The 142342-nt window shown below is 42.1% G+C and overlaps 15 protein-coding genes and 2 pseudogenes across 18 annotated transcripts; 7 read left to right on the top strand and 10 right to left on the bottom strand.

Moving 5' to 3' along the window:
- The first annotated feature begins 2968 nt into the window (after positions 1-2968).
- On the top strand, positions 2969-3945 carry LOC105098013 (olfactory receptor 51M1). The gene has a single exon (XM_010990638.2). It carries the CDS (start codon positions 2986-2988, stop codon positions 3943-3945), a length of 960 nt encoding a protein of 319 aa, XP_010988940.2. The 5' UTR covers positions 2969-2985.
- A 5819-nt stretch (positions 3946-9764) lies between these two features.
- Positions 9765-10456, top strand: LOC105098012 (olfactory receptor 51L1-like; annotated as a pseudogene).
- A 7081-nt stretch (positions 10457-17537) lies between these two features.
- On the top strand, positions 17538-18491 carry LOC105097947 (olfactory receptor 51J1). Its single transcript, XM_010990581.3, has one exon. The coding sequence runs from the start codon at positions 17538-17540 to the stop codon at positions 18489-18491; it is 954 nt and encodes a 317-aa protein (XP_010988883.3).
- Positions 18492-22746: 4255 nt separating this feature from the next.
- On the top strand, positions 22747-33587 carry LOC105098011 (olfactory receptor 51Q1). Its single transcript, XM_010990636.3, has 3 exons — positions 22747-23769; positions 32507-32565; positions 33573-33587. The coding sequence occupies exons 1-3, from the start codon at positions 22800-22802 to the stop codon at positions 33585-33587; spliced, it is 1044 nt and encodes a 347-aa protein (XP_010988938.3). The 5' UTR covers positions 22747-22799.
- On the bottom strand, positions 28034-29094 carry LOC105097945 (olfactory receptor 51I2). The gene has a single exon (XM_010990580.2). It carries the CDS (start codon positions 29092-29094, stop codon positions 28144-28146), a length of 951 nt encoding a protein of 316 aa, XP_010988882.1. The 3' UTR covers positions 28034-28143.
- A 1398-nt stretch (positions 33588-34985) lies between the features above and the next one.
- On the bottom strand, positions 34986-35963 carry LOC105098010 (olfactory receptor 51I1). Its single transcript, XM_010990635.1, has one exon. The coding sequence runs from the start codon at positions 35961-35963 to the stop codon at positions 34986-34988; it is 978 nt and encodes a 325-aa protein (XP_010988937.1).
- A 7361-nt stretch (positions 35964-43324) lies between these two features.
- On the top strand, positions 43325-49107 carry LOC105097944 (olfactory receptor 51I2). Of its 2 annotated transcripts, XR_010383244.1 has the most exons (4): positions 43325-43656; positions 43989-44090; positions 45208-45387; positions 48944-49107. XR_010383244.1 is itself a non-coding variant. In XM_010990579.3 (3 exons), exon 3 carries the CDS (start codon positions 45459-45461, stop codon positions 46395-46397), a length of 939 nt encoding a protein of 312 aa, XP_010988881.2. In that variant the 5' UTR covers positions 43325-43656; positions 43989-44090; positions 45208-45458; the 3' UTR covers positions 46398-46748. The 2 variants fall into 2 exon arrangements, 1 of the variants encoding a protein (XP_010988881.2); XM_010990579.3 differs by lacking the exon at positions 48944-49107 and having other exon boundaries at positions 45208-46748.
- Positions 49108-53788: 4681 nt separating this feature from the next.
- On the bottom strand, positions 53789-54733 carry LOC105097943 (olfactory receptor 51I2). Its single transcript, XM_010990578.1, has one exon. The coding sequence runs from the start codon at positions 54731-54733 to the stop codon at positions 53789-53791; it is 945 nt and encodes a 314-aa protein (XP_010988880.1).
- Positions 54734-63330: 8597 nt separating this feature from the next.
- Positions 63331-64275, top strand: LOC105097942 (olfactory receptor 51I2). The gene has a single exon (XM_010990577.3). It carries the CDS (start codon positions 63331-63333, stop codon positions 64273-64275), a length of 945 nt encoding a protein of 314 aa, XP_010988879.3.
- A 7317-nt stretch (positions 64276-71592) lies between these two features.
- LOC105097941 (olfactory receptor 51I2) lies at positions 71593-81740 on the bottom strand. Of its 3 annotated transcripts, XR_010383243.1 has the most exons (5): positions 81409-81740; positions 80975-81076; positions 77468-77647; positions 73105-73249; positions 71593-71822 (listed from the first exon to the last, which is right to left on the bottom strand). XR_010383243.1 is itself a non-coding variant. In XM_064491865.1 (4 exons), the coding sequence occupies exon 4, from the start codon at positions 77394-77396 to the stop codon at positions 76458-76460; it is 939 nt and encodes a 312-aa protein (XP_064347935.1). In that variant the 5' UTR covers positions 77397-77647; positions 80975-81076; positions 81286-81321; positions 81409-81740; the 3' UTR covers positions 76225-76457. The 3 variants fall into 3 exon arrangements, 2 of the variants coding, with proteins under 2 accessions (XP_064347935.1, XP_010988878.1); XM_064491865.1 differs by lacking the exons at positions 71593-71822; positions 73105-73249 and adding an exon at positions 81286-81321 and having other exon boundaries at positions 76225-77647; XM_010990576.3 differs by lacking the exons at positions 71593-71822; positions 73105-73249 and having other exon boundaries at positions 76225-77647.
- Positions 81741-86749: 5009 nt separating this feature from the next.
- LOC105098009 (olfactory receptor 51I2-like) lies at positions 86750-88938 on the bottom strand. The gene is given in 3 exon segments (XM_031459291.2): positions 86750-87191; positions 87193-87476; positions 88795-88938. Coding segments are annotated over 3 exon segments (870 nt in total).
- Positions 88939-98911: 9973 nt separating this feature from the next.
- Positions 98912-99880, top strand: LOC105097940 (olfactory receptor 52D1). The gene has a single exon (XM_010990575.2). It carries the CDS (start codon positions 98924-98926, stop codon positions 99878-99880), a length of 957 nt encoding a protein of 318 aa, XP_010988877.1. The 5' UTR covers positions 98912-98923.
- A 6549-nt stretch (positions 99881-106429) lies between these two features.
- LOC105097939 (ubiquilin-1) lies at positions 106430-108141 on the bottom strand. Its single transcript, XM_010990574.3, has one exon. The coding sequence runs from the start codon at positions 107990-107992 to the stop codon at positions 106430-106432; it is 1563 nt and encodes a 520-aa protein (XP_010988876.1). The 5' UTR covers positions 107993-108141.
- A 4773-nt stretch (positions 108142-112914) lies between these two features.
- UBQLN3 (ubiquilin 3) lies at positions 112915-115561 on the bottom strand. The gene is made up of 2 exons (XM_010990572.2): positions 115502-115561; positions 112915-115218 (listed from the first exon to the last, which is right to left on the bottom strand). The coding sequence occupies exon 2, from the start codon at positions 115179-115181 to the stop codon at positions 113208-113210; it is 1974 nt and encodes a 657-aa protein (XP_010988874.2). The 5' UTR covers positions 115182-115218; positions 115502-115561; the 3' UTR covers positions 112915-113207.
- Positions 115562-119851: 4290 nt separating this feature from the next.
- Positions 119852-121696, bottom strand: UBQLNL (ubiquilin like). Its single transcript, XM_010990634.3, has one exon. It carries the CDS (start codon positions 121694-121696, stop codon positions 119852-119854), a length of 1845 nt encoding a protein of 614 aa, XP_010988936.3.
- A 7512-nt stretch (positions 121697-129208) lies between these two features.
- LOC116155173 (olfactory receptor 52D1-like) lies at positions 129209-129777 on the bottom strand (annotated as a pseudogene).
- Positions 129778-139903: 10126 nt separating this feature from the next.
- LOC105098007 (olfactory receptor 52H1-like) lies at positions 139904-140848 on the bottom strand. Its single transcript, XM_010990633.3, is given in 1 exon segment — positions 139904-140848. A coding segment is annotated over 1 exon segment (942 nt). The 5' UTR covers positions 140846-140848.
- Between the last annotated feature and the right edge of the window lie 1494 nt (positions 140849-142342).

The raw sequence follows: 142342 nt of genomic DNA, 5'->3' as shown, positions 1-142342 counted from the left end.
TTGGAAGTAGGTGGACATGGGTTCAAATCCCATCCTTGACATCAGCTCACTGATAAACTCATGTTGTGAATTAATGTAAGACGTGGGATTAGCTCACAGACTGAGGATTTGCTCTCTGAAGTCAGACTTTGGGAGAGCTATTTACCTTTTCTGTGGTTTCCTCCTCTGTGAACTAGGATAAAATGCCTCGTGGTCATGAGAAGTAGTCACATTATGTAACGTGTTACACAGTGTCTGCGTCGTGCCGGAATGCAATAAATTGGAGGTCTCAGCAGAGCTCTTCTGACCAGTTTAAACTGTATCCTGGTGAAAGGGGAGCTATTGAAAGACTGCAAACAGAGCAGTTACCATTTTAGGGATAAACCCCATGACTCAAGTGGAAAATAGATCTAGGACATGGGGTGTCAGGCTGTGCAAGTTAAGTGTCGGAGAGGTCAGTTATGCAGGAAAAACTTAGGAATGATGACAGCACAAAAGTGGAAACAAAGGAATAGGGATATTTAGGAAGTAGAACATACTTATTAAGTCAGTTAAAAAATGAGGTGTGGGAAGAGGGAGAGGGTCAATTAAAGCATGAGATCCAAAATGTTGTCTTGGAAAGTGATTAAATACATTGTAAAGAATCAGGTGTGGAGAGAGTAGGTGATGGATCAATGTTAGATGTGTTGGGTTTAGTTGGCGTCAATTGGGAGACATCTAATAAGAAGGCAGATATTCAGGTCTGCTACACAGCTGAGTTGTCGGGACTAGGGATAAACTTCTATGGGTTATCAGTCTACTAGTACTACTACTATTAATAATAACAGTAAAAAATAATAAAAAGAGAAAACAATAAATGAGAAGGTGTCTAAGGTCAGGAGTAAGTAATATGAACATCTGAGTAACGGATGGAAGGAACTGAATATGTACTGCCCTGAAAAATAAAGGGAATCAGCAGGGGCCGGCGTCAAGAATTCCAAAAGAGAGCTTTAAAAAGGAAGACGTGGCCAGAAGACACAAGTTTGCAAAGGAATCAGGTATGATTGAGTCTCCATTGAATTTCAGCCTTAGAGGTCATTGGTGAATTTGAAGAGCATTGCTCTAGCCAAGAGGGTTAAAAAAAACCAACAAAACAAAACAAAAACAGTCATTTGGTGGTAGGTGAGTAGTGAACTGAGGAATAAGGACGCGGAGAGGAAAAGTGTGATGGGTTCTTTCACCTCCTTGTCAGAGTGATGAGGGGCTGGCCCTGGTCTTCATTCCTAAACATTTTCCTTCTTGCCACCTCCCCCCACAGTTCTTCTCAGGGCATGACAGCATGCTTATCACTGCTATGCCTCCTTGTCCAGCCATATAGCCTGACTCATATTAAAAAAAATTATTGAAGTGTAGCTGATTTACAATGTTAATTTCAGGTATACAGGAAAATGATTCAGTTATACATATATATGTATTTTTTTCTTTTCAGATTCTTTTCCATTATATGTTATCACCAGGAATTGAATATAGTTTCTTTTGCTCTATACAGTCTGTCATTGTTTGTCTATTTTATATATAGTGACGTTTGTCTGTTAGTATCCAACCCCTAATTTATCCTTCCCCCTCCACCCCTTTCCCTTTCGATAACCATAGTTTCCTATGTCCGTGAGTCTGTTGTTGGATTGTAAATAGAATTTACATCATTTTTTAAGATTACCTTTATTCATTCTAGCCTATCCTAACTTTAACCTGGTTCAGTTCAAATCTCTGTATAGTCATTTTCTGATTTCAAACAGGTAAACACAGTGATTAAAAACACACTTAAGCACTGACTAGTTCCACTTTGAATTTCTGAACCTCAGTTGGGCCACCATCACTCCCTGGAAACCTACTACATTGTTCTTGTCCACTTGTTCTCTGGCTCACGAACACACTTTTTTCCCTCCTAAGAACTGCTTTATTGATAATGCTTGGCTGCCCACTCAGGTGGTCCTGTGGAAAACGGCTGGGACCTGTCACTGTTCTGACCCAAAAGCAGCCACGGCCACAGCAGAGGGAAACAGAAATACTGACATGGTCATGGTCTTTCTGGGGGTGGGGGCAGGGATGGTTTTATTCCCCATTACCTTGCTGAAACTGCTCTTCTCAAGATCAGCTGTAACTTCCATGTTGCTAAATCCTTTGGTCACTTCCAGGTCTTATTACTTTGTCCCTTTAGCAACATTACATATCATTGATTTATCCCTCTTGAAACTGATACAAGACCACAGTCTCCTGGTTTTCCTCTAACTGGCATTTTTCCCCCTCTGTCTCTTTTAGTGGAGCCTTCTCTTTTCCAACTCTATAATTCAGATGTTCCCAAAGCTCAATTCTAGAAACTTCCCTCTACCCTCACTTTTTAAGTTTCCTCATCCAGCCTATATACTATTATTACTCAAACATATATCTCATCTTCAACTTATTTCTGAAGTCCACATTTCTACTCCTGAGTTAGTGAAAACAACTGAATGAAAGCCCTGTTAGGGGAAGTTAGTATAAATTAAAATTTTGAAAAAACTGGGTAACACTAGATCCAGATGCTCAACCTGGTGTTAGATATGTGAGTCTGCAAATCAAAAAGAAGAGAATTATACAGTTATGTATTTTATATTTATCAACATAAAGTTAGTAAATACATTCATGAGAGTGATGATGTTCTCTAAGGAGGAAAAATAAAGTATGGACAGAAAACTGCCAAGAAAAAGAATGGTTGTATTTAAGGGTTGAGTAAGAAAGAGAAGTCTCAAAGGAGACAGAGAAGGAATAGAAATCGAGAGAAAACCTAGTGAGCCTGGTACTTTAAAGAAAGTTTCCATCAGGTAGGAGGACGGTGGAGTTGACAGTAGTAAAGTAGATACCAAAGATGACAATGAGCATGATTCTGATAATGACGGTGTGAATATTCTTGAAGCCAAAGAATTAATAACCAGAACAATCATTTATTTTCAGCTCAGCCCCAGAAGAACGTCAGCCCAGCATCCCCCCAGGATGCACTTGTCCAACATCACTCAGTTTAGCCCTGTGCTCTACCTCACTGGCTTTCCAGGGTTGGAAACCATTGAGCAATGGATTTTCATCTTCTTCTTCCTCATGTACCTCGTGGCCATCTCTGGCAACTGCTTCATCCTGATAATTATTAAGACCAGCCCTCGTCTGCACACACCCATGTACTGTCTGCTCTCCTTTCTGGCCTTCACTGACCTGGGCCTGTCAGTGTCCACCTTGCCCACCACTATGGGAATCTTTTGGTTCAACTCACGTGATATCTACTTTGGAGCCTGCCAAATCCAGATGTTGTGCATCCACTCATTTTCCTTCATGGAGTCCTCAGTACTCCTTGTCATGTCCTTTGACCGCTTTGTGGCCATCTGCCACCCCCTGAGGTACTCGGTCATTATCACCGGCCAGCGAGTGGTCAGGGCAGGCCTGGTTGTCATCCTTCGGGGACCTGTAGCCACTGTTCCCATTGTTCTCCTCCTGAGGACTTTTCCTTACTGTGGGTCTCGAGTCCTCTCCCATTCTTTCTGCCTGCACCAGGAGGTCATACACTTGGCCTGCACAGACACCACCTTCAACAACCTGTATGGGCTGAGCCTGGTGGTGTTCACTGTGATGCTGGACCTGGCGCTCATTGCACTGTCCTATGGGGTCATCCTGCACACAGTGGCAAGACTGGCCTCCAGGGAGGAGCGGCTCCGAGCCTTCCAAACATGTACCTCACACCTCTGTGCTGTGCTGGTGTTCTTTGTGCCCATGGTGGGGCTGTCCCTGGTTCATCGCTTTGGGAAGCATGCTCCACCTGCTGTCCACCTTCTTATGGCCAATGTCTACCTCTTTGTGCCTCCCATGCTTAATCCAATCATATACAGTATTAAGACCAAGGAGATCCGTCATGCCATCAGCAATCTCCTGGGTCTTAGAAAGGCTGGTGCTGAATCCTGGAGCTAAAAATTTCACTGGTGCCCAGAAGAAGGTCCCAAATCAGGCCAAAGATTTACTACATTTTGTACCTATTATCACACCCTATTTTTCCCAAGTTTTTTTTTTTTTTTTTCACCGCCCTAAATAAAATATGGATGAATTTCTTTCTTGAGTTTGGGTTATGAATGCTAACCTTTTCTTGCTTAAATTACAATGCTTTCTCCTATATATGAGACCTAGATATTTTGGTAGCATCAAAAACTGCCCAGAGGAAGAGTCTCATCAATGTGCATAAACTAAAACTAAAATGAAACTATGCAAAAATTTTAAAGGAGAAATAAGTAAAAAGCACCTAGAGCAGAACCTAGCAGAGAATAGATCAATGTTTGTTGTTCAAAATTCACCTCAGGAAATGTACCTCTTCCCTCCATGGCTCCTTGGGACTGCCTCCCTCTTCCCTGCCTGGTAAAGTCCTTCTCTTAGGTTTCTATCCTAAGTAAACTATATCCTTTAGACTCTTGTGTCACATTTGAAGAACCAGAACTTCTTCACTCTTCTCTCATGACTGATTCAGGTAGAACTCCTCCACATCCTTCTCATCTTGTGCTCTCTTCAGGCTCTGTTCATCTAGTAGACACTCTTGACCCCACTCCTGACACTTCTCACCTCTCATTTTCCTTTCCTGTGGATTTGCTGAAGATAAATGAAGTCAGTGTTTGCTTCTAGGCACCCTAGTTGTGAGATCTTGCACAATGACCTGCAATGTGACAAAGCTTCAATGAAAGGACCTACCACAAACATGTCTAAGTCACGATCCCATTGTGCAGGAGGCTGTGAACCTGAAATTGGCAGAGAAGCTTGCCCCTGCCGTTAACTATGTGAAATTCGTCTTGGAGTCTCAGAGACATTTTCATGACAGACTCTCTCTCCCAAACCAGAGCAGATGCTCCATCTGTCTGCTCCCTCAGAATCCTGCATTTCCTGTTGTAACATTTATCACATAGTAATGGAGTCTTCTGTGTTTTAGATCTTTTTTCTTTGTTGTTTACTTTTTTGTCTCTCAGAATACATGACTAAGTTTATCTCCTTGTAGGAGTTATGAATGTGTAGCTCACCAGTAAATCTCCAAAATACAATTACTGCCCTGTAACAGATATTCAATGAATAAATTCTGTGTTTCCTTTTCTTTCTGGAATGTTGAATCTAATGAGACAGCAGCTTTTAGTAAAGAATACCTGTTAAATCCTTGTATCTCCTGTGAATCCCTTTTTACTCTCTCAGGCAGTTTGGCCTTCTCGTATCTATATCCTGCAAAAGACGGATGAATTTCTCAGGAGCAGATATTCTGTCTTACAAATCTTTGCATCCATGTATATGGCCGAAAGCTTACAGTCCCTATATACTCAATGAATGAGTGTGAATAACTACCTGGTAGGAAGAACAATCTCAAAGGGAGGCTAGACTAGAGAAAAGAGGATGACAGAAAACAGGACTGAGGGTCACCCAATACATTTTTGGTAACTCTAGCAGCTAGTGGGAGAAGAGAATGAAGGAACATCATGTCTGCTGGAATATTTCATGTTGCTACTTAAGATCACTGAGTTTCCATGGTAGATAACTCAGGTGCCCGCAGACTGTTCCAGGAGAATGCTGATCCCTTTTTGGTGTTTGTCAGGTCTGCATCCATTTAAGGAGTTTCCTATGGGGGCCCAAGACCCAAGGGAGAAAAACAGATAGTCTTATAGTTACAAGAGCAGCAGATGCAGAGAGTAGTCCTGAGTCAATTAGAAGAGGATAGGAAAGGTGTGAGTGAGGAGGGAGAAGGACCTCAGAGGCTGGGAAAGAAGCTACAGACAGCAAGGGACCAGTAAGTTGCTGAAAGCCCCTTGATTTGTGGATACAGGCAGCCAGTCCAGTGACCTCCCTGACACCCTTTATCTAGCAGGTCTCTAAGTAGGGTTATGGGATGATAACCCATCATCCCAGGATGATGGCGGGTCTGTGGTTAGAGCTGCTGCTCCATGCTATCTCTCCATGATCATTTTGGTTGGAAAGAGAGACCAGAATGTGTGTCTAGGCTGGATTTGGGAGTGGAGTGATACAGTATTGTGGCAGGCAAGGGATCATAATCTCAACAACTCTCCCTCCTCCCCCAGTTGATGTGACTTCTAACACTTCAGAGCACTTTTTTCCACACTCCTGTTAAGCCCAGTAGTTTCCCTGGAGAGGAGGCAAGCAATAGGGGAAAACCTTCCATCACAGAAAGAAGCTAATGCGCAGAGGGATTTGTTCCCTTCACCAAAGTGATGTAGCTGGCGCATCCAAAAACCACTTACAAGCTGCATGTCCCAACCTTCAGCCTCTCACTCCTCGCAGTTGTCCGATCACTGACTTACGCCCACTGAAGGTGTGGAGGGAGGACCTGTAGCCGTCAGATGGTGGATCATGGTTGTGGAGAATTTTCAATAAGAAGGCAGCACTGACAACTGCAAAGAATCATCATCTACATGTGGTTCTAACGGCGCCACATTTAGAACCACAGATAAACAGCTCTATAACCTAACGACAGTGTTGTCGTCCCAGTTTTCCAGATGAGGAAACTGAGACTAAGCAAGCGGCTTGCACAGTCACTGAGCTCGTCAATGCTGAAGCTGTGCTTGGAGTGCAGATCTGATTCTCGGGTCGAGAGCTATGTCCTCAACCACTGCACTGCCTAATGAAACCCTGTCTAGAGTTGAGAAGCCTGAACAAAGGGCTGTGAGAGACCCAGCTCCCCATCCTCTCCCTGTTCCTAATGCTTCCCTGCATCAGTCCCCTGGTGTCTGACCGCCTCCTCCTCCACTTCCCATCCTCCCTGCTGCCTAGACCTGCCCTTTCTTTCCTTGTTGTCTCACAAGAGATTCCTCTCCTCAGGCTCCCCTCTTTTACCTGACTCCCCACTCCGCCTCTCCACCTCTTTCTCTGTTTCTCCCTCTGCCTCTCAACATCCACTCTGAGTCCCTGAGCTTCCTGCCAATGTATCGCTTGGCTTTCCCCTTCACAGTTCCTCAGCCCGTGTTTTTTGCCCCCTAGTTTTCTCTCTGTCTTTCTGTCATCCTCCTCCCTCCTCTCAGTCTTTCAGCAAAGTCCTTCCCTCCGACCTTAGCTTCCCCATTCTCCAGGCCCTTCACACCATCCCTTTCTGCCTCGCATCCCCCCTTATTTTCTGCTCTCCCATTGCTTCAGCTAAGTTACACAACCCCCTTTCTCTGTGACACTCACCATCTTTCACAGACGCGTTCGTCACCCCTTTCTTCTTTCACTGTATGGTCTTCCTGCCTCCCCGCTTCTTGTGCTGCGTCCAGCACAACTCAGGACCGCGTCTGAGGACAGGTGACGCAAGACTTAAGAAACAAAGAGAAAGAGTAAAGAGCAAAGATGGGACTAGGGGTCTCAAGATCTCGTGGGTCCAGAGTCCCGAAAGCCTGGTCGACAGCATATTTATTAGGAGTATATAGCTCAGAGAAAAATGCGATCAAAGAGGTGGGGCTTTAGATATCCCATGCGAGAAGCACCAAGTTCTGCTTGCTGTTTAACTGATTAATTTCAGGCCTATCCCTTCCAGGAACAATCACCCTCCTCAGGGTATGCAAAATTTCTAAATCTATCCTGTTGTTGCCTCCAGGACATCTTGAGATAGCAAATATTTCCCCTGGGCTTAACCGCATGCTTTCATGCCAGAACAAAGGTCTGTTAATGGGTGATCTGGCTTTCCAGGACCATCGTTGTTTCACCCTAAGGAAGTATCTGCCCTCCTTCATGCCCTTATAGTCAATCTCAGGATTGCTCACCCCAAGTTTTCTTTAGCATAATATGTGCTATAGGTCATCTACTGCATAACACATTAAAACAAAGCATGTGCATGTTAAGCAAGCAAGTGTGAGTATAATATTTTTAGCTCATGGAAATTTAGGTGTGGCTTGTTTTCCAGCTGTTCGTTTACCAGCGGCTTGTTTTTGAGCAGCTTGTTTTCCAGCATTCTTGAACCATGATTATCTCCATCTTTGCCTCTCAGCATGTTTTTATTAAGTCCACCATTTTACTGCCTTTCATTCTCCCCCATCTGACCCTCACTATACCTTCTTCTGTTGCTCAGCCTCATCCTTCAGTCTGTCCCTTAGCCTTGCTTTCTGTCCCTCAGTGTAAGCTGTGATCTCTTCCTCAGGATCCCCTTTTATCACTGTCCCTCAATTCCTCCCTCAATAGATCCTCAGTTTTTCAAAGTCATATGGCACCTTATGCTGAGATCCAATATGCTCTCATTTTAAAGAGGAGATCGGAGTTTATTTCTGTATAATAAGAGACACTACAGACAATGGGAAAAAATTACAAGAAAATCAGTGTTTGGTTTGGGAGCAGTAACATTTATTGTTTTTTACATTCCAGACCTAGTGCTAAATTCTGTGCACACGGTGTGCCAATTAAAACACATTCATTCTTTGATTAGAAGGCATCATTACCATTATTTTACAGGTGAGAATACAGAAGCAAATATTATATCAGACACTGAGATCCGGCATAGCAGGGCTTGTCTTGTGAGCCTCTAGCCAGGTACCCCTGCATTTCAGTATTTAATAAACTGATTTGAGCAAGGAACAGGCTTTGTCTTTGTTGCTTTTTTTTTTTAACATTTTGTTTTTAAATTCTTTTTTTTTTTTTTTTTTTTTTTTTTTTTTTGCAGGGAGAGGTAATTAATTTTACTTATTTAGTTAGTTTTTTGATGGAGGTACTGGGGATTGAACCCAAGACCTCATGCATGCTAAGCATGTGCTCTACCACTTGAGCTATACCCTCCCCTTGTCTTTGTTGCTTCTGTTTCAAGGTACACATTCTGATAGTTGCTTTTTGCAATACCTATTTAGGAAACATTGCTCTAATAAGTTTACCTGATTTATTAAAATTTTGTGAGTTGTGTCAGACATCCAGCTTGGTTTTTAAGGAGAGATAACTTTGAAAACACAGAGACCAAAACAAAAACAGAAACAGAAACAAAAAACTAAGGGAGCAGACACGTCAGTCCCCTCTTAAATTAGATTTGTTAAAAAAAAGAAATTTCAGGACTTAGAGTAAAGGTAACAGCTTTTAACAATGAAGACACTACAGGATGAATTAGTGTGACTCAGTGAGAGGAAGAACGAGGTTCTCAGAGGACCTGAGAAGATGCTTGAGGCATGAGATACTCACTAGTGAGTTCTGGGTTCTTTGAAAGGGGTTGAGCTAAGAGAGAAGCAAGATACAACTTCTCCCAATCATACAGACATGTGGAAAGGGTCACAGAATGACAATAAGGAGATAAAGTGAAGAGCAGATTGCATGAGGAAGCTCTCTACAGGCATCCTCATTTTGCTTAGAAAAATTAGAGATAAATTCTTCTACAGAAAAAGCTTGAAGAGGTAAGGCCAAATAGAGAAGGCAATTTGGGAGTAACAACATTTCTGAGCATCTGAGCATTCTGTGAAGGTTGAGCTATATAGATTTTTCTAAGAGAAGTTAAAAAAAAAAAAACTGCCTTTCACTAGCTGGTCCAAAAGAAGAGCAGAGAAAACCCTTGTTGATGTTTAATGTCACAGGGGTAAGTAAAAGACTCGATGGGAATAAGAGAAAGAGGGAGAAAGCAGGAAGAGGACAGACTGCTTATGAAGGCAGGGGTTAACTGATAGGTCACTGAGTCCCCGAGCGTGCAGAGAGGCCAGGCCGGCCAGCAGGGGACTGCCGCCCTAAGACAGCAGGGCATCTCGTGCTTACTGGCCTAGTAACCCTCAACACACCCGCCACCGCCTTTCACAGAGCAAAGCAGCTTCTGGAGAATGGAGATGTTCACCCTAGCAAGTGCCAACTGGAGTTTCTCTGTGTTCCTGCTGACAGGCTTCCCAGGTCTGCAGTGGGCTCACCACTGGATCTCACTGCCTGCCTTTGTAGGACACTTGGTGGCCCTGCTGGGGAGTGCCACCATCTGGCACCTGGTACGAACTGACCCTTCCCTCCACCAGCCCATGTACTACTTCCTGGCCAACCTGGCTGTGACGGACTTGGCCTGTGCCGGTGCACGCCGCCCCCAGTGCTGGGTGCGCTGGGGCTCGGCGCCCTGCATTCTGCAGCAGCACTCCCTGCACTCCTTCTCCTTCGTGGAGTCAGCCGTGCTCTTTGCTATGGCTCTGGACCACCTGGTGGCCATCCGATTCCCACTGCGCTATGCGTCTGTGCTCATGGGTCCTCGTGTGGCATTGGCCTGGGTCATGCTGGGCACTCAGAGTGCCGCCATCACGGCGGCACCATCACTGCACCTCCTGAGATTTGACTACTGTCACCCTGGGGCACTGCCCCATGCTCACTGCCTTCACCAGGACATGATCCGCCTGGCCCGCTCTGACTCTGCTGGCTGGGCCTCATCATGCTGGCCATGGGCGCGGACGTTCTCTTCATCCTGCTCTCCTACAGGATCCCCCTCTGCCCCAGGGAAGAAGGGAGCACTCATCACCCTCAAAGTTGGAAAGCTTGATAAAGCTGCATGTTGCTGAATGTGTAGAGGACGTGCATTTTCATACACTACACGTTGTAATCTAAATTAGTGCTGTTCAGTATTTTATCACCTATTTTGGTGTATGTGTCAACTCACATAGCACATGCTCTTTAACCCAGAAATTCCAGTTCTTAGTGCTGCCCTAGATTCATACTCTCATGCTTCTTCATGGACGCATGGTCTTGAATAAGAATTTTCACTTCAGCAATGCTTGAAATAAGATTTAAAAAAGAAAACTAACTGGCAGTCAACAGGTAAACAGTTAAATGAGTTAGAATCTGTCCATACTATGGAATATTTTGCAGAAAAAAAGAAGACCCAGATTGATAGGCTTAAGCAAGATATAGCAAATTATATATATTTATATATATACACGTAATTGTTGTATAACAATTTAATCACATAAAAGCATCAATTTGTTTGTATCTGTAAAAGCACCCCCTAAACTGATAACAATAATAACTCTTTTGAGGGAGTCTGTGACAGTGAAGAGAGGAACAAAAGGAATTCTTACCTTATCTGCATTGCTTATAAAATGTTAAGAATAATACAGTTAACACTTTCTTCTGTTATAAATATATACATAATTATTGTATATATACAATTATGTATCTACACATATATTTATCTTTACACCAAAAGCCTGTTTAAACCTTGGGACAATTGGAAGAAACTAGGTACTAAGAGCAAAGCTCTATAACTGAGAATACATGTTGAGAATAAGCCTGGAGGGAAGACATTTGTAAATCAGGAAACTGTAAGGTTCTTGAGGGATGCTGACTTTGGGCAATCACACTAATTCCTCTGCTGAGACCTTACTGGAGAAATGTACTGTGCATAGCTATTAAGATGAAGCGGAAAGCAAAAAGGAAAGTCTGCTAATGCTCGATATCCTTAGTTGGCTGAAGAATTTGAAATGTGAGGCTTCAGAAGCCGACCTGATGTAGATGTTGCAGACCGAGTGTTAGCGGGATAACACAGGAGGTGGAAGTGTCCCGAGCACCTGTTTTCTTTGGATTTGTAAGGGCCTGGATCTGTGTCCCTATCTCCCTCACAGTAGCCTGAAGCGACTGTGAAGACTAGTTGCGTTTTTTGTTTCTTGTTGTTTGTCTCATGCCACACGTCACAATTGTAATGAAGTAATTATCTTTGCACTGTCTTTTTTTTTTTAAGTTTCTCTTGTCTAGTACATTCTAAGCTCAGTAAGGCATAGACTGTGTCTCTTTTCTTCACTAGGTACCCCCATAGTCTCTGGAATATACCAGTCACTCAATAAATATTTGGCGAATAAATTCTTTATTGAATGAATTAATACAAGTCTACATGTATTTCCTTGACCCTTATGTTTATATCATCCAAAAAGAGATAATTTTTTACTTCATCAGGCTGTATCTGGATTTTGTTTCTAATCAGTTATTTTTCTTTTAATACATTTTATCTGCTAATTAAATAGAAAGGTGACTGTGATTTTAATCTGAATCTGATAAATTAATACAATACAATACAATAAATATGATACAATATGTATGTATTATATATATATATATATATATATATATATATATATATATATATATATATATATATATATAATGTAATATACAGGCATGTCTCGGAGATATTGTAGGTTAGGTTCCAGACCACTGCAATAAAGCAATTGTCACAATAAAGCTAGTCACACTATTTTTTGTTTTTTGGTTTATCAATGTCTATAAAAGTTATGTTTACACTATACTGTAGTCTATTAAGTGTGCAATAGAAATATGTCTCAAAAACTATGTATATGCCTTAATTAAAAATATTTTCTTGTTAAAGAAGGCTAACCACTAGTTAAACCTTCAATGAGTCTTAGTCTTTTTGCTGGTGAAGCATCTGCCTCCCTTTGATAGCTACCATATGATCAGGGTGGTGGTTGCTCAAGGTTGGGGTGGCTGTGGCAATTACTTAAAGACAGGCACAATGAAGTTTACTGCATCAATTGACCCTTCCTTTCATGAAGCATTTCTCCTTAGGCGGCAGTGCTGTTTGATAGCATTTTACCCACAGGAGAACTTATTTCAAAGTGGGAATCAGTCCTCTCAAACCTGACCACTGTTTTATCAACCAAGTTTTTTGTTTTTCTGTTTTTTTATAAAATTCAAAATCCTTCAATGTCCCTTACAGCATCTTCACCAGGAGTAGATTCTATCTCTAGAAACCTGCTTTGCTCATCTGTAAGAAGCAGTTCCTTATCCACTGAAGTTTTATCGTGAGGTTGCAGCAACTCAGTCACATCTTCAGGCTCCACTTCTGGTCCTAGTTCTCTTGCTCGTTCCACCACATCTGCAGTTAGACTTCTTCACTGAAGACTTGAACCCCTCAGTCATGCATGAGGGTTGAAATTTCTTTCAAACTCCTGTTAATGTTGACATCTTGACCTCTTCCAGTGAATCAGGAATGTTCTTTATGGTATCTAGAATGATGAATATTTTCCAGAAGTTTTTTTTTTCTTTTCAATTTTCTTTACCCAGATCCTCAGAGGAATCACTATCTATGGCAGCTATAACCTTACAATCTGTATTTCAGAAATAATGAGACTTGAAAATCAAAATTACTCGTCTGCTTTTGTCACCTAAATACAATCTGCTTCTGTCATCTAAATGAGAGCAATCAAAATATACATCATCAAAAAGTCTACAAACAATAAATGCTGGAGAGAGTGTGCAGAAAAAGGAACCCTCCTACACTGTTGGTGGGAATGTAAATTGGTGCAGCCACTATGGAGGTCCCTTAAAAAACTGAAAATAGACTCATCATATGATCCAGCAATCCCACTCCTGGGCATATATCCAGAGATAACTCTAATTCAAAAAGATACGTGTACCTCAATGTTCACAGCAGCACTATGTACAATAGCAAGACATGGAAACAACCTTAATGCCCACTGACAGATGACTGGATAAAGAAGTTGTGGTGTATATATATAAATAATGGAATACTACTCAGCCATAAAAAGAATAAAATCATGCCATTTGCAACAACATGGATGAACCTGGAGATTGTCATACTAAGTGAAGTAAGCCACAAATTTCTGAGAAAGAAAAATAGCATATGATGTTACTTGTATGTGGAATCTAAAATAGTTTGACACCAATGAACTTATTTACAAAACAGAAAGAGACTCACAGACATAGAAAACAAATGTATGGTTACCAAAAGGGAAAGGGAAGGGAGGGATAAATTAGGAATTTTAATAATAATAGTAATATATTATTTCTCCATGATATAATTGTCCTATAAGAGTTATAACAGTAGCTAGCCCTTATGGTGCATTTTTTACAAGCCAGATACTTTTCTAAGCGACTTACATGTCAGCGATGTATATTATTATTATTATATTCATTTCATAGAGGTACTGACTCTGTACACTTGCTCATTTCTTTCAAGGATCCCTGGACATTGACAAGGAGTGAAAGGGCACAAATGAACTTATATACAAAACAGAGACAAGACTCAAAGACATGGAAAACAAACTTATGGTTAGTGGGGGGAAAGAGGGTGGGAAGGGATAAATTGGGAGTTTGGATTAGCAGATAAAAACTACTATATATAAAACAGATAAATAGCAAGGTCCTATTGTATAGTAGGGAACTATATTCAGTACCTTGTAATGGACTATAATGAAAAGGAATATATATATATATCTGAATCACAATGTTGTACACTAGAAATTAACACATTGTAAATTGACTGTATTTCAATAGAAAAAAAAAAGTGATTTAATTACCTGGGTAGTTGCTCCTCTGGGAACCCAAATCCCTTTCTCTTCCTCCACTCCCCAGAGCTGATCAGCTTACAAAGAAGGAGGCAGCGTTTTGGCCCCAGGCCTGGGGAGATGTTGATGCCAGTGTGGCTGGGACTTGCAGGAGTGGGCTCCCCAGTGTCACTTGATGCTCAGAGGTCAGTTCTGCGTGTGGTGAGTCTTGAGCCTGTGATCTCCAGCCCTGCCTCCTGAAGCAGCTTTCAGCAGTGGCTTTCAGAAAGACTCTCAACTCTACCCTACAATTAGCCCTCCTCAGTAGTCATCTTTCCAGCTTCCTGAGCTTGTGTGATAGAACAAGAGAAAACTTCCCTAAACTTGATGGTAGGTGAAGAATACAACAAAGACGTCAGAGACTGCAGTGGATTTTAGAAATAGTTTAGTCATCATAACAGCTTGAATTAGTCATGCCATGTGTATATCTTATTTATATGTTCATTTGTTAAGTGGAAAATCTTTGTGTCTTTGTTTCCCTCACAGATGTGCCCTGAGTATCAGTGAAGCAATGACCAAAAAAAATCATTATCAATAGAAATGCCAGGACAACCTGACTTTGAATGATTCCTTCCTTTCTGCCTCCTGAGAATGAGAGAGGAGGCAGAAAGAGTGGAGAATAGTTATATTCATTGGTTGCTGAAAGCTCACCTGAAACTCTTAAAGCCACTCTCTGAGGTGGGTTTTAACACCTCTATCTTTAAAGATAAAGAAACCAAGCTCCACAAAGCTTAAGTATGTGAAGGTATTCTGCACACAGCGTTCATCTCCAATTCTGTCCACTTCCAGGGATGCAGTATGAATCACATAATACGCTCTTCTTTCTTCAGATCTGTTGTGACTTACTAAGTGGACTACAGGCTGAATATTTCCTTTCAACCTCTCGCAGTGTGAAACGTTCTTGTCCTACAAATCCTAAACTCAGACAAATAATTACATTTTAAGATCTTTTTGAAGAAAACTTGAACCCTGTAAAAAAAAAAAAAAGCAAAAAGGATAGAAGGAAGAAAGAAAGAAAACAAAAGAGCGTGCAGAGGCAAAGAAGATAGCTGATAACAGGGAGGGGAGACGCTAGGTCCAAGTATCCTTCAAGAGATGTCTCTTCCAATATCAGGTCACTTGGCATGGGACAGGCAAGAAATAGGGGTGCAATAGGATCAAGGTTGCAATGAGGCTACCCACAGGAGAATAGCTGCTCAACCCAGAGGCAGGCCTATATTTGGTTCATTGAAAGGGTTAAGAAAGGGTTGGGCATTGGAGGTGAGGAGAAAACTAGAAGAGGCCGTAACAAGTAGGGAACAGAAATTTCCCTCAAGTCCCTCAAACAAAGGAAGTTCTGCCATGTGTGATCATTTCTTGAGGTCAATAATTTGTTCTGGAATTTCCCTGTCCTAAACTTTAGCACAGCCCACAGCCCAGAGTCTCTCCTAAGCTGGTATTTGCTGAGGTTAATTGCATCAGCCCATGATTCTGCATTTAGGCAGGCAGCGGTCTTTTATTTCATATTTTCCTCTCATATTTTCATGGGAGTAAAAATTATGAAAAAAATCACCAGTTCAATATCCTAGTGCATCAAGAGTCTTCCTTTCCTGTCTATTTTCTTTCAGTTCTTGTCAAAGTAGGGCTTTATATGCCCACTGGCGTGGTAATTTTTTTCTGCCTTTTATTATACCCAACCTCTCCATTTAACCTAGAAAAAGTCTACTAATTCCTCAGATCTCAGCTGAAATATTAGTTTTTGAGGAAACGATTCCCTGATTCTTAGAATAAAGTAAGTTTTCCCCTCTAGTTCCTTCCTATTGGCTTCTGAACTTTTCTTTTGTAGCACTTAACATAATGATAACTCGCTTAGAGAGAAGACATCAGGGCACTTGGTGATTGTATTTGAATCCTTGTGGGAAAAGAAAGTTGCAGAGATTTTCTAGTAAGTCCAGGACTCTGTGTTGCCATGGTCCTGTAAGATACAGGTCCTATAAGATACAGGTCCTATGTGGCAGAAAGGAGTGTGGATTGGTCATAGCTGTTCGGGAAAAAGAAGAACTTAATAATGATCACCATGTAACAGTGAGATCCCTGTAAGATCAGCAGTGGCTGAATAAATAGTTCACAACAGGGAAGTTCAGACAGGATTTCAGCAAGTGTTGGTAGTATGTGCATGGGCAAATATGTTAGCAGGTGTGTGTGTATGTGTGTGTGTGTGTGTGTGTGTGTGTGTGTGTGTGTTTGGATGAATGAGTTGAAAAATACCTTCAGAGGACCTTCCTACTTGTCAATTCAGAATTCTGTTGTGCTGAAATTCTAGTCCTGTGCTGACATGGAAAATGCTCAGCTTATAATATGCCCATTTTAAAGAGGTGATTTCCTCCTTCCTTCTCTTGCCTTTCTCTTCTTCCCAGGAGAACCTTCCTTAAAGCCTGTTTGGGTTTCCAGTGTTGCTGCAGTGTGTTCAGAGGTGTGTCTGAGCCAGAAAGAAGTCCCAGTGGGGCAGGTAGGTTGTCTCTGAGAACTGTGAATTGAGAGATTGTGGATGGCATTCACACAACGACAGAATATTTTTATGAGCCTGAAAGTCTACATACAAATCTACCGACCTTGGTCCCTACCTCATTCTGTCCTTTACACATAATCTGTACAGGTGCTTCCTTGTCCTTTCAAAGCCCAGAATAGCCAAAGCCAGTGAGGATCTGAGCTCTATTCTTTTCTAGTTTAATTTTTCAGCCACTTGCTCCAGATTCTGGGTCACTGCTATTTCTCAGTCTTGTTTTGGACTTCAATTATTTGTATATCCATATTTGCTTATCAGGTATTTTTAGTGGTTTATATACTGGCTCTTTGCCTTATATCTATATATTTACCAATAATACCTCTGTTCATCTATTCTTGACATTATTCCATATCTGACACTGAGATTGTCCACACATGCCTGTCTCCCAGTAGCTTTCTAGGGTCAGGCATTTTCACACCAAGATAGGGCAGTCATTTCTCTCTTGCCAGATTCAAAATACACTATAATTTACAGCAATAATTTTCTACTAGCCTTGAACTTCCTTCTGATGGAGACTGTAACCCCCCCTTAAAACTGGGGATTTCCTGATGGAGGTCATCTGTCAATTTTCAGGCATGAGATTTTTGGCCCCTTGAGTCTGTGACCTTTGTTTTCTCCTTCTCTTTCCTCATGCCCAGTGATCTTTCTCCATTATAATGTCATCTCACTGGTTTGTTTTTAATTTTCAAGGTAGCACTGATCTTACGGAGAGAGATTCCAACATGAAAAACTCAAATAGTTCTTTGGAGTTCTTACCTACAAAGTTCATTCTGGTTGGAATCCCAGGGCTGGAGGCAGAACACATCTGGTTATCCATCCCCTTCTGCCTGATGTACATTATCATCTTCCTGGGGAATGGCACCATTCTTCATGTCGTCAGAACAGACGCCGCTCTACACCAGCCCGTGTACCTGTTTCTTGCCATGTTGGCCCTGGCTGAGCTTGGTGTCTCTGCACCCACCCTGCCTACAGTGCTAGGCGTCTTCCTCTCTGGCACGACTGAGATGAGTTCTGACGCATGCCTTTTCCAGATGTTCCCCATCCATTCTTTCTCCATTATGGAGTCAGCTGTGTTGCTGGCCATGTCTGTCGACCGATTTGTAGCTGTCTACAGCCCACTGCGCTATACAGCCATCCTAACTCTGCCCCGCATCTTTGGCACTGGAGCTATTATTGGGCTGAAAAGCATTATGCTCATGGCCCCATTGCCCATGCTTTTACAGCACCTGCCCTTCTGTGGCCATAATGCCCTCTCCCATTCCTATTGTCTCCACCCCGACCTTATCCATCTACCTTGTGGGGACACGTCTATCAACAATATCTATGGACTCTTCATTGTCACCTCCACTTTTGGGCTAGATTCGCTGCTCATTGTGGTCTCTTATGGGCTTATACTCCACACTGTACTGAGTATCACCACTGGGGAAAGACGGAAGAAGGCACTCAACACGTGTGGCTCGCATGTCTGTGCTGTACTTGCTTACTATGTGCCTATGATTAGCTTGTCTATGGTGCACCGCTTTGGATGTCATGTGTCCCCTTTGCTGCATTCAGTGATGGCCAATGCTTACCTCTTCCTCCCACCTGTTGTCAACCCAATTGTGTACAGCATTAAGACCAAGGAAATCCATCGTGGCATTGCCCGAATGCTGTCAGAGAAGAGAGCCAGAGTTTAGACAAAGGACAAAGTCGGAAGAGATTTTTTTCTAAAATCATAGGTATTACACACTCTTTTCAAGTGCATATAGAACACCTACCCAGATTGACCATTGGGACATAGTAATGCTTTTTTCTTGATCTGGATTAAGGATGTAAGATTAATTTATTTAGTGGTAATTATTGAACTTTTCACTTTATAATGTGGGTACTTTTATCTATGAACATTATATCCCAATTAAAATGTGTATAAAATTCAATCTGACAATTTTAGAGTGAAATAATCATTTGCTTGTGTGGTAGGAAGGAGTGAATTTTGCATCTAATTTATCTTCCCATTGATTTTCATGAAATCTCCAGTTTTGATTCCTACACACTCTGCCTTCCTAAGTTCCAAATGCTTCAAATTAATGGCACTTTCTGAGTGAGCCTCTCTTAGCTTCTTGTTTATTTGTTCCTCTGTAGTCAATTAGGGTCTATATCTCCTTGCTTTGCAAAATCAGTTATCACTCATCTGTATGTTTTCTATAATTCACATTTTAAAACTTCCCTCCTGTTACTGTTTTCCCATCCACTATATCCTGTGAGCCGTACAGAATGATACACATTTAATATTCTCTGTCTTTAGACAATACCTACTAATCTTTTACTATAAACATGAATGAAATAATTGGACTTCCCAATACTACCTACTACCTTATTTTTAAAACATTTTAGGAGGGAAATGTTTATATATACATATATATATATATATATATATATCTATAAATTGAACATGATACAGAACTCTTCTGTACTCTTTATATAACCTCAGCTTCAGGTATTATCAATTTTGACAATTTTATCTGTATAATTATAAGTATAATGTTAGTTTTAATACTTTATTTTTCAATTTTAAATTATGTCATTTAAGCCTTAACTACTGAAGAGGAAGTAATCATACATTTAAGACTACTTCTCAAATGTGTGTAATACTACATCCCCAACTAAATTGTGTTATTTAAATTCTGTATTTTCAAGGTTTATAAATTTATATTCTGTTCTATATACATAATGTCCCTTTTGAAGTCATGGGAATGGTGTAGAGGTAGATCTTCCCTGGAGCCAAAAAAGCTCCAAAAAGCCAAGTAAGCCAGATATAGAAGGAATCACAAAGATAAGCTGTATTTGCAGGAAACACTGTACCTTTGGTGGTAGAAAACAAGAGATGTTCACAGTGAACACCTGAACAGCTGCTGATTTCCACTATCTGGAGAGAAGTGCAATCTAAATAAAGTCACATATAAAACCCTAGATCAATTATCTCTACATACTTCTTCCTGAGGAAGGAGTAAAATAGCAGCACTGTTTACAACAGCCAAGACATGGAAGCAACCTAAATGTCCATCAACAGATGACTGGATAAAGAAGATGTGGTATATATACACAATGGAATACTGCTCAGCCATAATAAAGAATAAAATAATGCCATTTGCAGCAACATGGATGGACCTGGAGATTGTCATTCTAAGTGAAACAAGCCAGAAAGAGAAAGAAAAATACCATATGATATCACTCATATGTGGAATCTAAAAAATGAGACAAATGAACTTACTTACAAAATAGAAACAGACTCACAGACATAGAAAACAAACTTGTGGTTACCAAGAGGGAAAGGGTGTAGAGGTGGAGGGATATATTGGGAGTTCAGGATTTGCAGATACACAATACTATATACAAAATAGATAAACAGCAAGTTCCTTCTGTATAGCACAGGGAATTATATTCAGTATCTTGTAATAGCCTATAGTGAAAAATAATATGAAAAGGAATATATATATATATATAACTGAAATATTATGCTGTATACCAGAAATTATCACAACATTGTAAATCAACTATACTTCAATAGGAAAAAAAGAAAAAAGCAGAAAATGCAATGTATGTTGAGGCTAATATCTGTAAGACATGGAGAGAAATATCCCATTTTGCCTCTCTGACTTTTGACTCTGTCAAGAGATCTGGGATATTTGCTTCAAGAATCTTTAAGCCATATCAAAACTGAGTTTGGTCACATCCAAGATGACAACATCAATGCGTAACATAATAGTCCCTCTCTTGTGGTCGTAAGCAGAAATGAACCAATGATCACTGAGAAACAATTGCCAGAAAATGGGCTATGTCTTTTCTACATCGCCCAACAAAATCTTCACATTTCCACGAGTCAGCTAGCTCAGTTGTTGGTACTTGCTGAGCGCTCAGTAAACGTTAGCTGCTATTATATTTATTATTACTGTTATTTTTCCCGGTTCTGTCCCCTGGGGCCTCAGATCTCAGAACACAACCATCATATTCCTGTAAGATTTTTCCGAGGTTTCTTCATCCACCTCCTGCATTCCAGCCTGGGAGCTTCAGGAGCATAAAACCACATTCAGCCACAGAGCAGAGAATAGAAACCGCAGAGAGCACTGAAGGAACAAGAAAGCACACAGGTGGGTCTGGACATCTCCAGGAGTGCTTGAATAGGTAACACCGCCATTTGTGTCTGAAATGTTCTTTCCTTTATGCTTCTACAAATGGCCAAACACCTCTCTGACTAGCATGCTCTTTATTTGGAATATTTTAGAAGTTTCTAATACCTCAGCTATATTGAGCAAGTCCATTAACATTCAGTGCTAAGTTTAAAAAAAAAAAACTGCTCTGGCCGCGTCTTTTGGTTTATTGCTTAAGTCCTGGAGGACACTCTGATTCCTATTATTTATTATTTCATTTGAGTCCTCCCATTGGCCTCTGCAATTTCTCTACAGTTTTGCTTCTTTCATTCTATTTAATTTCTAAATGTTTGCCTATATTTCTCTTTCTTGATCAGATTTGCTAGAGGGTTTCAGATTACATTGATCCATTCAAAGACATCATTTTTGAATATTTATCTTTAAAAACTTTTTCTAACTGAAAAAAATTTTATTTTCTTCATCATCATTTTCCCATTTCTCCTAATTTTATTTTATATTATTTTCTAAATTCTTGAGTTTAATAATTTTTCAGGGATTCTTAGTTTGGCATTTTTGGCCACTTTGGGGGAGTATGAGTGGACTCCATTAATCCTAGGAACCCATTAAATACTTTGTGTATTTTTTCACAAGGAGATTCACAGCTTTCCTTCTCAGTATACCCCCAAAATTGGTTACCATTCATTTACTCAAGTTATATTCATTCATTTAAAGAATAAAAGTCTCCACTTGTCCCCTAGGGGGCAGGATAGCTTCCCCTTTGTCTGCAGAAGCTGTCTCCAGTCCTTCATATTAACCCGCTTCTCAGACCACTTCAATTTGGCTTCTTGTCCCATCACTCTATTGAAATGTCTTTCCAAAAAGTTACTACTGGCATTTACATCCCTAAATTGAGTGGGTGCTTTTTAGGATTGTGTGTTTTACTGAGTATCTAAGAAGCACTAGTGTCATAACCACACCCTTTACCTTCTTATCCTCTGACTCCCATTTTCCTTGTTTTCTACCTACTTCTATGAGCAGACCTTCACAGTTTATTTTGCTGTTTCTTTTACATCTGCACTGCTGATAAATTTTTCACTTTTAATAGACCTTTCCTCAACCCCCTTCCTTTCTCACCCTACACTCTAGCCAAATTATCACATCAACTTCTAGGTTCTCAGCTCCTACCAATGTGCCAAAGGCTCCCCAAACTCCTTGTAGACATCTCTGTTTCTTGAGCCTTTTGGTCATCTGCCTAATTGTCACTTCTCTTGGATAGCTCCTATGAACATCAAACTCAGCAACCACAAACCAAACCGGTGATCTTTCTCTTAGTCTCCGCCTACTCTAATGCTCCAAATAAAAGCAGCTGCCACTGCAATCACAGAGTGCTCAAACAAGACACCTGGACATAGCCACCCTTCACTTTCTCAGTAATCGTTCCATTCAGTGGGTTACAAGGAAGCAGTGAGTAGAATCTTATTTGTCTGTATGTTGAGCAAAAGATTAACTGAATTGTATCTGGATTTGGTTACTAGAAAGTTGTTTGGAGTTTCAGTTAGAAATTGCACCTGTGAAGGTTTATATGTACATATACATATATACACGAGCTGCTGGGAAGTGTGTTACAAGGAATGCATGATGCGTAAAGCTAAATTTTAGTGCATAGTGTCAGATATGAAAGTTGAAAAAATAAGGTCATTTTAAATGAAAATGTGTGGCAGAAAGAGCCACAGCTCTGTTGTTAGTGGTCTGACTGCTGTATTCTTCTGTGATGTTAGAAAAGCAATCCTAGACACATATTTAAGACCTTAAGTTAGAGGCAAATTGAGTAGATGTCTCTGTGGCAGCAGCACACTGATGGAAATCTTATCATGGAACACACAGATTCTGGTTTTTTCTTCATCTGTCATGTCCGATGTGACTACCACCACCCAAGACCCCTTCTACTTCATCCTCACGGGCATCCCTGGATTTGAGGCCTCCCACGTCTGGATCTCCGTCCCCTTCTGCTGCCTCTACATCATCTCCATCATGGGCAACACCACCATTCTCGCTGTCATTGGCACAGAGCCCTCCCTCCACCAGCCTATGTACCTGTTTCTCTCCATGCTGGCCCTGACTGACCTGGGTCTCACCCTCACCACCCTGCCCACAGTCATGCAGCTCCTCTGGTTTGACATCCGTCAGATCAATTTTGAGGGCTGTTTTGCCCAGTTCTTCTTCCTCCATGGATTCTCTTTCATGGAGTCTTCCGTGCTGCTGGCCATGTCCTTTGACCGCTATGTGGCCATCTGCCACCCCCTCCACTATGCCACCATCCTCACCAGTGAAGTCATTGGCAGGATTGGGGTTGCCATCCTCTGTCGCTGTGTTCTGGCTGTTCTCCCCTCCCTTCTCCTGCTCAAGCGCCTGCCCTTCTGCCGCTCCCACCTCCTGTCTCACTCCTACTGCCTCCACCAGGATATGATTCGTCTGGTCTGTGCTGACATCCGAGTCAACAGCTGGTATGGGTTTGCTCTGGTTTTGCTCATTATTGTGATGGACCCTCTGCTCATTGTGCTCTCCTACACACTCATCCTGAAAAGTATCTTGGGCTCAGCCACCTGGACTGCCAGACTCAGGGCCCTCAACAACTGTCTGTCCCATATTCTGGCTGTTCTGTTGCTCTACGTGCCCATGGTTGGGGTGTCAATGACCCACCGCTTTGCCAAGCAGGCTTCTCCACTGGTTCATGTTATCGTGGCCAATATCTACGTGTTGGCGCCTCCTGTGATGAACCCCATCATTTACAGTGTAAAGACCAAGCAGATCCGCCAGGGAATGATCCGCCTCTTTTCCCAAAGAAACAAGCATTTAAGATAAAGGAATGAATTTATTAAATTACTCAGAAATCATTAGCATAGTTTTATAGGGGTAGTGTAGTCAGATTTGGGAAACGCAGACTGAAAAATAAAATCCCATTACACTTTTAGCACAGTTTGACATGAACTAGGCTTTTTTATATTTTTGTTGGGGAGGTGCCTGCAGCAAATATTCTATCCAAAAGAGTTGTGGGTCCAAGTTGATTAAATTCATGCACATTTACCAACCAGTGAGATAAGCATCATTGACTGAGTAAAAGTTTGTTTAAATTTTTTCTTCCTTTCTAGATACTTTTCTCTCTCATGGGTTTGGTTAAATAATGAAATGAAATGAAATGAAATGAAATGAAATGAAATGAAATGAAATGAAATGAGATGAATGAAACCCTTAGTTGTTGCCCCCACCAGCCATTCTCCTAGGCAGCTCCACTGAGACCTTCAGGTAAACTCCATTTCTCGGGCTCATACAGTGGGTATGTGTGTTCTCTGTCTCTTGAAAAAGAGTAGAATTATCTGAGGGAAGATGGATACAGATCAAGTTTCTGAACTATCCAGCTGAGATCAACAGCTTTTCAGCTCAGATTGCCTAATCAATGCCCAGCGTGAGTTCAACAGACCAGATGAACACATGCAAAGAGGCTAAAGACTGGGGTGAGACAGTAAGAGCCCCCATAGCTAGATTAAGCCTCCTGCCTTGCCAGAGACCCCTAGTATTTAGAACTAAAACTTCAAGGATCTACTGATAACATTTGTGGGAACAGGAACTCATTTTTCTGACCACAACAGGCTGTGTTTTTGTTTTTGTTTTTTTTTTCTTTTTAACCTTAATGCTATTAATGTGGTTCAGATTCTTAGCCAGTTCCCTTTGGAATCATGGATTTTGTACTAGAAAAGGTTCTGATAGATGGGATATGGCCTTAATGATCATAAAGATTATTTTGTGGAAACCAGGTAGGTTCTCTAAGAAATACCAGTTTGAAAGGAAGCCATCATTTTGGTTACAATTTCTGATTATTGAACTCATAGTACAGGTGGCCAATATCAGAATCAATGTAGATTTTTTTTTAATTGAAGTATAGTTGATTTACAATGTGTTAATTTCTGGTGTACAACATAGTGATTCAATTTTATATATATATATATATATATATATATATATTCCTTTTTGTATTTTTTTAATCATAGGCTATTACAAGGCTTCAAATATAGTTCCCTGTACTATACAGTAGAACTTTGTTGTTCATCTATTATATACTAGTTTGTATCAGCCAATCCCTAACTCCCAGTTTATCCCTCTACCTCCACCTTTTTCTACCATAGTAACCATAAATTTGTTTTCTATTTGAGTCTGTCTCTGTTCTCCAAATAAGTTCATTTGTGGGTTTGGTTTTTTTTTTAAATATTCTATGTATGAGTGATATCATATGGTATTATTCTTTCTCTTTCTGGCTTACTTCACTTAGTATGATGATCTCCAGGTCCATCCTTGAGGAAACTCTAAAAGATACATGAAAAGTTACATGCACCCCAAAGTTCAAAATATTACTTGAATAAATGAAGAAAATGATTGGTCACTTTTCAGTGACAGAAGTGCATATTTATGTGTAAGTCCAAGTCCCTGGGGCACCAGTCCAGAAGAAATCATCTTCTCTGATATTTGACTGTGAAATTCGACCAGATTTTGTCTAGGAAAGTCACTTTGGCTTTATAGAAGTTGTCATTGGTGAACATCTAATTTAGTGGTCTATAAATTAATTACATGCAGTCCTAGAGAAATGAGAGAATATTTTTGGAAGTGCTTGAGCACAAATACTTTTAAAGGAATAAATTTTTAGATATTCAATGCCCATATAGTTTCTTTGCTTAAATTGCTGTATAAGAATGAATCTGGTCTGACTGTGTCTCTTGTTACACCGTTTTTCTTCCTTTTTACAGTCCCATTCTCTCACTAAACCAAAAAATAAATAAAATTTAATTTTAAAAAAGGAAAAAAAGCAAATGAATATTCATAGTTCCTAAAGCCATTGCCTCTTTCCATGATATACCCCCAAAGGATAAACATTTCTGAGATACCAAAGGGACCATGGGAAATATTGGCGTAGATTTTGATGAAGTAAATGATGCCAATGACTAGGTAACATGTTCTAGTGTAAGACAAATGGTATCAATTTCATTGCTTTCAACAAAAGTAAAGAGGAATCCAATGGATTTATTGGTCATTCAAATAATTGTTCCAAACAGATCATCATCATATTATTATTTTTTAATTGAAGTATATAGTCATATTATTTTTTATTTTTTAATTCCAAAGGCATTAAAAATGGCAGTGGGCAATGATAAAACAGTACCCATATCATCATCTTATTTATGTTATTAAACATATCAGCATTAGCAATTATGGAATAGGGAGAAAGTCAATAGGAACAGAATTGCTGCTGAACTATGTCTCATTCTATTAATAAATAATATTCATTTTCAGCTCCAAGAAAAAAAAGCTCATGCAGCTCATTAAGAGATGAATTGCCAATCAAATTTTACTTTGAATATATCAATATTTGTGTCATGCTTATGTTGTTTTGATTAATTATGTACTAATAAGCATTAGAGAAATAACTCAATGCAAAAAAAAAAGGAAAATAACTCAATGCAGAATACATTTTAAAAATAATGCTCTATGTGTCATCAATTATTAAACATCAAATTTAAACACATTTATATACATTTTTTGAAAAGTATTATGACAGAGTGATCATTAAAATTGTTTCAAACAGAAAAATATATTACATGATCAAAAAACTCTTTGGTGGGGATAAAATAAAAATTTGGATTCAAGGAGAAAAGGGATTGATATAAAAATATGTGAATGTTTAAGAATGTGTTCATGCATTTTTAAATCCATGATGTCAAGTATCAAAATATCATATTTAGTTTCCATTAGTTATTTTTAAATGTGATATAACAATTTATTTTAAACTCACTATATTTATACTATATACCAAAATGCATGCTCAACGACTATGTAAATTTATGATAAAATTTTGATGTCAATCTGAAAATGCATAAAAAGATACATAGTTTATTTTTTCTTTCATTAACTGTTTTATAGCATACACAAAAATTTAGCAATCACTATCCTAAACAGATTGAGTACTTAAAAAATTTCCCTGTGTAAAGGTGACCCTGATGTGCTAGATGAGGTCTGGAAGAATAGCACATGGTGAGGAAAACACTCCCATTGTAACTGGAGGCCCTGAAGTGAGAGAGGCTAAAATCTGAGACCAGTTACTGATCGACCAGCACGGCCTTATCAATCCACCCTACACAGACCTGTGTTGTTTAGGAGGTGTGGGGACACTCTCCCATTTGACCAAAGGTTTCCGGGATACCACAGACAGCCACGGGCAGAAGCAAGCGGTGCCCACTAGAGCTAGGCTGACAGAGCTAGAGAAGGGGTGGGGTGAAGGGACAGGTAAAAATATACCTGCTGCATGGCGTGGTGAGCTGGCTGAAGGCTGAAGGATGGGAGGAGAGGGGAACAAGTATTTCCAGCCACAATGACTTAAGAAAAATAGGACCCAAGTTTCTGCTAAAGCAGAATTCAGAGCTTTTCCTGGGATTCTTAGGATCTGAAACCTGGCTTTGCCATATTTTACTAGACACCTAAGCTGACACCATCTATTCAGCTATTCCTCATCCTCAGAATCTCCCAGTACATAAACTCTGAGGGTAGAGATTTTTAGATGGTGAGTTGTTGAAAGAGTCTGGTTCCTTACATAAGAGGAAGGAGGTTGCTTCATGAATAGGTTTAGCATTAATTTACTGTTTAAACAGGGACGTTTTTGAGAGGAGAAAGGAGTGCTATTAATAGTGATGCTGAGAAGAATAAGTGTAAATCATGATTATCTGGGACAAACCAGAAAATGTACTTACCTTACTCAAAACCATATTCCTAGGATGACTTTTTCTTGGAGGAGACACAATTCCTGCCTGACCCCTCTAAACAAGAATTTGTTTTATTTCAACTCAAATATCATCAAGTCTTAAGCCTTTACTGTTAACTTATTATTTGCCAGGCTTTTTGCTGGGAGCTTTGAGAGGAAAAGGAAAAGGGAATTCATGATCTCTGCCCTCAAGATCATCATATCTGCCAGAGATGGCATGCACATGGGCACAAACAGAGACACACATACATTGATGAGGTGTGAGATGGGGAGGGGTTAAGATAAGTCTTGTGATCCAGATTCAAGCCTGTAGGCAACACTTTGAATCCACTTTGCCCACAGAAGAAATACCATCAGAGTTTATGGACTAACTCAAAGTCCCTGCTCCCTGGGAATGATTCAGAGTAATTCTCTCTCACAGGAAAACAAGGTGGCAATTCCCTGTCGGATTGGCTTGGTCTTGACGCTGTAGATGATGGGGTTGAGTACAGGGGGCACAAAGAGGTAGATGCTAGACATGAGTGTGTGGACCAGAGGTGAGGCATGCTTGGCAGCACAATGCATCACAGACACACCAATCATAGGCACATAGTACACAAGCACCGCACCGATGTGTGACACACACGTATTGAGGGCCTTCCATCGTCCCTCCCCAGAAGCAATGCCCAGCACTGTGTAAAGAATCAGCATATAAGAAATCACAATGAGCAGTGAGTCCAGCCCAAAAGTGGCCAAGACAATGGCCAAACCCAGGATGCTATTGAGCTTAGTATCAGCACAAGGCAGCTGGATCAGGTCTGAGTGGAGGCAGTAAGAGTGGGAGAGGACGTTAGTGTGGCAATAGGGCAGTTGCCTCAAAAGGATTGAAAGGGGAGCCATGAGAGTCACACTCTTCACAGTGATGCCCAGACCCATGGAGATGATACGGGGCAGGGTCAGGATGGCTGTATATCGCAGTGGGTTGTAGATGGCTACAAAGCGATCGTAGCTCATGGCCAGTAGGACCCCTGACTCCATGCAAGAGAAGGTGTGAATGAAGAACATCTGGGCCAGGCAGCCATCAAAGTCAATCTGGCGGGTATCAAACCAAAGAATGCCCATGACAGTGGGCAGTGTAGACACAGAGACACCCACCTCAGTGACAGCCAACATGGAGAGAAACAAGTACATGGGCTCATGTAAGGCAGGGTCTGCCTGCACTGCTGCCATGATTAGGCTGTTGCCCACAATGGCCACAGTGTACGTGGTGAAGAAGGGGATGGAGAGCCAGCCGTGTTGGGCTTCCAATCCTGGAATGCCAGTCAGGAAGACAGATAAGAGGTCAAGACTTTCATTGCTCTCAGCTTTCATGTCACCAACAGCAGAGATCAGTCTTCACCTGACATTTGGAAAACAAAAACAAAAACAAAAGTTAGCTCTCACCTACCTTAAATTTATTTAGCTACTCAAAGAAACTGACTTAATTCACTTACTTCAAGTCCTCCTGTCAGGATGTCCCATGGATAGTCAGGGCTTTAGGCATCGTGAGCAAGAATATTTTCTTCAGAAGATAATATGTTCTAAAATGTGCATCTACAGTGCAATGTTTTCTTTTTTTCTTACTTTTATTTTCTTTCTCTTTCTTGTTTTTGAATTCTTACTATCATTCATATTCAAAACCTTTATTTTTATCTGCAGCTTTTCCTATCACTGTTTAAGCAGAAATAATAAAATTTCATCCATGACTTGTAATATTTTATACATACTTTTTATTTTTGGGGAAGTACTTTTACCCCTGTTCCCCCAGTCATAGTTCGGGCTCTTTTAGGGTTAAACGCGTGCCTCATTCATTCTTGCCTCCCCACCACTTCTTGATTCTAGCACAAAGACATGCTCAAGAATTCATGAATTAATGAAACCATGAACACACTGCTCAGGGCTATAACTGAAGTACATTCAGAAAGTGCCTGCCTGAGGCCCATTCTGAGCGGAGTATGGGTTCCATATTCTAGATCAGAGTTAAACCAATTGGGAAGCACTCAAAGGCAAGGAGAACCAAGTCCTAGAAAGAGCATTGAAGGAACCAGTGATGTTTTGTTTTGAGAAGAGGAGACTGCAGCAGAGATGGGTGGGGATGGGTGTAAGAGGAAGTGGGTGACGGGTGGAGATTGACAGCTGGCCCTCTCTGGTGTCATAAAACCCCCACCCCTGGGCTCTCTGTGTGCCTGTGTGCTTGTAGCCTTTGACACCTTAACCCCAACTCTCCACTGCAGGACCCTTCGCATACCTGCATTTCTGCAAGATATAAAACATCTTCTCTTGATGTGTGTTTTCCCTAACAAAACTCATCATCCCTGGAGATAGCCCCACAATAGCCTAGGGCACTGGCCTCACATTCTGCCCTTATCAAAGTCAGAAAACCTATTGTTCAGAGAAATCCCTGACAGATCTTACAACCAATCAGGTGCCTGTGCACAAACTGATCAGGTAGCCCCTACTCCTTGTGTGCACAGCCCCCTCCCCCCAATAAAAGACCCTGCACGCCCATCCTGGGCCCTCATGCAGGCAGCTGTCACCTGTGTGGCCCACTGTTGCCTGTAGCAACGTGTCTATTAAACTTTCCTAAACTTTTCTCAGTCTCTGGTAGTTCTTTACCAATGTGAACGAAAAGCACTGCAAACCATATCAGTACACAAAGAATGCTGAAGCCGTCAGGTGTCAGGTCATCAGCGGCTGCCGCCACCCCCCAGTGAAGACAAGCCTGCAGCCTGGCCTCTGCAGCCGCTCCAATGGTGCCCTCTGAGGGGACTCAGAATAAGAAAGGACAGGATACTGGCCCTAGATAGCTAGGTGCTTGTCAAAGGAATGAATTCAGTGAGCCCAAATGTTTGCTTTCTCACATAGAAAAGCACCAAATTCTTTAACTTGAGATGCCTGGTTTTCTCTAGATAACAAGTGATCTTTTATTGTTCCAACTACCTGGTCTTTGTCCTACATGTCCTAGCCCCTCCCCTACCTCTTCGGAGCAGTCCCTCAGAGCCATCTGAGAGGCTGTCATCCCGGCTCGAGTCCTCCCGCCAAATAAAACATAACTCTCAACTTTCAGGGTACACATTTATTTTAGTCGACACCAACCTCCGTGTCACTGTCACCATGTTGCGTGCCCACAACAGAGATGACAGGGGATGGTCTAGGGCACAGGTAAGGAAGATTCTTTCTCTGAGAGTCAAAGCTACATGATGAAGTAATAAATTTCTGTTCAGTGAAGATATTCAAGCCACAACTGCAACAGCTGAATGACCTTTGATGGGAATGCTGGAGGGAGAATTCCAGCATCTGCTGAACTGGGATTAAGGTCCCTTTCAACTCTCCTGCCCTTGGGCAGGATGTTCCAGAAGGTAAAAAATCTCTCTTAGTCTGTGACCCTGAGAATATCATGACTTTGGACCTGTGTGAAATAGAACAGAGGCAAGACGTCAATCCCGTCATGTGACTAGCACGTGTCTTTCCCTGCAGAGCAGTGTCGGCAGCTCTATCTGAAAGTGTCTGGGAGGACACAGGGCATCAGGATGTATATTATTTCTTTTTAAGAAAATAGACACAAAAAATCAGATTTTGAGAATTTTTTCCTTTTTTAAAGACATCTCCACCTCCATCATAGGCCAAACAAATCATAGCAAATATACAAACTCACACACACGCGTGGACAGAGACTCACTCAAAGATCCAGAGACCTGAGAGAGACTGAGGGAACCACACAGCGGAGCAGAGAGAACTGACACAGAAACACATTTCTTGCGCACATACCTGGAGACGCAAATAGATTCACACCCGCCTGAAAGAGTTCTGTGAAGTGAGAGTTGAGTTGACAGACAGAAGCCAGAGCTCACAGTGGCTCCAGAATGGGCCTCAGGCAGGCACTAGCCAAGAGACGGGCGGGCTGTATGTCTCTGAATGAGAGTTCCCAGGGGCCAGGGCCTCTGGGGTCCTGGTTTTCCTGCGTGTGATGCTGTGCTGACCACGGGGAAAGGAGGGGGATTAGATCTCACCCTGGGAACAAAAGAAAACAAAAAATACTCCCCCTGGAAGTACTTTCCTCTCTTCTCAGAGAAAATAAAATTCCAGCTCCTTCCTTGTGATGAAGAGGAGGATGGAGACAGATTCCCCCAAGCTCCATAGCAACAGCCCTCCCACATCAATTATCCAGGCTCAGAGTCAGAGCTCCGAGCCCAGACCCCGCTTAGATCCCTGAATTCTGGGCTGAAAACTCATATTCCAGGCAGAACCTCAAGTTTAGGCCCAATGGGCAAAATTCAGAACTCAGAGCCAGGAGAACAGAACTTGAAATGTAAAGCCATCCCAGGATTTAACCAATAGAATATATGACCACGGCTGCCTTACTGACTTACCACTGCTGTTCCCTGCTCAGCTCCCAGTCCCACCATCTCCCACCCAACTCTCTACCAAGTTCCGTAGGACTGAGGTCTCTTCCAGGAGAGACATCGCAGGGTATTGAAAGGGCATGGGGTCCAAACTCACACAGACGTGGGTTTGAGTCCTAGCTTTGCCATCTGTTGGCTTCATGATTTCATGACATTAGTATTGTTTCAACTTGGAACCTGATCTGTAAAGAGAATAGATCCTATCTACGGGGGAGATTCAAATAAAAAGAAGAAAGTGACTTTCTTTTAATGTGATTGTACCACACGTGATAATTACGCCTGTCAGAAGATCTGCTGCAGGTTTCAGTCTTAGGCATTCCAAATTGTTTATTTTCCCAGATACCTAGTCTTCCCATTAAATAGCACATCTTACCTCCTCTTTTCTTCGGTTTCATATGGAGTAAGTGTGTATCAAGGAAAAGAATACTGGGAGAGCTCTCTTCTTTTCCTGTGGGTAGGGGATGAAAACAGAAGCCGGACATAGAGAAAATTTTCCTTTCACCGTATAAAATTTTGAACTGTCTTAGAGAAGCAGTTTGAAAAATGCTCTGCTTTCCCTGATTGTAGAACTGGTTGGGTTAAAATTGATGAGTTAGGAAAAAGAGAATGAAATTCAGGAGAATGCAGAAAACAACCTTGTGAATAAGGTCATAGAATTATGGGAAAAGAAAGGGACCGATATGGTGTCTCAGACTGAGCAGCAGTTCCTGGTGAGGGGAGGGGGGCTCTGAGAAGCCACAGAGCAACGTGACTCTCGCTGTGCCATTGGAGGCAGAATAAAGGGAAATAAATCAGCTTGGATCCAATTCCTTCATTTATTTAATTAGCATTTGGTTGTTTATTTAATTCACATGTACTAGGCACACCGAACACTGTGCTATTTGTAGGATTTTAGATTTGACCTTTTTTTTTTTCACTTTTGAAAAGTTCTTTCAAGGCTTAGTTCTGCCTCCACTAAATGAGAAAAGAAGTCAGAGAAAACAGAGTATTTGCTCACTCTGAGAGTGATACGCCAAACATAATGTCTGTGCAAATCCCAACAAAAGGGATATATTATAAATGTTAAATATCATTTATGGTAAAATTATAAAGCAGTTCCCCCATAGAGCTTAAATAGGGAAATAAATTTGTACTGTGGTTTGGAAATCAAAATTTCCACCATGGAGCACAGCAAAGGTAGACACAATGCAGGTATATGTTTGGTGTGGAAACATACAACCAGAGTAAACATTTTCCATTTAAGGGAGGAGGATACTCTCCAGAAGGAAGTTAATAGACTTTGTAGAAAAGAAAAAAGAAGTCTCAGAGAGGCTTTGATCAGAAGCTTGTATACATTCAAGTTCCACTCCAAGAAATCTTGCTGATCCTGTATCTCATAGTAACAACCAATTGATTTTCCCCCTCTAGGTTCTCTTTGCTTAGAGGGCAGAATTATCATTGGATTTTACCTAAATTTTGGATATCAGGTAGGTTGGGATTTCAGGGGGTGGAAATTGGGAGAAGAAGAGAATCGCATGATGGGGCAGGAGCCTCTGTGTGATGGCGAAGTGGCTGGAGATTGTTTGTCTGTGAAGCTTCCTCTGTGAAGTTATTTCTGTGTCCCGTCTGTGCCACCTCATGGAGATAGTAGGCTCTAAGTCTGCGTTTCCCTTTGCCACCAACACCATATGCCTAGTTGTCATGCACTCGGGTTCCTCCAGCATTGACATCCACCCACAATCTGACTTAGACAATCTCCCAGGTTCTTGTTTCCAGAGCTTCTCAAAATGAAACCTCCCCCTTTAAATAAAGCTGTTCGCAAATCTCCCAAATATTCTAGACCAATATTCTAGATTAAAGATTCTCAAACTTTAACAGATATTAGAACTGCTTGGAGGACTAATGAAAACCCAAATTTCCGTACTTCACCACCTAGGAGTTTCTGATCAGGGTGTCTGAGGAAATGCCTGAGAATTTGCATGCCTAAAAATTTCCCAAACAATGGTGATGGTGCTGGTCTGGGAATCACACTTTGAGAACCGCTTTCCAGATCACTTGTTAGTCAGGAATCTTGTTATCTTTGTTACACATCAGATAGGCAAGATAACCTGAGGTGTTACAAAATTGAAGCACTTCGCTTCTCAGCTTTCATTACTCCAGGGCCTTATTAAATGCAATTTGAGTTCAGTAGGTCTTATGTGTGGACTACGTTTCTGTTTCTCTAAAAAAACACCAAATAGAGCAATGCTGTAGATCATCAGACTATGCTTGGGATAGTAAGGTTCTAAACTTTCTTGCCTAAATATCTTTTCTCAGGCAGCTACCTATGCGAAAATCATTATCTTCCCTTCTTCCTGTCACCCTGACCAACTACTCTAACTCTTCTCATCCTTCACAAGGTACTTACAAACACACAGAAAAAACTTATTTTGATCTCCACAAAACAATAGGTCCTCTCTCTCCCATGAAGCGCCAAGCTGCCACAGAAATTTATTTGTGTTTTCCTTGCACTGGGTAGTAGCAGAATTATCTCTGTTCAAAGCTATCTGCACTGTAAATCCATGATTGTCATATATGTTAAACATGTTCAGGGTATCTTTATCCTTTTTTTGTGTATTTCCCAGCATGTATCTCTCACTTAACAATATGTTTCACTCACTGTTATAGCATTCTTAGCAACTAGTACAAAATTTTTCATATAGTAAATGTTCAATACATATTTATGTCATTTTATAGAGTCAGATTTTTTTATTAGTTCCATATTCACAACTCCCAAGATCTTGGTTCTTCTCCTCCTTGTTTTAGCATTCCTAAAGATGACAAACAAGCCCAGTCCTTTCTTTAAGATAGTTCTCTCAAGGTCCGCAGCCTTCCTAAGCTCTGAGATTTATAGAAGGCTTTGAGTATCCCTCTGCGTATCTCCCTTGTTTTCACACTGTAAATGATGGGGTTGAGCATGGGGGGTACAAACAGGTAGACATTGGACATCATGACATGAACAACAGGTGGGGCACTTTTCCAGAAGCGGTGAATCATGGAGACAGCAATTATGGGCACATAAAAAGCCAACACAGCACAGATGTGTGACATGCAGGTGTTGAGTGCTTTGAGCTGCTGCTCCTGGGATGCAATGGCCAGCACAGCTCTCAGGATCAATACATAGGAAAGCAGGATGAAAGTTGAGTCTATGCCATAGGTGAAAACGACCACGAAGAGTCCATAGATGTTATTAACATGAATGTCTCCACATGCCACTTTCATGAGATCTGGATGGAGGCAGAACGAGTGATGCAAAACATTGCCCTTGCAGAAGGGCAGTCGTTTTACCAAAAAGGGGAAAGGGAAGAGAGTGGTGAAACTTTTGGCAAGGATGCACAGGCCCATAGCCATGATGCGGTTGTTGGGGAGCATGGTTGCATAGCGTAGTGGGTCACAAATAGCCACAAAACGATCAAAGCTCATGGCCAGTAGTATGCCTGATTCCATAAAAGAGAAAGTATGGATGAAGAACATCTGAACCAAGCAGGCATCAAAGCCAACACGACGATAGTTGAAGCAGAAGGTAGCGAGCACAGTGGGAAGAGTAGAGAAGGACACTCCCAGGTCATTGAGAGAGAGCACAGAGAGGAAGTAGTACATGGGCTGGCGCAGAGCAGACTCCTTAATCACCAGAGCAAGGATGGTGAGGTTGCCTATGATGGAGATCAGGTAGAGGATGCAGAAAACCAGGGCCACCCAGGCTTGGCCCGCCTGCATCCCTGGAATGCCTGTCAGCTGGAGTGTGGCTGGCTGGAAGGGGGTGCCATTGAGGATCAACATGGCAGGCAGGTGGGGGAACACAGATGGGGATGTGCCCAAGAGAGTGTGTTGGGAAAGCTCTTCACTTTGTTTCAGACATCCTGTCTCCAACACAAAAGGTCAGAGATTGAAAGTGTTTGTTTATGGTCCTGCTTCCCCTATTAGACTATGAGCTCTAGGTTGCATTTATTTCTGTATCACCAGAACCCAGTATCCTGTCTCAACCATAGTATAAACTCTGTGAATGTATGATGAACGAGGGAGTACCCATAAAATGACAAGCGAAAGACAATGTGAGAAAAGCCTCTAAGATCACCTTAAACTGCGTTACCCCTTTACTTCCCCATCTTACCCCAGAAGCCATATTCTGGGAATTTTGAGGGAAAAATAAAAAATAAAAAAGAAAGTAAGCTGTACAGGGAAAGGAAACACTGCCCATGCCTTTGAGGACACTTTTGAGGTGGCTAAGATGAAACCTCTAAAGATAAAAAATCAATACCGTTACTCAGACTTCACCTCAACCTCCCAATCCCATGTTCCAACTTTAAAATCTTAAATTCTGTTTGTTTGTTTTTTAAGCTTCTGATCATAGCCTTCAAACTATAAGCTCCCTTACGTTCTCATGCCCATGAACTGACTCTCAGAGTTTTGTTCATTCTTTCATTTTCTTCTCATCTATTCATCTATTAGCTTTTCCTTCCTCACTTTTTTCTGACCTAATCTCCCACTAGGACTGGTACCTTCATCTCTTCTTTTCCTCTCTTTTACATTCACGCAGTAAACCCCAACCTTTGATCAGTTCTATAATCAAACCAGGTGTATGGCTAGATAAAAACAAAGAAGCAAGTATTTTATTGGAAAAGAGACAAGGAGACATATTATTTACCACTACTGAAACTTTAAACTTACACCTGCCTCTTGGTTTCTGATATCTCTTCTTCTCCTAGTCCAGACCCTCCACCTCTAGGATTCTATTTCTTGCCATTTCTTTCAGAGACCTTTTCCATTAGTCCATTATACACATCTTCAACCTCTCAATTTCTGTCTCTTTCCCTTTACACAATAAGCATGGGCAAGACTACCCCATCATAAAAACAGAACCTTCCTTCTTTAGCTGCCATTCATTTACTCTTCTCCAATTCATAACCAGACTTCTTGAAACACTGTCTCTCTGGATGCCAAGGAAGGGGAACTTGGGTCTGTTTTTCTAGTCCATTCTGAGATCCCCCAATTCAGGAGTTCTATCTATTGTCCTTACTTTCTAGCACTGCTCAATGTATTGTATTGTGGCTTCCACACTGCACCCTCCCAACGGAAACTAATTTCTGGGTGATCATTTGTGACCTCTTTGTCACTAAATCTAATGAAAATATTCTCTCTCCTAATCCATTTGGCCTTCCTGCCAGAGTCAACACCGGTGGTAACTCCCCTTTTAGAATGGCCTTCTTACTTAAAAGGCATCATTTCGCCCTAATTTTCCTCCAGCCTTGACATCTTCTTCTCTGCCTTCTTTACTGATTCCTCTTTCTCTGGCTTTGTCCCTAAGCAGCACCAGCCGGACTCCAGGAAAAGTAAGCAAGAATCAGAACAGTACAAATTGAGAAACCACATCATAAAGGAATTCTCAGCTTTTGTCCAAAATATCTCTGTAACCACATTTTTATGGTATTAGATATCTTAAAATTAAAGCTCCACTCTGTAGAGTGTAGAATGGTGGTTGCCAGGTGCCTGGGGTAGGCTTGGGGGAAGAACGAGAAGATGTCAGTCAAAGGACACAAACTTCCAGTTGTAAGATGCATAAGCTCTGGGGGTCTAACTATAGCATGGTGACTAAAATTAGCAATACAGTAATATATGTCCTGGAAAGTCATTAAGAAAGGGGGTCTTAAATGTTATCACCACATTCAAAAAATGGTAATTATGTAAGGAAATGGAGGTGCTAACTGGCCTTACTGTGGTGATCATTTTGTAATATATATGTCCATGAAATCATTACACTGTATATCTTAAATTTATAAATGTTGTATGTCAATAATAGCTCAATAAAGTTGGAAAAATCTGTATTTAAAATTAAGAAAATAAAATAAAGCTCTATTCTGAAATACAGGCATAGTAACTTTCATATTCCTCTTCCCAAACCTCTTGGTAAATTCAGTGAAAGGAGATGGTGACTAGAGGCTAGAGAATGACCTGATATCCGTAATAATCCTGAAAATATATGGGCTGTGAGTAGGAATTCTATTCTTTTGATTTCTCTCCCTTCCAACTGAGAATTCAAAAGAAGCATTTAATAAGTAGGATTTCTTTTCCTTACTTCCCCTGTAAACGTCTCTCTTCCTCCCCACCCAGATTTAAAGTTGATGTCTCCGAGAAGTCTTGCATACAGCCTGTCTTGTATCTACTTTTTTTGATATCATTTTCACTCCAAGACTATTTCTAGGTCCTAAAGAAATGGAAAGACTTTTCTGAGCACCAACAGACACTAAGGATTCTACAAGACAGTTTTACCCTCTATCCTGAACCACTGGTGCGCAAATGTAGGTAATCCAGAAGGGCAGAGATCATCAATGTTTCAAATTTTCCTCAGTACAGAAAGCGACTTTGAAAATATCTGCCCCAAGGAGAACATGCTCTGTCACCACCCAAATACCCTTTTTTTTTCATTTGTTTTGACCAAAAGGATGTCAGTTAAGTTTTCCTAAATGTGTCTAATCTAGGGATAAACATCAAGAAAATGGGAACAAACGCAAGCAATGCATGTCTTTTGCACAGAATGTACACGGGCATGCACACACACACATGGTCACACAAGGGTACCAACACATACATTGTTTTACACGCCTGTACACACTTACACTCTCGGGTATTCAAATGCATTATCTCACATCATACAGAACAGAAATTATTGCATGCTCCTCTGGTCACACGTAACACTAGCACAACCACGGAATTTTAGAAGACAGATAGTACTCATTGGCTTTACATGATATATTTCAGATATCTTCCCATTTTTATACCCACCTGAACATGTACTGATAAGTGTACACACACACACACACACACACACACACACACACACACAGTGCCATAAACACATCAGCATTAACAGACTCACAGTAATATCCCCATCAGTTACGTCCCCATGGCATACTCAGTATTGAAAATCCAGCTAAGATTGAAGCTCACATCACATTGGTTGAATGACTTCAATACTTTTGGGTCTGTGGTTTTTTTTTTTGGTTTGTTTGTTTACAGATGCACACCCAAGAGTTAGGTATAGGAGACAATAATTCAAATTGCAACAGAAAAATGTATAGGATACCCTCAAGATAAAATGTAGACAGGATGACTCAGCCCCTTAATCTAAACGTGTGTGGTTTGGTAGTAGGATTTTGATTCTAAGAAGGGAAACTGGCATCAGGTTCTGTGATAGGCTTTGGAAAGGAAAAAGTCTGGCTCCTATTTAGAGGAGAATTGTGAGAGAGTCTGCCTGGAGTAGCAGTAAGAGTGCTAAAGTTTGAGGTAAGTTCTGTCTAGCAGCCCCATGAGTGATGTGAAGGCGGTGGCACTCACTGGGTGGCAGACGTTTCTTTTCCCTGTGGCTAGATGTACTGGTCCGTGGGTCCCTCGGGCAGAGCGGCATCAGCTCAGCTTCCTATGACTCATAATAAATTTATCAGATCCCTAGGCTTGTTTGTTGTGATCAGAGGAGGGAGAGGGAAGATAATAGGGAGGGTGGTATCAATGAGGAAGGAGCTGGCCACCAGAGAATTACTCCAGGGGACTCTCCCTCTCAGCCCCATTGTTGCTGATGTCACCATCTGTCTCCATTACTGTGTTAATCCTTCCTTAGTCAAGGAATGCAATCCCGTGAATGCATACAAAGATTCATACCACGGACATTCTGAGACCCCCGCAGACACACCCATAAGCACATTCAGCTATTTATTTATCAACATTCACATTGCCTCTTTTAGATCCCTACACGTATAGATAAACCTGAATATTTTCATACACCTGCCCAATGCTTTAGTCACATATCTGGAAACATACACGCTGCATCTTACATTAATGATAAGAAACTAATGCAGATTAGAGACACAATTTCAGAAATAAGTAGAGACCCATACACATAATCAAAGAAATAATCAAATGTGTTTCAAATTTACTCCCCTTCTCACGTATCTAAAACTATATAGTGTTTCAAACAAACACCCACATTCTCATGAACAGATCAACAAAATGCCCAACAAGTTCATATTGCCACGTCTCTTTACAGATCCATATATGAATTGAAGTGCTTTGCATTTACTTCAACTGCATATCAACATCCATTCAACATGCATCTTATGCAAGCATTCCTTTTACTCCATCACTGGATGAGGCCTTAAAATTACAAACTTAGTTCAGTTCAACTAAGACCAGACCAAAAAAAAAAAAATGAAAAATGCATTTTGAGCACTGTTTTGCTCCAGCTATTATTGTCAGCACTGAAATTATGCAGAGCAATATAGACACAGCACTGATTCTTGCAAAGAAGATAAATATTGAAAAGCTAATCCACTCAACAGTCCAGATGCCTCTCAGAGGCAAACAGGCCTCCAGACAGTACCTAGAAATATGTCATAAACCAAAACCATGTTTCATAACCAAACCAAAAAATTTGTCAGAACTTACCTGATGTGCATGTAAGATCTGTGCACTATATGCTTGAAAGAACCCAAAGAACTATACAAAATATTAAACTTCAATTAATTATATGAAGGTTGAAACATTTAGGAGGAAGTGTATTGATGTGGCAACTTATTCTGAAATGCACAATAAAATCAGTTGACTGATGAGTGGTTGAAGGAATGGCTCTGTGGGCAGATACATGACAAAACAAGCAAAATATTATTGATATAATATAGGTGGTGGGTATACTGATGTTCACTGTAAAATTATTTTAGATTTTCCATGTTGTAATTCTTCCTGATAAAATGTTGGGAAATTTTTTGAAATAAAAGGAAAAAAAACTACCGAAGGAGCAAGCCATAGACCATTCTTCTGAAAGCATACACCAAGTTCAACTGCAATGAAAATTCAACCTAACATGAATGATCTCAAGTCCCAGTTTAAACCAACCCTGAACATCTTCTGTATAAACTCAGTATTTGTATAAGTTATGGGCTAAATTTTATGTACTTGGCATCGTTGATATATTTTCACATGATTAAAGACAAAATCCAATTTCTCAGCTGCAACTTGTTTTGTCCCAAGGTCAACCACTAATGTCTAACAAACTGACACTCCATACCATGTCCGAGCTCCATCCTAGGGGCACCTGGTTCGTCCCCCAGACTGCTCTCTCTCCAGTGGAGGCTCCAGAACCCCCCAGAGCCAATAATAACAGAGTGAGATAACTGCTCGCATGGCAGAAGTGAACAATGTCATGAAGAAAGTATCCTCCCTCCTACTTGAGTGGGTACAGTTTTAGGGATATAAGTAGGTTCTAAATTGTGTGCCAATTTTGAAGTCGTCCCCAGAAAAATCTGGCTTGTCTAGCTTTTGAGAGAGAAGATCATTTTATACAACACAAACTCTACTTCTCAGAACATGAGAAGTTCAATACCATGATTTTTCACAGACTACAGTGAGTTGACACATTCCATGGCGCTGGCTATGAATATGAAAGTCCATGAAAGATCTTGTCTCTTACAGTTCTAGTGGTATAGTAAGATTGAGGTGAATGGATATATTACGCTCTATACCAAGAAATGGCCTGTTTACCTTGAGATCCACTTCTCACTTTTCTGTGGCTCTTGTCCACATCACAGGAGTCCAATTATTACTTGAAGAATATCCCAAACTCTAATATCAGCTAGCTTCCAGATGGGTTCAGCAGTTAAGAAACACTGGTAGACAGAGCTTATGTTACTCACTGAACTCTCCTGCTTAAAGAAGTCTCTGGCACAGGTTTCATCTTTCTTCAAGCTTCTAAGAATTAGTCATTCCAAACGTCTCACTTTGTTCTTCTTGTCCTGTGGTTAGAAGCTGCTTCCTGAAGTTCCTACCTCTAATGATGACATCATACCCTCTTTTTGTCTTGTGCATTCTCTAATGCTTGGTTAAAATTATTTTACATTAACTTTTCTCAATTAAAGGAATCGGTGTGGTTCTTATATTCTGACTGGACCATAACTAGATCATAGTTTTTAGTTCCTGGGTTGGATTACAACTAACCCATATAAATTCAACAGACAGTCACCAAGTATCACATCCCAAGCACTATTCTAGGGCCTGGTCAAGACCAGTGCGATCCTTCTACAGGAGAACTCACGGTACAGTTGGAAATACAAGTGAATCTACCACAATCAATGTGAAAGTTTGTTGGAAAGTAAAAATTACTGTGGGAATGCCAAAGCATTTATGATGCAAATGATCAGAAATATTTGAATTGCAAAGACACTAAAACTTCAAAGATGTTAAACAAGAGGTACATTCACAATGTTTTCATCAGAAAGAACAGGGGTCATAAGTTCATTTATTCAGCAGATGCTTATTGAGCGTCTAGCGCATGTCCTACAATATTTAAAATAATGCAGATACACCCGTGAACAAAATAGTCCAGGCCCTTTATCTGGTGTCTATCGTATAGTGGAGATGACAGGCAACAGACAAGTAATGAGGCAATTTTAGAGTGAAAAGAGGGATGAAGAAAATAAGATTAAAACTAAGAACATATTGTCACATTCTTAGGCTTGCCAATGCTTTGCATGGTGCCTTGGCACTTAGAAAAACTTCTCTCTATATTGATTGAATAATCAGAGGAGTCCAGTGGCTTGGGCAATGTAGAATCAGAGTTTTGTTTTCTTTTATTTTTTTCATTTTTGCTTTGCTTTGCTTTGTTTTCTGCAGTGAAGGAGATAAGGAGATAAGGAACAGCATTAGCTAAAGCACACAGTTTGATGATGTCAAGCGAAAAGAATCACTTCTACCATAGCTGTTGCTGTGAAAGAAGATAAAAAGGGACAAGTGGAAGAGAACACAGAGAAAAGAAGGGCAAAAGAAGAGAGCCATGGGAGGAGGAGATAAGAAAATGAGATGAAATGTCCCCTGAGATTTGAGGAAAGCGAGGCATAGCAGACTGGCTCCTTACTTATATCTGAAAATCTGAATAGAGCGATAAAAGCTCCCTTGCTGTTCTGATAGCAGATTGAATGGGAGCCTATTCCTGTTTTCCGGTAGGACATTTGTTGCAACCATTTCCTGGGTGGGCTACATGTTACAGCGTGCTGTTGTCTGAGATCTTGGCCAGAAGAATGTATGGTTTTACAAAGGGGGCCTGGCTTGTGGATGGAATCAAAGGCAACCATATATTAGTTTAAATCAAGTGGAGAAGGAAAAGATGGGGAGAAGGCTCTTCATTCATCAAGGAAAGCACCCAATGAAAGAAAGAGTCAGCTCTAAACACTTAGCATGCCTGGGACACATGACAGCAGCTAACTGAACCATAATCAACTGTGAATCTTCCCCTTGCCCTTGTGGCTTCTCAGGGGAGGAGGAGCCAGAGAACATGCTTAGCAAGTGAAGGATGGGAGAAGACGAAAGGCTGTGCCTCTGAACCCTGGAAAGCGTGACTGTTCCAAGAGGCTGAGCAGTCTAATAGTCACCAGAGGATGTTTTATTTTCTGAATGTGACCAGAACCATAGGGAACTGAGTTCTCATCCAAGGGTAAGGAAAGAACTAATCCTTTCAGTACATTTAAAGGAGTAAGAAAAGTAAACTTATTTTCTCATTAGCCCTTATTTGTCGTACTAGGTCAACAGATCACAAAATGCTGAGATTTCTTAGAAGGTAACGAGCTCCTCACTTATATGCCTGCCCAGCGGCCACCAGATGGTGTCTTGCATTGGGTAGAGAATTGCTCTGGCAGGTTGCTGAGTTCTTTTTCAGCTAAGAGTATGTGCTTTATTCTCAGTAGTCGTGGAAAACCTCAGGAGACTAGAGCCTTCCTGATGTGTTTTCAGACATGAAGTCAGCATCACTCTTTGCTCTCTCTCCAGGGGTTTAGAGTGAAACATAATAGTGGGAAGTGTGAACACACTGTTGCAAGCAGAGAGAAGGATGTGTTATTCTGCGGGTGTCTCTCATCTGTCTGTCTTCTGGTGAGTTCTGAAACCCAGTCGGGGTGAGCTAGCGGACTGTCCTGAAGCCTGCCCCAAGAAAGGGTTAAACTGGGAAAGGGGTAGGGTGAGGTGCTGAGGGAGAGACTGAGTGGTGGTTATCAGATAGAAGCATCTGAGCTGAGTGGGCAGAGCAGGTGGAAAGTTCCGTGGACTTGGGGTTCTTGCCATGGCACTATCTGATTGTGTGACTCTGGGTAATTCACTGTATTCTCTAGATTGCCCCCTTTCCAGAATCAGTTTCCTTGAGATCCATGTTTCTCTGACTCATTAACATTGTTGCAAGTTCAGAGAGGAAAGCAGGACTCTGAGTACAAGAAAAATTTTTAACAATCCAGAAGCAAAGTCATCTCTACCAATGCCATGACTCAAACTAACAGCAATGCCAGCTCACGTGGTCTAACTTTGTTCTCATCTTACGATTTCTGAGAAATAGTATGTAAAAGTCCCTCAGGAGATTAAAAGAGTAGAAGAAATCAGCTTGTCATAAACTTCAGATGAATCATACATAGATAAGCATTTTTAAATGTTTATAACTGTGACAAAGATAAAAACTATGGTCCTTATATTAACAATATACTTTAATAAAAAATGTGAATTAAAAAACTGAAGTGTTTAGACAGGCAGAATGTCAGTGTACCTAGAGCGGATTTAGAGGAGTATTCATATATTTTTCCAAAAACAGAAACAGCTTTCTGCCTTTGCACAAATAAGTGGTTTCTTTGTTGCTTTCATGCAACAACTCTGCCAATGAAAGGCTGGTGTCCAGAGGCTGTCAGTTTCCTCAGCGTCCCACTGCCCCATCCTCTTCCTGAGCAAACACACATCATCATTGAAACTCACTCTGGTGAGTGTTTATTAATCAGTGACATGTCAGAATAAAACAATTTCAGGGAAAAATTTAAATACTTCCAACAGTTACTGATGACTCAAATCCTCAGTGTTCTTTTATAAAAACGATCTCTGATTTGTAGTTAACATATTTGCATTCAATGATGCTTGTAAAGCAGTTAAAATTGTGGACAATATCGTTAAAGTTTTTTCTTGGTGACTGATATGTTTAAGCATTTATCAATATCTTCCTTTTTCCATAAAACAGAGCCCAGGCCATAAAATATTCCAGAAAACAATAGCCCAGCCCATGCCTTGATGATCATAAAACATGAAGAAAAGAAGTTTGCCTGCAGTGTCCCCGAACCAGTGATTTCACGAGTGCATCAGCTCATACTGTGTAGACACCTCCTGCTGTGTCTTTTACTCCCTGATTCCCTCTCCTCCAGTAAGTGCAATTCTCACAAATCTCTCAATCAGAAGGTCTGACCCTGAAAAGCTCTCTGGCTTCCTCTTGTCATGGGATTGTTCAACGTCACTCACCCTGCTTTCTTCCTTCTGACTGGCATTCCCGGTCTGGAGAGTTCTCAGATCTGGCTAGCCGGTCCCCTCTGTGTGATGTATGCCGTGGCTCTTGGGGGCAACGCAGTGATCCTGCAGGCGGTGCGAGTGGAGCCCAGCCTGCACGAGCCCATGTACTACTTCCTGTCCCTGCTGTCCTTCAGTGATGTGGCCATGTCCATGGCCACACTGCCTACCGTGCTCAGGACCTTCTGCCTCAATGCCCGCAACATTGATTTCCATGCCTGTCTCATCCAGATGTTTCTCATCCATTCCTTCTCCATGATGGAGTCAGGCATTCTGCTGGCCATGAGCTTTGACCGCTACGTGGCCATTTGTGACCCCTTGCGCTATGCGACTGTGCTCACCAACGAAGTCATTGCTGGAATGGGTTTAGTGGTGATTGCTCGGAGCTTCGTCACCCTCTTTCCCCTTCCCTTCCTCATCAAGAGGCTGCCTATCTGCAGATCCAATGTCCTTTCCCACTCTTACTGCCTTCACCCAGACATGATGAAGCTGGCCTGTGCTGATATCACTATCAACAGCATCTATGGACTCTTTGTTCTCATATCCACCTTTGGCATGGACCTCTTATGTATCTTCCTCTCCTATGTGCTCATTCTGCGCTCGGTCATGGCCATTGCTTCCCATGAAGAACGCCTCAAAGCTCTCAACACGTGTGTGGCACATATCTTGGCTGTACTTGCGTTTTATGTGCCAATGATCGGGGTCTCCACAGTGCACCGCTTTGGGAAAAATGCCCCACGCTACATACATGTCGTCTTGTCCAATGTCTACCTCTTTGTACCTCCTGTGCTCAACCCTCTCACTTATAGCGCCAAGACCAAGGAGATCCGCCGAGCCATTGTCCGCGTGTTTCACCGCATCGAAATGTGACTTCACATTTGGCTTATAATCTGTTGGTTACTGTAGCCATAGGCTGTCATCCGTGGGGTCATTTTCATCATCATTATCATCATCATATCATCATAATGAATAAGATAGACTTTTTATACTGAGAGAAAAGTAAAAGATCAGGAATGGAGCTGCAAAACATAGCACAAAACAAGTGATCAGTCCATTCAGGAAACAGTGGCATTTATAGAAAGATAAATGTTAGAGGAAATTGAGTGACCAGACAAAACCTTACAAAGGGGATTAATCTAAGCTAGGAATCATTTTCTATTATAATAAAAGTTACTAATACAACAGAAATTATTATAGTATTGGGTTTCTAAAAGTACTGAGTTCTGTCCTGAATGTTTTGCATTATTTCACTTAATATTCATAACAATCTTATGAAGTATACATAGTTCAATAAACTGTTCACAGGAACACAGATAATCTGTGATCCAGGGAAGATTCAATACTAGTCTGTCTCTACTATTTGTACCCAACCACTACAAATCCTGCCTCTCCATCTAATCAACATCACTATTAACATTACAACTGCTCTCCTTGCTTCCACTACCATCGTCATTCTCAAACATTCATGAGTGTTTTAACTTCACAAAGTGAAATTTGATGTCAGAACTTACAATAAGATGTATGAACGAATATGACCCTGGAAAACTGAAAGAGATTGATGTGTAGAAAAATCTCCAGATTCCTCTCTCCTTTTATCTGCCCATCATTCCTTCCCCAAGGAAAATAATGTTTGATATTTGAACCATAGACTTTTTTCATTGTGCTAAGTATACGATTTACCTTTTTCTTCCCTTCTTGGGGTTTTAATTTTCTATACTTGATGAAATAGAGATGACAAAAATTATGTCCTTCCAGAACTTCTAGCTCAGAAAGGCTGGGGATTGTCAGAGTAGAGCATTTATGATTTATACACTAGAAAATAATTTTTTGGATATTCTCTTAAGTTAATTATTTTTGCATACTCTTTCCTTGATAGCTGGGAGATAAGCTATGACACGAAATCCCTTGTCCTCATTTTACTGCTCGTAGACTAAGTTGGGCATACATCTAGAATGCATTAAAGGAGATGCCCTGTGGAGACTTACCTACTCACCAGGGACTCGGGGCCAGAGGCTTCATAGTTGCAGATCATACACTTACCTTGAGTTTTTCACTCCATTCAAAGCTCTAGGGTTGAAGGGTTAGGTGGTAGAGAAAGAGAATTATTTCTGAATGGAGATATTGTAAGTATTTAAAATTCAAGTTTCCAAAAATGCCCATAAACACAGTAAGAGGCTCATAATATATTCCATTAAATGAATTATTTTAGGGGCAAGATTGAATAACATAACTTAGCATGATTTAAAATGGAAAATAATTGGGATATTTAGTGATCCAGAGTCAGACTATGGTCTTCAATCAATGTAAATAATGACTTCTGATTCATACAAAAGGTTCTTTATTTCAACATTAAATAATAATAATAATAATAATAATAGTAATCCATAATGCCTTGAGAGTTATTTTAGATGATTATACAGATGCAGAGACAAGGCTTGGAGAAGCTGCTATACATGAAAAGGAGGTGAACACTCACTGATTCCCACCCCAGGGAGCAAGAGGAAGATGTCCTTTTCATCACAGGCCTAACTTTGATACCAGAAAGGACAAGGAGCAGGGAGTGGGAGCCTCCTTGAAGAGGCTCGTCACTCACCCCCCCCCCCCATTTCCTCCTTGTTCTCCATCATCAATTAGAAATGCTGCCTGTGTGCAGAGGATAAGGGAAAAAGCATTTTTAGGTTTCATCTCCTCCTATGAGGCTGGTGCCTTAAAAATAACTTATGATTCACAACCTCAGCCTCCGTCCTAAGAAGGCCAATGATATGTAGAAATTCTCTTTCACCTCTTTTTATTTAACAAGGTTTCCTTTGAACTCAGCATTTTTTCTTCTTAAAGTGGTAAAATACCTGGATTTTGACATAGTGAAAAAAAAAAAAAAAACAACCTCTTATACTCCTTTTTGGGAGGAGGGGGGCACTAGGTCTGCTCCTAATTAAGAAAATGAAATACTGAACATGATTCAGCTAAGCTGATGAGAGGCTGTTTTCAGATTTTCCAGAAAAAAAATCTCTGAGTAATAAAGGTCATTCCTTACAAGTTAAATGACAAAGGCAATAGTCTATTAAATAGTGGATTCTGTGATACTGTGTTGTACCAGAAAAGGGTGATTCTTTTGTCTGATCTTGTCGTGAGTGCATATGTCTTCCTCCCGGGCTGGTGCTGGGTAGTCAATGGAGAGAGAAGACAGAGAAGGAACTAGAACAAGAGTTATGGGAGGATAGGATCCCTGAACTCAGGGCCTCACAGAGTCTCACAGAAAAGTTTATACGGCTAAATGTCATATAGAACTAAACAAAACCCACATTGCATGGACGTGTGTGGTCCCAGGAAGTGGGAGAACCTTACAAAGGAGAGGGTGGTAAAGAGGGTGATGGATGGGCCCCTGGACACGGCTCACCATCTGCGCACTTCCTCAGTTCCACAGAGAGGTCCAGCCTGAGCTCATCGAAGCCGTCTCCAGGCCTGATCTGCTCTGCTCTGCTAGGACAAGGCGACTTTGCTGCGCGGTAACAATTCAGTGAGATGAGAGTGCTCTTCCCGCAGACACTGTTTTACAGGGTGATAAGTAGGAACAAAGGTCGGGGAGTCTGTCTCCCTAGCTAGGATTATCTCCAAGGTCATTTCCTCGTCAGGAGACTATCCAATACTCCAGTATCAACTGGATACATTTTCTAAATGGGCTGATATAGTGTGGACTCAGGATCCTATATAATTTTGTATGATTTTCTAATAAGTGTCTATTTGGTGATGGTTATACATTTGAGCACAAGCAACCAGATGCCTTCCAGACAACTGAGTAGACTACAAGCACCTAAATGTTTTCAGGTTTCATAGAATCAGCAAACAGCTTATGCAATCAGCAATTACTTTGTGAATTATCATCTTCCTGACCTCAAATAGTCAGGAGTCACTGCTGAGGAATTACCCTCTGCAGGGGAGGAGGAGGACTGCTCAGCAAGCAGTAACTCTACAGGAATGTCAGAAACCAAGAGTTGGTTCCATGGATTTCTATACTAGAATCATGTATACATGGTTTGTGTTCCTATTTATAGTATAAGTGTGTTTTTTTCCTTTTCTTCTGTTATCCAGGGAAAACTTGTAGATCAAATATTTATAAGAAAGTAAAGTAGATACATTGTCCATTAAGTGATTATTTAATTAATTTGTTTTGGACATGAATAACTAGGAGTCAGCTGACATCACGGAAACATTTGCTATTTCACTGAAATTTGCATAAGCCTCCGACATCTTCAAATGGAAAGTAAATCCTCACATGTATAGAAAGTTTATACTTTATACTTACAGAAAGTATAAACTTTCTATACATTTTCGGAGTCATGTATCAATCATCGAAAGCACTGGTGTGTGGCAGAGTCTATTAAAAGTTTAGATGACAAACACATCTCAATAGAATTCCAAAATATAGATCTGATTATTGGACAACCACGATCTCTCATCATTTCCTGTTACTCATGTTGATTAGGAAAATTCTTCCCTAAAGTGGTTTTTGACTTCCAATCCTCTTAGCACAAATATTTAGTCACTGTTCTTTACTCAACCCTGGGTTTAAAAAATATAGTGATTTTGGGGTGAAATGAATATAATTCTATTGACGGTGTATTTTTCTTACAAACTTTGCTTTTTGTTTGCTTATAAGACACATAGCTGATTATTCACTCAGCAATATTTATTGAAACCCACAATGTGGCAAGCATGGTGTTAGGTTTGAGGGCTCAGTGGTTACAGAATTTTGTCATTAGGTTTATGAGACAAACTTACCTGGAGAGAGATAGAAGAGGAATGTCAAGTCTCCTGGGATGTTTACTAACTGCACATTCCTTTTAAATACCTCCTTACAGAGCTGTACCACGTTTGAATGGCTGCAGTGTGATGGGGGGTGTTACTGGTGGGAATGTGGCCAATATTTATGTGAACTGTGCCAAAGTGATGTATCTAAGGCAAATATCTTATATTATTAACTGGGAAACAGAAGTTTCCTGGGTGACAATCTGCATTTACAATGAAAGACAGATTATAGGTAACAATGGTTTAGAGTCAGATTTAATTATTAGTCTCTATATTCAAGTCCAATGTCTCTGAGACAAGTTCTTTTGAAATGTTAAACAGCTTAGAGTGCTAAATGACATTTTCTATATTTGACGTGTTCGTGAAAACAAAATCTATTGTGGATTTTAACTCAAAAAAGCTGAGAATCAGGAATTTAATAAACAACTCTTGACTAAATGTTGAAGAGGCAAGTAAAGTAAATCTGAAACTCAAATGAAGAAATTTCTGCTAAACAAATATATTCAAAACTTTATTTATACTGGCTTATAGACAGTAGATTGGAAATAATTCTCATGCCAATTATTCAGCTAGGTATGGATTATAATTCACAGGAAATACTCCTCAACATTTGGAAAGCCGATAACTACAAGAACATTTTTACGAACAATGTAGAAAAATAGACTTTAATTATTAGCGGAAAAGAGAGTTATAAGACACAACTCAGGTATAAACCGGACAATTGCTCATTATTTTTAAACCCATATTGATATGTTTTCATCGTAGTTCCTTAAAGAAGCCTTTTAACATTTAGTTCACACAACAATAGTATAAAAAGTTTCATTATTTATAATTTACTTAGCTATCAGTCCCTACTTAAATATTCATTTTAACAGTTTTAACAAACACAATTTATCTCAGATAAAAAAAAGCATTTTTTCCCTACAAGTGTGTTAATTAGGGAATTGGTCAGTATTTATTATGCAGCAATAAAACACATACACATATGTTGCATCCAGCGCAGCTCAGGACCATGTCTGAGGACGGCGATGCAAGACTTAAGAAACAAAGAGACAAAGTAAAGAGCAAGGTGGGACCAGGGGACTCACGATCTTGTGGCTCGAGAGTCCCCAAATGCCTGGTCGACATCATATTTATTAGGAGTATACAGCTCAGAAAAAATGCGATCAAAGAGGTGGGGCTTTAGATATCCCATGCGAGAAGCACCAAGTTCTGTTTGCTGTTTAACTGATTAACTTCAGGCCTATCCCTTCCAGGAACAATCACCCTCCTCGGGGTATGCAAAATTTCTAAATGTATCCTGTTGTTGCCTCCGGGACATCTTGAGATAGCAAATATTTCCCCTGGGCTTAACCACATGCTTTCATGCCAGAACAAAGTTCTGTTAATGGATGATCTGGCCTTTCAGGACCGTCCATTGTTTTACCCTAAGGAAACATCTGCTTTCTTTCATGCCCTTATAGTCAATCTCAGGATAGCTCACCTGAAATTTTCTTTAGCATAATATGTGCTATAGGTCATCTGCTGCTTAAAACATTAAAACAAAGCAAGCATGTGCATTTTAAGCAAGCAAGTGTGAGTATAATATTTTAAGCTCATGGAAATTTAGGTGTGGCTTGTTTTCCAGCAGCTTGTTTCCCAACACATATTATATATACCTACATGAATACATACATACATACATATAATGGATTTTTTTTTCTCTATTAAGAAAATAAAAGCTTTAGGGAAAGGTTGCAGCCCTACTGGTAGAGGGCATGCTTAACTTTCAAGAGGTCCTGGGTTCAATCCCTAGTACCTCCATTAAAAAATAAACAAATAAATAAGTAAACTTAACTACCCCCCCCCGCCAAAAATAAAAAAAAATAAAATCACATGATGTTAAAAAAAAAAGAAAACAAGAAAAGGAAAGCTTTAAAATTTCTGCCTCCTCAACAAATTTCTCTGTAATCTCTAGTCACTAAAAATAGGTTGTGTGTCTGTGCACGTATCCCAGTGGTCCTCTTCCAACCAAGAGCTGGAAGGTAAGTCCTTCTGTGGCACAGAAAGAAATGTGTTGAGATCCCTTATTTGTTAAGAACTTAACTCTGCACGTGAGTATTCAACCGCTGAGACTCAGGCAATAAAGCACCTTCCAGTGTCACAAGTTCTTTGTTGTCAAGAATCAGGCCCAACCCACTTCCACATCCCCTCGCTTAACCCAGAGCTAGACCTGGAGTAGTCACTCTACGCACGTGTGTTAAATCAATGAAGAAGGGGTCACTGCACAGAAGGCTGAGAGAAATACATTCCCTGTTACGTGGTACTCACTCTTCCCATCCTCATGCCTTCTGTGATTCCTCAGTTCTTCAGTTGAGATTAGGAAGTGTTTCTTAAAAGGAAACCTAAAAAATTCTGAACACACACTCAACAATGTGGTTTTTAATATTCAGGTCTGGATACTGAAGCATTAGGATATAATTTAAAAAAAAATTTTTTTTTAAAGGAAACTCTCCATTGTAAACATGGGAATCCCAGGGCTGTGGGTTAATCTTAGTTCTTGATTTCTTTTTTCTTTCATTTGTTTGCTCAAAACAGTGTACAGAGTTAGCTATATCCATATATAAAGAAGGATGGTTTTCCAGAATAACTGGAAGGAGGATTCTCTGGACTGAGAAGGGATAACAGAGTAGCTTTCCAGCTTCACTGGCTCTAAGGCCCCCTCTTTTACTATGGGAACAGCTCAAAGTAGCACTTTTTCTTTGAGGTCACTTCTGTGAGTCAGAGCTAAGTCTCTTTCTAGAAGATGTCTGGCTCCCTGTTATGATCCTAGAGTTGATTTGCACAATATTTTCTGTCAGTCCATAGGTTGTCTTTTTGTTTTGTTTATGGTTTCCTTCCCATTAGGGTGGTTACTAGCTCCCTAGAAGAAAGGTGAGCCTTCCCCTCATCATGCGTGAGACACGGCAACAAATGATTGTTTTCCACAAAACTTTTCTCCTGCTTTTAAAGTTCTGAATCCAGGCTGATGCTGCAATGTCAGTATGGCAAGCATATATGTGCCATTTTATAGGTCTCAGAATAATAAAAGTATTGGGTGGTACCTATGATCTCAAGTAACATAACCCCCAGTTATAACATGGTTTATATGTATGCATCAGGTTTTGTCTGTTTTTGAGCTTTACTTAAAAGTATAGATGATACCAGTAGATTAGAACAAATAAAAGAGTCTGGTTGAAGACTCATCCTTATTGCATCTGAGAGAAATCATTGATGGAAACCTATGGTTCAGTTAAGTACAAAGTAGGGCAGCCTGATGTTTTAAGTTATGGATTATAGCCAGGCTACACCATATAGCTAACTCTAGGTCCACGTATAGGAGATTGACACCATCCAACAGACTAGCCTGTAAACCCAAACATTGGCAATAACAACAAACTCTTAGAAACCTGGATTTCTAGAAGTTCTCTTTCTGATCAGTACCTAGTCCCCAGTAATATCTTGTGTAGCCTCTTACGAATCTCCTTAGTCTTGATGGAATAGATAATTGGGTTGAGCATTGGAGGCACAAAGAGATATACCAGGGACATGAACTTGTGCACATACTCAGGGGCATACTTCCCAAATCGATGGACCATGGACACACTAACCATGGGCACATAGAAAATGAGTACAGCACAGATGTGTGACACACATGTGTTGAATGTCTTCAGCCTCTCCTCCTGGGATGCAATGGCCAGCACAGAGTGCAGTATGAGTGCATAGGAGAGGAGGATGAGCACTGAGTCTACACCAAAAGCAGAGATGACAATGAACAGGCCATACGTGCTGTTGATGGTGGTATCTCCACAGGGCAGGCGGATCAGGTCTGGGTGCAAGAAGTAGGAATGGGTCAGCATGTTGTCTTTACAGAAGGGCAGCCTCTTCAGAAGGAAAGGCAACGGGAAGACCATGCAGAAGCTGCGGATGATGATGGATATGCCCGTGTGAGCCACACGGGTGTCAGTGAGCACTGTAGAATAATGCAGGGGGTTACAGATGGCCACATAGCAGTCAAAACTCATGGCCAGCAAGATCCCAGACTCTGTCCAGGAGAAAAAGTGGATGAAGAACATCTGGGTCAGGCAGGCATCAAAGGCAGTCTCTGGTACATGAAAGCACAAAGTAGCCAGTATCGTAGGCAACGTAGAAAAGGACACACCCAGGTCATTGACAGACAGCAGAGACAGGAAGTAGTACATTGGCTGGTGCAAACTCTGCTCCTCCTTTATGATGAAGAGAATGAGGATGTTGCCCAGGATGGAGATAGCATAAAGCAGCAAGAGGAAGGCAGCGAACCAGTGCTCCAGTCCCTCTACCTCTGGGAAGCCTGTTAGTGTGAAGCTGGTAGTGCTCGAGATGTTGGTTCCAAAATTTCCCATGAGGGTCCCTGAGCAGCTTTTGGGGAAATACAACCAGGGTAAAATGAGGTCAGACAGTGGAAGGATTGGTCACTGTCCAGGATGGAAAGGACATATTACTTACATTTCATACCAAAGATCATGAAAGATTAGGAAGGAGGAGGCTGGGGGATCATCAGTTAGATCTCAGGCCTTGTGCAGTCTCATCATATCTGCAGATGGGGCGTAGGTTCCAATCCCTTCCCCACAAAATCCTTTGACTCTTGTTTTGGACATGATATCTTATTTTCCCTGTCTCAGTATTCTTGGCAAAATTACTCAAATTTTTCTCCAATAGCAGAAAATGACTTTCCCTTTCTATCTACCAATTCTAGCCATCACCTTCTTCAAGAAGTGAGGTACGGTATGACCTCCACAAGGCCTTTCCTTCGTTCTCTTCACTTACTAATGCGTTCCCGTGAGTGCAGGTGATGACACTTCTGTCTGTACTCTGGGCTGTGTCCCCTCTCTTGCCTGCACCTGAGCATCACTCCAGCTCTTTATCCTCTCTTTGTTGCTTAAGTTCCTCACTTATTCACCAAGTGTCCAGACTCTCATGCTCCTCCACTCTTGATTGCTCTTGGTTTTTCTCTCTTGAATGTTCTTATTTTTCCCTCTGTTTAGAATAAGGATTCTGAAACTGTGCTGTATGTTCGATTCACTTGAAGATCTTTAAAAAAAAATCTCCTTTTCCTGGACCACACTCATACCATAAATCAGAATCTCTAGCAGTGGGAGTCAAAAATCAGTATTTTTTTAAAAGAAACTTCCTAGGCAATTTCAACAGGCAGCCAAGTTTGAGAGTAAGGGATTTAGATCACTCTTATCAGTTTCGTATGTCCTACCTACACCAATTTTTTCCTTATTGAGGATCAATTTCAGGATATAATCCCAAAGAAGACAAATAACAACAACAAAACCCCTCTTATTGTCCCACATATTCTTCTAGTAATCACTCATTCCTCTGCTCTCTTTCATAACCAGTATTTCAAAATTATTTCCCACTCATAATGTTCTTACCTCTCCTCTGTACATCAGTTATCCCAAATTTATGTCACTAGCTCAGATTTCTCTTCTGGCTATAGAGTCAACCACCTGACTCCTTATTGGGCTGTCAATTAGAATAGCTCATCAGCATCTCAAACACAACATGCAAAGTTGAACTTCTGTTAATCATCATACTAGATCCTCTGCAATATTACTTATCTCATGAAAATCCATCAGCATTTATCCATGCACTTAAGCCAGAAAAACTTTGGAGGAATCTCTCACACTCTTCCACTCTCAGGTCTAATTACCAGCTTTCCAAAATATGCTTAACACCGGTTCTCCTCTCTGTCTCACTTCCAGCTAATCCATCAGTCCCATCTGTCTCACTACTCTGTCCCTCAGCATCTTTCCCCAGGATGTCTGCAGAACCTTTCTTGCTGCTCACCCAGCTCAGTGTCATGCCTCTCTCTAATCCATTCTTCACGAAGCAGCCAAATCATTTCTTAATAATATAAATAAAATGATATTACACTCCTATGGAAAACCTTTCAGTGGTTTCCTTTCACTTTTAAAATAAGAATTCAAGCAAAAATTCGAACAGTTTTACTATGGCCTGCAGCAGCATATGCACCGCCTGGGAACACATAATCTTCCAGTGATACCAATCATCGGTTACTTCTCTGCTCGTGGGTTGTATGTCTCTGTTATGTATCCTCACACATACTTCATGAATCTTATCATACTTTGGAATCATAATTAATTATTTTATATCTGTTTGATCATTTGATTAGTATCTTTCTCCCCCAGTGAATTACAGGATCCCATAATCATCTCTTTTTCTTCTTATTTTATCCTCAATGCTTAGCCAAGTCTCTGGGCGTAGATTAGGATTAGGATTCAGAGATTCCTGCTACTCATTCTTATTGATTAAATGGATAAATAAACTATCCAAGGGAGAATGTATTATGACCCACATTTTGAAGTGTAAAATAAATCCAGATAACGTAAATAATTCTCCTAAAATCTAATTACTGAGTTTTTACCTAAGCTTTAGCACCTGCCAGCTATGAATTTAATTTACTTCTTTATACTTTATTTTTGCAGCTGTTGTATAGCAAAGTACAGAGTAAAACATTTAAAATTCATATTCACGACTCTTGTGCAAGATATGTACTAAATAAATGACAACTGATGAAGAGGAACATTTAGGGGCTGAGGTTCCCTGGTCCTCTGCGTTACCACTCTCAGTTTCCCGAACAAAAGCTCTCCTTTTATCTTGGCTGTGTATCCACTCTGCAGTGAGAATACTAGAGTACGAGTTAATCACACAGAAGCAACCGCACCAAACAACAACTGGGGGATCTCAGGCACCGAGGGCTACAGATGAGGAGTATTGGTCTGAGGGCAGAAGTGGAATGAAGAGAAAATCTCTAAACTTAGATCACAGACAGATAAGTGTACCTTAAATCACTTTAGGATTTTGAAGCTATAAATGTGATTCCTATAGACCTCTGTGAAGGGAGAGCTGAAGCCCCAACTTACCTCCCCAGGGCAGCTCTAGTGATGAGAGGAAAGGTGAAGGGTCTCTTAGGGAGAAACATGGAGGGCTCTGCACACAACCTCCCAGCCAGCCTCTTCCTTTGAGCTATAAAGCTTCATCTTAAGGGCCCCCTGGGCCCAGTAAGTTTCAGGACTTAGAGAGGTGGCTGGGGCAGCAGGGAATGTGAAAACTCTTGAGTGGATGGCTCCTCTGTGTCCTTTCACTTCTCCCCCTTACACGCTTCAGGGATTTGAGTTATAACTGTGTTGTCCATCATTATATAGAAGAGGAACTAAGAGAATCCATTCAATTAGTCAGAAAACAACTAGACTGAATCCCAGACCTGATTGCCAAGTTAGAGATCTTTCTATGAATTATGTCACAACCCAAAGAGATTTCAAGAAACAAAACAACATAACCACTAAGAGCTTAAATAGTTATGGTCAGCAAGTAGGTGACTATCTTGGTCTGCCTGGAACTGTGCTAGTTTAGCACTGAAGGGCCTGCACAGGGGACAAACCCTCTGTAGCTGCAAACTGGGACAGTTTGTCACCCTTTGCCCAGATCTGGGTTCAAAACCACCACCTTCCCTGTCTCGGTGTCCTTAAGAAAATTACTTAGTTCGCTCAAATTCCAAATCCCTCATTTGTAAAATTGGAGCACAAATGCCCATAATGATCCAGTTGACCATGAAACTCAATATTACATGGTAAGTCATCATGAACCAGAACTACAATGACTTGCCAGTTTTCCATTTGTCAGGAAATAATTTGAGAAGATGGGATAGCCAATTGGCTCTGGGAATCCTGAGGGCTGTGTGGGCAGGCTGAGTCCCAAGATACTAATTCAAATGTCTTAAAATTAAGAGAGTCTTTGGACCGTATTTTGTCACACCCAAATTGTGTAATGAAGAAATTAAGACTTTAAGGAGTAAGAGGCTTGCTGACATCCACCATGAAATTGCTAACAAAGTCAAGACTTGTGCATAATTATTCCTGATTCAGGTCCCAAGGTCTATCTCCACTGTCAGGGCCATCTTTTATTACCAGGGATTTGGATGGGAGAGAAGTGACGCTGATTTTTGTTGAGCACCTGCAAAGTGTCTGTGACCATGCTAGGTTTTTTGATAAAGATGAACTTACTTAATCATCAGAGAAAACCTGATGAATACATTTTATAATGCCTCAAGTCAGCACTGGAGTTTTCAGTAGGCAGACCAAACATACAGAATTAAAGCCACAGAGAAACACACAAAAAACCTATGTTTAGTATATTTAGATAACATTTTTTAAAAACATCAAAACATCAACGTCTTCTTCATGAGAAGACTAGAAATGTGTTGGACTTTACAACACTCATTTTAGGGTTTCATTTTTTAATTGTTTTGAAATTTCTATAGAGGAACACCAAAGTCTTATGTAATATTCACAGAATCCTTATCAGCTATATTTACCGTCTTCTTTTTACAAATGAGATATCTGAGATTCAGGGAGTTTAAGACACTTGCCAAGATCATTGCAAAAGTTATTAGAGAAACCAAGATTCCAATCTGGATGAAAAATCATAATTATAAACATATACTTCACACGCATGCATGCACACAAGCACAGCCACCCTTTGGAAGAGGAGATTAAAGCAAAGAAAAAAGAGACTTGAAGGACAGCATCCATCAAGCAGTTATAAGGAGAAGACATGACTGGCCCACTAAGCACCAGGGACTACAGGGTTAATGTTTTAGGGTTTTGGGGAAAGATAGTTGTCCATCAGAATTTAAGACATAAAACTTTTGAATTTTATGGTTATGCCCTTTACCTCTTTCTCTTTGTTCACCTCCAATGTAACTATGGTTGTCTCTTACCAGGTAGGTAGGATGTGCTAGTCAAGTTGAGAAGAAAATTTTTGCCCACGTAATAATTCTATTTCTCATTGTTAATTGATAACATTGTGCACGTATGCCACTGTCTTGGTTCGTGGGAGTTCATCCCTGAGAGAGAACCACACGGAAGGGAGTCTGAGGTAGAAGAACGAAGAGGATAGGCCTCCTCTCTGCTCTCACAGTGATCAGGACAAGAGACTAAACAAGTCATTTCCTGTGTCAGTCTGCTTCAGAAAAGACATTTGGACAGCTATAAATAGGAAACATCAGAAAGAGTAGTTTAGATTGGGTCTTGAAGGATAAATTAGAGATGTTCAGGGGAAGAAGTGTCGGAGTGAACTCTACTTGCAGAAATAATTATGTCCTTTCAGTTTTACCTCCTAAACATCTGTTTAATCGACTTCTTCCCATTCCCAGTGACTCTCTAATCAGAATATCAATATGTCAACCTTAGATCATTACGCTAGCGTCCTTGCTGATCTCCCTACATTATTCAGCCCTTTTCCTATTTACTTTCCAAATTACAGAAATATTTTAAGTAAAATTTCATCGTATTATTTCCATTTCCAATATAATCAAATCCAACTTTCACATGGCCCAGAGGACCCTGAGTAATATGACAACTTCCTTTTTTTCTAACTTTATCTTGAGCCATTTGTTCTTTCTGTTGCAACCACAAAGATTTTTCAGTTCCGTGAATATGCAAAGTTGACCCCTCCCACGTGGCCTTCACAAGTGCTGCTCCCCAAGTCTTGGAAGCTTCTCCTTACTCCCCTTCCCTTCATCTGGCTGGATCCCTATCCGGTATCTGCTAGCTTAGATTGCCCCACGGAGGATTCCCCTAACCTCCTAACCTAAATAAATGCTTCTATTACATTCTCCATTGATCTTTAACAAGCTATAAAATTGAGATGTCTCTTCTCCTTCCTAGGCTCTAAGACCTTTCCTACAAAACGAGGGGCTATATACAATGTTCTTGCAGACCCCTTCCCGTTCTGATTATTTCTACTCCTGCATACCCCTATGAGCAATGAAACACCAAGTCAGAGAGGGGCGGGACACAGTAGACGCCCTTATTCCCAGCGGCCCATGAGCTCCTGAGCTGACGTAAGCTCAAGGGACTCCCTGGATGCAGCCTTATGTTGCTCAGGCCAGAGAGTTGGCAGAGGTAATGGGGGGCTATGGGCAGGGCATGCAGGGCCCCGACTGCTGCCCTTCCTTCCGTGCATAGAGCTCTCTCCGGTAGGTAAGTTGGAGGGTCAGACACTCCAGACTCAGGCTCTAAAGCACTCTGACCCAGCTGAGAAATCCTGAGTGTTATAATGTGACAATCTGAAGAAGGAAAGACTGTCCCTAATTGGGGTCAGTTTTTTGGTTTTTTCTCTGCTTGTTTTCACCTTTAAAACTTACCCGATTCTTCATTTTCTATTTGTTGCTCTTGTTCTCTGAAATCCTGCACTGCCTTTGCTTCAGGCATTACTTCTCAGCATGGAAACCCCTTCAGGCTACACTTTAGATGTAGATACCTTTGTGTGCATTTTTCAGAGTTAATCTGGTAGGAGAGGGGACATTTAAAAAGACAATGGCTGCTTTAGAAGCCATTTGTCAAGATCCTACTCAGTGCTAAAAGACTCCAGTATGTCTGCTTATCGCATACAGAGGCAAACAAAAATGTTTAGGAGGAGCCTGCAGGTGGGGAAAACACAGAGATTCTATGAATATGTAATGGAGAAAAAAAAAAAATGAATCCTGAAAAGAAAGGACAGAAGAGGCCTGATGCAGATGGAGTTGAAAAGGCAGCTGAGAGGCTGGAGGTGGGGGTCTGAAGCAGCCTTTGGAACTCCAAGTGGCATAGTATTTGGTGTTAAGAGTTTTCACAACTGTCCACTTTTGGACCTTCGCAACCTCATCAGCAAAGTTCCTTCGCATCTCCAATTTACAATGAAGAGAACCCCAAACCGGAAGGGATCAGTGACTTACTGAGTGCACCTCCCGTGCTCAGCCTGCGCAGCAGGGGCTGAAACAATTAATAAAAGTCAGAGCTGAGTCAGGAGGGAAGATGGGATTCGTGATTCTATGGGAATTATTAGAGCTGCATGATAGAAAGCTATAATGCAGAACAGGCAGAGAAAGGGGCGCAAAAGAAGATGTAAACCTGTAGCTGTAGGAGTGGTGGGGCATGGAGAGAAGTTACCTCCTCTAGCAATCACCAGTCAAATTTGTATGGAGGATGGCATCACCGATCCTGGGCCCTGAAAGATGGATTGAACATATTGCCCACACATTCTGGGCAAGTCTGAGATCTGGGAGCTGTAATTCATGCTTGGATAATAGCAAATACACCCATCTGGATATCTGGAGGTACAAGTCCGGAAATTTTTAGAATGAGACCAGAAATATCCATTTAGTACTGGCCACAGTGGGCTTTTAATTCTAGGCCAGTGGGTTTCGATTTGACCCTCTGGTAATAAGGGAGCATTCAAGGTTTCTAATCAGAACAGCACCATTTTCAGATTTGCCCTTTAAAAATATTAGTCCTACTCCAGATTACAGAATGAAATAGAGACGTGAGATTTATTAGGAGGGCAATATTATGGTACAAGAATGTGATTTCTTGGATCTGAAGCATGAAACTGCAGTGGAAGGAAGTGGACAAAGGCTGGCAGAGGCACTTAGGGGTCAGCATTTTCATTGATTATTACCCCTTTTAATGTAGTAGTAAAGGAAAGAGTCAAAATGACGTTTGGATTTTGAGTCTCAATCTTAGGCATAATGATAGTATTGTTCAGAGAGATGGAGAACACTGAGAGGCAATTCCATGGTATAGAGAAATGATATTTTGGGGGGGCTGGGTTTTTTTTCAGTGAAGTATAGTTGATTTACAATGTTGTGTTAATTTCTGATTACAACTTAGTGATTCAGTTATACACACACACACACACACACACACACACACACATACATATATATTCCTTTTGAGAACTGCTTATTAATCCAGTGGCTTTAGGGAGCTAGGTGCTATTCAGATCTGAAAGAAATTAATTAAGAGAAGACTTTCCGTAAAGTTGTTCACAAAGAAAAGTAATGCCATAAGATAAATGGATAGAAGAACGAAAAGATGAGCGGAAATACAGCAGTCAAGCGCATCTTGATGAATCTCTAGAAGGCTTTCACTAGGGATGGGTATCTTTCTGTGCATCTATCTTCAGTCTGGATGAGTAGATCGAAGAGCTGAAAGATTGTACAGGAATAAGAAAGCTGGGGGTGTCATCATAAGGCAGTAAATATTCAGTAGAAAGAGAGTGGGAAGGGGGAAAGTTTATGGCTTGATGAAAAAGTGGAATGCTCAGGAAGGCAGAGTAGTCAAGGCAGCAGTCATCAGAATTTTGTCTTAGGTCTTGAAGAAAGAAATGCCCACAGATTGATAAGATCATAGCTTTGAATGTGAGATAGAGCACAGAGGAAACAGGCAAGGGTGTCAAGGAAGGCAGTGAGCCCTGTTTAACCAGCTGGATAAACTGAAAAATCTCAGACTGTGAAGGAAAAACCGGGCTGGTCTGACAAGATAACTCATAAGTCTAGGAATGCGAAGGAGAGGCTGGGCTGGGCTAACAAGTCTAAGTATTGGAATACTGATCTGAGTTCTGCTAGACTAACTTGTAAATCTAGGTTAATTAGTGTTGGTTTGCTGTTTATGTGTTTTTGCTAGCCAGCTGGATTTTCAAAGAGACATATCTGGCTTTGGAATGTTGCTGCCTCCCCGCCTCCACTTTTGTGATGATAATGCTGCTAAAGCTGTTCCATGCCTATTGGCCGAATACCCCAAGCTTGTACTTTACCCTATAAAACCTCATGTGCATGTCTTGAAGGTGCTCAGAGCTTCGGAGCAGAAGGCCCTCTGAGCCCGCTGGCATAATACATCTGAGTACTCCAACCCTCCGAGTGGTGCTTGTTTCTTGACTGGCCTGTCGTTTCCGTAACAAGACAAGTCTAGAAATCATGGTGACAAAAAGAGACAAAAATGAGTGATTTGGTGAACAGAATTGATTAACGGTGTAAAGTGAGGGGCTGGATGGTAGGTGAGAGTCTTCAAATATCAGGTCTAGGTCATGAATAAACTGGATGTTTGTCTTTACAGGATAGTGGTCCTGCAGTCTGCACATTTGTCCCAGCATGGGAGCTAACCGTCACAACAGCTCAGAGTTGCCAACTTTCACCCTGACAGGACTCCCAGGGCTGGAGACCTCCCAACACTGGGTGTTCCTGCTCCTTGCTGCCCTCTACACTGTCTCCATTGTGGGCAATGCTCTCATCCTCTTCATTATCAAGGAGGAGCAGAGCTTGCATCAGCCTATGTACTACTTCCTGTCCCTGCTGTCAGTTAATGATCTAGGCATGTCTTTTTCCACATTGCCCACTGTGCTAGCCGCATTTTGCTTCCATTTAAGGAAGATCACTTTTGATTCCTGCATGGCGCAAATGTTCTTTATCCACCTCTTCTCCTTTATGGAGTCTGGGATCCTGCTGGTTATGAGCTTTGACCGCTATGTGGCCATCTGCAACCCACTGCGCTATGCCACAGTGCTCACTGATGCCCGTGTTGTACACATGGGCTTGTCTGTCATCATCCGCAGTTTCTGCATGGTTTTCCCACTGCCTTTCCTTCTGAAGAGGTTGCCCTTCTGCAGGACCAATGTACTATCCCATGCCTACTGCCTGCATCCAGATCTGATCCGCCTTCCCTGTGGTGACATCACCATCAATAATATTTTTGGTCTCTTCATTGTCATCTCTACCTTTGGCATGGACTCTGTACTCATTCTCCTCTCCTACATGTTCATACTGCGTTCTGTACTTGCTATTGCATCCTGGGAGGGACGGGTAAAGCCACTCAACACGTGTGTGTTACACATGTGTGCTGTGCTCATCTTCTATGTGCCCATGGTTGGTGTGTCCATGGCTGCTCGCTATGGGAAGCATGCCCCAGCCCACGTGCACACACTCATGTCCCTTATTTATCCCTTTGTGCCTCCGATGCTCAACCCTGTTATCTATTCCATCAAAACCAAAGAGATCCATCAAAAGCTTAGCAGAATGCTAGTCGGATCCAAGTTTTAATCAGGAGGCATACTGAAAGGCCAAAATTCAGAGGATATTTACTGTTACTTCACAAATTTGAGGTGTTAAGACCTGTTTTGACAAGACTTTTAAAATTTCCTTTTGGGCACAAACCTATTAGGATTTCTGTCACCAGATATTTGATGACAGTCTGGCACTAGTTAAGGCCCAAACCAGAGTTTTGGCAAGGTACACCAGGTCATAATTTACCAAAAAAAAAAAAGAGAGAGACAAAACTTCCTCTTCTTAAAGCCAAAGAAGTACATCCTCAAAATTTGTCCCTTCCCTCATTCTGTTATAATATGTTTCTATCATCTCTTTTTAAGGTGAATCATCACAGAGGAAGTTACTTATTACCATGGGAAGGCTGTCATAATGGCTAAATGATTCTTTTCCCCAAGATTATGCCAAAGGTAGTTCTCTTTTAATTCTTTGTGGAATCTTCATACTGTTTCCCATAGAAAATGCATGATTTTCCTTTTCCACTAACAGTGTGCAAGGCTCTGAATTTCTCAATATCCTCCCCAGCCTTTGTGTAATTTTGGAAATAGCCATTTTGACAGATGTGAGATAATACCTCATTGTGGTTTCAATATGTACTTCCCTAATGATTTAGTGACATTGAGCATTTTTTCATATACCTGTTGGCCATTTGAATGTCTTCTTTGGAGAAACTTCAATTCCTTAGCCCACAGTAAAATGAAGTTATCAGTTGTTTTTTGTTTTTGTTTTTGTTTTTTGCTGCTGTAGGAGTTTCTTCATATTTTGGATATTAACCCCTTATCACATACTTAGATGTACACTTGAATGAATGGACACAAATCATGTGCCTTGGTGGAAAGATTGAACAAATATTGAAGGTATTGTTTTTTCCCAGTTCATTTTGCTTTATTCTGAATATTTAGGGGAATACAGAACAATGATTTAAAAATAAATTTAGAATTCTAGTACAGTTTAGATTATCTGCTCTGAAAATTTCTTTAAAAAAAAAAAAAGAAATGGTACAGGAATAGAGTAGATCTCTCAAATGTTAAAACATAAAGGAAAAAAACAAAAAAAATCTATACTAATTAAAAAAGGAGATGTGGCTGCAACAGCAGATTTCTGGCATAGGATAGCTTAGAAGAATGTGTAAACCACTGTAGAGCAGTATTTCAAATAAAACGTTATATAAAAAGTGTTTGTAGCATAGTCTCAATTTTTTTCTTGGTAGAAACACTAAGATGTAATATTATTGTTAAACATGCATATATTTGCATGGAAAACATATTTGGAAGAATTAATGGAAATTTTATTAGTAGTTGTTTCTGGTTAGGAAAGATTGGGAAGATTATTATCTATTTACCTTCATTTTCTGCTTTTCCATAAAACATATACATTATGCTTTTAATCAAATGAAAGAGAGAGAGGGGGGGCAGTCGAATGAAAATAATCAGACAGTTCAAGGAGGTGAGCCTCACAAGGGAGAAGTCTGAGCGTTGACACCCCTGCTGGCTACCTACCAGGTGCTTTCTGAATGCTCCTCTCTGCTTCTCTCAGGGGATAAGTGGTTCTTGTCCCAGGAGAGCCGCTCCCTTCCAGATGTGACCACAGGCTGTGGAGGGCCCACGTCACTACCCACAGGGGCTTGATTCCAGGCCCCAAGGGACTCACCTCCTCTGTGGTGCATATTGGAAACACATCAAACTTTCATCCCCTATATCCCGATTCAGCAGAAGCCTGTGCTAGTCAGAATGTTCACTCTGTAGCATGAAAGGATAATATGAGATCATTAGTTTAAAACAAAATGGCAGACTATGTATCCCTGGCAGGCCTGATGTCAGGACTAATCCCACTGATCTCTTCATTCAACTGGAGTAACTACACCATCATTTAAAGTCTCTGATGCTCACTCTCCCAGTAGCGGAGTACTACTAAGGGTAACATTTCCTCACAGCTTATTAGGAGACAGTCAAAGTGCAAAGCTTATTTTATTTTATTTTATTACTTATTTTATTCTTAAAAATTCATTAGGTTTTATCGGCAAGCCTACGATGTAGGTAAAATTATTATTCTTGTTTTATAGGTAAAGACACTGAGACACACAGAATAGATTAATCGTCTAGGATCACATAGCTAGTGAGAGGAGGAGCGGGAGGTGGACCCAGGAAGCCCCACTCCTGAGTCCAATTAGTATGACTTTGAGTCGATGACACTGCTTTGGAGCATCTTGCAATTCTTATCTTTCATGTGCATTGCCATCTACAGCCACACATACTTAACACCAACGATACTTAGTCTGGGCTGGAGATCTGCAAGATACCAAATGAAAAGGAGGCTCATCTGGCCATTCAGTGGCTCTTTATTGAGCGTCCACGATGTGCCAGACCTCACGTCAGGCACAGAAGGGGTCCATGGAGAATAAAGCAGAGGGGCACTTACCCTCTGAATTCAGTGTGACCGTAGAGTATAATGGTTAAGAGAACCTAGATTCATGACACAAATGAACTTCTTTACAAACTGGAAATAGACTCACAGACATAGAAAACAGAGTATGACTGCCAAAGGGAAAAGGGGTAGAGGTGGAGGGATCAGTTAGGAGTTTGGGATTAGCATGCACAGACTACTATTTATATAGTAGATAAACAACAAGGACCTATTGTATAGCACAGGGAACTTTATTCAATATCTTATAATAACTTAGAAAAGAATTTGAAAAAGGATAAATATATGTATGTGTATGTATAACTGAATCACTTTGCTGTACACCTGAAACTGATGCAACATTGTAAATCAAATATACTCGGTAAAAATAGGAAAAAGAGTACCTAGATTCGAACACTAGCTCTGCTACTGATACTTTTTGTGACTTTGGAAAAGTTATTTAACTCGTTATGCCTCAGTTTCCTTATGTGAAAAAAGATAGCTAATAAGAATATCTGCTTCATAAGGCTGTTCTAAGGTTTAAATGAATTAATGAAGTTGACCAACACATAAAACACTCAGTAAGTAAACATAAATGTTATTACTGGTGCAGGGAACAGCCGCAATCTGGGGAGATATGGTGCCATGGTTACTGTTGGTGATAGCCCAGAAAAGGGGCATCTAACACGGCCTTTAGAGCCACGGTTATCTCTAGCGCACGTTGGTTTGAATTAATTAATGTAGAAAAGTGAATCAGATACTTTACAAAGATTCTATCCAGGAATGAAAACAGTGTACAGACTGGGAACAGCTTTGTTTAAAAAAAAAATGACGAAATGATCCAAGCGTGGGCAATTCTGCAGGACAGTACTGTGGGGCTCATATGTATCCAGATATATTGACAAAAAAGCATAGTTTGAATAGGTGTGTGCATATTATATCTTCTTTAATATGGGATGCACCAAATACCATGATTATCCATTTTGCAGAAACTTATGGAAAGAAGGCTGGTGGTGTTATGCTAATGATATAGTTACAGTAAAAATAGTTGTATGTTTACCATTTGCTAAATGTTGTGCAGGGTGCTTTAAATATATATATATTTTTAAATGGCCTAGAGATTATCATATTAAGTGAAGTAAGTCAAACAGAGAAACACAAATATCATGTGATATCACTTATATGTGGAATCTAAAAAAAGATACAAATTTTAATTGCAAACCAGTAATAAACTCACAGACATAGAAAACAAACTATGTTACCAAAGGGGAAAGGGGAAGGAGGGATAAAAATTAGGATTTGGAATTAATAGACACACATTACTGTATATAAAATAGATAAACAACAAGGACCTACTTATAACCCAGGGAAGTATATTCAATTTCTTGTAATACACTATAATGGAAAAGAATCTGAAAAAATATATGTATGTATATGTATAACTGAGTCACTTTGCTTTAATCTCCTCTTCCAAATGGTGACTGTGCTTGTGTGCATGCATGCATGTGTAGTATATATGTTTATAATTATGATTTTTCACCCAGATTGGAATCTTGGTTTCTCTAATAACTTTTCCATCTCAGCGAGTGTCATAAACTCCCTGAATCTCAGATATTTCACTTGTAAAAAGAAGACAAAAATATAGGTGATAAGGATTCTATGGATATTAAATAACACTTTGATGTTCCTCTGTATTAATTTAAAGACAATTAAAAGAATGAAACCCTGAAATAAGTGTTGTAAAGTTCAACACATTTCTAATTTTCTCATGAGGAAGACATTGACACTTTGACATTTAAAAAAATTATCTAAATGTACTATACAGTTTTGCATTTTATTTCTTTGTGACTTTAGTATATATGTTTAGTATGTATGTTTAGTCTGCCTACTGAAAAATTCAGTACTGATTTGAGACATCATAAAATGTATTCATCAGGTTTTGTCGGATAATTAATAAATTAATCTATATCCAAAAAACCTAGCATGTTTAAGTCTTTAAGCCATTTTGAGTTAATTTTTGTGTATGATGTGAGGGAGTGTTCTAACTTAATTGATTTACATGCAGCTGTACAGTATTCCCAACACCACAAGGCAGACTCTTATAAACCTCCCAGAAGAAAACACAGGCAAAACATTTTCTGACATAAATCTTAACAATGTTCTTTTAGAGCAGTCTAGCAGGCAATAGAAATAAAAGCAAAAATTAAAAAATGGGACCTTATTAAACTTATAAGCTTTTGCACAGCAAAGCAAACCATGAACAAAACAAAAGGACAACCTATGGACAGAGAGAAAATATTGCACAAGTGAACTTTATTGCTATAACAGAGGGAGTCAGACATCTTCTAGAAAGAGACTTAGCTCTGACTCACAGAAGTGACCTCAAAGAAAAAGTGCTACTTTGAGCTGTTCCCATAGCAAAAGAGGGGGGTCTTAGAGCCAGTGAAGCTGGAAAGCTACTCTGTTATCCCTTCTCAGTCCAGAGAATCCTCCTTCCAGTTATTCTGGAAAACCATCCTTGTTTATATATGGATATAGCTAACTCTGTATACAATTTAGAGCAAAAAAAGTGAAAGAAAAAAGAAATCAAGAACTAAGATTAACCCATCGCCCTGGGATTCCCATGTTTACAATGGAGAGCTTCCTTTTAAAAGAAAAAAAAATTTTTTTGATTATATCCTAATCAGATGCTTCAGTATCCAGACCTGAATATTAAAAACCACATTGTTGAGTGTGTGTTCAGTAGTCTTTAGGTTTCCGTCTAAGAAACACTTCCTCATCTCAACTAAAGAACTGAGGAATCACAGAAGAAGTCATGAGGATGGGAAGAGTGAGTACCACGTAACAGTGAATGTATTTCTCTCAGCCTTTTGTGCAGTGACCCCTTCTTTATTGATTTAACACACGTGCATGGAGTGACTACTCCAGGTCTAGCTCTGGGTTAAGCAGAGGGGATCTGGAGATGGGTTGGGCCTGATTCTTGATAGCAAAGAACTTGTGACACTAGACGGTGCTTTATTTCCTGCGTCTCAGCGGTTGAATACTCATATGCAGAGCTAAGTTCTCAACAAAGAAGGGATCTCAGCACATTTCTTTCTGTGTTACAGAAGGACTCACTTTCCAGCTCTTGGTTGGAAGAGGACCACTGGGACACATGCACAGACACATAACCTATTTTTAGTGACTAGAGATTAGAAAGAAATTTGTTGAGGAGGCAGAAAATTTAAACCTTATTTTTTTTTAACATCACGTTATTTTTTTTTCATTTTTATTTTTGGTGGTGGGCGTAATTAGGTTTACTTAATTACTTGTTTATTCATTTTTTAGTGGAGGTACTGGGGATTGAATCCAGGACCTTGTAAATGCTAGGCATACCTTCTACTGCTGAGTTATATCCTCCCCCTAAAGCTTTTATTTTCTTAACAGAAAAAAATAATCCATTATAAATTCTTATAGATGTATGTATGTATATGTATGAGTTTTACTGCTACCTAATAAATATTGATCAATTCCCTAATTAAGAGACTTGTGAGAAAAAAGGCTCCCTTTTTTTTTTAAACATTGTTTTATTGAGTTACAGTCATTTTACAATGTTGTGTCAAATTCCAGTGCAGAGCACAATTTTTCAGTTATACATGAGCATACATATATTCATTGCCACATTTTTTTTGCTGTGAGCTACCACAAGATCCTGTATATATTTCCCTGTGCTATACAGTATAATCTTGTTTATCTATTCTACATATGCCTGTCAGTATCTACAAACTTTGAACTCCCAGTCTATCCCTTCCCATCCACCTCCCCCTTGGCAACCACAAGTTTGTATTCTATGTCTATGAGTCTGTTTCTGTTTCATATTTATTTTCTCAATTTTTTTAGATTCCACATATGAGCAATCTCATATGGTATTTTTCTTCCTGTTTCTGGCTTACTTCACTTAGAATGACATTCTCCAGGAACATCCAAGTTGCTGTAAATGATGTTATGTTGTTGTTTTTTATGGCTGAATAGTATTCCATTATATAAATATACCACATCTTCTTTATCCAGTCATCTGTTGATGGACATTTAGGCTGTCTCCATGTCGTGGCTATTGTAAATAGCGCTGCTATGAACATTGGGGTGCAGGTGTCATTTTGAAGTAGGGTTCCTTCTGGATATATGCCCAGGAGTGGGATTCCTAGGTCATATGGTAAGTCTATTTCTAGTCTTTTGAGGAATCTCCATACTTTTTTCCACAGTGGCTGCACCAAACTGCATCCCCACCGGCAGTGTAGGAGGGTTCCGAAAAAGGGCTCCTTTTGTCTGAGATAAGTTGTATTTGCTCAAACTGTTAAAATAAGTATTTAAACAGGGTACTGACATGTAAGTAAATTATAAATAATAAAGGTATTTATAATATTTTTGTATGAACTAAATGTTAAAAGGCTTCTTTAAGGAATTATGATGAAAACGTAACAGGATAGTTTTAAAAATAATGACCAATTGTCTGGTTTATACCTGAGTTGTGTCTTACAATGCTCTTTTCCCATAATAACCAAAATCTATTTTTCTATATTATTTGCAAAAATGTTCTTGTAGTTATTGGGTTTCCAAATGTTGAGTAGTATTTCCTGTTGAATTATATACTCCATACCTAGCTGAATAATTGACATACCAATCTGCTGTCTATAAGCCAGTTAAATCATTTTTAATATATCTGTTTAGCAGACATTTCTTTGAGTTTCAGATTTATTTTACTTGCATCTTCTACATTTAGTCAAGATTTGTATATTAAATTCTTTATTCTTAGATTTTTGAGTTAACTTCCACAGAAGACCTTGTTTTCATAATGTCATGTCAAATATAAAAAAAAGCCATTTGGCCTCTATCAGTTCTAAACTGTTTAACATTTACAAAAGTATTTGTCTCAATCAAGACTATAGACTTGAGTGTCGAGACTAATAATTAATTAAACCTGACTCTAAACCATTGTTACCTATATCTGTCTTTCGTTGTAAACATACAGATTGTCACCCAGGAAGCTTATAATATGGGATATTTGCCTTAGATACGTCGCCTTGGCACAGTTCGCAAAAACACTGGCCACATTTCCACCACTAACACCCGCCATCACACTGCAGCCAGTCAAATGCGGTACAGCTCTGTAAGGAGGTATTTAAAAGGAATGTGCAGTTAGTAAACATCCCAGGAGACTTGACATCCGTCTTCTATCTCTCTCCAGGTAGGTTTCTCTCAGAAACCCTAATGACAAAATTCTGTAATCACTGAGCCCTCCAACCTAACACCATGCTTGCCACATTGTGGGTTTCAATAAATAATGCTGAGTGAATAAATAAGTGAATAAACTACTGTGTGCCTTATAAGCAAACAAACAAAAACCAAAGCTTCTAAGAAAAACAGATTGTCACCAGAATTATATTCATTTCACCCCAAAATCACTGCACTTTTTTAGGCCAAGGACTGAGTAAAGGACAGTGACTAAATATCGCTGCTAGGAGAAATGGAAGTTGAGAAACATTTTAGGGCAAAATTTTCCTGATCAACATGACAGACAGAAAATGATGGAAGATCAGGATTGCCCAATAAACAGCTCTGTTTTCTGCAGTTCTGTTAGTTGAGATCTGTTTGTCGTCTAAACTTAATAGACTCTGCCACACACCAATGCTTTTGGTGATTGATACACGACTCCGGAAATGTATAGAAAGTTTTGGCTGGGGTTACCCTTTCCATTTGAAGATGTTGGAAGCTTATGCAGATTTCAATGAAACAGCAAATGTTTAGGGGGTGTCATTTGACTTCTGAGCTATTCATGTTCAAAACAAACAAATTAATTAATCACTTAATGGATGATATATCTATGTTACTTATTTTCTTATAAATATTTGATCTACAAGTTTTCCATGGGTGAGAGAAGAAAAGAAAAATCAGCACTTGACAGTACACGTATGAAGACAAACCACATATGCTTAATTCTAGTACAGGAAACCCACGAAGCCAAGTCTCACTTTCTGACATTCCTGTAGAGTTTCCGCTTGCTGAGCAGTCCTCCTCCTCCCCTGCAGAGGGTAATTCCTCGGCAGTGACTCCTGACTATTTGAGGTCAGGAAGATGATAATTCACAAAGCAATTCTGACTCCATAAGCTGTTTGCTGATTCTATGAGACTTAAAAGCATTTAGAAGCACATGGCCTACTGAGCTGTCTGGATTCCTTGTGCTTAAATGTACAACCACCACCAGAAAGATCCCTCCCTATCAGAAAGTGAGACAGAACAATAGAGAGTCCTGAGCCCACACTGCATCAGCCCATTTAGAAAATGTATCCAGTTGATACTGGAGTATTGGATAGTCTCCTGATGAGGAAATGCCCTTCGAGATGATCCTGCCTAGGGAAACGGACTCTCCTCACCTTGGCTCCTACTTACCACCTTGTAAAACAGTGTCTGCGGGAAGGGCACTCTCATCTCACTGAATTGTTACCGCGCAGCAAAGTCGCCTTGTCCTAGCAGAGCAGAGCAGATCAGGCCTGGAGACGGCTTCGATGAGCTCAGGCTGGACCTCTCTGTGGAACTGAGGAAGTGCGCAGATGGTGAGCCGTGTCCAGGGGCCCATCCATCACCCTCTTTACCACCCTCTCCTTTGTAAGGTTCTCCCACTTCCTGGGACCACACACGTCCATGCAATGTGGGTTTTGTTTAGTTCTATATGACATTTAGCCGTATAAACTTTTCTGTGAGACTCTGTGAGGCCCTGAGTTCAGGGATCCTATCCTCCCATAACTCTTGTTCTACTTCCTTCTCTGTCTTCTCTCTCCATTGACCACCCGGCACCAGCCCGGGAGGAAGACATATGCACCCACGACAAGATCAGACAAAAGAATGACCTTTTTGTTTTTGTTTCTGTTTTTGTTTTTGCACATGACTGTATCACTCAATCCACTGTTGAATACACTATTGCTTTCATTGTTTAACTTGTAAGGAATGACCTTTATTACTCAGAGATTTTTTTTCCACAAATCTGAAAACAGCCTCTCACCAGCCTAGCTGAATCATGTTCAGTATTTCATTTTCTTAATTAGGAGCAGACCTAATGCCCCCCCCACCACCAAAAAGGAGTATAAGAGTTTATTTTTTATTTTCACTATGCCAAAATCCAGGTATTTTACCACTTTAAGAGGAAAAGATGCTGAGTTCAAAGGAAACCTTGTTAAATAAAAAGAGGTGAAAGAGAATTTCTACATATCATTGGCTTTCTTAGGACGGAGGCTGAGGTTGTGAATCTATTTTTAAGGCACCAGCCTCATAGGAGGAGATGAAACCTAAAAATGCTTTTTCCCTTATCCTCTGCACACAGGCAGCATTTCTAATTGATGATGGAGAACAAGGAGGAAAGAGTGGGGAGGGGGCGAGGCTCTTCAAGGAGGCTCCCACTCCCTGCTCCTTGTCCTTTCTGGTATCAAAGTTAGGCCTGTGATGAAAAGGACATCTTCCTCCTGCTCCCTGGGGTGGGAATCAATGAGTGTTCACCTCCTTTTCATGTATAGCAGCTTTTCCAAGCCTTGTCTCTGCATCTGCAGAATCTTTTAAAATAACTCTCAAGGCATTATGGATTGCTATTATTATTATTATTATTATTATTATTATTTGATGTTGAACTAAATAACTTCTTGTATGAATCAGAAAAGTCATTATTTACATTGACTGAAGACCAGAGTCTGCCTCTGGACCACTGAATATCCCAACTATTTTGTGTTTGATATCTTACTGAGTTACGTTATTCAATCCTGCCCCTAAAGTAATTAATTTAGTGAACAAGGGCACTTCTGAGTCTCTTAATGTACTTCTGGATATTTTTGAAACCTGGATTTTAAATATTATATTATCTCCATTAAGAAATAGTTCCCTTTTTCTGTTTCCTAACACTTCACCAATAAAGACTTGTACAAGAAAAAAAAAATCTAATAACTGTATGCAATGCTGCTATGAGGTCTCTAGCCCAGGTTCTGTGTGAGTAGATTAATCTCCATAGGGCGTCCTCTTTAGTGTAATACAGACATATGCTCGACTTACTCGTAAGCACTAAAATGAGGTCAAGGGATTTTCTAATATATCCTACCTCCCTTGTATCAAGGAAAGAGTATGCAAGAAAAATCTATATAAGAGAAGCTTTAAAAAATATTTTCTAGTGCATAAATCATGAAAAACTCTATTCTGCTTACTCCAGACTTTTTGGAGCTAGAAATTCTAGAACACATGCTTCTGACATCTTTCATTACGTCATTGTGTGGCAGAGAATTAAAATCCCCAAAAGGTGGCCAAGAGGCAAATGAAAAGATGCTCAACATGACTAATCATCAGGGAAATGCAAATCAAAACCACAGTGAGATAACACCTACACCTGCCAGAACGGCTACCATCAAAAAGACCAGAAATAACAAATGTTAACAAGGATGCGGAGGAAAGTGAGCCCTAGTACACTGTTGGTGGGAATGTAAATTCGTTTTGCTGCTGTTGAAAACAATATGCAGGTTTCAAAAAACTAAAAATAGCACTACCATAAGATCCAGCAATTCCACTCCTGAGTATATATCCAAAGAAAATAAAGCATTAACTTGAAAAGATCATGCATTCAATGTTTGTAGCAGCATTATTTGCAATAGCCAAGATATAGAAGCAGTCTCAGTGTCTATCAACAGATGAATGGATAAGAAGTTGTGATATATATATATGTATATATTAATTAATATACTATATTTATATATAATATATATAATGGAATAGTTTTTAGCCATAAAAAGACTGATGTTCTGCCAATTTCAATGACATGTATGTACCTAGAATTCATTATGCTTAGAGAAAGAAGTCAAACAATGACAAATACAGTACGATATCACTTAAATGTGGGATCAGAAAAATAAAATAAAGTAGCAAATACAACATAAAGACTCACAGATATAGAGAACAAACTAATGGTTACCAGTGGGAAGAGGGAAGAATGGTTTTGGCTATTAAATATGTTTTCCTTGGGACATGTATGAGTGGTGGGCAGATAAGGGAGGCAGAGAGGAACCTGGAATTTTTTCTAGACGTCAGCCTCTATCAGTTTTCCTGGGTCATACTTGTTTATACATCTTATGGCAAATTCTGACAGCACATCAAATTTCACTTTGTGAAGTTAAAACAACTCATGAAATTTTGAGAACGATGATGGTAGTGGAAGCAAGGACAGCAGTTGTAATGTTAATAGTGATGTCAGTTAGAGAGGCAGGATTTGTAGCGGTTGGGTACAGATACTGGAGACAGACTAGTGTTGAATCTCCTCTGGGTCACAGATTATCTGTATTACTCTGAACAGTTTACTTAACTCTCTATACCTTGTAAGATTGTTACAAAGATTAAGTGTATTCATGCAAAAATAATTTCAAACAAAATCTGGAACTTTTAAGGACTCCATGTATTAATTAGCATTATATTAGCAATATTTATCATTATAGGAAATGATTCCTAGCTTAGATTAATCCCCTTTGTAAGGTTTTGTCTGGTCACTCAATTTCCTCTAACATTTATCTTTCTATAAATGCCACTGTTTCCTGAATGGACTGATCACTTGTTTTGTGCTATGTTTTGCAGCTCCATTCCTGATCTTTTACTTTTCTCTCAGTATAAAAAGTCTATCTTATTCATTATGATGATATGATGATGATAATGATGATGAAAATGACCCCACGGATGACAGCCTATGGCTACAGTAACCAACAGATTATAAGCCAAATGTGAAGTCACATTTCGATGCGGTGAAACACGCGGACAATGGCTCGGCGGATCTCCTTGGTCTTGGCGCTATAAGTGAGAGGGTTGAGCACAGGAGGTACAAAGAGGTAGACATTGGACAAGACGACATGTATGTAGCGTGGGGCATTTTTCCCAAAGCGGTGCACTGTGGAGACCCCGATCATTGGCACATAAAACGCAAGTACAGCCAAGATATGTGCCACACACGTGTTGAGAGCTTTGAGGCGTTCTTCATGGGAAGCAATGGCCATGACCGAGCGCAGAATGAGCACATAGGAGAGGAAGATACATAAGAGGTCCATGCCAAAGGTGGATATGAGAACAAAGAGTCCATAGATGCTGTTGATAGTGATATCAGCACAGGCCAGCTTCATCATGTCTGGGTGAAGGCAGTAAGAGTGGGAAAGGACATTGGATCTGCAGATAGGCAGCCTCTTGATGAGGAAGGGAAGGGGAAAGAGGGTGACGAAGCTCCGAGCAATCACCACTAAACCCATTCCAGCAATGACTTCGTTGGTGAGCACAGTCGCATAGCGCAAGGGGTCACAAATGGCCACGTAGCGGTCAAAGCTCATGGCCAGCAGAATGCCTGACTCCATCATGGAGAAGGAATGGATGAGAAACATCTGGATGAGACAGGCATGGAAATCAATGTTGCGGGCATTGAGGCAGAAGGTCCTGAGCACGGTAGGCAGTGTGGCCATGGACATGGCCACATCACTGAAGGACAGCAGGGACAGGAAGTAGTACATGGGCTCGTGCAGGCTGGGCTCCACTCGCACCGCCTGCAGGATCACTGCGTTGCCCCCAAGAGCCACGGCATACATCACACAGAGGGGACCGGCTAGCCAGATCTGAGAACTCTCCAGACCGGGAATGCCAGTCAGAAGGAAGAAAGCAGGGTGAGTGACGTTGAACAATCCCATGACAAGAGGAAGCCAGAGAGCTTTTCAGGGTCAGACCTTCTGATTGAGAGATTTGTGAGAATTGCACTTACTGGAGGAGAGGGAATCAGGGAGTAAAAGACACAGCAGGAGGTGTCTACACAGTATGAGCTGATGCACTCGTGAAATCACTGGTTCGGGGACACTGCAGGCAAACTTCTTTTCTTCATGTTTTATGATCATCAAGGCATGGGCTGGGCTATTGTTTTCTGGAATATTTTATGGCCTGGGCTCTGTTTTATGGAAAAAGGAAGATATTGATAAATGCTTAAACATATCAGTCACCAAGAAAAAACTTTAACGATATTGTCCACAATTTTAACTGCTTTACAAGCATCATTGAATGCAAATATGTTAACTACAAATAATAGATAGTTTTTATAGGACACTGAGAGTTTGAATGGAAGTAAGTTAATTACAATTCATAGATAGTTATTATAAAAGGGCACTATGAGTTTGAGCCATCAATAACTATTGGAAATTTAAAAATTTCCCCTGAAAATGTCATTTAATTCAGTGGTGTCACTGATAAATGAAAGTATTCCCCAGAGCTGGTTTGAATGATCATGTGTGTACACTCAGGATGGGGAAGGCGCAGTGGGACTTGGAGGGAACTGACCCCCTCTGGACATCAGCCTTTCATTGGAAGAGTTGCTACAAAAAAACAAAAAGAATTTATTTCATTGTGCAAAGGCATAAGGCACCCCTGTTTTGGGGGAAAAAATATGAATTCTCCCTTAAATCTGCTCTAGGTACACTAACATTCAGCCTGTGGGACAGCATTGTTCCAAATAGAGATTTTCACACCCTTACACACAGTCATATGGACTCTCAAAATACACAATTCACACAGACACATTCATGTACCTTCACGACAGCCTCATGCTGGATCCCATTCATACTCTGTAAAAGCACTCACTCACATCTCTCTCTGTCTCACAAACTTACTTTTATTATACAAATATGTGTTTGGCACTCCCTCTTGACTTTTGTACACTTTAACATGCACATGTCCTGCTCGTACTCTCTGTCCACCCTGACATATATGACGCATTCACACCTGCATAACACTCAAGAGCACACATCGGTTCGTGTCCTCACACAGCAAACACTTCCACCTGCATGTTCATAGACTCCTACCTGCTCACAGCTACTAACCCGCTCACCCACAGACACTCCTTCCAACCTCACGTGTTGCATTTACTCAGTTTTTCTTACAGTGGCACGTCTGTGTTACTTACCCAATTCCTAGAGGCCAACCCACAGCTACTTCCCTCTGACAGTGATATTTTTCGTTCCCCTATCATTCTCCTGTTTTTGAAACCCTTCCATGTTGACTCCTTGATGATGGATAGAGGTTGAGAAGGCAAAAAGCTTTTCACCTGGCAGATGTGTTTCAGGCTTATAAAGCACCCTTCTCTGTGGCGGGGAGGGAACCCCAGAAATATGTACCACTATTATCCTTTTCCTTTCCTCTTTAACCTCTGACAAAGCAAGGCCAGAGCATGATCTCAGAGTCCTTCCTGATGGGAATGGCAGAGGAAGGGGGCCTGGGAACCTTAGGTACCTGAAGGCCACAGAGATGCTGCAATGCTTTGTCATGCAACATCAACACTCTGGGAAAGACTCCTGGACTTTCTCCATCAATATAGAACTCAGACCTTCTCCAGATTTGTAAAAAGGTAGTGGCCACTTGTCTGAGTTGGATTGATTACACCCCTTCTGGTCCTAGAGTTCGGTCCGTGCAGGCACGTCTCCCCTTCAGAACTGTGATTCCTTGGGATCCAGGACTCCAAAGTTCTCCATCTCTTGTTTTACCCACCTGACTACAATTCCTCCTTACACAGCTTCATGGAAGGTAAGGAGCAAAAACAGGTGAGGACTGAGCTAATGTAAAGGAAACAGGAAGAAAAGGGAAAAGGAAACAGGCTTCAGTGAAACCAGGATTCTGTGAAAGGCAGAGCCAAAGGCATTCTGGGTTTGACTATCTACACCTTAGTATCCATGGCAAAAAGGCTGCCTGACAGTCTCAGGATCATATCCTTTATCATATCTGGCAGCCACTAAACTTGGCGGTTGTCTAGATGCAAGTGAAGAAAAGAACGCAGTGAGAGAAAACCAATGCTTATGGAGCATGTGCTATGTGCCAAACACTCTGCATGGACCTTTACAACCATCTACTTTTTTAATCCTCGACAGAAGTGGAAACTAAGGCTCACTGCGGTGAGCTTGCCTCACAGAGTAGATCAAGGAGCTGATAAACCTCAATGTAAATAAAGATACATAAGACTCTCTAAAAAAGGATATGAAGACCCCACTGAGGTCTGAGAGGCATCACAAAAATGCTGGAAAGGACATGGATAAAGAAAATAGAGGTGCATGTGTCTGGATGGAGATTTCTCAGGTATCCTTGAAGAGAGAGGGTGGCTAAAGGCAGATTCATGTGGTGAAAATGATGTAAAAAGTACCTGCATTCAATGCTGGACTCAATTTCTTCTGACCCCACAACCCAGAGCCTTTCCTTAACTGAAGCCTTATAGGAACCAGGATGGTGTAGGGGAACAGGTACTGGCCTGGGAATCTAACGTCCTGTGATTTAACTGTGCTCTGGCATGTCCTGGCTGTGTAAGCTTCAGCAAATCTGTTTCTCTTTCTACACCTCAATCTCTTCTTTTTTATAACTATCTCTATGGAAATTTTAAAATATCCTTTATGGCTTTGATGTTCTTTTATTTTCCTTCTTAATTTTTGGTCAAGCAAAGAATAGCTGTGACGATTTGCTAGCGATGCTAAGGACAACAAAAATAAGGTAGAGATGGGACTGGAAGTGTGTATAGAAAGGGTCTTCTAAGAGCCATAGTATTGGGGGCTTTTTTTTTGAAGGGGTAATTAGGTTTGTTTGTTTGTTTATTAAATAGAGGTACTAGGGATTGAACCCAGGACTGCATGCTTGCCAAACACGCACTCTACTACTGAGCTATACCTCCCCCCAAAAGCCATAGCTGTTAATCTACATCATGGATTATAAAAAAATCTAGAAATGCTTATCTATCCATGCTCATCTAAAGTTTATAACTAGCTGATTTCTCCTGCTTTTATAATCTCCTGGGTGACTTTTACATATTGTTTCTCAGAATTCATAAGGTAAGACCATGTGAGCTGGCTCTGCTGTTAGAGTCGTGGAACTGGTAGTAACCACTTTGCTCCTGGATTTCTGAACCTTTCTTGTACTCAGAGTCCTGCTTTCCTCTCTGAACTTGCAACAATGCTAATGAGTCAGAGAAACATGGATCTCAAGGAAACTGATTCTGGAAAGAGAACAATCTAGAGAATACAGTGAATTACCCAGAGTCACACAATCAGATAGTGCCATGGCAAGAACCACAAGTCCACGGAACTTTCCACCTGCTCTGCCCACTCAGCTCAGATGCTTCTATCTGATAACCACCACTCAGTCTCTCCCTCAGCACCTCACCCTACCCCTTTCCCAGTTTAACCCTTTCTTGGGGCAGGCTTCAGGACAGTCCGCTAGCTCACCCCGACTGGGTTTCAGAACTCACCAGAAGACAGACAGATGAGAGACACCCACAGAACTACACTTCCTTCTCTCCAGCTGCGACAGTGCGTTCACGCTGGCCTCTTTTATGTTTCATTCTAAGCCCCTGGAGAGAGAGCAAAGAGTGATGCTGACTTCATGTCTGAAAACACATCAGGAAGGCTCTAGTCTCCTGAGGTTTTCCACGACTACTGAGAATAAAGCACATACTCTTAGCTGAAAAAGAACTCAGCAACCTGCCAGAGCAATTCTCTACCCAATGCAAGACACCGTCTGGTGGCCGCTGGGCAGGCATATAAGAGAGGAGCTCGTTACCTTCTAAGAAATCCCAGCATTTTGTGATCTGTTGACCTAGTACGACAAATAAGGGCTAATGAGAAAATAAGTTTACTTTTCTTACTCCTTTAAATGTACTGAAAGGATTAGTTCTTTCCTTACCCTTGGATGAGAACTCAGTTCCCTATGGTCCTGGTCACATTCAGAAAATAAAACATCCTCTGGTGACTATTAGACTGCTCAGCCTCTTGGAACAGTCACGCTTTCCAGGGTTCAGAGGCACAGCCTTTCGTCTTCTCCCATCCTTCACTTGCTAAGCATGTTCTCTGGCTCCTCCTCCCCTGAGAAGCCACAAGGGCAAGGGGAAGATTCACAGTTGATTATGGTTCAGTTAGCTGCTGTCATGTGTCCCAGGCATGCTAAGTGTTTAGAGCTGACTCTTTCTTTCATTGGGTGCTTTCCTTGATGAATGAAGAGCCTTCTCCCCATCTTTTCCTTCTCCACTTGATTTAAACTAATATATGGTTGCCTTTGATTCCATCCACAAGCCAGGCCCCCTTTGTAAAACCATACATTCTTCTGGCCAAGATCTCAGACAACAGCACGCTGTAACATGTAGCCCACCCAGGAAATGGTTGCAACAAATGCCCTACCGCAGAACAGGAATAGGCTCCCATTCAATCTGCTATCAGAACAGCAAGGGAGCTTTTATCGCTCTATTCAGATTTTCAGACATAAGTAAGGAGCCAGTCTGCTATGCCTCGCTTTCCCCAAACCTCAGGGGACGTTTGTTTCCTGAGCAGAATTCTCGAGGATCCTCTCTTTTGCTTCAAGGCAAGTGCCGTGTAACTCCCTGCCCCGTTCTTGGGTGTGAGGTGAGGCCTCGCTCTTTCCAGTGGTTCTCTTCAGGAACCTCTACTTACATCCTGGAATTCATAACTCCTTCGAGTCTGTAATTAGGGCAGGATTTCTCAGCCTCAGTGCTGTTAACATTTTGGGAGGGATAGTTCTTTGTTGTAATGTGACGTCTTGTGCATTGTGAGATATTTAGCAGCATCTCTGGTCTTAACCTAATAGATGCTCTACCCCATTTTTGACAACCAAAAATGTTTCTAGACGTTACCAAATGTCCCCTGAGGGACAAAATAGCCCCTGGTTGAGAACTACTGAATTCAGAGGAGTTTACAAGTCAGGTAACCAGTTCTATGAAAATGAATTCACAATTTCCCCATGGTTGTCCATTAAGAATATAATATCCATTGTCTTCATGTATTAGCTATGTTAAGATATGCAGAAGCCATTTAAAAATTCTGTTCCACATGCAAAACATCTCAAACAGTTAGATTAGAATTCTTCCTCTCAAAAGGCCATTTTCTGAGCTCAGTTAAGCAATTTTGTATTTGTCTATTCTCTGTTATCAAATCATTCCCTCTGCAAGGATTGAGCTGTTGCGTGTACACAAGACCCTTCACTGCTCCTCTTCTGAGTGATCTCTCTTCACTCCAAGACTTATAACATTTGTTTCTGTCTTTCTGAACCTCTTGCAGATTCTGAAACAAATATGCCATTTCACTTAATCACAACTCTGCAAGGTCCTAGAAGAGATCAATAGAGAATGTAATATAAGCATTTATTAGGCTAGGAATCTTCCACAGGGCAATTTAAGCTGGGAGATAGTAGATAAGGAGCCAGCCAGATGAAGGGAAGAGCCTCCAAGACTTGGGGAACAGCACTTGTGAAGGCCACGTGTAAGGAATCAACCTTGAATATTCAAGGAACTGAAAGATCATTAAAGTTGCAACAAAAAGAACAAAGGGGCAATGGCTCAAGATAAAGTTTGAAAGAAGGGAGTTGTCATATCACATAGGGTCCTCTGGGCCATACAGAAGGTTGGACTTGATGGTAATGGAAATGGAAATAATATAATGAAATTTTCCTTAATGCATTTCTGTAATTTGCAGAGTGGATTGGGTTAGGGCTGAATAACATAGGGAAATCAGTAAAGGCTGCTATAATGATCTAAGGTTGACATGTTGATATTCTGATGAGAGAGTAACTGGGAATGGGAAGAAGTCACACCAGTTTAATGCAAATGTGTTGAGTTAAGCTGTGCATAAATAAAAGATCACTGCACAAAACAGTGATAGAAATTTCTTTCAGTGTTCAGAAGTACTCACTTTCCAGCTCTTGGTTATGGACCTCTGGGGCATGGGCACACACATGCACAACCTGTTTAAAGTGACTCTGAATTAATAGATAAAATTATTCAGGAGGCAAAAAAAAATTATAAGCTCTTATTTTCCTAATAGACATAAAAATTCATTATATATACGTATGTGTGTATTTATGGATGGATGGATAGATGTGTATGTTTTTGAGTATGTCTGGTATAGTTTTTGAGTATGTCCTAACTACTTTTTTGAGGATGTCTGGCTATGTTAATGAGACTGAAGAGTACAGAGATAAGTAAGACAGGCTTGCTGCCCATGAATTGCTTGCAGTCTAGTTGAGGATTCAAGCTGCCCAAAGTAACTTATATGATTAAGGTACATTCCAAGTACAATGAGGACACAAAGCAGATGTGGAACAGTTCTACTTGTGTGAAGGAAAAGCTGGGCTGGTCTAACAAGATAACTCACAGATCTAGGAATGTGAAGGAGAGGCTGGGCTGGGCTAACAAGATAACTCACAGATCTAGGAATGTGAAGGAGAGGCTGGGCTGGGCTAACAAGATAACTCACAAGTCTAAGTATTGGAATACTGATCTGAGTTCTGCTGGACTAACTTGTAAATCTAAGTTAATTAGTGTTGGTTTGCTGTTCATGTTTTTTTGCTAGCCAGCTAGGTTTTCAAAGAGACATATCTGGCTTTGGAATGTTGGTTTGCTGCCTCCCCGCCTCCACTTTTGTGATGATAATGCTGCTAAAGCTGTTGCATGCCTATTGGCCTAATACCCCAAGCTTGTACTTTACCCTATAAAACCTCATGCGCACATCTTGGAGGTGCTCAGAGCTTCGGAGCAGAAGGCCCTCTGAGCCCGCCGGCGTAATACATCTGAGTACTCCAACCCTCCGAGTGGTGCTTGTTTCTTGACTGGCCTGTCGTTTCCGTAACATTTCGGGTTCAAGAGAATCTTAGACAAAACATTTCTTTAGACCATGGCTGATGCACATGATATTTTGAAGCTAAACATTGGATTTTACATTGATTCTGCTGAATACAAACACTGAGTAAATAAGCAATGCGTATTATCATATAATTTTCAGAACAATTCATTTTATATACTCTTTGAAATAAACAAGTGAGGTAGCTGAATCAGAGATCCCATTTTACAGTTGAGGAAATTAAGACTGAATTCAGTCTACTCACTCAAGGGTCACCTCTTTGGATGGGGTAAGTAACCTTGTAGGAGTAATCATTTCACAGTGTCTGTGTATAACAAGTCATCATGGTGTTCACCTTAAACTTACACAAAGTTATATGTCAGTTACAACTCAATGAAGCTGGGAAAATGAAAGAACAAAGGGAAAAAAATGCCACCTCTAATTTGCATTTCTCTCTATAGAGGAGTTATGGGCACCGAGGGAGAAGAAATATTTCCTAATACGAGATTCTGATTTAAGGAAATTAGTTATTAGTTCAAATACTCATTTATTAATTTGTTCACTCCTGATTTCCTTCTGTTATCACTTATTATGGATTACTCATCCAGGTTCTCACTAATTCTTTCATATTGCTCTCATCATCAGCCACGCTCTGAATGGAGGAGACACAGTATGTCCGATGTGGATGGGCAAAGTGTTTGACAAGGTTGCGGCTTTAGGGAGCTCAGATTCCATGAGGGGAGAGCAGATAGACATGAAAGAGTGAAGGGAGGTCACAGGAGAGATATAAACAAAGGGCCACTGAGTTCAACGGTGGTTGGCAGGTCCAAGTGCCTACAAATTTCAGGGCCTCCTGTGTAAAAAGAACATGCCAAGAATCCTGAAGTCTAGTTCTGACTGCTTTAGTATCGTAGCTGTTGTATGAGTCAGTGTTCTTCAGATAAACAGAACCAATAGAATACGTGTACAAAAAGATTTCTTAAATTTATTATAAAGAACTGACTGTCACAATACGGAGACTCAGGAGTCCAGACGCAGGAGAGCCAATGGTACAGTTACCGTCCGAGTCTGAAGCCCCGAAAACCAGGAGAGCCAGTGGTGAAAGCTGCAGTCCCCATCTGGAGGGTCTCCAAAGGCAGGAGAGGACTCATATCCAGCTCTAAGATGATCAGACAGAGAATTCTTTCTTAGGCACTCAGCTTTTTATTCTATTCAGCAATTCAGTGGATTGGATGAGGCCCAGTCACACCGGGGAGGACAGTGTGCCTTACTCAGTTTATCCATTCAAATGTTAATCTCATCCAGAACTACCCTCACAGACACACCCAGAAATAACGTTTAACCAAACATCCAGATGCCTTGAGGCTCAGTCAAGTTGACCCATGAAATTAAGCATTACAGTTATCAGACTCTAAAACTCAGCTTTTCAAGCAGCAAGGTAAGAAGGGCTTTGGATCCTGATTGCATCGAAACTGCTCACCCCAGCTAAACTTGCATGCTGATAATGCTGTGATTCCCAGCCCGCAATTACTCCATCTGTGCCTCTGTCTTTTTCAGAATTGTGCAAGCCCATAACCAGAAGCCCCAGCCTTGTTACCAAGTGTCTTGAAGTTTGTTCCCTGGTCCTTTTGGAAAAACCTCCTAACATTGTAGTAATATTTGTCATTCTCTCAGTTACTCTTGAAAAGAGATAATTTTTCTGTCTCTAGAGAACATTGACATGGTTGATTTTTGGATGAAACCCAAGATGGTCCAGGCAGGTGCTGGCCCATATACTAGACTAAATGTTTGATCCTTTCACAAAAAGCATAACACTGACATCCATTGATCCTTTCCTCCTCTGGTGTTCGGATGGTTCTTCCTCCAACACAAATCTTCCAGGGCTTCTAGATCTACCAAAGAGTCAGGACATAACCCTGCAGAGCATCTTGAGAAATCTGCGGTGTCGGAGCCAGCCGACAATGAGCAGGTCCAAAAACCTGTGCTGCAGGACTGAGAAAAGAAAGAAGACAACAAGAAGACAACAAAGGTGGGGTTGAGAGGGACACACTCTAAGTCCGCAAGACGCAAGACTCAGAATGGACCCCGAGTTTATTTCCAGCAGTCAATTTATACAATTTTGACAATTCAAAGCATGCATTCCTTCACGTAGGCATAAGCATTGTAACCTTTACCCTAATCGTAAACCACCATGTGCTAAGATTGTTAACTTGTGTGCTGATTATATCTTCTTTAATAATGTCACTGGTATCCTATTTGCATAGGATGTCCTTAAGGCTTAAGATTCCTTGACGCAAACATCTTCAAGGGGTGGCGGGACAGAGATTGTCTTTAACAGATAAACCTCAAAGCCTGACGCCAGCACTCAAGATTTATTATCCTGTTAGTGCCGACCGTCCTCAGGTCATGAGTTGGCTCCCCACACTGCGGCAGATCTCCTTTGTCTTAATGGAATAGATAATAGGGTTGAGCATGGGAGGCACAAAGAGGTAGATTATAGACATGAGGATATGGACAGCATGGGGCAGGCCAGCTCCAAAGCGATGCACAAGGGACACACTCACCATAGGCACTTGGAAGATGAGCACAGCTAGGATATGGGACACACACGTATTGAGTGTCTTGAGGCACTCCCCTCGGGAGGCGATGGCTAGCACTGATTGAAAGATGAACACATAGAAGATGAAACTGAGTGCAGAGTCCAGGCCGAAGGTGAATAGCACAACGGACGACCCATAGTGGCTATTAAGGGAGACATCAGAGCATACCAGCCTAATCATAACTGCATGAAGACAGTAGGCGTGGGAGAGAATGTTCTGGGGGTGACAGAAGGGCAGTCTGCAGCAGCAGTGGTAAGACCAGGGTGAGAGCAAAGCGTCGGAGGACAGCACTCAGGCCCATCACCACGACGCGGGCGTTAGTGAGCACGGAGGCATAGCGCAGTGGGTTGCAGATGGCCACATAGCGATCGAAGGTCATAGCCAGAAGGATGCCAGACCCTGTCCGAGCAAAGAGGTGGATGAAAAACATTTGGGCCAAGCAGGCATTAAAGGCAATCACTTGGGCATGGAAGCAGAGGGCAGCTGATAAATTATGGTGCAGACAAGCCAAAGCAAATTGCAAAAGCTTAAGAAAAATTGAGAAAGGAAAACTATAACATTGAAGACATTCTATTCATTACCTTATTTTTCCTATGAGTGGTTAAAAAAGCAGCATTCTTTAATTTCCATAACAGACCATTGTTTTCCTTCTCACAGACTTTCGAACTCAAGAGTAGATGATGAGAAATGTTGCCTTTACATCAGACCAAATGAGGTTGTGAGAAAGGCTGATAAGAGTCATCAGTGCATTTTACATCTTTCCCTTTGGTCTCTTGCACTGCGGAGTTTCAGAAACAACCATTCGAGGAAGGAGCTACGTTTAGGAATATTGCACAGTATTTCTATGGCGCATCCAAGACCCTCCCAGAGCCTGGGCTGAGTGGCTTTGCCTACTAGTTTTGGAATTTGTTAGATCCCTTCTGCCTTTCATGAATCATTCCTAATGTTTCAGTTTAATTACCCACTACTGAGTACTTTATTATTTTATGTTTTCCTTGGGGGGAAAATGTTTTTCTGCCAGAAAATTTTCAGTTTATATCAATGAACAATCAGATGGGAAATCAGAGAGAAATTCTCTACCCGAGGGATACGTGTTTTGGACAACAGATTCCGGGAACTACTGCTGAAGGATGGAGATGCTGAGTAAGGGCACTGGGTCTGAAGAGGCAGAGAGGAGGAACTGGATAAGCCCTGGGAAACCCGTCCAACATAATGAGCTCTGATTAGTACTGCACAAAGGAACTGACACTGAGGGTTTTAGAGGAGACTGTCTTAAGGAGACACATGCCCCCCCAACTTCTTGAGCACCCCACCCTTGAGTTTCATTTCATCATGTCACATATTCCACTATAAGGAAGTCTAAAATTGTCTTAACTAAAAGCCAGCTGCCACAGAATCCGGCCACTTGTAGTACCTCTTTCCTGTCCTCATTGGAGATGATGCTTGAGTTCAGCTGAGTGTTCTTTTCTATTCCTTAATAATTTTTCTCCATGTTCATGCCAAGCAAAAAGTGGGAGCAAAGGATGGAGAGAGAAGTGAAAAGTCAGAGGGAGAAAGATCAAAGGGCAGCAGGAAAGGCAGAGAGTGGGGAAGAGACAGAGAAAAAGAGATAAAGAATATAGAAGAAACAATATAAAAATGGGAAGGAAAAGGGCATGCAGGTCCAAGAAGGGATTTTAAAAAGACAGTGGCTGGAACATTGAACCTGGAGAGGGAGAAGGAAGAGAAGACAAATAAGAAGACAGAGGAACAGCTACAAGGAAGTGCCCCAGCCTGACCCAGGTGCTCCAGGACGATGGGGCTGTGTTTCCCCCAAGCTAGGCCAAGGCTGTAGCAGACCCCACACACATCGCGTTGCGCAGAAGCTGCCTCTCAGGCTCTGAGCGGTGGAGGGGCTGTGGCAAGCTGTGATATCTCCCAGCTAAACCCTGTTGGGAACAGGCTCCTTGCGGTAGGGTCCCAGTGGACACCTCTTGCTCTATTCCCATGGGTGTTTCAGACCTGTCTGCAAAGGCCAAGGCAACACAGTTGGAACCCAGCAGGACCCTACAGGACCTTCCTGGGGCACACTCCTCCCCATGTCCTCTGCCTGCTCTTGTTTCTGGAAAAGCCGTAGTCTCCCAGGCCTCCCCGGAGTCACAAAGGCCTGGCTCAAGAATTAATGATTGAAAGTGAGACAGGAAGGGGGCAGGGCACAGCCATTCAAGGAATGCTACAGCAGTTAACATCAAACAGGTGAAAGATTCAACCCCCAGGAGGCCTTGAGGCTTAAGATGGTGGTAGGTACGCCCATTGTAATATATTAACATGGTGACTAACATGCCCACAGGCCCATGGCAGTCCTAAAAGGTTAACCACAAAAGGTCAAAGAGTGGGAAATGGCCAACTTCCTGGGAATCCCAGCCCCTTCCCCAGACTAGTTAGACTGGTCCTTCCACTTATCAGCATATGAAGCCACTGAGCCCATAGAAACTGGTAACTGGGTGCCTCAGTGCCTTGCGGCCACAGCCCCCTCTCTCTGGCCGACACTCTGTCTGTGGAATGTGTACCTACTTTTAATCTGAGCACCCAACCCCCACACCTGGTGGCCTTTCTCTTGCCTTTCAATGAATCTCTCTGAATAAATCTACCTTTACTCAACTGTGGCTCACTCTTGAATTCTTTCCTGCGCGAAGCCAAGGACCCACACTTGGCGGGGCACGTCCTACGGGCTCAGCCGGAGCCTGGGACGCGGCCCTCCTCACACCCCACATCAGTTTTTCCTGCATCAAAAGGATGTGAACATGTAGTGACCAAAGTAGCAGTTGGGCCAGGAGAACTGGTACCAATTTAAACAGTAGATCAATTGTATGGTGGTCACAGAATCTTTAGCTCCTCCCTGAAGTACACAGATAACAGTATCTGATGCACATTTCCTTAGTCATTTTGCAGGTACTAAAATCCCTATCAAATGGAGGAAGTTAACTACTGAATGACTATGAGCACGCAGCCCCAGACCTACTGGAGGCCGAGGATTGATAATGTTAATCCCTGTGACATTGCTCTGTCAGAGGATTGTGCTCAAACTGATCACAAATCCTGCAACTCCCCTTCCTCACCTTGCCTTTAAAAATGCTTTCTTGAAACCCATAGGAGAGGTAGGGTTTTTGCTCTTTAGCTGCCCCAGATTCCTTGTCCTGTGCCTTACACTAAATGCTGCACTTTCTGCTGCCACCACCAGGTGTCAGTAGACATCAGTAGATTGACTTCCTGTGCGTGGGCCAGGGTACCCAAGTTTGCTTCAGCAACACCTCTTCCCCTCTAGCTGAGCAGGGCTTATCTGCATCCATTCCAAGTCCTCATGGCACCTTAGATCCTCTCAAGAATGGGTCCCAAGGAACCTCGGGCAGGTGAGGAGTGTGAGTGCCAACAATATAACTCATTCTTCCTGACCTTCAGCTCTTGGGTTTCTTTTTTCCAAGCCGAGTCCCCACTCCAGGGCTCTCTTCTTATGGAAACTTCAGAAGCTGGGATGTAGGGTTGGTTAGAGTCATAGGTGATAGAAAATACAATAATCATCAATGATGCTCAGTGTTTACAATGTTCCTTGGACTCCGCTAAGAATTTCATGTGCTTTGTCTTTTTCAATCCTAACAATCAAATTTGGAGAGAAATATTATCTTCCCATTGTACAAATGAGAAAAAATGAGTTGCCCAGGAGGTCAAATTAAGTTCGAATTTATAGTACCACTAAATAGCAGAGCCGTATTCAAACACAGATCACTCATTTATTCACTGAACATTTTCAGAAAACCTAATATGAAATTTTATCCAGTAAAAACCCTGGAACAAATGGCGTCCACTTATTCATTGTTATCATTTCTATCTTTTTTTTTCCTGTTTATCCTTTTTTCCCCTATATAATTTATAATTGATTGTCTCTCTGCTTTTGCCTCTGTTTGCAAACTCCCTCAAAAATAAACAGAGAAAACTAAAAAAGGAAAAGAATAAAAGAAGCTAAATCAATTTCTTCCATTCTTATGACTGTAAATGTTTGGCTTTCCCACAGGGCTGAGACCTAGAATACAAACCCTGGCCCCTTCCTCCGTGCCCCTCACCCAGACCCAGGCTTTGCGTCTGCTTTATGTGTGGTGTCACATGGATAAATGGGTCCCAGGCTGTTAAACTTATAAGTTTCAATGATTACATGATTCTATAATTTTATTAAATTTTATCATTAAAATATAGTTCATATACTGTAAAATTCAGTTTTAAGTGTTCAATTCAGTGGGGTTTTTTTTCAGCAAATTTAGAGTTGTGCAACTGTCACCAACATATAATTCCAGAACATTTCTATCCCTCAAAGATGAAAGTCTGTTATCATTAGCATTCACTCTCCATTCTCATTCACCCCTGGCAAGAACTAACTTGTTTTCTATTTTTTTAGACTTGTCTATTCTGAACATTTCATATATATAATAATAAAATATGTGGGGTTTTGTGGCTGGTTTATTTCACTTGCAAAATGTTTTCAAGGTGCATTTTATATCAGTACTTCATTCCTAATATAATATTCCGTTGTATGAATATACCATATTTTGTTTATTAATTTTTGATGGCTATTTGTACTGTTCTCATTCTTTGACTATTAGGAATAATGCTTCTTTTAATATTTGTACATAAGCTTCTGTGTGAAAATATGTTTTTAGTTCTTTAACATATATACCTAGTAGTAAAATTGCTGACTCATTGGTAACACTATGTATAACTTTGAAGAAAAGCCAAACTGTTGTCCTAAATGGCTTCACCAATTTACTTTTCCACCAGCAATGTATGAGGAGTCCACCTTCTCTACATTTTTACTAACATTTGTTATTTTCTGTTTGTGTGTGTGTGTGTTTTATTAATTTCGTTTTTGTTTATAGCCTTCCTAATGTGTATGGAGCAGTATCTCTCTTTTTTTCTTGAAGTATAGTCAGTTTACAATGTGTCAATTTCTGGTGTACAGCATAATGTGTCAGTCATATGGGGGAGCACAAACTTGGATTAACAAACTTTGATATTGTAACAATTAATTTTGCTAAATTCTATTCTCAATCTGACATAAGCATATGGAATTGTACAATCAAACTTAACGTTCTTACTTCTAAATTGTATCTACCCTTTTTACTATTGCGTAAAGAAAAATGTGTAAGAGCTCAAGCGTTAATCTCTCAGTTAAGTCGTCACCTTATCTGTGGAATTTAGTTTAGTTGCTTTAAAGCTGCTTTAAAGCTAGCAGAAGGCTGCTACGACCCGTCTCCTTGCCGTAAGAAGCAGAGACATGCTTTGCCTGCTTGCTTAGCTTGAGCTCATGCGTTAAGGGCTGCTTGTACTTATGGAAAGCCATCACTCTCACTTGCTCTAACCAGCAGGACGTACTTCGCTTATCTATGGCGTAGGTGGCTGGAGTGGAGCTGCTGGCACTCACAGAAGGCTGAGACTTAGCCCTTAGCTGGGAACAGCGAGGCTGCTTTGCTTGCTCAGGTTACCTTTGATCATTTAACAAGAAGTCTTGTGGTGGCCAGATTTTGTTACCGATTTTTTAAATCCAGTTCCTGAAACAGGGACACTGCAACCCTCTTGATGAGTACTCTAGGCTTTATGGAGACTTTGTGCCTTTCAAAAGAACAGTTTATGACTTCTGCCTGTTTTGTGTATTCGTTAAGCTTAGCAATCAGTGTTAGTTGCCCTTTATCCTTGGTTATTTATTATCGATTGTTAAGCCCCCCGGCCTTTGAAAATTTTAACCTTTCCCATATCATGAAATTGAGATTTACGTTCTTGTTTTTCACAAAAACCGTTCGTCTGCAACTTTGTTGATTTGTGTCTGAGCACATGTGCCTTGCCCCCTGCCCTTTACACAAATTCCGATGACGTATCTACCTTTTGATTATTCTCAATAAAAATGAGGGTCTTGGAGGAGTTCGGGGAGTTGACCTCCGGCTCCCTCTCACTCTCTTGACTTGATAAAGTCTTGAGTAATTTCGTTCTTCTACAGTGGGACTTTTCTGGACAAAACCCACAGTCATACATGTACATACATATATTCCTTTTCATATTATTTTTCATTACAGGTTAATACAAGATATTAAATATAGTTGCCTGTGCTATCCAGAAGAAACTTTTTGTTTATCTATTTTGTATGTAATAGTATCTGCAAATCCTGAACTCTCAATTTATTCCTTTCCAACCCATTTCCCCCCTGGTAACCATATGCTTATTTTCTATGTCTGTGAATCTGTTTCTTTTTTGTAAATAACTTCATTTGTGTCATTTATTTTATTTTATTTTTTTAGATTTCACCTATAACTGACATTATATTTGTTTTTTCTCTTTCCGGCTTACGTCACTTAGAATGACATTCTCCAGGTCCATTTATGTTGCTGCAAATGGCATTATTTTATGATTTTTTATGTGTGAGTAGTATTCCATTGTATAAATATACCACAGCTTCTTTAACCAGTCATCTGCCGATGGGCATTTATGTTGTTTCCACGTCTTGGGTATTGTATATAGTGCTGCTGTGAACATTGGGGTGCATGTGTATTTTAGAATTATTGTTTTTCTCTGGACATATGCCCAGGAGCAGGACTGCTGGATCATATGGTAAGTTTATTTTTAGTTTCTTAAGGAATTGCCATATTGTTTTCCATAGTGGCCACACCAAACTACATTCCCACCAACAGTGTAGGAAGGTTCCCTGTTCATACCCTCTCCAGCATTGTTTGTGGACTTTTTAATGATGGCCATCCTGACTGGTGTGAGGTGATATCCCACTGTAGTTTTGATTTGCAGTTCTCTCATAATTGAGCATTTGTTCACATGCCTATTGGAGATTTCTCTGTCTTCACTGGAGAATTGCTTGTTTAGGTTTTCTGCTTATTTTTTTGGATTGGGTTGTTTGTTGTTGTTGTTAAGTTGTATGAGCTGTTTGCATATTCTGAAAATTAAGCCCTTGTCAGTTGCATCATTTGCAAATATTTTCTTCCATTCTGAATATTGTCTTTTTGTTTTGCTTCTGGTTTCCTTTGCTGTGCAAAAACTTATAAGTTTAATTAGGTCCCATTTGTTTGTTTTTGCTTTTATTTCTAGTGCCTGAGTAGACTGCTGTAGGAGACATTGCTCATATTTATGTCAGCAAAAGTCTTGCGTATGGTTTCTTCTAGGAGGTTTATTGTGTCTTGTCTTAAGTTTAAGTCTCTGACCCATTTTGAGTTTGCTTTTGTGTGTGGTGTGAGGAGTGCTCTAACTTCGTTGATTCACCTGCAGCTGCCCAGCTTTCCCAGCACCACTTGCTGAAGAGACTGTCACTTCTCCATTGTATATTCTTGCCTCCTTTGTTGAAGATTAATTGCCCATAAATCTGTGGATTTATTTCTGGGCTGTCTATTCTGTTCCATTGATCCATATAGCTATTATTGTGATAACTCCATGTTGTTTTGATTACTGAAGCTCTGTAGTATTGTCTGAAGTCTAGAGGGTTATTCCTTCAGCTTTGTTCTCTTTCTTCAATATTGCTTTGGCAATTCTGGGTCTTTTGTGCTTATAGACAAAATTTAGAATTATTTGTTCTAGTTCTGTGAAAAATGTCCTCGGTAATTTGATAGGGATTGCATTAAACCTATAGATTGCTTTGGGTAATATGGCCATTTTAACAATTGTAATTTGTCTAATCCAAGAGCATAGGTTATCTTTCCATTTCTTTAAGTCATCTTTAGTTTCCTTAATCAATGTTTTGTAGGTCTCACATATGTCTTTAATCTCCTTGGTCAAGTTTATTCCTTTTTTTTTTTTTTTAATATTTTTTGATGCAAGTTTAAAAGACATTGTTTCTTTCCTTTCCTGATATTTCATTGTTAGAGTAAAGAAATGCAACTGATTTCTGTATGTTAATCTTGTGTCTTGCTACCTTGTGTATTCTGTTATAAGCTCTAGTAGTTTTTGTGTGGAGCCTCTAGGGTTTTCTACATATAGTATCATGTTATCCATGTATAGTGAAAATTTTACCTCTTCTCTTCCAATTTGGATCGCTCTCTCTCTCTCTTTTTTTTTTTTTTTTTACATTTTTTTTATTGAGTTACAGTCACTTTACAATGCTGTGTCAAATTCCAGTGTAGAGCACAATTTTTCAGTTATACATGAACATACATATATTCATTGTCACATTTTTTTTCAGTGTGAGTTACCATAAGATCTTGCATATATTTCCCTGTGCTATACAGTATAATCTTGTTTATCTATTCTATATTTTGAAATCCCAGTCTGTCCCTTCCCAACCTCTGCCCCCTTGGCAACCACAAGTTTGTATTCTATCTCTATAAGTCTGTTTCTGTTTTGTATTTATGTTTTGGTTTTTTTTAGATTCTGCATGTAAGTGATCTCATATGGTATTTTTCTTTCTCTTTCTGGCTTACTTCACTTAGAATGACATTCTCCAGGAACATCCACGTTGCTGCAAATGACCTTATGTTGTTGGTTTTTATGACTGAGTAGTATTCCATTGTATAAATATACCACATCTTCTTTATCCAGTCATCTGTTGATGGACATTTAGGCTGCTTCCATGTCTTGGCTATTATAAATAGTGCTGCTATGAACATTGGGGTGCAGGTGTCATTTTGAAGTAGGGTTCCTTCTGGATATATGCCCAGGAGTGGGATTCCTGGGTCATGGATCTCTTTTATTTCTTCTTCTTGTCTGATTACTATGGCTAGGACTTCCAATACTATGTTGAATAGAAGTGGTGAGAGTGGATGGAGTGGTATCTCATAGGAATTTGGATTTGCATTTCCCAAATGACTAGTGACGTTGAACATCTTTTTTTGTGTGTGTTTATTGGCTACTTGTATATCTTTTTTGTAGGAATTTCTGCTCAAACCATTTGTCCAGTTTTAATTGATTTGTATTTTTGTTGTTGAGTTATAAGAGTTCTTTATATATGTTAGATATAAAATTCTTAACAGATACATGATTTGCAAATATTTTCTTCCATTCTGCAGGTGTCTATTCACTTTCTTGACACTGTCCTTGGAAGGGCAAAAGTATATTTTTTGTCAAGTCCAATTTACCTATTTTTTTCTTTGGTCACTTGTGCTTTTGGTGTGTCATATCATAAAACCATTGTCTAATACAGAGACACAAAGATTTATATTTAAGTTTTTTTTAAGATGTTATAGATTCGTCTTACATTTTAGATGTTTGATACATTTTGAGTTAATTTTGTTATGTAGTTTGAGAGAAGGGTCCAACATCAGTCTTTTGCATGTGGATATCCAATTATCTCTGCTTCTATGACATCCCTAGAGCAGGCCCCCTGGGTTTTCATACCTGAGTGTCACAGAGAATTAATAACCACATTTACCTAGCCCTCCACCTGAGGATGCTGGAGCTGGAGCTAAGCTGAAGACACTCAATGAGCACACAAAAGTGAGACTACATCAGACATCTCAGATTACACACTCAGACCTTACTATCCTTTAAATCACAACCATACAATCTGCACAAAAAAGACTTCCATATCTCTGAACAACCATTACATTCAGGTACACATCACCTGCACAACCTGCTGTTCCACCACACACTCTCCCGTAGAGCCTTGCACTGGTATGTGACACTCATCACAGAGCCCCAACCTCGGTGCACTCAACTTGTGGATGGATGTGAATCACACAGGTATGTCCTTGAAATTGTATTTCCCAAAAATTCTTGTTCAGAGAAAGAACTCGAAGTTGAATTATTGAAGTCTAGATCTTAGAGGGAGACCTCAAAAACTTAACCATCATAGTGACCGAGAAACAAGGCTGAGTGAGACAAATTTGGGAAGATTTCCCTATTCCACCCAGACTGGGGCTGCTGTACAATGTCTTCTTTCCTGTGATTTCCCTTGGAGAGCAGTCCTGCTTATACATAATCCTTCTGGTCCTCACATCCACAGATGCTCACAGAGTAGCAGCTTCCTTACAATGGCCTTTTGAAATTGTTCTTTGTGGATAAAGAGGGGAAGAGAAGATGGGAGTAACCCCAAGGTCTCCACCACACAGCTGCTTTCCTTTAGCCACTGGGGCCGTCTGTGAAAGTCTCTGAGCAGATAAGAAGGGCTTTCCACTTTATCTGGCTCTTTGGAGTCCAGGTAATCAGTAATGGTATTGAAGCAGTACGTATTAGTATTAGAGTGCCTCGAAAAAGAAAGATAGGAACGAAAGTATTGCCCATATAAATGGACGGTTAAATGAGAGGAGAACACCAAACTTTAAATTAGGAGCTCTGAGACCTAATTTCAGTTCTGACATTAACATGCTTTGTGATGTAGATGACAACAGTTTATTTCTACGAACTTGGATCTCCTTTTGCTAAGACAGAGGTAGAATAATTGCTCTACCCTGTATCACTCCAATATGTGCTATGGGACCAAGAGCTTGTAAAAATGGGGAGAACATTATTTTTGGTGTCCAAACTTTTTAATCCCACATACTTTACTCTTTCTCACCCACAAAAAGAGTAAGCCAGGTGTTTCCATTTTCAATTTATAAAAAAGAAAAGGTTGTGAGACGTATCCAATGCTAAATAGTGAATAGGTAGAAAATCTGAGATGAGTATTTCAGGATTTTTTTTTTTTTATAAATTGAGACTTCCCAGAGAAGGGAAGGGATATTCTCAAGGTCGTACAACACTCTTGAGACAGACTCAGAAGTAACATTCAGGGTCCCAGTGTTCCTACAAAGGACTCTTTTAGGTAAACAATGCTACTGAGAGAAGAAGTATATAATACTAGCACTCTGCAACAGAAAAAAGTCTTCTCTCTTCCAGGATGGCTACTGTTGGCGAACTCTAAGACATTCCACTCCCTCCTCAATCTGCCTCTATCTGCACTTGACATTCTGATCTGGCCATTACATGCAACCGTTATACCAGTGGGAATGTAGGACTTTGAGCTGGCTTTGCCATAGCTGGGAGTGCTGCCTCCCCAGCTCCCCAACTAGCATGTCTAATGCCTCTCTTGCGTTCTTCCACTGTACCCACAGGTGTGCTCTAAATACTGCAGATACTCAGTGACGGGGTATTTGAGTGTGCTCAGGCTGCCTAGCCTCCTTACAGGCACTCCAGGTGAGATACAGAAACGAGCCATGTGGTGTACATTTAGGCAGTAACCTTACAAATATAGACTAAGTAAATAAAGCATTGCAGCATTAAGGCATAAGGCAGTGCTATGTTACTAAGGGTTATCAGGATTGAGTCTTTCAGAGAATATTGGTCAAACTTTCTAGGTACAGCCACAGTCATGTTGTGTGGAGATTGCAATTGTATAAAGACAGCTTAATAGGATTTTGAAAAACAGTGGATGAATGAAAAATATAAAGACTACTAAGAACTAAATTAGAGAGGAAAGGCAGAGACACTTGTTCAGATGTTTAAAAACTAGAGAGAAAAAAATAAGTGAAAAGTGGCTCCTTGGGCAAATGGAATAGCATAAACTAAAAAAAGAGTCACAAAATTTCATTAGCTGTATGCAGACAAAAGACACGTGAATGAGGTGCAGAGTGTGGTGGGAGATGAGCCTGGAAGAGTTAGACTGGGCAAATGCTTCAGTTCTTAGCTTGGTGCTTGAAACACAGAACTCAAAACACGAATTCTGAGTAAAGGAAACGGCAGATGGAAAAACGGATCATATGTGGTAATCTTTTGAATTTCTGTTTTTGAATTTTATTTTTTAAATTAAAGATACTTAGACAATTTTTAAAGGTTACTTTCCACTTAATGGTTATTACAAAATATTGTCAGTGTTGTACAATACATCCTTGAGATCTTTTAAGATTATTAAGTTAATAACAATAAAAATCTTTCTCAGAAGATGATTTCAAGGAAAGGACATGCTATGTGAATGAACCAATCTCTCCTGTTACAGGAGAGGAGTACCATCACCCCTCAGACAGGGCCCTCTATTTGCCATCCAGAATGCCAGTTTCCAACAGCAGTGATGGCAGTCTCCCAGACACTCTCTTCCTGACGGGGATCCCGGGGCTGGAGTGGGCACACGTCTGGATCTCCATCCCCTTCTGTGCCATGTATCTGGTAGCGCTGGCTGGGAATGCCGCCCTCACCCTGGTCATAGTGACAGACAGTGCCCTTCACGCACCCATGTACCTCTTCCTTTGCCTTCTCTCACTCACCGACCTTGCTCTCAGCTCCACCACTGTGCCCAAGACGTTGGCCATTTTGTGGCTCCAAGCTGGTGAGATTTCCTTTGGAAGATGCCTGGCCCAGATGTTTTGTGTCCATTCTATCTATGCTCTAGAGTCCTCGGTTCTTCTTGCCATGGCCTTTGATCGCTATGTGGCTATCTGCAACCCCCTGAGATACACAACCATCCTCAACCATACCGTCATAGGCAGAATTGGCCTTGTTGGGATGTTCCGTAGTGTGGCCATTGTCTCTCCCTTCATCTTCTTGTTGAGGCGACTGCCCTACTGTCAGCACCGTGTCATGGCACACACGTACTGTGAGCACATGGGCATTGCTCGACTGGCCTGTGCCAACATCACTGTCAATATTGTCTATGGGCTGACTGTGGCCCTTCTGGCCATGGGTTTAGATTCTATTCTCATTGCTCTCTCCTATGGCTTTATCCTCCATGCTGTTTTTCGTCTTCCATCCCAAGATGCCCAGCGCAAGGCTCTGAGCACCTGTGGCTCACACCTCGGGGTCATCCTGGTCTTCTACATTCCTGCCTTCTTCTCCTTCCTCACCCACCGTTTTGGGCAACACCGAGTCCCCAGGCATGTGCACATCTTTCTGGCTAACCTCTATGTGCTGGTGCCTCCTGTGCTCAACCCCATCATCTATGGGGCGAGGACCAAGGAGATTTGGAATCGACTTTCAAGACTGCTTCACTTGGGGAAAATTTCAATATGAATTCTGAGCAGAGATTGGAGATAAGAAAAGTAAATGTGTATGATGGCTATCTGGATGCATTTTCACGGATGGAGATCTCTGATACAAGAGGAATGTGTTGTATGGGAGGAAGGATAAGAAAAGGTCAGATGAGCTGGAGGTATCAACAATCACACTGAGTGTATCATATCCCTAAGGCTCCTTGAGCAATTCTGAATAGCCCAGAAAGATGATAATACTTTCACTTTTGGAAAAAGTTTTCAGTTAACAATAACCATGCCTTGGTAAACCTCATTAGCTATGATAATATTTTTCCTCTTGACTCAGAAGTGTCCATGGCGTACTAAAAATCAAGTCACTTCCTGTGCTTGAAAGCAGTCTGGGTGTCATGGTGGGAGTGTTCTGTGAGTCCAAGTAGAAAATGAAAAGAACATTTGAAATTCCTCTGAATCCAAGTCTTTGGGCAGTGATTATGAGCAGGAGGTCTGAAATAAGAGTACCTGGGTTTGAATCCTGGTTTCTCTGCTTACTAGTTTTGTGGCCTTTGAGCATGTTGCTAAATCTCTTTAAGCCTCAGCTTGGCCAACAGTTAAATGGAGGATAATGTTAACATGTAACTCTTAATGTTGTGGTGAGGAATAAATAAATCAGTGAATGTAGAAAAGTTAAGACAGTACATAACAGGTAAAATGCTCAATAAATAAATGTGGGAAAGTCATGTAACCTCTCTAAATATTATTAGCCAAGTTGTTACATGTTTAGTACTGTTTCAAATTATATCACCTTACAGGGTTATTGTGATAACTATATTATATAACAACTTAAAAATATTTAGATAGTGTTTTGGATATGAATAGTGCTTATTAAAACTGTATTTTCTCCACTTTTCCTCTGGTCCTCCACTTTGAGGTTTTCTTCCTTTCAGCCATAAAATTATCCCTTGTTGAGGACTTAGGGAGACTGCACAGAATCCAAGTGTCATCTTTAATATCCCTTCATTGACTTAGTAACCTCAGTTTTAAAATACACAAATAGGTCAGCAGATATTCCTCCCAAAGGTTCAAAAAGATTGTTACTGGTATCTGCATTTTAAATTAAGAGCCTGTGATTTAAAGATGGTAATAGTCCTAAGGTTATGCATTTATATGAACAATGTCTTACACATTACCTAATATTTTATAATAGAAAAAAAAGTGAGACCTGGACCCATATAACCTTGGCCTTAAAACTTGGCTTTCTTGTCTACTTGAGCTGCATCAACTAGGGCATTCCACTTAACCATCCTCAGCCTTAGTAAAAATGTTTATCATGGTACATGACATAAAATCAAGCATTCAATAAAGCTGGTGGTTATTGATGGCATTTGGCTAATAAACCCTAAGTATATAAAAGTGTGCTCTGTTTTATTTTATTTGCATGACCTAAAACAATCTATAGTGTTTGTCTATTTGCTTCTTGCATGATTCATTGCCATTCTAAAACTTCATCACAGCAAGCATCTTGTCTGTGACTTACATATAGTTACTAAGTATTACAAAAATATTATGGAACAAATGCGTGGGTCATACTGGTATATATCGTGTCCTTTGTTGAATTAATGAATAAATGAATGATGTCTTCATTGTGCTATTGTGATAAGTAACAACAATGGACAGTGTATGTAGAGTACCTAGCACAGTGTCTGGCACAGAGTAGATACTCGTTAATTTGATTTTTGTTTGTATTACACTGGAATAAAGTAAAATTGGTGTCAGAGGCAGGGCCAGGATTCAGGACTCTGGACTCTCTCAGTGATATTTAAAATGCACCCACCTATGGATTCGATTTACAGGATCATAGAGCTATAAGGAGCTTGAGATACTGGTAAGGAAATTTAGGTTCACAAGCGGCCAAATGATGTGTCCAACAGTTAGAACCCAAGTCTCATAGTTTTGTGCTCCCCAATTCTACCCACAAATTTCTTAACCAACCGCTGTAGCTCTATACTGTCTTCATCTTCTATCTCCAATTGATGGATCAGACCAAATCCTTCCCTGTGTTGTATATCTCAGTAGATTGTGGATAGCCACATATTAATCAAAGACCATGAAAGGAAGAACCAAGGACTCTAGAGCATAGATAAAATGGACATAAGGTTTCTGAGCCAAGCACCCACCAAAGGGAAACCCAGCAGCCTGGAGCCACAATAATGGCCAGTGTCTTGGGCACAGTGATGAAGGTGAGAGCCAGGAGGCATGAGTGAGAGAAGACAAAGGAATAGATACATGGATATATAAAGAGCACTGCCCATCACGATGACTAGGGTCAGAGGAGCACTCCCAGCCAGTCTCACCAGATGCATGGCACAAAAGGGGGCAGTAATGCACATGTGGGCAGCCTCCAGTCCTGGGATCCCATCAGGATGAAAGTTTCAGGGAGGCTGTCAACAGTGACGTTGGAGGCTGTCAGCATCCTTATTTGATGTCAGCAGGCACTGCAGCTACTACTTCAAGGGGAAGAATAACTAGCACAAAACCCCATTGTTAAAGGACCTGTTCTTTCTACATGGCTGAAGATGCCTCACAGGCACCTCTCAGACATTATCCAGTAAAGAATACTTCTGCTCCCTCCACCTCTCTTCACCATATCGTGTGTCTGAGAGTCTAACTTCTCTCCCAACATCTTCTTTTGGGGATGATGTTTGCTATTTCTTTTCTCTTTCTCCTTTCTCCCCTTTTTTTCTTTTCTCTTTCCTCCTTTCTCTCTACTATCACTTAGACAGAGGCTAGGGCATAAAATCATCATCCCACAAGACCAAAATCAGCAGCCCAGTGTGAGAGGAACTGGATGCTTTTGACTTTACTCCAGTCCAAGAAATTGAGTTACCTGTACAAGGTATATCCTCTCCAATGTCAGTGATCTTGGTGGCTCATCCCTGTCCACTTCCCTTGTCCAGCATTGCATAACCCTTAGACACTTTTTTAATATAAAGAGTCAAGTTGGAAAATACCTGACTAGACGTTATTCTCCACACAGGGCAGACAGAGGTAGACTTCAGGGAGATGGACACATCTCAGTGCTTTAGTGACTATACTTTTATTCTTGGACTATATTCTTTCATATATTTTTAAATGAATTCAACAGATATCTTTTTCTTGTTCCTCTGCTCCCTTGTATAGCTGACAAACTCCAGACTTCTGCATCATCCCTTTGATATATCTGTCCATCTTTGCTCAACCCTAGGTCTTGTTCCCATTGCCCCTTCTGAAGAAGTTATTCCACAGACCATCAACTCTGATCCGTTGGTTCCACCCTCCATAAGATTCCACACTCTGGGCAGACCTTTAAGCCTTTCCATCACCCTTATCTGAATTCAAGTCTTCGTAATCTGACCACATTCTGTTTCCTTAATGGTCATTTTGAATCCCGCACTCTCATCATCTGATTCTCTGTGTGGTGCACAGAATGAGGGTGATAGTATCGTGAAAACCAGCTTAGAATTTCTACCACACGTGTGTGGGAAGTCACTTAACCCCTCTGAGCCTGTTTCTTTAGCTGTAAAATGAAAATAACACTCCATATCTTTCAGGAATTTCTAAGGAATAGCTGTACTCTCTCAAAAGAGAAAGGCTTCTAGTGCTTACAGAATGGTTGCTAGCTTTGTTATTATTCCCCAGCTCCCTGGGTTTCTCTCAGGTTCTCCAACATGGAAGAAATTTCAAGGAGTCACTTTCTGAATTTCTCATTTTTTTTTTACTCCCAGTGAAAACTAACACTGACATTTAAGATCTTAAATATATTATATTAAGCAAAACAGTCAAGAATTTTAGTTACATTACCTATAAGAAGAACTGAAGTCATTTTATCACAATTTATATTTTCATTTTTCTTTATATTTCTGTGTGTGAATAAATGTCTGTGAGCTGACTAGATGCCTGCGATTGAAACTGTGTATGATTTTGTGATATACATCTACAACCGGCAGGCATCCGATTAATAGTTGCTATTGAGTAGAGATAATTCATCTCTGTGTTTCTCTCATTATGAAAGACTGAAAATTCAGGCATAAGGCTATCACATTCTATTTTCTACAGTACAATTGCTGTAGGACTGTGTGATATCCTCCATGTGAACTAGCCTAACTTTAGGTTATAATTCTACCATGTCTCATTAACCACATTTTTCATTGTATATTATTCTGCAAATTGATGCATGTATAAGAGAGCATTGTGGGATTCAGTCCATCCATTCTGCCCAGCATCCTTCCTCCTTCCCTAAACTTTAATCTCACTCCAACACTGGTATTATAGAAAAAACATTTTAGCAGAGATCTCCCACAGACAACCCTCTTTTCCAATTTTGGATTTTCCAAGAGCATCTCACCTCCCTTTGTCCTGCCTAAAGAGATAATATGAGATGCAGGGACCACACAGTTGCAGACACTTTGGCACAGGGATTGAGCTGTGCCCTATGCACTGGGCTGATGCCCTATAGGGATCTAGCACAGGACTGTTCTTCTCCATAGTTTCCTCTTGCTGACCAAAGTTCAGCTTTCGTATACCACAGGTAACAGACAGACAGAGGATTCTGCAGCTTACTCCTACTCCACTCCTGAGAGCTCCTTCGGTTTTTTTTTTTGTTGTTGTTTTTTTTTTGACTCTTTTGTAATCCTAAAGCTAGAATACAATAGTTCCAAGAGGGGGAAAGCAATTTGTAGAAGCCAGTAACTGCTATCAGATTGGAGGTAGCAGGGTCCAGCCCCCAGGAAGACTACTAACATTATTGTCAAGGTGTGTTACCCCACTGAGGTATCTGGAGCCAGCATGATGGAGGAGGGTGAAGCTTTCTTCTAGGATCCCAGAATACTGCCCTGCCCATCGCTCCAACTCCATCCCCAGGAATCTCCCTCATCACAGAGACCAAGCATGCATCACTGATCTTAGAAATACAGACCAATATTCTGGTGGCTACAGGCAAATGAAGAGTAAACTGTGTACCAGGCTCCCTGCTGGGAAGTGGAGTCCAAAAGATGTTTTATACACAGCCCTTGACCTCCACAACCTTCAGGTCTCTTGGCTCATGGGCATCACAACACAGTTAAGTCACAGTGTCTATCTTAGAGACATCAGTCCTCTCCAGCCCCCAGGAAGCATGAGATTCAGCTATTTCTCAGCCCAACCTCAATTGACCCAAGTCTGGCTCTGAATTTTAATCCCTGGTTTCCCCTAAAGCAACTCCATCAACATGCTCTCTCCTTTCTCATCACTTTTTATCCTGCTACATAGTTACATGTAGCCACTGGTCCTCTGAAGAATGTTCCATCCACCTACACCACGTGTCTCCTCACTGATATTAGAGGTTTACAGAAGAGAATGGATAGATTAAGAATGGATTAATGACTTTTACTAAGACAAAGAAACCACAGAATTTAGGAAAGAAATGGGGGGCCAGTGGAAAGATGCTAATCTATACTTGGCTATGCTGAGCCAGAGCTTCCTTTGGGACACCCAGACAGGTTAGCAGTACACATAGACTCAGAGATTTGGGAACTGCGAACATAAGACTAAAAGCCAGAGCCAAGGAAATGGTCAAACTCTTTGAAGGATGACTAGAGAAAGAATTGGTGTAACATACTCTCAGGAAGCACCACTTTATAAGAGAATGGATAAGAAAATATATAAAACTAAGCAGCTTAAAGAAGGGTCAGTGTATCAGGTATGGTAGAAACATTTAGGAAGATTAGGAATGGGCAACAGTTTTGAGAAAGCTTCTGCTCTGTCCTGGGGACAAGTCCCTGACTGCAGAGGATGGTGACCAATGGAAGGGGAGGCACTTTCAAGAAATTCAGAGATGAAAAGAAAGATCAAATTCTGTAGCTGAATAGGCAGCAGAGTCGAACATTTTGTAGATAAAGGAAAGAAACCTGCAGAGGAGGAGAGGATGGAGCTTCCAAATTAGTGGAGGTGGACCTCGTGTAAGAGCAGGATCCTGGCACAAGCAGATATTGGAAGAGCCCTAACTGGGAGGGAAGTTAAACATATTTCCTACAACATCGAGAGGCTGGATCTAAAGACCGAGAAACATGGTCAAAGACTGAGTGGCTTTCAGAGGCCGTGAAGAAATTCACGACTTCCCGGGGAAGCAAAAGCCAGGATTTTTTCCGAGTCACTGCAGAGTTGTAATAGGGGTGGTGATAGTAGTGTTGATGGGGGAACTTGGTTGCTAACTGAGCAGGAGTAGAGATAAGGAAAAGAAAGCTCAGTATTTCCCTACCTCATGTTCAAATTTAGAAAATCCTCTGAGATCAGGGGTATGAGAATAGGTGAAGCCCAGACTCAAGATCACATAACATGATCAACCCCTCCCCCAAACAACGTTCTCTTTGCCCACCCAGCCCCCAGATCGACACCACATTTGAGGTCCAAGCAATCTTTTTTTCTTTTAATGTAGAACAGGCTTGGGCAGTGAGGGGAGGCTGTACCAGTGTGCACAATAAGAGCAGGAGGAAGTCCCAGAATAAACTACTTCTTCCCCTCCCCTTCCCTCTCTCCTCTCTGCGGGTGGTGCTTTGTGGGCACCAGCTGGAGGGACCTAGGCCTCTGGTACCCCCAGCAGCCTCTCAATGGCAGCATGGATGTCTCCACCTGTGGCCACCAGGGCCTGAAGATTGGCATCACGATTAGCAAAGCCCATGGCCTTCAGATGCTCCAGTTCTTGCTGGTAGCAGCTGTCAGCGAGGGGGCACGAGGGCAGGGAAGACTGGGTAGACTGGGGGCAAGCATGGGCCAGTGCACAGAGGAGCTGAAGAACGGCCAGTGTGGGTTGCACAGGGTCTGCTCTGTGACCTTGTCCTCCACCCCTAGTTTCAGGAGCTCCTCTAGCCCCATGTGGTCTACCTGGACCCCATAAACAAGGTCCCAACCCAGGCACCTCCCTGGACAGTATCTGCAGGCCCTTTTCTATCTGGATCAATGCCTGAAGTGCCTGTGGGTTGGTGAGTATGGGAAGCAGTGGCATATGGTGTCGCAGGGGGCTGTCGGTCACCAGCTGGCGCAGCAGAGCTGGATTCTGCTGCAGGACATGCAGAGCTCTGCACAAGGCAGAAGGTGAAGGTCTCAGCTGACTGGCTGGTGTGGCTTTCCCTATGGGCTGTTGGCTCTCCTGGGAGGAAAGATCCTGGCCCGAATTTAAGTCCGACGTCCCAGTCCTGCAGCCTGAATTGGCCTGGTTTGAGACCATGCCCCTGACTTGAGCAATGACTCCTGCTCTGACCTCCTGTGCCAGTGGCCTGGCAGGTGCAGCGGCTGTGGGGACGATGGTGGTGGTTGTGTTAGTACTGCTGTGAGGATTGGCGCCCCCTCTGCTGGGCTCTGAACTTGGGCCATGGCCTTTGGAAGCAGCCAGTGAGGCCAGAGTGGAGAGCATGAGGTGCTGGATATCAGAGCAGACCGGATGCGTGGCATTGTCACCACCTGGCACTGCCTTCAAGGCCTCCAGTCCCCACTTGTCTGCCTGCAGGAGTTCCGGTGACTGGGCCGGGTTCTGCAAGTTTTCCAGAACCTTAAGAGCCAGCTCGGGTTTGTGTACTGGCTTTGAGGATTCAGAAACATGGCTGGCATTGGCTAGTTTCTCACTTACCAGGCCTTGAACCATAGGGTCTTCCGAGAGCTGCACCACGGCCTCGGGCGCAACCATCAGGAGTTGAGCTAGCTGGCCGAGGAGGTCTGCCAGATCAGGAGAGCCCTGGGCCAGCCGGCCCAGCCTGGCTAGCACCCCAGCACTCTCCGAGGTGGATGGTTCAGAACGATGGGCACAGTGTCCAGTGGGGCCTGGCAGAGCACCGGGACCGGGCTGAGTTCCTTTCACACGAGTCCTCACTACCAAGTGGACCGTAGTGCCATCAAGGATGCCTCGCTGGCTCAGTATGTCTTGATCCCGGAGGATTTTTCCTGTGAAGATGAGCACCAGTCTGTCAGTGTCACAGTGAAGGCGTTTGGAGATCTGCTTCTTAAAGTGGTGGATGCTGCTGTTCTCTGCCAGCATAAATTCCTGGCAGTCCTGTGGGGTCTTGAGAGACACTCTGATGATGCGTGATGGTGGCTCCCGACCAGACACCAGCTGACTGTCCCCTGCTTCTTCCCTAGCCTGTGCCATATTTCCTCGAGAGCAGAATGCAGGAGTCTGAAGAAGTCTAGATGTAGTACCGAGTACACCTGGACGCAGGGACCAGTAGGTGTACAATGATGTCCTCTCACCCACGTCCTGTGGACACCGCCTTCCAGTGTAGCCCTGCCACCACCTGGCTCCCATGAGGTGGCAACTGCCCTTCTCTAGAGCCAGCCTTAGGGGAGATGATGTCAGCAATGAAGTCACAGTTGAGAAGCAGACCTGGTTAGGGGAAGGGCAGTGGTCTCTACCGCCTGCCAGAGGTTGGCTTTCTTTGAGATTTGATTTTAGTAATGCCTCAGCTGGGAGCTTGTTACAAATGTAGACTCTCAGGCTGGAACCCAGATGTACAGAATTGTTATTTTCATTTTAGCGCACCCTCAGATTGTCCCTGTGCCCAGTACAGTTTGAGAAGTGATGCCCTACCTTACTAGTGAAGTTGGAACCATTCATCTACAGAACTGATACTTTAACAAAACCTAAGAAGAAAGCATATCTTGTATAATGTAGTTTGTTTATATTAGGGTTCAGTTTACAATATACCATTCTGATTCACAAAGGTATATATATACATAGTTTCTACAATTTTGGGGGGGGGGGTAGTTAGGTTTATTTATTTATCTATTTATTTAATGGAGGTACCAGGGATTGAACCCAGGACCTCATGCATGCTAAGCATGCACTCTACCACTGAGCTGTACCCTCCCCCCAACAAAGAGATATTATCATGGGACCTAGAGCAATTACAGTTGTTGATTTACAGTCAGAATAGCTGAGACATTTTAACTGGACTTCAAATGTTCAAACAAACTTCACTGTTTATATAGGAAAATAAATAGTTCAATTACCCTTAGCCAAGATTACTATTGGAAAAAAAGCTTTCTGAAAGTGTTGATATGTATATATTTCAAGAGCATTAAATTTTGAAAGTGAAAAAAGTATTTTATTTGAATAACAAAACATTTAAATGTTCCTGTCTAAAACCATGTTTTGCATTAGCCCCTTGCATGGTTGAAAATCATACCACTTGAGTTTGATAAATGAATATAGCTCAGGAGAAAACGTATTAGTCTAAGAACTAGCTTAGGAAGTGCTAATTCTAGTCACCTGTCTTCTACTAAATTACTGAATACCAACCATGCCTCGTTCAAGGTCTCAAGTTGTTGTTTCTATATGAATGGAATAAAGATATGTATAATTAGCCCATCCAGCATCACTGGGATCTTGAGGCGGCTTGCATCTCTAACACCCACCAGGTGGGTGACCCATCCATACAGTCTATGAAAGCAGCAGCATGTCCTCCAAGAACTTGGGGGGAAAGGTGCTCTCTCAGCTTCCGCAGGATCAAAGATGAGACAAAAGAAATTAATGAGAAAGCAATAGGCTGACCTTAGGTCTTCACGACTTTAACAATTACTAGATACAAGGTATATTTGAGGAGGAGAATTATCACCTGGGAGGGGACATATTCTGATGTAAAGCAGATTACTAGTGACTCCCTAAGGTGCTGACTGCTCCAGGTAGGTTAGGCCTAAGAGTAAGGTCTGTCTAATCCCTGCAACAATTATATTTTTTATTGTGAAGATGGATACATGGGGTTGTTTAGGCTTTTGCCATTTATATACCTGACCCCTTTTTCTGATTCTACGATTTCAAAAGACTGTAAAATTAGAATCCAGTTGCCTAAAATGCCACCTCTAGGGGATTCTGGTAGATGTGGGCAACATGAACATCTAGATCTTTCTACACTACTTCGTCGATTAGATATTAATATGTATTCCTGATTTCAGTTAGTTTGAATTGACTCTCTTCCACGTCCAATCAGTATCAAGACCTTGATAAGTTGTAATTTCTGAGTTCAAAAGACATTTTCAGTCCCAGTAAATGTCCCAGAGTGAGCCTCGTGGCTGGTTGCAGCCAGCAGCCTAGTGGGACTTTCCTAGTAATGTCCGGGCCTCAGGACAACTTCTGTTACACAGATATCAGTGCCAGAATCAGTTCCCATTGGGCATTCCATTTGGGTTGCCCTCAGCAGAATCAGATATCCAAATGAATGTTTCTGAATTTTCCTTAGCTGGTGCATTAATGTGTAGCAGGCACTGAAGAACATTCCAGATATCTGTGATCACCTTTGAATATCTCATGGTTCCAGGTATTTTTTTCCCCCTCATAGTCTTTGAGGTGACCCACCCCTTCACCATCTCCCCTACAGGCTCTACAATTTGTGTCTAAACGTCTGCTGCCCGAGCTGATAGTCTTCCCAGACCATTTCTACACTTGTGTCTCAAGGCGGGAGTCCGGTCCACACAGTCCACCGAGTTCTTCATTACAAGAACCACACTTTATCCCTCCTGAAGGGCTAGCATCATTTGAATATTTTATACTGTACATATACTCCTTTTATAACTGTAAAGTAAAGTAAAATAATTAACTTACTATTTATTTAATTAAACTTTACTATTAAAAAAGAAAAAGGGGAGCTTGGCATCTCTAGGGTCCAATAGCCCTGGTTTAAATCTCACAGCCACCACTTCATAACTTTGACAAGCACTTACCCTTTTTAAGCCTGGTCTTTATCATCTATAATATGGTGATTCTTCACAGATTTGTTTTGAAGAATTTGTTTATAAAGTGACACCCATGGTACCTGGCACAGAGCAGACATCTGTTAAACCACTGAGGATTATGTTCATACCATAGGCAAGGCCAATCTTTGACAAATTCTGTGGTCAGGTCCATAACGGGATGGGGAGGTGCAAAGAACAGACATGTCTGTCAGGGCTGACTGAATCCCCAGGGACATATTCAGCAGCAGACAGCAAAGACAGCTCCAAGCACACTGGTGAAGAAAGCATCATATCCAGAAACTCACCGTCAGGCTAAGGGCTCCAACCAGACGCAGTAGAACACTGACTTTATGTGTTTGAACTGAAGTTCACTATATTTAAGATCTAATTTCTAGAAAATATATTGCATTTCCATCTTTTGCACAGAGACTGGTTAAAGTTTGTCCATCTTAGCTGCACTTTCACTAGATGCATCAAACGGTGTGAAGCGATCGCTGTCATGTGCAGTTTCAGTGTTTTTTGTCAGAATTTTCCTTCTGAAAAATCCAGTGACAGTTTTGTTTGTTTGTTTGTTTGTTTGTTTGTTTGTTTATTTATTTATTTATTTATTTATTTATTTATTTATTTATTTATTTATTTATTTATTTTTTAGCATGGAACTGCCACCTGGGAGAAGATGACTCTTGGGTGGCTATGCTGCAAGGACTCCCAGACAATGAGAAATGCCTGATTCTGCCCAGTTGGTGAGCTGCAGTTTCCTTCCTGTATACTCTGAGTAGATTTGTGTTAAGGGTGGCTTGTAATAATGAGTCTGTTTAATTAAGCCTAAGAAGAGCTGCTGATGGGAGTAGCAAAGGCTATGTTTGGAATATCAGCATTAGAATAAAATTCAAGCTTGGTATCTAGCTACAAAGCCTCCCATGGTCACATTCCTGCCAGTCTCCTTGACTTCCTGATGTTGAGTTTCCCCTTTCTTACAAAAGTTGGCCACACTGGCTCCCCTGCTGTATCTGGAACAGCCAGGCGCCTTCCCACACCTAAGGTCATCGCATTAACTGTGGCCTAAGTCTTTAACGCTTGACCACCTAGTCTTTACAAGGGTCACTCTTCTTAACCATTCAAACCAGCTCTTCCCAGAGGTCTTCCCAACCATTCACTCTCTTATTGGTCTGTTTTCATTATCTGCATAGAACTTATCTTTCTGTCATAGTTCTTCTCCAGTCACTCATTTTATTTTTCTGTCTCCCTTCACTAGACTGTAAGCTCCATGAGAACAGGAACCTTATCTTATTTGCTGCTAGAACCCCACTGTCGGCAGGTTACTAAATAAAATAAATGTAGGAAGGAGGAAAAGGAGGTGGGAAGGAGGGAGGTGGAAACAAAGAGAAAAGAAGATTCAATGAAACACCTGGACAATGATTTATTGTCATCGGCGTTTAAGATGTTTCGCTTACCTAAATGTCCAGCAATAGGATGGTCTGGGAGGAAGAAAAATTCCTTTACTCTTCTGGGTTCACTTTCTATTGGTAAGGATGAAAACATTAGTTAACTTGATTTGGTGTGGTGGTTAAGAGTCTAGACTCTGGAAGTTGACTGTCTAATTTTAAATCCTGCCTGCAATATACAAGAGCTGTATAACTTTAAGTGACATACTGCCTCTCTCCCTATGCCTCAGTGTTCCTCATGTGAAAGTAGGGATAATAATACTTACCCGCATTAAAGGACTGATGTGGATTCAGATGTAAAGGGCTTAAAACAGGGCCTGGCTAGAGGAAACCTTTAATAACGTTAACTATTATTTAAAAGTAAATATAAGTAATGAAACCCTAAAATATCCAGGAAAAAGTGCATGCAGGTATTTATGGCAGAGATATTAGAGGAGTATCTTTCAAACCTTTTGGGAAGCATCCCTGAGTGCAAATGAGAAGTTCATCTGAGATGTGGAGAGCACGTCCCGTGTGGCATGCACACCCTCCCTCCGTGCCTTTGTACATAAGGGCTCTTCTGCTGGAACTCTCTTCCCTCCCCTCTCAAATCTTTACCTACTTCATTTTTACCACTTTTTACTCAGGCTAGTGGTAGAGAGCCCCAAAGAACACAGAGTAGCTGGTGACAACTCCTACAGGACATGAAATCTGGAGGACCTTTGGAAGGACACCAGGAAAGCTGCAGACCTCGGCTCACCCTCCTCTGTTCTCCGTGCTTCTGAATCTTCTAACTTCAAATCTTTCAGTTTTCCCTCCAAGCCCTCGTATCCACGCAGTGGCAGCTCTTACCACCGCCTCTTCTCCTGTGTCCTCCCTTTTTCTCATAACCCACAAAGAATCAGACTCAGGCAGCAAATGACGCTGGAGGTTGGATGTAATTGCATCTCAGGATAGGCATTAGCAGAGCTCAGACTGGGGCCCCACGATGGTACAGCGGCAGGGGCGGTTGGGTCTCTCATGGCACCCCCACCCTGTTCTGGCTCTCATTCCTCCTCACTGACTCTGGAACAACATTGTCTCCACAGCAAAGAGCATCATAGTAAATTTGGTTCATAGTGCAGCTGCATTCAAGAGTCGGGGAGGTAAGGGAGCGGGACACGGGGGGAGAGGTGCACAGAGGAGAAGATACGGTCCGAACGACCAGGGCTCCTACAAATGCCTCAGCTTCTCCACAGCAGCATCCACGTCACCCTCTGTGGCAATGAGGGCCTGGAGATTGGCTTCAGGATTCAGAAAGCCCATGGCCCGCAGTTGCTCAAGCTGTACCCGGAAGTGAGTCTCGGGCTGCCGCTGCTGGGGATGGGAGCCAGTGAGGGCTTGCAACATCTGGAGGAAGGGACTGGAATGGAGGCCCAGCTCCACAGAGCCTGGAGCTGAGGGAACCTCAGGAGCTGGGGCTGGAGGGCAATCTTCAGGCACGAGGGCACCCTCTCTGGGCTCGGTACCTGCTGCCATGCTTCCCAGACCTGTGAGGCAAGGCATGAACCAGAGCAGGAGGCAAGGTGCTTCAGTAGCCAGGATCTGCAGACCCTGCTCAATCTGCAGCAGGGCATGCACGGCACGAGGGTTGGCCATGGCTGCCTGAAGGTGTAGCAGCAGCGGCAGCTGCCAGCACATCTCGTCTTGCAGCTGGGGGGTCTGATTCATGCTGGCTGGCCTCAGAGATCTCGGATAACCTGGTGGCGGCAACCAGGCGTGCTCAGGGAATTCTGCCATAGCTGCTGTGGGAGAAGGGGGTGAAGGAACCAACGGGGCCCTGCTGGCAGCATTCCCCAGCCCAGAGACAAGATCAGATATGTTGGTGCTGTGGCCAGTGGAGCCATTCCCTGTGCCACCTTGGCCTCCATCTTTTCTCGTACTGCTCTCTGTGGGGTATCTCAGGAATGCTGGGCAGGACGACTTTCCCTTGATTGCTACTGACTCCCTGGGGAGAGGCTGGCCTAAGGGGGAAGTTGGAGGAACTTGGCTTCCTGGTGGTGGTGGTGGTGGTGGTGGTGGTGGTGGTAGATCTTGGCTTGGGCTGAAAGTAGATGCAATCCCCTGCAGATAGGTTCCCAGGGACTGGGGGTCCTGGGGTAATTGCTGGAAATAGTCATTGAGCCCTATATTACCTAGAATGTTGGGAAACCTATTTCTAATTTCAGATACATTCAGGTCCCCAGGCCTTCTGCCTCGCCTGCTGCCTGACCCTGTGTATGTGGAAGCCCAGGGGTTGGGGAGAGGGTCACAGTTCTCTGTCCTTGAAGGTTGGCGGCTGCTGCTGCTGGCATTAGCAGCCACGGAGGTAGCAAAGGGATTGCCCCCAAACTGCTCCTGTACTGCATTAAACATAGGGTCCATGATATCTGTGTACATGGTACGGAGCACATTGTAGCCACCAGGGATGCTCTCCAGGTTGCTGAGTGCCCGGTCCTGGCTCCGCATCATTTCTTGCATCATGGCAGGGTTGCGTAGAAACTCCAAGGTCTGCCGCATGATTTCAGGGTTGTTGAGAATATGCCCAATCTCAGGGTTGTGCTGGATCAGCTGCTGCATATGGGGGTTGTCAAGAACCAGCTGGCGCACCAGGCCTGTGTTGGACAGCAGACCCTGGATGAAGGGGTCGTCGATGATCTGAGCCACAAATTCAGACACAGACACGTGCTGCCACAGCAGTGAGCTTGGCTGGTCAGGAAAGCTACCAGAGGTCAGGCCTAGCCCACTGAGGCCAGTGAGGACACCTAAGCTAAAGGTGGGTGGCCCATCTGTTGGGTAAATGGAGTTTGGCTGAGGGAGTGATCCAGAGCTTGGGGCTGGGGTAGGGACTGAAGCAGCTGGGCTTTCCGTGCCCATGGTGCGTCGCTGCATTTTGATGACCAGGTGAACAGTGAGGCCATCTCGGACCCCACACTGGGCCAGTGAGTCAGGGTCCTTGAGGATTTTGCCAGCAAAGATTAGGATCAGCTGATCAGGGTGGGCCTTAAAGCGCTGTGATATCTCTTCCTTCAGCTGCTGGATGGTGCAAGTGTCTGTAACTGAGAAATCCTCCTTGTCCTTTGGCGTCTTCACTGTCACCTTGATGAGGTGGGGGTCCTGGACCGGCCCTGGGCTGCCCTGAGGCAGGGCCTCTCCACTTTTGGCCATGGTGGGCAGCAGGAGGTCCAAGTCTGTGGGGACACAGCTGGGGGTGGGGTGGGAATGAGAGACCTCGATCATCCTTTTGGGCAGTGGTGAAAGTAAGAAAGGTGGACAGGAAGAGGATCTGGGGCCTCAGGGTGGGGGAACTGGAGGGTCCACATGGAAGGGGCTATGAGGTCCCTGGGATAGGATGCTTTGGGAGGACTTTGGGTTTGAGAGAGTTTGAGGGCCAGGGGAGGGAGGCCTGAGGCCCTGGGAAAGAGGTCTATAGTTGATGAGTGAAGGGGCAAGGGCAGCAAATAGGACCCAGTTTGGGGAATACATACCAGTCAGCTGTGGCCCCGTCCTTCCTCTTATACAGGGCTCCAAACCGCCCTCATCTTGCTGAACAGCCACCCCTGAAGCCTTCTAAGCCAGAACCCACTCCTTCAGGTCACCCCTGTGACCTCAGCATTGACATCACAGCCTCACACAATGGATTCCTGAGACTTCTCCAAGGTGCTCTGGATCCCTGCTGACTTCATCTCCCCCGACCCTGCAACTCTTCTCCTTCCTTTATCTCAATTGCCTTCTTCATAGTGAGGAGTCTGGGCTGACTATTCCTTCTCAAGCCGAGAGTTCTGCTTTCACACAACCTGGTATGTGGTATGTGGTATGTGGTATGTGGAGACTCACATTGGGACTGGACAACTAGGAAAGGGTCCTTCATCCCTTGTGTCCCCATCAAGACCCAAACTCAGCTGCTCTTCAGTTGAGCTTCGTCTTCCTGGCATCTTATGCCTCTATCTTCTCTCTGACTCAACATCAGCCATGAATTCTTTATATCTATTTCAACGTCTTGATTTTCTGATGGGTGGGATCCAGGATATGAGAGAGAGGTTAAGGATAGAATAAACTTTTTCTTTTACTTTTTATTTTCATTGTTGTTATTCCCCAGAAAATGCCAAAGAATGAATTGGCTATTTATTGAGGTAAAAATCACCGGGGAATAATGTTGTTAAACATAAAATTAAGAGTTCAGTTTTACATATATTTGAGATGTCTATTTCATATCCAAATGGAAATGTAGGAAGTCCAGTATTGTCAGTCTAGACTTCATCAGCATTGATAGAGTATTTAGAATCGTGAGATTAGTGAGTACAGTGAAAGGATAGGGGTACGAAGACTGAGCCATAGGCAGTACAATATTTAGAAGTCTGGAAGGTTCATCAGATGAATTCAGCAAAGGAAGTTGAGAGCAAGTAAAACATTGTCAGGAAGATAAATGAGAGGGAAAGAATCCAAATGAAGAAGGAGAAGAATTTCAGAAGGGGAGAGAGTAACCAACTGTGGCAAATTGTGCTGGTAGGTCAGTAAAATGAACACTGAGAATTGGCCACTGGATTTGAACGAGAGAGACCAGTTAGACTGGAGAGCACGATGAGACTGAGGCTGGATGGGTGGTGAGGGCAGAAAACCTGACTGGAGTGGGTTTAAAAGTAAATGGGTTGGAAAGGAAGTGGATCCAATAAGAGTATTGGAAATGTTAGTGATGGCTGTGTGGAAATACGGAATAAAGGGTTTTTGTTTTGTTTTCCTTAAGATGAGACCATTACAACGTGGTTTTATTCGGATGGGAACAATCCAGGGAGGAAGAACACAGTGATGTGAGAAAAACACAAAACAGTGGCAAGAGTAGCTGCTGAGAAGATAGAAGGACTGGAATCAAGTGCCCAAGTGAAGAGCTTGATTTGGGAGCATGGTCAGTGTGTTCATTATAGCAGGAGGCGGGGCCGAGTATATGGGTACAGAGGCAAGTTAGGTGGTTGATTTAGTGGCAGACATGGGTGAAAGTCACTTTTTTGCCATCTTGTTGGAATAAGCAAAATATCACCTGAGACAGAATAGATAAAAGGATGTTGAGGGTTTGAGAAGAGCAGAGAAGACATGCAATGATCATCTCAAAAATGTAAGGTAGTGAATTGACCAGGGCCTTGGATCTCCAAGCGTGGTCTCTAGACGGACAGCATCAGGATCACCTGGAAATTGGTAGAAATGCACATTTTAGGGGCCCTACCCTAGACCTGCAGAATCAGAAACCTTTGGAATGAAGCTCAAAAACCTGCGTTTCAACACAGGTTTTTGGTGAAAAAAGTTAGCATAGGAAAATGCAGTAAGAAACACAAACAGAACAATGAAGGCTTTGGTAATAAAGTTAAATAAGACTAGTCAACACAGTTGTCTGCTTTCCTCTGCCTCCACAGAGAAGAGGCAGAGTCGGAGAGAACCATGGCGAGTCTGCTAGGAGGATATTACGCCAGAATAATTGTGACAGAGCAGTACTGAAGCTAGGAAACTGCGGTTAGGAAGCAATAGAAGGCCCCAGGAGGACCCCCCCCAACACACACTTCTGAGTCCACAGGGAACGAAAGAAGCAGGCAGCACTGCTGGAGAAGCGGCATCCTCGGCAGACAGCCGCATTTCAGTCACAGCAGGAAGGCGAGGGGACGTTTAGGGGAAAGGTTGCCGATACAAGGGCTTGTTTCACTGTTGCCAAACTGAGCTCTACATGGTGGGGCGCAATGGTTTGGAGAACTGATGAGTCGGATGAGGGATTTTCAGAGCACCTAGGGAGAATCAGGATGATGATCCGAAGAATTTGGGCTTTTTATATAAACTGAGGATATAAGGCTTAATCAGATTCAGAGAGACATCTTAATGGAGGCGGGTGGTGAAAACTCTGTTCTTAGCTATAATTTTCTTTCTGGAGCTGTACTGTTTTGGTGGGTGGTGGTAGCGGAGTGAGGGGTCTTTGGCAGTAGGTTTACTTGAAGCACTTGGAGCTCAGGGCCTCCTCCAGTCTTGCCGATGTTCATGTCAGGGCTGGAGGATGGGTGGCTTGTCAGGACCACATGGATGTCTGCGGGCTCTCTTTGCAGTCCAGAATCTGAATGCTTTTCCTCACCTCCGCTGCTCCTGCCCTAGTCCCAGACACCGCCACCTCCCACCCGCTCTAACTAGTTTTCCTGATTCCAGTTTTTCCTTCTACCACAGTCTATTCCCCACTCAGCAGCCAGACTGATATATTGAATCACTCCATCCCTTCGCCTAAAATCCAGCCGTGATTTTTCTGTTGCATTCATAATAAAATCCAAAGTCCTCACCAGACCTACAAAGCTCTTCATGATTTCTGATAATCCTCCTTTTCCCTCTGTCTTTTGATTCATCCCACTCCAGCTGCACTGCCCCCTTGTTATTCTTCAAACACAAGACTACTCTTACCGCATGGCTTTTGCTCTCATGCAGCCTGCTCTGCCTGGAACATACTTCTCCCAGGGAATTGCATGTGCAGCTCTTCTGCTCAGCTGTCACCTTTCAGAGAGGCCTTCCCTGATGACTCCCTGCTTAGAATCGTCTATCCTGCTTCACTGGTCTTTGTAGCACTTATCATCACGTAACCTATCACATAGCTATACATTAAGTTGGATGTATTCCCACAAAAGAAAGAGAATAAACTCCACAAATAAAGGATATTTGTTTTGTCACTGCTATTTTTTAAAGCCTAACACAATATTTGACTTATTATGGCAAGAGCTTATTAAGTAATCATTGAATCATTGAATCAAAATTGTTTACCTGCCAATCGGCTGAGATACTTTTGGTGAGGCAGGAGGTAGCGTGACAGGACCTTGGTTAACTATAGAGAACAAAGCTGCAAACATCAGATGTGTGGAAGGATGTGATCTTCTTGAAAGGCGCCGTGCCCTGTGGGGGCCCGGGGTGGCCGTGGCTGGGCTGTGCAGTGAGAGTGGCAGCAGCTCCGTCCTTCTCTGCTGGACAGAACAGCAGCAGTCCCGCAGGGCCCTGTGATCGTGACAGCGACAATTCATAAAGAGACTCTTGGTGGTTAAATACTTGTCAAGACCTGGCTGAATGTGGATCCCTCCTACTCTGGCCTACCAGCTCATTCTTCCACACTCAAACCTGAACAATCTGGACTTGAGAAATCAAGGAAATCTTTATGACTAAATATCTGAGTCTATCTCTGTAGCAGTGTCTCATGGGTACGTTTTGACTATCTTCCTCTACACGTGGGTCTGTTTATGGGTCTCTACGTATTTGTGTGCAGCCGTGTGTGTACATGGCTGTGTGTACGTGGCTGTGTGTATGGTGTGTTGACTTTATGTGCCTATATACTTGAATCTTTGGCTGTGTGAGCCACATGTGAACACCGGTCCAAGGCTATATACATGTGTTCTTGGGTATGTGAGCATATGATATCTGTGCATGTGTTTCCATGTGTGCAGATATGATTCTCTATCTCTCTGTGAATACATGCATGTGCTATGTGTGTGTTCATGCATGTACTATGTACGGCATGCATGTATGAACATGTATGTGTATGTATGCCTGCATGATAGGTGAGGCAGGTGATGTAGGTGTCTATCGCACATAGACAGTTGCCTTTTTTGCAAAAAAGTAAGCCAAACCTCAGATGGAGGTAAGTTGATGTAGCCATTTTATTGACAGATCTTTCAGCCATGGCCAGTGGTCTTTTCAGCAGAGAAAGCATTGTTTGGTTTCTCCTATTCCAGGACTTCTCCTAGCTGGAAGCATCAGAAGAGACAGAAAAGGCAGAGATGAGGAAGTCAAATGGGTCAGCATTCAGGTAACCAGCAAACGGGTGGGCACAGTGGTTAGGATCCCTGAGATCTCCTGAGCTTATGGACGGCTGCACTGGTGTCTCCCTCGGTGGCAATGAGGGCCTGCAAGTTGGCTTGGTGATTCCCGAACCCCATGGCATGCAGAGATTCCATCTGCTTGCTGAAACGAATCTCAGGGGCTTGCAGGAGGTGGGAAGGGTCTCCAGCTCGGGATTGTAGACTCTGCAGGACCGTTCCAGACTTGTGGCAGGACTCGGGCCCTTTAGGCTCCTCCATATCTGGCACATCCCAGGCCCCGGGCACTGTGTCAGGGTAGCTGCAGCTGGGTGCAGGAAGCCAGCCCAGGCCCCATAGGTAGGGAGCAACCCAAGGTAGAAGAACGGGAGCCTCGGTGGCCAACAGCTGCAGGCCCTGCTCGATCTGCAGGATCGCTTGTGACGTTTTAGGGTTGGCTAGGGCTGTAAGCATATCAGAAAGCTGTGTCTGCTGTGGAAGGGCGGGCAGCTGCTGCCTCCACTGCTCACTCAGCTGGGGCATACTCATGCACAGCATCATCTGGGCGGCCAGGGAGGGGTTGTTCAACAGCACCTGCGTCATGCTTCCGGCGATCTGGGAGCCAGTCTGCTCATCCAGCAGCCGGAGGTCATCCTCTAATTTCTGATCAGAGCTATCTAGAGAGGTGGTGGCATCTTTGTCTTCTGCCTGGGGCTGCTGGGTGAGCTCTATGCTGGGTATGGCTGGTGCCCCAGTTAGCTGCTCAATGTCACAAGTATGACTCCAGCCGTAGGTGGAGCTGGCGGCAGTATTGGCCCTGGAAGTCTGGTTTGCCTTGCTGGGGGTAGCACTGGCTGAGGCGGTTGAAGATAAATCACGAGAGCTGGCGTAGATGACTTGGGCTGTAGGGAGCTGTGGGAGCTGTTCCTGCCACTCCTGCGGTGGTGGTGGAGATGTGGGTGAGGACTGGACCGGCTCTGGCACTTGTCCTCCCAGGAGAGCTGTGAAAAGGTTGCCCCCAAATGGATCATGTGAGCTACTGAGCATTTGGTCATTGAAATCAGCGGAGTTCTGACTCAGGGCCTTGTCTTCACCTCGGGTGGTCTCTGAGCCCACATGTGACTGTGGGTCCGATGGATGTTCGAGATTCTGTGCAGGTTGCTGGATCTGCAATATCTCCTGAATCACGGCAAGATTCCTGGCCAGCTCCAGAGTCTGCCATAGGACATCAGAATCGTCAAAGATGTGTGAGACCTCTGGGTTCTGCTGCATCAACTGTTGCATGTCTGGGTGTTCTGAGATCAACCGTCTCATGAAGTCTGTGTTAGACAGAAGCTGCTGGATGCCAGGATTCTCCAGTATCTGTGCTATGCGCTCCAGACTGAGCACTTCCAGGCCCTGGGTATGCACCCTGGGCACGCCAGGCTCTGCGGATACAGCTGATTCCACTGGACTGTGATTCGCACCGGCAGGTTGGTGTACCCCACTGCTGTTTCCTTTGGTGTTTTTGTCCTGGTGGCAGGGCTCATCGGTCGACGGTTTCCGGGAGGAATGGGCTAGGGATCTGGAGCTGTGTTTGGACTTGATGACCAAGTGGATGGTGTGGCCATCCAGGATGCCCCTCTGGCTCAGTGTGTCATGGTCTTTGAGAAGGCGGCCCATGAAGACCAGCACGAGTTGGTCCACTTGGCATTTAAAGTGAGCCGATAGCTTCTCCTTGAACTGCCTCACCGAGGTGTCATCAGCTATCATAAAGTCTTCCTGCTTGCCTGGTGTCTTCACTATCACTCGAGTGACACTCGAAGCGGTGTTCTTGCCTGCAGGCAGACATGAAGGACGCCCGCTCTGGGCCATCCTGGGTGTTCGAGAGATGATGTGCGGCATGGACCTTCGTGGCAGATGGGGAGCAGGTGGAAGCAGGAGCAGGGGCAGAGGGGTGAGGGCAGACAAATACTTCTGCTGGCCTCCGTCTCTGGTGTTGTGTTCTTGGTCCACAGGCTGGTTTCCTTGTTGCCCCGAAAGGGATGAGTGACCAGACTGAGGCCAGGTATTTTACGATGTTGTACCCCCACCCCAGTTCTCCAGATGTGGCCCAGCTGAGGCCTGGCGTGGCTACTGATTCATACTTGATATAAGGTAGGCTAAGTGGTGATGGCCCATCCCAGGGTCTCCCCTCCCCTGCCCCACCCACCAAAAGCATACCCTCTTCAGAAAAGGGATATTGTGATGTCAACTCAAGCTTCACAGTCTCTGCCTGAACTAGCTGGGGAAGGAGGTGTACTTTGGGAGTCCACGTCTCCATAACAAAATAAAATAAGACAATTTTCCAGGAAACTGGGGACAAAGTTCTCAGGATGGAACTATTAAAAAAAAATAAATAAAAGAACAGATTGTTTATGTGGGATGTATGTTTCTCTGTGGCGCTGTGTGTGGGTCCCTTGATATTAATTATGAAGAACTAACTGGACATAATCAATGTCTCCCAATCATGAGGGCTGATGGCCATTCTGGGGAGTGGCCCATCTGGAGGAGAAGGAGGACACACTTCTACCAATGCTGTGTCCTGCAGTCTCGGGGCCTGGAAGATTTGTGGGGTTTGACAGGTTTTGGTTGTACCCAAGCCCCAGAGGGTCTTTTGGCTGGTGGTCTTGTCAGGCTGTGCTTCAGTGTCTGGAAGCTGAGGTCATAAATAACCAGGTAGCCACCACTGTAGACATAGAACTTGTGATCTGAGGGGCAGTAATGGGTGCCCTGCAGCATTTCCAGCATCTTACCCAGCAGGATGCTGAGATGGTGCTCCTGCCCAGTGGTGGTATCAAAAGCATGGAAGATCTCCTCTTGGCGGGTGCTCAGTGAGCGTGAGGCATAGAGCGCCCCACAGGCCATGAAGGCTCCTGACACGGCCGGCTTGTATTGGCTGGTGCGCCAGGTTTTCTCCGCCTCGAGAGTGCTGGCATTGAGACGACTCACAACCAGGTTGCCCTTGGTCTCCTCAGCGGTGTAGAGCACTCACAGCCCCTTCTCATCTCCAGCAAAGTCCAAGTCCTTCCAGGGCACGCCAGCATAGGAGAAGCGGTTGTTGTAGGCGGCACCGGGCAGCGGGCGCTGCAGCACTGGGGTGTTGGAGGAGAGGCCCGCCTTGGCCATGACACCTGTGCCGTAGCGGTTCAAGTACATGAAGTTCTCGTCCACAGCACTGCCACCGCTGTCACGATAGCCATCTTCCTCTCCTTGTAGTTCTTCAGCAGCGCCAGGTCATCACAGGACTTGTGCGGCCGGTGGTAGTCAAAGTACCTAGACCAAGCCCCCCACCAGCATCATCAGGGTAACCAAAAGCTATTTAAAAATGAGCAGGCTAGTGTTCTGATTAATACTGAGGGCTTTGGAATCAAACAGAATTGATCTGTAATCTCTCTCTTACTTACAGTATATTATGACAATAGGTAATTGCAACAACAACAAAAAACAGCAACAGTAATAACGTTAACACTAACCGCAACAAGGCCTAATGGGCACCGGGCACGCATTATGTCGGTTAATTATAGTAAAACACTGGAAGGTAGGTTTATTCCCACAGATGAAGAGACCGGGTCTCAGAAAGGTTACACAATTTGCTGAAGGTCATAACTAAATTCTGTGAAAAGAATAACAAAAGGATCTATCTCCTTGATGGGCAGGACTGACCAAGATAATGCAAGCAAAACAACTAGTGTAAAGTATTCATTTCAGAATAAGCAATCAACAAGTGAGCTACTGGTTTTTTTTCTTCTTTATGGACACTCTTCTATGTCTAGACTCCAGCGCCTTCCACCTGCCCTTGAAACACAGATGTCCTGTAGCAGGACAGTGATATAAGGAGATTTATATTCATGAGGTCACTTTGGAAAATTCTTTAAATTATTCCTGACTTATAAGTATTGTCTTTGCTTAACATTGGCCAGTAAGTCATGTCTTACCCACAAATTTTGAGAGGATTTAAAAAGCAATGCCATGTATTTATTAAACAGAAACAGACTCAAAAACATAGAAAACAAACTTATGGTCACCAAATGGGAAAAGAGGGGGAAGGATAAATTGAGAGTCAGGATTAGCAGATACAAACTGCTATATGTAAAAGAGATAAATAACAAGGTCCTACTGTATGGCGCAAGGAACTGTATTCAATGTCTTGTAATACCCTATAATGAAAAAGAATATGAAAAAGAAGATATGTATGTATGTATAGCTGAATCACTATGCTGTACTGACTGAAACTGACATAGCGTTGTAAATCAATTGTACTTCAATAACAAATTAATAATAAAACAGTTACCAGTAAAAAAAAAAGAAAGCAACGACATGTAAATGTGTTTCATATGCTACAAAATGTCTATAGAAATTAGAGAGCATTGTTATCAGTGGCAATAATCTTCCTGAGATGAGCTTCCACTGTGGCTTTTCAGTGACTAGAGTCATCCTTCCTGCCCGGGATCTCCTTCCTGCTCAGCTGGGTCTTTATCACATTCCTGTATGTACTGACTTTAAACACCCTGTCTGTGAGTTGTATCTACCTCCCCGACCAGGCTGCCAATTCATTGAAGGGTTCACCCGTGTACTCATTGATCCATTTAGCAATTTTTTCATCGAACCAATATTTATCAGCACCTGCTATGTTGTCCACACATTTCTATGTAATCTCATGTGATGTTTTCATATATTGAATCAGCCTCATTTTACAGATAACTAAGAATGGGTCTGAGATGTTCATTCGATTTCTCCAAGGACACTGAGCTTAACAGGCAGGACTGATACTCAAACTCGGATCTACTTGACTCCAAGTCTGAAACTTGGTCAGGTTTATCCTCTAAACTTCTGAGAAGAAGTTAAGAGTCTGAGGGCCAAGAATGGAAGTTAGTTTTTAAGATAAGACCAGGCTAAGGGTACTAGTGCTCTGGATTATGATCGGGTTAGAGATTCCAGGCAGTAGCTCAGGGCAGTCTGGACCATCCTTAACCCATGAGAGGAACACTAGGAGGTGACCAGTCGGGCCCAGGCTGTTTATCTGGGGGGAATCCTAAAATAGAGAGAGGAAGCTGATCAGGGGCCACAAGGAAACTTGTTAGGGCAGGGGAGGGCACATTTGGAATAAACCTGGTTGCAGAAGAGAAATCATCCTGGGCTCACCTGCCATCCGCACACAGCGGGGCCACCCAGTCGAGGGCAGAGGCTGGACTGGGTGCCGAGTCTCAGCCCCGGGCACCGTCTTGTACGAGAAGCCTCTCCCATTGAGCTGTGCCACAGGGGGTCTGGTGACTTCCTGGAGGCCTCTGAGGGCACAGAAACTGAGGGAAGAGTGCAGGCACACAGCACGCAGGAAGCAGAGTGTGAAAGTGTAATAACCATGTGCTCATTTGAGTGAGTGTCTACATACCTAAGGGTGTTTATATGTGTCCCTATGTCTATATAGCCACTCTCATTAAAAAAAATTTATTTTTTATTTATTTATTTTTTGGAGGGGAAGTAATTATGTTTGTTTGTTTGTTTGTTTGTTTAAATGGAGGTACTGGGAATTGAACCCAGGACCTCATGCATGTTACATGAGCACTCTACCACTGAACCATACCCTGCCCCCTCCACTCCCATTTGAAGCGGGGTGAGCCAATATTGGATCAAAGACCCCTTCTCAAGTTGTTGGTTAAGCTTATAGCACCAACTGGGGCTTCCTTATATAATTTTCAAAAAATAAGATGTGTGGCCGCTGTCCTTCTCTGAACAATCACACTCAAATCTTCTATAGCCCTGGTAGTTCGTCTGGCTATGTGTTCAGCCTGTAACTCTAGCCCAGTAGTTTAGCCTTTGTGGGTAACGAAGCAGAGGTTACATAGCCTACAACAGCCCAGGTGGGCCTCCCTTACCTCCCGCATTCTTAGCACAGGAAGAGGGCGGCAGACCTCTGGGAAGGACAAGACTTCACAAAAGAGCACGGGTACAACCCAGGACTCCTCCCACTCCCGCGTCCATCCTTGTTCCCCTCTCTCACCCTATGCCTGTACCCGACAAGGGATAATCGGAGCAGGCAGGGTATCCCATCTTCCTTACCTTCCTTCCGTCTGTCGTCTCTAGGTCTTTCCACTTTCACTGTCTCCCATAACCTGGGGCTTCTTGAAAAGGATCAAAGAGAAGAGGAGAGCCATCCCAAAGCCCAGGACCCTCTCCCTGCCTGCCTGTGATCCCTCTCCCCTCCCTCTATACCTGAGGCTGTCCTAGGAGCACCAGGAGCAGCAGCAGCAGAGTGGTCAGGAGTTCGGGGACAGGCTGCATCTTGTATCAGCTGCAGACGTGGAGTAAGACCTTTGAGCTCCCCTAGGCTTTTATCACTGGCCCAAGTAAACAATCTCAGCAGAAGGGGCGCAGATTTTGACATCAGAAAGGACTGAGAGTGGGAGAGGGTGTGGAGAGTGCATGGGGGGAGGGTATGGAAGAAAAGGGTTGCAAAAGACAGGTGCCTCCAAAGATAGGGGGAGAGTGAGCTTCTCACTACAGACGTGTCTTTCTCACCCATCCCCAAGCTGAGATCTGTCCAGCCCTGCTGGGCCCTCCTGCCCAAACAGATTAAGGCAAACCTGAGACATCCTGTGGGGGCCTTGGGATGGGTCCCTTTCAGGAAGGATTATGGTCTCAACTTTGAGGGAGGGACTACTCTAGGAGGAAATGCTCAGTCTTGAGGACAGAGCCATCTACTTAACCGTGCACCCTTGAATGAGGGTCAAACTGTGTATCGGGGGTGGGGTGGGGTCACTCTAGCAGCATGTACAGGCCTGCTCTGTTATATGCCCTCTTTACCCCTAGAAACTTGTCTCCGCCACTATTCTAGGCACCTCCAACCCACCCCACCATTCAAATGTATCCCTTAATTGGAGCTCCTGATGCCAGCAGATTTCACTGCCTGTCCTCCAAGAAAGCCCCTCCCAGGACTTTCTAATCAGCAACAGGAGCCTGTCAAGCCTTTGGATTTCCAGGCTCTTGCCTGGGGTACGCCTAGAGAGGACCAGGAGTTTGGTTCCTGAGGTCCGGACCAGGAGCCACAGCCGTGTTCCCAGTGCCGGCCACCCTCGATTACTCTGTGTTCTTCTGCTCTATCTCTTCTCCGAGTACTTGTCAGGCAGTGACAAGTCTTACACCCACCCAAATGCCTAGAAGGATGTTAGATTTCCTATGAAGAGTGTGTTGCCTCCATGTTTCCACTGAGGAGTTTGGGCTCTGGAGATCCGCTGTCTAAACCCTTTATCATTTCCCTACTTCTCACTGCACCCTCAACTTCAGGTACTGTGAGCACTTAGCAAAAGGGCCCTCTGCTGACTCATCCCATCCTTTAGAATCCTTTACCCAGCACATAATACCTCTACTTCCCCTTCTAAGGAAAGGATCTCAGGGATCAAGTGAAAGTATAACTCCAGGAGGACATGCCCAGGGCTCTGCTGGGAAAGCCTCGGCGAAAGAGCATCCCTTTGTATCTTGCTGTGCAGATTTTCACCCTCTGACTCCCTGCCCAAGGCCAGGAGCCCATTCTCCATTAACTCCCCTGGTCTGGCCTTGCTGTAACCATGGGGTCCAGAGGAATCACAGAGGTTGGGGAGGTAGGAGAAGAAGGAGTTGAAAAACCTAAGCTTTGTGGAGTGCGAATCCTATCCAGAATTAGTGCCAGTAGCCAGCAAGATTACAGAGCTTACATCAAAATGTAAACCTAAAGGCATGCTGTGGAAAATAACAGCTAAATGAATAATGGGTTTTGTGCTAGAGTAAGAATGAGAAATTGTATAAAACTCAATGTGTTAAATTCAAGGTAATTCTCTTTATTGTGTGATAGCATGGAAGTTGATCAAAAAAGTTTCTGCCTGATGAAGAATGATAGTTATTGTAAAGAAGAGTTCTACTGAGATGTTTGAACTGTGGAACAAAATTTAGTGTTTTTGCAAAATAAGAAACCCTTTTGGTCTCACTTTTTTCTTGAAGTTTTTTTTGGAGGTGGCAGGTAATTCAGTTTATTTATTTATTTTTAGAGGAGGTACTGGGGGGGGTCCCCACTTCTTAAGGATGTAAATTGGGCAGGCTTTCTTATTTGATGACCTTTGGTAGTCTTAATATTCTGAATATTTTTATGCAACATATTTTCCAATAGTGGATAAATTTTACAGGCAAATACAGAAGTTAGAACTTTGGAAGATCAGAGTTTCTATGGAATGTTAATAGAACTTTAGGGAGGGAGGGATGGAGGGGAGAAGGGTAGGAGAACAGACAGAGCTTGAAGCCTGACAGCTTGTGCTGGGGTCACCTTCCTGTATTTTGCCAACTAAGGCTAGTGAGCGGCTCTAGTGGAAAAAACAGGAGAATGCTCAACATGTGAGCAAAGTGCCTTCAGGAGGCAGCACAGGGTCGTCCACGCCCTTCCCTCCCAGGGCCAAGGTCTCCCAAGATTTAGATAATAATCACCCGGGTCAGGAGTCAAGTCAGTTTCCAGGGCTGTTTTCTGTTTTATTCCTATTGTGGCATTTCCCCAGCCCCTCCTATTTTCATCCCTTCAGCAAACTTGGAGCTCCTGCTCCGTGTCACACACAGCAGGAGAGGCTCCATTCAGAGCCACCTTTCAGCAGTACGGTTCTAGTTGTGCAGAGTGATGAAGACGAGGTCCTGATCCCGGGCTGTGTCCTAGGCCTCCCTGTCTGCCACCGTCCAGGCCCAATGTGTGTGATGCATCTACGGAGATCAATACTGAGTTAGAAAGAGGGAGGAATCGTGTCAGCACGGCAGACCCAGGTAGAGAGTGGTCAGTTCAATGTGCGCTTTGCCCCCATGACCGGAATAGGGCTGGAGTCGGCCTAGAGCCACCTAGTGGCAGACGATGGAGGTGCCTTGGTTAGAGCTCTGCCCAGATGGGTCCCTGAGGGGACGTGTTGAAGAAAATCGGGGCTCACTCATTCCTGTGGGAGGCCCTCTCAGGGCCCACATCCCTCAGGGCCCCCGCCCAGCAGAGCTGAAGCCAGCGTCTGAGCCTCTCAGCAATCTGTTGGGTCCGCACTCCATAGACCACGGGATTGAGAGCTGGGGGCACCACCACGTAGAGGTTGGCCAGCAGGATGTGGATATGGCTGGGCACCATGTGGTGGCTGAAACGGTGAGACAAAAAGGAGAAGAGGGCAGGTGTGCAGAAGAGAGCGATGACGCTGGCATGGGCCCCACAGTTGCCCAGGGCCTTGCGGCGGGCACCACGGGATGGCAGGCGACACAGCGCGGAGAATGAGGGCATAGGAAGCACCTATGAGCCCTAGGTCCAGGGCTGGAGAGAGCAGTGTGGTGGCCAGTCCATACCAGACGCTGGGGCTCATGTTGCCACATGCCAGCCGAGCCACGCCCATGTGCTCACAGTAGGTGTGGGGCAGGGCCCGATGCCCACAGTAAGGCAGTCTCCAGAGCAAGGCCACAGTGGGGGCCATGACACGGGCACCACGGGTCACCGCAGCTGCAGCCACAATGCCTGCCACGCACTGGGTCAGTAACGCACAGTAGCGCAGAGGCCGGCAGATGGCCACGTAGCGATCCACGGCCATGGCCAGCAGCACCGAAGACTCGGCAATGAAGGCCACGTGGGCAACAAAGAGCTGGGCTAGGCAGGCCCTGAAGGAGATCTCTCCCGACAGGCCCCAGAGCACAGCCAGGGCTTTGGGCACTGTGGTTGTGGCCAGAACCCAGTCAGCGGTGGCCAGAAGCCCCAACAATTGGTACATGGGGGCCTGAAGTGCCTTGTCAGCTGCTACCAGCCCCAGGAGAAGGGCATTCCCTGCCAGAGCTGCCACGTACAGCAGACACATGGGCACAGAAAGCCAGGCATGCAAGGCCTCCATTCCCGGTACCCTGAGCAGGACAAAAGGCCCAGGCCCAGGGATGAGCACAGTCTGGTTGAAAGCAGGCAGTGCAGGGCCTGGTCCCATCTCCTGGCTCCACCTGGCTCTGTCCCTGCAGGGAATAAGAGGGGCCTGTGAGAGGCAAGCACCAGTTCTACAGAGATCTGAGATAGGTGGGCGTGAGGATCGGGGCCGGGGTTGCCTCAGCCTTTGCTGGGAGCATCTTTGTGTCAGGCACTATTCTAGGGGCTTGACATACACCGACCTACAAATTCCCTAATTCTCTGTGAGTCTGTTGATGCTCCCTCCCAAAGGATAGATCAAGGAATTGGTTTCTAAGAGGCTAACAGACTTACTCCAAGTCATACATCTGGTACACAGAAGAACTAAGATTAGAATCCACTCATCTGACTAAAGCCCATGCTTTTCTGACAATCTTCTGGAGTTGCAAAGTCTTTTCTTCAGCCCAGGGGCATGGGGACATGGGGGTGTGCTTTCCCAGGGGAAGTCATTCCTGTTGTCTAACCCTAATCTAACCTCAGTTAACTGAGGTTACAGGAGTTAGGCATCTGTGTTCCCTTCAGCCTAGGGGAGATGTAAGTGGGAAGGAAGAAGATATAAAACTGCCGTTTCTACTCCATGCACTGACAAGTGCTCAGACAAAACTCCTCTTCCAAGATCCTTTTCCAGAAGATACTTTATTAGCTCAGACACTGTCCCAAACATCACGTCCAGTGCTTTTACCCAGCTGCTCATGGCCTTTGGCGTCCCTCCCTCTGGCTCTGTTCCACTATACCTCTATATACTTGAATCATGGGACTTAATGTCTTCTTTGACCAGTGCAGACATCCATCCCCTGACTCAGCTTTGTGGCTCTTTTTCCTTCTGTCCTTTGTCCACAAGGACACCCCCTGGGTTCTATGGAAATTCAGTCTGGGGAAGTTCTGATCCCACTGAGGACACAGCAGAGCATCCAGGTTGGGTTTCAGTGGGAGGGCCTGGGGTCAGAGGCTGCAGTGCAACTGGTGGTCAGGTTAAAACGCTGGAGGTGGGAGGGCTTTACCTGCCTGGGTTTAAGTGGGTAAAGGACAGCCTGGAAGAAGGATATAAGCCTGGGCTTGGCATGTTCCACCTGAGGACAAGAGTTACGTCCTTGAACTTCATGAGATATAGCACCTAGTATCTTTTCTTTTCTTTTCTTTTTTGGTGGGGGAGGTTTATTTATTTATTTATTTAATGGATGTCCTGGGGTTTGAACCCAAGACCTTGTGCATGCTAAGCACACACTCTACCAGCGAGCTATACCCTCTTCTCCCAGCACCTGGTATCTTAACCTGGTCCTGCAGACTGAGGAGCCGGGGGTAGGTGAGCAGAAAACAAGGTTTCTGGCCCTGGATGAAGCTCTCAGGGTCCTCACACTTGCGTCTGCTCCAGTCTTCTTTGTGGCACTGCCTCTTGGACCGTCTCGGGGACCCTCACACTTTGGCTCTTGCAGGGTAGAGGCAGGGTAGAGGCTTCTCAGGGTGCCTCTGGCTCCTCAGAGCCCTTCTCCTTAGGGTGGCTCACATCCTGTGCCCTGCCTACCGGGCTTGGGGGACAGGTTTTCCCTCCAGGGGAGAGTAGAACATGAAAGAACATGCTGAACACGGCTGGGAGATTTAACAGAAAAAGAAGGCACAGTGAAGAGTTTAAGAAGTGAACTTGGGCAACATGTGTGTAGCCTCAGGTTTATTGCATGATTTGGGGTGAATCGATTAATCACTTTGAATCTTGGTTTAAACGGGATGTGTGATTCCCCAGCCTGATTTTGGGAGTGGTAACGGCGAGAAGGAGACGTGGCGCAGCATCACCGTTTTCTTATTTTTATTTATCCCCACTTGAGCACAGTGCTCAAAGTCTAGGGTGGGCTCTGTGGCCAGGTTGCCTAATTTCAAATCCTCATACTGCCACACGTAAGCTGTGTGGCTTTGGACAAGATACTCAACTTCTCTATGCTTCAATTTCCTTATCTTTAAATCAGGGATAAAAATAAATGCACCTACTTTACAGGAATAGTGCAAGGATAAAAAAAAGGACCTATGTAAAGCAATTGCATAGGGTACAACAGTGCCTGAAGCACAGTAACTGCCCAGCGCACTTGAAATAGTACTGTTGTTATTATCCTTGGCCCTCTTAGCTCTGTGGGAAGCCATTCCTTTCGTGGTCTTTTCTACTGCATTGGTTGTTTTACAAGCTGATAAAAAGTCCTTTATTAAATCTTAAAAAGAATAAGATGAGTTGGGGACTGAACTCAGGTTATTTGAAAGCATGGTCTTGAGTTCAAAAAAAAAAAAAAAAAGGCTAAAAGGAGGCTGAAAGATTCAGACTGGATCTGATGAGACTAAAGAAAGAACTTCCTTTGCCAATAGGCTCAAGAAAAGGAAGTTGAGTACCAGACTGTTTCTACGTAAAATGGGGAATTTGGTGGCATTGTCTTTTTTTTTTTCCCTTCATTTTTCAGTTTTATTAGGTAGAACTGTTACAATTTGACAGCACATATACAATATATTGCATGTAAATACATAAATACAATATACTGCACATTTTAAAAAAATTTACATATATTTGCTGTTCATTGTTTCTAAGAACAGTTTAGGGCTTTAGCTTTTTAAACTTACAGAGTTATCAAAGGAATAAAGCCAACCACAAAATAAGAATCAACAGAATGCAGTAATCCAACCATAAAGGACACTCAAATGTGCTTACATGTGTTCAAGAACAAATGAACTAGTTATTATTTATAACTAAGATGATTGATTTCTTGAATGTGTGTAAGCACATTTGGCGGCATTGTCTTCTAATCATATTCTCAGTCCCCAGAGTCCACCTTTTCACACGATTCTGGCTCAGGAATAGTGAGAGAGAGCAAGGGAGTGGTGGTGCCTTACTCCTAGTTCTCAAACTTAACAGCCACTCTGGCCCTCCTCTGCATGGGACTTGCCTTTGCATCCCAGAGTAGTTCTCCGAAAAAAAATCTTAAACAACTCGTTTCCATCAGGACAGAGAGGCTTCCTGGAGCATCTCTTTAAGGATTGGCACTTTTAATGGGACTTTCAGTGTTTGGCTCAGTCTGGAATAAATCCAGGTAGAGGATAAGAAGGAGGCGTTTTCAGGAGCCCCCAGATCCTGGTTAGGATGGGACTGATCTCCCCTGATGAATTCCTGCTGCTGATGGGACAGGACCCTCTCACCTCTGCTGAAGAGGAAGGATTAAAGACGAGGAATGGGCATCCAGCCCCTATCTGCTTCAGTCCCTGCTGCTCCAGCTTGTCCATTCAGCTGTCAGTGCACCCAGGATCCAGGAGGCTCCAAAGATGCTCTTGTGGAGGGCCTGGGAGGGAGCAGGTGGGGATACGAAGGATTTATGGCTCTCTCCTCTGAACCCCTCAGGAGGGCATGGGCCCTGAGCCCCTGGCGGGATCGAGAACTTGCTAGTCGCAGCTGGGAATAGTTAATGAGAAATTAACAGAGATCTGTGGTCATCTCTGCTGACTTTCCTGGACACATTCAGGACCTGGTAAAAGGTAGAGACTGAGCAGAGAGGAGACAGGACCCCAAAGAACCATTGGATGGGGCACAGCAAACTCAGATGCAGATGCACTACACTCCACGCAAATGACAAACCCAGTTGTCATCTAAACAGGGACAGTCATATCATTTAGCATTGTTTTTGCCTTAGCCCTATAAAGAGACAAAGCAGGTCCGTGGAAAGAGTCTGGGCTCTTGAACCGAGCAGACTTGGTTTTGAATAAGGCTCCACTGCTGTGAAGCCTTCAACAAGTCTCTGAACTCTTCTGACCTTAGTTTTCTCCTTCGTACAGTGATGATTGGTGTATCTTCCCCAAAAGGTGGGTGTGAAGAATCGAGTAACGTGTGTAAATCATCTAGCAGAGTGCTTTGAGCTCAGGACAATGAGCACAGCATCACTCAAGCCCGTAAGACTTGGAAAGAGTCGGCCTGAGAACAAATTCTGGCTTTCTGAGATAATTGCTGGATCCATATAGGGTAGCTCTTGGACCCTAATAATAGGCATTATTAGCTTCATAACATTTTCTCTCCTCCAAAAATGCATTCCCTTCCATTTAGAGGTAACTAAGAGAATGTAGTAATGACAGATACTTCACAATATGTCACCCACAGTTTATATTTGTTTTTAGTCCCTAGTTTGAATAAAATTATTTTGTGTTTACACCACAACAGAACAAATTCACAACTTACCAAAGACAAAAAAAATCCATATACTATTGTAATTGTGTTTTTTGATGTTCTGGAATCGTCCAACAACCCCCTTCTGTGCTGGACCATTTCCCTGTGGAGTGTGTGTGTATACATTCTAGCCTAGAGGGTCTGGAAGGAGCTATTGAGATGCGGCCCAGAGACCATAAACAACAAGCTCACTGTGCACATGAGACGATTTACTCCTAGGGGTTCTGGGAGAGGAATCCTTCCTTCACTACTTCTTGTGAGCGCACCTGCCCATCTTCCAACACAACATCATCTGACAGATTTAGAAGCTAGTTAATGACATGGAAGTCCAACTCACAAGACAAATAAAGCTGGCAATTTTTTAAAATTGCAGCTTGAATGTGCAGGTGTTGCTGGGACAATAATTATCTGATGTATGATTTGAACGTGAAAGTGCTGTGAAGGAACTTTTTTTAACATTCTTGTTGACAAACCCAACTAAATCTGGACCATATACGAAACTATGAAAGTTACAATATGAACAGCTGTAGTTTAGGGTTTAGGTTTGGTATAAAAGTGTATTCTGATGGAACAGTGGTAGATTAGTTAGTCGGTGATCATTCTGCAGTAGCTAGCACGATTAAGGAGCTTACATCACAAGGTAAACCTAAAGGCTTGCTGTGGAAAATAAAAGCTCAAGTGAATAATGGATTTTGTGCTAGAGTAAGAATGGGGAATTGTATAAAACTCAACGTGTTACATTCAAGATGGCTCTCTTCATTGTGTGATAGCATGGAAGTTGGGCCAAAAACAAGAGTTTCTGCCTGATGAGGAATGATGGTTATTGTGGCTAAAAGTTCTATGGGGATGTTTGAACCATGGAATGAACTTTCAGTATTTCTGCAAAATAAGAAACCTTCTTGGCTCCACTTCTTAAGAATGTAAATTGGACAGACAGATTTTCTTATTTGATGATCTTTGTTAGTCTAATATTCTTAATACTTTGATGCAACATATTTTTCAATATTGGATAAGTTTTAGAGGCAAATACAGAAGCTAGAAATTTGGAAGATCAGTCTTTCTGCAGAATGTTATGACACATTCCATAAAATAATGATAATTTTCAGTAAATAAATTGAGCTGCATGTAGCCCATCTACAAAAGTTATCACCGAACACCTTATAAATTTAATAGAATGTTCAAATTTTATTTTTCAACAAAACAAAATCCACACATAGGATTCAGAATTTCTTTTATTGAAAGGTCATATGAATTTAACTATAAAGCATAAAATAAATTGTTGAAACTGGCTACTAGTGAGCTCTGAAGATAAAATAATGAAAATACAGCATCGCTTGCATAATTTTGAATAAAATATAAAATGTTCTTATAATGATTAAATTTCTTTACAATCACTTGTTCCATTTTATTCAGTAGACCTTTGTCAGATAGATTTCCTTACTCTTCACATTAGAAAAAAAATAAACAAAACACACCAAATTTGGTTTAGACGTAAATTATCGCCTACAAGCAACACTGTCATCAATCCAACCTATGTTAGACAAATTAACAAGAACAATGTGCGCTCATTTGATACCTTAAAATGTGAAGTATTGATACACATGGTGTTGCTTCAAAAGGTATTTAAGGCTTTCACTTTTCACTATAACTTTTGTTTAATTTTAATCGCAGAATGACAAACTCTCATGATGCAATGCATGTTCTCTACATTAACCACCTGTACGCATACTCTCAAAAAAAGTGTGTATGATTTCTGTAAGTCCTTTATTTTTCACCTGTGTTTATTTTGATTATATTTACTGTAATATATTTTATGTCTTTTGCATATAATAATAGAAGCAAGACTTGTGTATTCGACATTTATTTTTTAGTTTTATTTTTTCTACTAATTTATTTTTTGTACTTTACAGAAGTATTAATCTACAGTTTTTAGACATTAAAATTGTTAAAATTGTTATGTTCCTCATCAATAGTTCGAGAAGACCTGATCTAGAGACCATTCTTTACACACGTCCACATATATGTAATCTACATTTGTGATTCGGTGATTTCCTTCTGCTGCTGAATGAGCTGGTATTACTGTTCTGTGGATTCCAACTCACTCTAGGGTGTGTCCTCCTAAGTTCAGACTTAGAAATAAAATAGTAAAAGTTAATCTGAATATATAGTCATATCATATTCTTGAATCCAATACTACCAGAAATAAAGTTCATACTTCTATATCCACTGTCTGACTCTTCTACTTATCTCACAATTAGGTTGCAAAAGGAAGTAGAGAATGTGTGAGTAATTATTAATTTTCAAATGTAAATCATAGCATCAAGCTACAGGACTGTTTACAAACCTCATCCACTGATATTCCATTCAGTTGCCTACATCCACTGCAGGCTGGCTAATGAGCACCCATATTTCTCACTGCCCAACCCCAGCAGCCCCTAAGCAATGTATCATCACCATGGATGGCTCCTCCATTAACCTAAGCTTTCAGATTTTTGAAATGCATGGTTTCCCACCTAGGCTTAAGCAATACCCTCCCTCCGGCAGTTCCCATTCCCCTTATTCTTGAGGCTCAACTTCGTGTTCTTCAAGACAATCTCTGAAATGAACACTTCCAGGAAGCTTTCTTGGACTCCAAGGAATGGTTGGGCATCCTTCCTTTGTGCTTCCCTAACACCCTACCTCAATCATTGCAATATATAAAACTGCCTGAGTAAATTACCTACTTCTGTAATTTACCCTTTTGCTAAGCTACAAGCTTCTTGGTCGTAAGCAGCAGGTGTACTGGCTCTGTCTCTACTCCCAGTTTGTATGCATTTTCTTTCAAATAACAGGTACTTTGTGAGTGCTATTGGACTGAAATTATGACATAAATCTTTTGTAAATTTATTTAGTAATATTAAGTTCAAAATAGCAGATACAAGGTGTGAAACCTCCAACTGCCCCCTTTCTTCCAAGGCAGATGCTGTAAATCTATTCTACAACTCATCTTTGGTAAGCCCTACATTATTCTTCTGAATACAGTAACTACATGAAATTGCCATTGGCATATGACAGAGCATATACACAATACCGGGTCTAGGCACATGGTCTGGCTAAGATTGCAGAAAGTGGAATGGTGGAGTGAGTAGGGCTAAAAATCTAAGAGGCAACAAAAATGGAATCACAAAGACCTAAAGAATGGTATATATGGGACATCTTGAAAAGAGGGTGTTACGGACACATTTATGGAGCCCTACTATTTGTAGAATAAAGTTCTAAGTTCTGAGTTTAGGAAGATAGTAAGTCAATTCCCCTGTTGAGAATGTCTTAGTATCTAATATCTAACATGAGAGATGGGAATTTGCAGAAAGGAACAGATGTAGGGCAAGACCATTTATGTGTGAGCAAGTTAACTGCTGATTTTTGTATAATAATCCTCTTTAATCCAAACCAGAATGTGTGATTTAATTCATGATTTGACAATGGAACAGAATATTTGCAACCAGTCTCGCCAGAAGGAGGCATCGGCAGCTAGGGCAGTAAATTTACACTTGAGGGAAGAGCAAAACCGGGCTTAACTTGTTTTCTCCTCCCATAAACAGAAAAAGTGTGGGAGGATTTTAAACGACAGTGATGATCTCTACTTTGAACATGATGAGTCTGAGATTAGAATATCAGTGAAAATTGGTGAAAATCCTAACATAATAGCTAATATTAGAACAGTGTTTTACAGCCTGTGATGCACATTCATCTCCATTTTGCTTTTAAAACTAGTACTGAAATTTATCAAGAATATCGCATATTAAAAACTAAGATATAGAATTACCAACCAGCAGAGTCACCATTAAGCCACAGTAATAAAGGAACTCTGCCGAGAAGGGTAGAAAAATAATAACAGATAACTGGCCCAAAGACAGAGGATGGGAGAAGAAAATGGAGACCGTGCAGGAGACAGTCCCTTCCTTTGTTGGTTTTTCTAGGTCATTAAGCCTCCATGGGAGCCATTCGTGCGTGTCAGTGAATAACCATGGGTTTGAGTTCCTAACAGGATGAAACCAGTATGTACTTTTAAATGATCTCAGCTCAGACTCTATTTATTTATTATTCTTTCAGCAAACTTTTAAAATATCAGCTCTTGGCCAATCCATGTACTCAGCAAAATGGAAATGACAAGAAGAGTTTAAAAGATAACCTCTTCTGATACAGCATTTTTGGCAAGCTGACGCAGAAAGCTGAGTCCTCATTTAGTCAGTGGCTTGACTGATGACTAGTGGGGTTCACAAGGACGATAAAGACAGGCTCTGACAGCCCCAGATCCTCTGGAGTCTGTTTTCAGAGAAGAGAGGCTGTGTTCAGTGGGAATATCACCGAATTGGAGGGCAGCAGATTCTACTCTAGCTCCACATTTGTAACTCTTGGCTATGTGCTTTGGAAAACTCAGTTTCACTTTATTTCCTCTTCCAAGAATGAGGTCTGGATGATTCCTGACCCCCGGGGTCTGGCCCTGCCCCTCCTCATCCCTCACTCCTATCCCACCTCCCTCTGCTCCAGCCACACTGCCTTTGTACTTACTGTCCTCCTGCCGTTGTCTTCCTCATCCATCACTTTGTTAGGCTTCATTTTTCTATTGACTGTATTACTATTTGAAAGTAACAAACATTTGTTTTCTTGCTTCTTCTTTGTCACACTCCCTGGAATATAAGCTCCGTAGAAGCAGGGCAGAGCCTCTCCCTGTTATTGATCTTCATATCCTGAATGCTTAGAACAAAATTTGGAATATAGTATATACTCAATAAACAATTTCCAGATGAATAGATAATTTTCAAAAAAAAATTGGAAGAACTCTTGATATCTCTTTGATTACAACATATTTTCTCCACGCTAATGCTTATGGAATTTGAATGCATCTTACGTTGAATGTATTGCTTTACTGTAGTTTTCTCCTTCCCATCACACTCCTCACTGCAGAAATGTATTTTGTAATTGATTTTCTCTTTTAATCAAGGAAATGCACTCTGTAGATAAGAACTCCACAAGTCCTCTGGCCATTTTTTTTTTCTTTAGTGTCCAAACAAACTGGCTTGAGGTCTCATCTATGTATTGTGGGCAGTCCAGCCCTCTTCTCAATCTCCAACTACTTTGGGTCATGCTCTCCTGGGCACCGTCTCTGAAGCTCACTTTCTCAATATGTCTTGGAGCCTAGAAGCTACTCTCTCCTCCCAGCATAGGTGCCAACAATTCTGGCATTCATAACTATATTCTCCCGCTCCCATTATAGCACTGCTGATAGAACTTACTGCTTATAACAGACTTGTACTGAAAGGTTTTTGGGGGTGGGGTGGGGGGTGACATTTAAAGGGAACTACAGGTCTCAAAAAACTTACAAAACTGTGCCTTGATTTCTAACTAGAGGAACAGTTCTCAGAACTTTCTGAGATGCTCTTCCTGGCTTATCATCCTCAAATTTGGCTCAAATGAAATTTTCCATTTCTTTCTTTAAAAATAGAAAAAATTAAAGGGAACTACAGAAACATAACATGGACAATAATTAGAACTGATATTATCATAAACGCCCTAAATCCATCAACTAATCCCCTAAATGAAAACTTTCTTCTTAATAGTTTCAGTTTTAGTCTCTCTTCTTCAGTGTCTCTGTCCCATTTAACATATTTTCCTTTTTCCGTAAGTGCAAATCTCAATTTCCACATTCTTATTGCTTTTTCTATATGGAGTAATTTAGCTCTTTGTCTTCCCCTCCTTCTTTCTGAGCGTATCCTGTGCAACTTCATGTTCCACAAGCAAGCAGGTCGTCCAGGATTTTTTTATACATACAACTATTTCTTTCATATAGATTGTGTCACCTTCTTGGTACACAAAATCACTTGTAGACAGTTCTTACTTTAAATACCATTTGCTTTTTTTTTTAAATTCTGGATACATTAATAGATATTATAAACTTATCTTAGCTTTTCCATTGGGCAGTGGAACATCATTCTCTACCTTTGGTAGAAAACAGTATGATGACCTTATCTCTGATCCGCTTGGTCTTTACTCCATAAACAATGGGGTTGAGTGCAGGTGGGATGACAATGTAAAGGTTGGCAAACATGATGTGGAAGGTGAGGGAGACATTGTGTCCAAAGCGATGGGCAAGAATGGAGAAGAAGGCAGGTGTATAAAACATGAGGATGACACAGACATGGGACCCACAGGTGCCCAGGGCCTTCTGGTGGGCTTCTTGGGAGGGGAGGCGAAAGACAGCACAGAGGACGAGCATATAAGAAACAGCAATGAGGATCACATCTGAGATGACCGTCATGATGGGAACACAAAAGCCATACCAGATGTTGATGGAGATATCAGCACAGGCCAGCCGGGCAACTCCGATAAGTTCACAGTACGTGTGGGGTATGATGCGTGTTCTGCAGAAAGGGAAGCGTGTGAGCAAGAATACATCTGGCAGGATGATGCAGAAGCTTCGAAATGAGATGCCCACAGCAATCTTGATGATGGTCTTGGGGGTCAAGATAGTGGTGTATCTCAAGGGAGAACAGATGGCCACATAGCGGTCAAATGCCATGGCCATCAGGATCGCTGAGTCCAGGACAAAGCTATAGTGGAGGAAGAACATTTGTGTAAGACACCCTGACAATGTGATTTCTCGAGCCCCAAGCCAAAAGATACTAAGTGTTTAAGGCACTCCTGCTGTGATGAGGTCAGTCATGGCCAGTATGGAAAGAAAGAAGAACATGGGTTCGTGAAGGCTATGCTCCACCATGATGAGGTAGAGAAGGATGCAGTTTCCCATAACAGCCACAATATAGATGATACAGAAGGGAATCCCAATCCACACATGGGCTTGCTCCAGGCCTGGGATCCCCACCAGAATGAAGGGTCCTGGGTTGTAACTGCTTAGGTTGAAAATGACCATGGCAGACAAGGTGACACACATCCCAGCTCCTGAGGACAGTGGGTGATAAAGGACAGTCAGAGTCACTCTCACTTCCAACCACTCATCATTACTGACTCCTAAAGGTAAGGTGATCAGCTAATTTATCATTCAAAGTAGGGCACCTTTGAAGTGATAAAAGGTTGGTGTTAGAACAATGGTGGGTAACACGCATAAACCAGATTGTCTCAGATGTATTGGGATGTATGGTCATTCTATCGAGAACATCTTCTTTCTTTTGGCCACCTCTGTTGATTTACACAACTTTTCCAGGCAGCTTCCCATATTGGCTATAATCACTTTTTTCATTATACTGTATACGCTTGATACAAGCTAACAAATGACAGGGTGTACTTTCCCATAGGTTGGTGGATTATAGTTTATATGATGTTACATACATTATTAGTTAAGATCTGTCACTGTGGATTATCAATCTCTGCCCCAAGACAATTACTCATTCTTTTCAAGGCCACCTGATAACTGTGGCTTTTAGATATGTGAAGTCAATACCACTTTACTGTCATCCAAAAATTCAGTTCAGCAAACACTACCTAAGTTCCTACACTATGCTGAAAAACAGGTGTAACTTAAATTTAAATTTTAAAAGTACTTTACAGTTGAGCTTCATGAGCCCTTGCTCCTACAAAAACACTGTTTTCTGCCACCCTAACACTATACAGCTGCATAATATCTTAATATTTTGAATTTAATAACATTATTGGTCAAGACTTCCGTACAAAAGAAGAATTTTTTTCTTTTTAAATACATATTCTATTAGATAGACACATAAACTCCAAGACATATACTCTCTTAGATATACAAACATACTTAGTAGTACTTAAAATCTCAAGCATACCTTGACCTATACTTACATTCTCACATGCATTTTACCATAATTTATTAACCCACACATAATCTTACACAAGGCAAACTCCCTTCCCCCACCTCTGTCTTACGCAGATATACACATGTGCACACATGCATGTGCACACATACCCACATGCACATACCATAGCCTCACAAGCACACACACCAAGGAAAATATAAACAAAAGATTTCATGCCTGAATTTTGACACTGCCATTTTCTTTGTAAATTCCCAAAACCTTTACTCTGGGAGTTAATCTTTTAAAGACTAGATTCGTGAAATTTTACCATTTGCTCCAACAGGGATGGACTTGGAGGGCATTATGCTAAATGAAATAAGTCAGACAGAGAAAGACAAATACTGTATGATATCACTAATATGGGGAATCTAAAAAAAAAAATACAACAAACTAGTCAGTATAAAAAAAGAAGCAGACTCACAGATACAGAGAACAAACTAGTGGTTACCAGTGGACACATGGGGGGTGGGGGGTGGGAGGTACAAGCTATAGGGTGTGACAGGCTACAAGGATGTGGTGTACAACACGGGGAATATAGCCAGTATTTTGTAATAACTGCAAATGGAGTGTAACCTTTAAAAATTGTATTAAGA

This window comes from Camelus dromedarius, chromosome 12 (genome assembly GCF_036321535.1).
Source record: "Camelus dromedarius isolate mCamDro1 chromosome 12, mCamDro1.pat, whole genome shotgun sequence".
Lineage (NCBI taxonomy): Eukaryota > Metazoa > Chordata > Mammalia > Artiodactyla > Camelidae > Camelus > Camelus dromedarius.
This window is presented reverse-complemented; position numbering and strand designations above follow the sequence as displayed.

Coding starts and splice junctions, on each gene's coding strand:
- LOC105098013 (XM_010990638.2), top strand. CDS start 2,986: ATGCACTTGTCCAACATCACTCAGTTTAGCCCTGTGCTCTACCTCACT.
- LOC105097947 (XM_010990581.3), top strand. CDS start 17,538: ATGAAAAACTCAAATAGTTCTTTGGAGTTCTTACCTACAAAGTTCATT.
- LOC105098011 (XM_010990636.3), top strand. CDS start 22,800: ATGGAAATCTTATCATGGAACACACAGATTCTGGTTTTTTCTTCATCT. Junction 23,770..32,506: donor GATCCGCCAGGGAATGATCC/GCCTCTTTTCCC, acceptor ATTTTCCCAGAT/ACCTAGTCTTCCCATTAAAT.
- LOC105097945 (XM_010990580.2), bottom strand. CDS start 29,094: ATGAAAGCTGAGAGCAATGAAAGTCTTGACCTCTTATCTGTCTTCCTG.
- LOC105098010 (XM_010990635.1), bottom strand. CDS start 35,963: ATGTTGATCCTCAATGGCACCCCCTTCCAGCCAGCCACACTCCAGCTG.
- LOC105097944 (XM_010990579.3), top strand. CDS start 45,459: ATGGGATTGTTCAACGTCACTCACCCTGCTTTCTTCCTTCTGACTGGC.
- LOC105097943 (XM_010990578.1), bottom strand. CDS start 54,733: ATGGGAAATTTTGGAACCAACATCTCGAGCACTACCAGCTTCACACTA.
- LOC105097942 (XM_010990577.3), top strand. CDS start 63,331: ATGGGAGCTAACCGTCACAACAGCTCAGAGTTGCCAACTTTCACCCTG.
- LOC105097941 (XM_064491865.1), bottom strand. CDS start 77,396: ATGGGATTGTTCAACGTCACTCACCCTGCTTTCTTCCTTCTGACTGGC.
- LOC105097940 (XM_010990575.2), top strand. CDS start 98,924: ATGCCAGTTTCCAACAGCAGTGATGGCAGTCTCCCAGACACTCTCTTC.
- LOC105097939 (XM_010990574.3), bottom strand. CDS start 107,992: ATGGCACAGGCTAGGGAAGAAGCAGGGGACAGTCAGCTGGTGTCTGGT.
- UBQLN3 (XM_010990572.2), bottom strand. CDS start 115,181: ATGGCCAAAAGTGGAGAGGCCCTGCCTCAGGGCAGCCCAGGGCCGGTC.
- UBQLNL (XM_010990634.3), bottom strand. CDS start 121,696: ATGCCGCACATCATCTCTCGAACACCCAGGATGGCCCAGAGCGGGCGT.